This window comes from Oncorhynchus clarkii, chromosome 6 (genome assembly GCF_045791955.1).
Source record: "Oncorhynchus clarkii lewisi isolate Uvic-CL-2024 chromosome 6, UVic_Ocla_1.0, whole genome shotgun sequence".
Lineage (NCBI taxonomy): Eukaryota > Metazoa > Chordata > Actinopteri > Salmoniformes > Salmonidae > Oncorhynchus > Oncorhynchus clarkii.
Window position 1 is genome coordinate 9371010 of NC_092152.1, and position 144179 is coordinate 9515188.

At 43.7% G+C, this 144179-nt stretch overlaps 5 protein-coding genes across 7 annotated transcripts in view; 2 read left to right on the forward strand and 3 right to left on the reverse strand.

Annotated features, from left to right (window-relative positions):
* Positions 1 to 29027: 29027 nt before the first annotated feature.
* Positions 29028 to 84409, reverse strand: LOC139410591 (acetoacetyl-CoA synthetase). The gene is made up of 18 exons (XM_071155890.1): positions 83737 to 84409; positions 82434 to 82537; positions 81908 to 82028; positions 78847 to 78960; positions 68353 to 68450; positions 64968 to 65082; positions 64793 to 64874; positions 64349 to 64499; positions 59730 to 59810; positions 59047 to 59171; positions 48529 to 48593; positions 46600 to 46722; positions 32990 to 33103; positions 32485 to 32610; positions 31783 to 31852; positions 31621 to 31679; positions 30822 to 31024; positions 29028 to 30416 (listed from the first exon to the last, which is right to left on the reverse strand). Exons 1-18 carry the CDS (start codon positions 83867 to 83869, stop codon positions 30279 to 30281), a joined length of 2022 nt encoding a protein of 673 aa, XP_071011991.1. The 5' UTR covers positions 83870 to 84409; the 3' UTR covers positions 29028 to 30278.
* A 3373-nt stretch (positions 84410 to 87782) lies between these two features.
* On the reverse strand, positions 87783 to 96511 carry LOC139410592 (bri3 binding protein). Of its 2 annotated transcripts, XR_011634519.1 has the most exons (4): positions 96173 to 96495; positions 92053 to 92155; positions 89935 to 91910; positions 87784 to 89661 (listed from the first exon to the last, which is right to left on the reverse strand). XR_011634519.1 is itself a non-coding variant. In XM_071155891.1 (3 exons), exons 1-3 carry the CDS (start codon positions 96350 to 96352, stop codon positions 91489 to 91491), a joined length of 705 nt encoding a protein of 234 aa, XP_071011992.1. In that variant the 5' UTR covers positions 96353 to 96511; the 3' UTR covers positions 87783 to 91488. The 2 variants fall into 2 exon arrangements, 1 of the variants encoding a protein (XP_071011992.1); XM_071155891.1 differs by having other exon boundaries at positions 87783 to 91910; positions 96173 to 96511.
* A 7510-nt stretch (positions 96512 to 104021) lies between these two features.
* LOC139411897 (zinc finger protein 771-like) lies at positions 104022 to 105894 on the reverse strand. Its single transcript, XM_071158647.1, has 2 exons — positions 105617 to 105894; positions 104022 to 105355 (listed from the first exon to the last, which is right to left on the reverse strand). The coding sequence occupies exons 1-2, from the start codon at positions 105810 to 105812 to the stop codon at positions 104139 to 104141; spliced, it is 1413 nt and encodes a 470-aa protein (XP_071014748.1). The 5' UTR covers positions 105813 to 105894; the 3' UTR covers positions 104022 to 104138.
* A 9463-nt stretch (positions 105895 to 115357) lies between these two features.
* On the forward strand, positions 115358 to 138602 carry LOC139410593 (LIF receptor subunit alpha a). 2 transcript variants are annotated; one of them, XM_071155893.1, is made up of 18 exons: positions 115358 to 115538; positions 120556 to 120709; positions 120915 to 121051; positions 121285 to 121438; positions 123886 to 124161; positions 124340 to 124469; positions 125022 to 125152; positions 125297 to 125442; positions 126784 to 126937; positions 127538 to 127602; positions 127820 to 128042; positions 128315 to 128500; positions 128641 to 128742; positions 132096 to 132245; positions 133229 to 133366; positions 133741 to 133834; positions 134331 to 134397; positions 134525 to 138602. In XM_071155893.1, the coding sequence occupies exons 2-18, from the start codon at positions 120646 to 120648 to the stop codon at positions 135173 to 135175; spliced, it is 2868 nt and encodes a 955-aa protein (XP_071011994.1). In that variant the 5' UTR covers positions 115358 to 115538; positions 120556 to 120645; the 3' UTR covers positions 135176 to 138602. The 2 variants fall into 2 exon arrangements, with proteins under 2 accessions (XP_071011994.1, XP_071011993.1); XM_071155892.1 differs by having other exon boundaries at positions 115369 to 115538; positions 132096 to 132272; positions 134525 to 135415.
* Positions 138603 to 138943: 341 nt separating this feature from the next.
* The window catches only part of LOC139410595 (sperm flagellar 2), a 57755-nt gene continuing 52519 nt past the window's right edge, over positions 138944 to 144179 (forward strand). The window contains exons 1-5 of the mRNA XM_071155894.1: positions 138944 to 139140; positions 139721 to 139823; positions 139912 to 140164; positions 140730 to 140900; positions 143481 to 143621. Of these exons, the coding sequence (XP_071011995.1) occupies positions 139083 to 139140; positions 139721 to 139823; positions 139912 to 140164; positions 140730 to 140900; positions 143481 to 143621 (726 nt within the window). The 5' untranslated portion in view covers positions 138944 to 139082. The remainder of the gene's footprint in view (positions 139141 to 139720; positions 139824 to 139911; positions 140165 to 140729; positions 140901 to 143480; positions 143622 to 144179) is intronic.

Below are 144179 nucleotides of genomic sequence, written 5' to 3' on the forward strand. Positions count from 1 at the left end.
TATGACTGTCTCAGACCGAGTCGGACAGGCCCGTTCACAACACTGCTGATATGACTGTCTCAGACCGAGTCGGACAGGCCCGTTCACAACACTGCTGATATGACTGTCTCAGACCGAGTCGGACAGGCCCGTTCACAACACTGCTGATATGACTGTCTCAGACCGAGTGAGACAGGCCCGTTCACAACACTGTTGATATGACTGTCTCAGACCGAGTGAGACAGACCGTTCACAACACTGCTGATATGACTGTCTCAGACCGAGTGAGACCGGCCCGTTCACAACACTGCTGATATGACTGTCTCAGAACGAGTCGGACAGGCCCGTTCACAACACTGCTGATATGACTGTCTCAGACCGAGTCGGACAGGCCCGTTCACAACACTGCTGATATGACTGTCTCAGACCGAGTGAGACAGGCCCGTTCACAACACTGCTGATATGACTGTCTCAGACCGAGTCGGACAGGCCCGTTCACAACACTGCTGATATGACTGTCTCAGACCGAGTCGGACAGGCCCGTTCACAACACTGCTGATATGACTGTCTCAGACCGAGTCGGACAGGCCCGTTCACAACACTGTTGATATGACTGTCTCAGACCGAGTCGGACAGGCCCGTTCACAACACTGCTGATATGACTGTCTCAGACCGAGTCGGACAGGCCCGTTCACAACACTGCTGATATGACTGTCTCAGACCGAGTCGGACAGGCCCGTTCACAAACACTGCTGATATGACTGTCTCAGACCGAGTGAGACAGACTCGTTCACAACACTGTTGATATGACTGTCTCAGACCGAGTCGGACAGGCCCGTTCACAACACTGTTGATATGACTGTCTCAGACCGAGTCGGACAGGCCCGTTCACAACACTGTTGATATGACTGTCTCAGACCGAGTCGGACAGGCCCGTTCACAACACTGCTGATATGACTGTCTCAGACCGAGTCGCACAGGCCGTTCACAACACTGTTGATATGACTGTCTCAGACCGAGTGAGACCGGCCCGTTCACAACACTGCTGATATGACTGTCTCAGACCGAGTCGTACAGGCCCGTTCACAACACTGCTGATATGACTGTCTCAGACCGAGTGAGACAGGCCCGTTCACAACACTGCTGATATGACTGTCTCAGACCGAGTCGGACAGACTCGTTCACAACACTGTTGATATGACTGTCTCAGACCGAGTGAGACAGGCCCGTTCACAACACTGTTGATATGACTGTCTCAGACCGAGTGAGACAGGCCCGTTCACAACACTGCTGATATGACTGTCTCAGACCGAGTGAGACAGGCCCGTTCACAACACTGCTGATGAGACTAATTATTACTGTGCCTTTCCTGATAGTGACTGGATCTTACATCTGGCTACATTTCAAATTACTGATATCGTTTTCATAAAGCGTGTCAGAGTATAGAAGTGCTGGTCTAAGATCAGTTTAGCCTTTTAGATCATAATGATTAAGTTTACATGAACAGGGGGGGGGGGACCTGATCCTAGATCAGCACTGCTACTTTGAGAAGTTTGATACATTTGGCCCCTGATGCACATTGACGTGTTATTTTTTTATATGTTTTATAAAAGGCCAAGTTAGGGCATAAAGAATTCTATCTCTCAAAAGCAATTTTGTTGAAATGACGAAAGATTGGTTGGCATTGCAGTATGAACGACTGGAGTGGAAATGGTTAGATGTTCTGAACTGCAATTTCAGCACTGCATATTTCAGCAGCACGGATAGCAACCGTTCACATAGCCAATCAAAGCAGATGGGACAGTCAGGGGAGCATACTGGCTTGTAAATGTAACAGCGACTGACTCAGGTATGATGAAAACACTGGTGAAAGGTCCCCAACTGGCTCTATCTGAACTGGAGTGCATTGACAGTAAGCCAAGTGTTTTTCTTGGTATTGGATGGCCAACAAGAGGTAGATAATCATAATGGAGAGGAGAAATTATTGTGGAAATGAGCTCAAACGAGTGTTTCAGAAAATGTCCAAATGTTTAGACAGATTGCTCTGCTGTGTGCTAATTATTGGCTGAATAGATGACACTGTGTGCACAATAATGGAAAAAACAGCCGTGTTTGCACAGCTACACCCAGCTACACCCACACACACACACACACACACACACAGCTGCATAAACACAGCCACACACACACCTACATAAACACAGCCACACACACAGCTGCATAAACACAGCCACACATACATACACACACTCTCTCTCTCTCTCTCTGACACTCTTCCACCTTCTGTTTGTGAAAGGTGGGTATCAGGATGCTGGAGATACCTTGTAGTCTCCTTCAATCTGATATTCATAAGGTGGCTCATGCATATACGCACCCTCATTACCTCCTTTATGCGAGAAATAACAGCTGAAAGGTGCTTCGTGTTTGGCAAACCTACAGGGAAAATAAGTGTCACTCTCCTTTCTTAGGCTATTCTCTGAAGAGAGTCTTTGTGTGTGTGTGTGTGTGTGTGTGTGTGTGTGTGTGTGTGTGTGTGTGTGTGTGTGTGTGTGTGTGTGTGCGTGTATTAAGGAACACAACCACCTCAATTTGTCTCCCTGAAAACCTGAGAATAAAAAAAAAAATGTCTCTCCGTTCTGTCAGCTAAAGAAAATAGTTTCACTCTGTTGAGGACTTTTGGCCAAGGAAGGTTTTGACATGCATTACACACAGACTTAAACACAAAGCCCACAGACCCCAATACCCTGCTACGTGCAGATAGTGTGCATCCCCTTCCCCTCAGGAATGGTCTAGCATATAGCCAGTTATGCAGGGTTAAACCAATCTGTGGACACCAGTCAGATTTGGACAGCAATGCTAAGAAAATGACAGATTAATTCAAAATGAGAGGCAACAAGGACAAAACCCTTAATGTGGCAATGATGAAAATATCTCAAAAACCAGGAGAGGAATTACTAGAAAACAAAACCAATGAAGAAAAGAAAAGTGTTTTGCACTAAGTACACCAAGTGTTCAGAGAAAATGAAAGCAATCATGAAAAAGCACTGGTATATTCTGCAATCAGACAAAAAAAATTGCACACCTCTTCAAGGAGCCCCCACTGGTGGTCTATAAGCGTGGTCACAATATTAGAGATATTTTGGTGAGATCTGACCTGCCCCTTGAGCCCACTCAGACACTCTTGACACCCAATCCAAATCGGAACTACAAATGTGGCTAATGCACACAGTGTAATAGCACTATAAAAACATCCTTCTTCAGACACCCACATACAGGTAGATAAATCCCTGTTAGGAGTATCATCTCATGCAAGACAAAGGGAGTAATCTATCTCATCACCTGTTCATGTGGAAAAGCCTAGGTAGGACAAAACGAAAAGACAATTAAAACAACGCATAGCTGCACACCGCAGCTCAATCAGGTGTAAGAACATTGACTATCCAGTAGCAGCTCACTTTGTTGAAGCTAACCATCCCATCTCCTCCCTCATACACAGGTATTGAGCATGTTGCTCTACCAAGGAGAGGAGGAAACACTGAGATCCTGGGCATACTGGCTATCTTATTTAAAAACATTGACCCCTAGTGGTCTGAATATTGACTTTGATCTCAGGCCCTTCTTATGAACAATTATATTTTCTGTGAACAAGTCTTATAAATTAATATATTATTTCTACAGCTTATCAGTGTACACCCAATATGTTCCCCCAGTTGATGATGCTTATTATGGTTGAACCAAAAGATTACATGTAGCAAAAAATTGTAATGAAATTGGAAATATTTAAAAATACAGGTGAAATGAAATGAAAGAATAATGTTTGTTGATGTTAATGATAACAATGGCACCTTTTAAACATCGCTAATGACCAGAAACGAGAACAGAGAGAACTGCGTGTCATCGAGGCGTCAGGCATCGGCAGAACTTTTTTAGGGGTGTCGCCTCGTGTCCCGGCTAGTCAAAGAGGAGAGCTAACGAGACGCCATGCTCCAGATGTTCGGCTGACAGAGGCGGCTTGTTAGAGGAGGAGGTGGAAGAGAGGGGAAGGAAACGTGTGTTTATCAAACACACGGCGGTGCCTAGTGCCACGTGGCCACCTCACCATCTGGTCCCCCCCCCCCCCCCCACTTGAGCAGTAATTTTAAGGTGTGGGGTGCCAAGGCAAGGGGGAGGGTGAGCCAGCATTAGCCGAGCTCTGAGCCCACAGCTGCCTGCTTCTATGAGGGTGGACCAGCTCTGAGCCCACAGCTGCCTGCTTCTATGAGGGTGGACCAGCTCTGAGCCCACAGCGGCCTGCTACTATGAGGGTGGACCAGCTCTGAGCCCACAGCGGCCTGCTACTATGAGGGTGGACCAGCTCTGAGCCCACAGCTGCCTGATACTATGAGGGTGGACCAGCTCTGAGCCCACAGCTGCCTGATACTATGAGGGTGGACCAGCTCTGAGCCCACAGCGGCCTGCTACTATGAGGGTGGACCAGCTCTGAGCCCACAGCGGCCTGCTACTATGAGGGTGGACCAGCTCTGAGCCCACAGCTGCCTGCTACTATGAGGGTGGACCAGCTCTGAGCCCACAGCTACCTGTTACTATGAGGGTGGACCAGCTCTGATCCCACAGCTGCCTGTTTCTATGAGGGTGGACCAGCTCTGAGCCCACTGCTGCCTGCTACTATGAGGGTGGACAATGTCTGAGCCCACAGCTGCCTGCTACTATGAGGGTGGACCAGCTCTGAGCCCACAGCTGCCTGTTACTATGAGGGTGGACCAGCTCTGAGCCCACAGCTGCCTGTTACTATGAGGGTGGACCAGCTCTGAGCCCACAGCTGCCTGTTACTATGAGGGTGGACCAGCTCTGAGCCCACAGCTGCCTGCTACTATGAGTGTGGACCAGCTCTGAGCCCACAGCTGCCTGTTACTATGAGGGTGGACCAGCTCTGAGCCCACTGCTGCCTGCTACTATGAGGGTGGACCAGCTCTGAGCCCACAGCTGCCTGTTACTATGAGGGTGGACCAGCTCTGAGCCCACAGCTGCCTGTTACTATGAGGGTGGACCAGCTCTGAGCCCACAGCTGCCTGCTACTATGAGGGTGGACCAGCTCTGAGCCCACTGCTGCCTGTGAGTGAAAGGGTGGGGTGGGTAATGTATTGTCTGCCAAACCCACTCTCTCAGGCTGCTTGAGGTGAGCTTGACGTACTGTAGGACTGTGAACTGTTCATTGTATAAAGGCCAAGGCCCCTAAACGGCAGTGCCGATGTGTTCTAGCTTTTTGTACATATCAGAAAATAGACAGTATTGAACATGTCTGTCTCTGGGTCCTGTCTGGTTAGATACCTCCAGTGAATAACCAATAAAGATGAACATTTTAGGCAACAATACTTACAAACCATACATGGGTCTATTATGCCAGTAGTTCCCACCATCTGGGGGGGATCGACAGGGGTGGCCAACATTTTTTTTAAATTTGTAATAATTAATTAATATTTTTAGAAGAACTCAGTCCGGCGTTCAACTTACTCTTGAAATGTGTAATAGTAGAATGCACGAGGTGCAATTTCAAAATTGGTAATTGCATACATTAGAAAGTTATTTATAAAATTTCTGAAATGTTTGGGAGCCCCTGTCTTAGGTGACCGCCGAGGTTCCCGTCTTAGGTGACCGCCGAGGTTCCCGTCTTAGGTGACCGCCGAGGTTCCCGTCTTAGGTGACCGCCGAGGTTCCCGTCTTAGGTGACCGCCGAGGTTCCCGTCTTAGGTGACCGCCGAGGTTCCCGTCTTAGGTGACCGCCGAGGTTCCCGTCTTAGGTGACCGCCGAGGTCCCCGTCTTAGGTGACCGCCGAGGTCCCCGTCTTAGGTGACCGCCGAGGTTCCCGTCTTAGGTGACCGCCGAGGTCCCCGTCTTAGGTGACCGCCGAGGTCCCCGTCTTAGGTGACCGCCGAGGTCCCCGTCTTAGGTGACCACCGAGGTTCCTGTCTTAGGTGACCACCGAGGTTCTGACTACACACAAAGCAGTCACAAGTCCTTGACTGCATCCCGAATCCTTTATCCCGAATTCCTTTAGTACACTACAGTATAAATAGGGATCTAATAGGGATCTGGTCAATAGTAGTGCACTGTATAGGGAATAGCATGCCATTTGGGACACAAACCCATGTCATGGAATCATTCGTCATCATGAGCAGTAAGACTGTTTGGCAAGTGAACTTTCAAAGTCTATTGAGGAGCTCATGTTTGTGACGTGTGGGCGGCCCACGTCCACAGTAGAATGGTATTCTTGTCACAGATTGTGGCACTAATCCATCTAATAGCCATTAAACCAGCGCGTCTGTGGGACATAAACCGCCGCACAGCACCAAATGTGCCCACCACACTTGGAACGCAAGTTTAGCAGCGAACACCCAATCCCCTCCCCATTCTTATCTTTATCCAATCCCCACTTCGCCCCACCACCGCCTCCATTCTCACCACCCCTACCTACCCCCTACAGCACACTTAGGCAGGTTGTTTGTGTGCGAGTGGATAATGTGTTTATTTATTTATCTTGCATACGGTGGCTGATTCTTGGACGCGGACCAGAGATTCAACAGCTTCTCATGAATATTCAGTGCCAGTGTCAGCTTTGTTTGCGGTGATGGACACCGGATTGGAAAATCTGGGTCTACAGAGGCACCCTGAGGGGAAGCCATTTTGGACGGTTAGTCTGTGAGGCTGTTTGAAAGCACGGCGCCAGTCGAGTGCCACCAGTTGAGCCAGGTACTTTAGCCGGCTAAATCTGTCTGGAGAAAATGCCGATTTAAACGAATGGGAAGCGCTGCCGTCAGTCTCTGCTTTAAATGCGACCCGCTGACTAAAACAGCGATTAAACATGGATTACATACCAGTCCTGTTTGTACATTTCAGAGACCATGAGCACTAATAGTTGTAATTCATGACAAAGTGGTTTCTGCTAGCGTAACATCATGCGCTAATTGGATGGGTATAGATAATAAAGTCGTTTTGTAATTAGCTGATGCAACTCACAATGACTAAAGGGATTAGACAGTACTTTGGCCCAATCAGCATTTTTGACACGTTCAGAGAATATGTCCCTTTCACATGGATAGCATCCTTATCAGGCTGCGCATCATGAACATTTGGGGTAATAACTACTGTTATGCCTCGATCACACAGACTGCGTCATTGTGTTATGGAACACCAGAAGTACATTCATTTCCAAATGGAACACTGTGTTTGCCATGGTTTGCCAAGGCATTTGCAGAGGCAGCTGCAGTGCATTCTGTGTGGTGAATACACTGGATTTATCAAACATAGGCAACAAATGGAATGTGTAGACTGCTGGACAGAAATCGGTAGCTTTGTGTAATGAGGCTGTAGGTGTGATCGGGGCATTAGTATAACCGATTGGGCTGTAAGAAATGGTAGCTTTGCGTAATGAGGCTGTAGGTGTGATCGGGGTATTAGTATAACCGATTGGGCTGTAAGAAATGGTAGCTTTGCCTAATGAGGCTGTAGGTGTGATCGGGGCATTAGTATAACCGATTGGGCTGTAAGAAATGGTAGCTTTGCGTAATGAGGCTGTAGGTGTGATGGGGCATTAGTATAACCGATTGGGCTGTAAGAAATGGTAGCTTTGCGTAATGAGGCTGTAGGTGTGATCGGGGCATTAGTATAACCGATTGGGCTGTAAGAAATGGTAGCTTTGCGTAATGAGGCTGTAGGTGTGATCGGGGCATTAGTATAACCGATTGAGCTGTAAGAAATGGTAGCTTTGCGTAATGAGGCTGTAGGTGTGATCGGGGCATTAGTATAACCGATTGAGCTGTAAGAAGTGGTAGCTTTGCGTAATGAGGCTGTAGGTGTGATCGGGGCATTAGTATAACCGATTGGGCTGTAAGAAATGGTAGCTTTGCCTAATGAGGCTGTAGGTGTGATCGGGGCATTAGTATAACCGATTGGGCTGTAAGAAATGGTAGCTTTGATTAATGAGGCTGTAGGTGTGATCGGGGCATTAGTATAACCGATTGGGCTGTAAGAAATGGTAGCTTTGCGTAATGAGGCTGTAGGTGTGATCGGGGCATTAGTATAACCGATTGGGCTGTAAGAAATGTATGCAGTCAGTTTTTTGGTATTGACCATTTCCAGTTTGTTTGTGCAGCTCTGGGAGAATGAGAGCTACGAACCTTCAACAACCATCTCAACACATCCTCTTATTAATCCCGTTAGTGAGTGGAGGGAGGTAAGGAGGGAGGCTAGGCCTTGGATTCTCTTCTCTGCTGCTATTTTCAGACCAATTAAATGTTTCTTGCACGTTTTGGACGGACAGAAGGCTTTCAAAAATAATCCTGGTAGACTAGGCCTGATTGATACACCTTAGGTTGTGGCGGTGGGAACAGAAATCAGCATTAAAGGTGAGAGGAATTGTAAATATACTTATTAGTGAAGATGAGGTACTGGAATGTTCCCTGAGGTCTTTACGTCGAAAATGATCCCTGCTCCATAGTCTCCTTTATCATTTTAGATGCTGACTATCGATCTCTAGCTACCTGAGAGGTGAGGAATTCACACCCTTCCCACAGTCTTACAGATGACTCATAGGAAGTACGTTCTCATTCAAAAACATGCTAATTTAGGGGATATCGGCCTTGTGGAAAAATACGCAAAAAATGTGCATTAACAGCAACAGTAGCCAGGTAAACCCCAAAAAGCATGTATTTCTGTCCGTCTGTATCTAAATATGGTTTATGGATAAGGAAGACCAATATGGAATATTGTGATTTGGGTGAACTAGGCCTTAAAATGAGAAAAGACTCTCGCACATACCTTTTCATATTCTTTCATACGTCAGCTACTGTCCTGTGTTCTTGATTTTTGTCCCTGTCTGTTTTAGTAGCCAAATCTGCATTTATTTTTCATTTTTCCTTCAGTAAGGAATCAAGATTTAGGAGTTGGAATGTGAGGCCTCCTGGATGTCATTGCGTCTCCTGTTTCATCCTAGGCTTCTTCAGAAATCGGTGCCTCTGAAAATGCAGTCTATATTTGTTTTGTAATTCCCCATGTTAGACATCCTGAGGGAATAAAATCATTGTCAAACGGTCAGCGTATTCACTTGCAAAGAACATTTTATCATTGTAATCCAGGCAGGATTAAAGGAACGCTTGATCCACAGCAGGTTTTTGGATTTGCCCGAGAACAAAGGCCCTTTAAAACTCTGGTTTACATTGAAATCTAGGCACCAAATTTAACCCGTGTGCAATTGAGGCGGTTCCAGGCCCTTTCAGCTCTATCATCCTGTAAACTGGTACAGGGTAGGAGTGATCAGGGGACACACACACACACACACCATTTTGTTCTGTTCACAATTATGGGGAGTTTTTGTCAGTGTGGCACCATGCCCAGTTTCAAACTATAAATCTAAAAAAAAAAGTTTGGAGATTTGCGTTATAGATTTTAATAGGTTTATTTTCAAATTAAACAACACAAGCACTAAACACTTTTTGACAATAATTGTAAAATTATAATGCCATTTAAATTATATTAAATTATATTATATTATATTAGAAGCTCCGAGCTCCAACAACGCAGGTGAAAGTGAATTAAAAACAATAACTGTAATAACAAACAACATAAAATATATAGATATAATTTATATTTATTTAACACTAACAATGGTAAATGTGCGTTGGGGTGGGGGGGGCAGGGTAAATGTCCGTTGGGGTGGGGGGGCAGGGTAAATGTCCATTGAGGGGGGGGGGGGGGGGCAGGGTAAATATCCATTGGGGTGGGGGGGGGGCAGGGTAAATGTCCATTGAGGGTAAATGGGGGGTGGGGGGGCAGGGTAAATATCCATTGGGGGGGGGGGGGCAGGGTAAATATCCATTGGGGTGGGGGGGGGGCAGGGTAAATATCCATTGGGGTGGGGGGGCAGGGTAAATTTCCATTGGGGTGGGGGGGCAGGGTTAATGTCCGTTGGGGTGGGGGGGCAGGGTAAATGTCCGTTGGGGGGGCAGGGGTGGGGTGGGGGGGCAGGGTTAATGTCCGTTGGGGTGGGGGGGCAGGGTAAATGTCCGTTGGGGTGGGGGGGGGGGCAGGGTTAATGTCCGTTGGGGTGGGGGGGCCAGGGTAAATGTCCGTTGGGGTGGGGGGGGCAGGGTAAATGTCCGTTGGGGTGGGGGGGGGGCAGGGTAAATGTCCTTTGGGGTGGGGGGGCAGGGTAAATGTCCTTTGGGGTGGGGGGGGGCAGGGTTAATGTCCGTTGGGGTGGGGGGAGGCAGGGTAAATGTCCGTTGGGGTGGGGGGGCAGGGTAAATGTCCTTTGGGGTGGGGGGGGCAGGGTAAATGTCCGTTGGGGTGGGGGGGGCAGGGTAAATGTCCTTTGGGGTGGGGGGGGCAGGGTAAATGTCCTTTGGGGTGGCGGCAGGGTAAATTGGAGTGGCGGCCGGGAAGTGGCTGGGGTCCCTGATTATCTTCTTGGCCTTCTTGCAACACCTGGTGTTGTAGGTGTCCTGGGAAGCAGTCGGTGTGCACCCAATGGTGTGTTTGGCTGTCTGTACCATCCTCTGTAGCACCTTGCGGTCCTCGGTGGTGGAGTTACCGTACCAGGCGGTGATGCAACCCGACAGTGTTCCTGTAGAACACTGTGAGGGCCCTCTGGGATGGGCCATAATTTCTTCAGCATCCTGTTGAAGAGTCGCTGTCGTGCCTTTTCCACCACGTTGTCCGGGTGGTTTCTTAGGCACTTCGCGTTGCATCGTTCCTAAGAACAGCACTTAGCTGTGGTATATTGACGATATACCACACCTCCATGACCTTACTGCTTAAATAGAACACTGTGGGTTACTGCTAGGAGCCAATATAACACTGTGGGCTACTGCTAGGAGCCAATAGAACACTGTGGGCTACTGCTAGGAGCCAATAGAACACTGTGGGCTACTGCTAGGAGCCAATAGGACACTGTAGGTTACTGCTAGGAGCCAATAGAACACTGTGGGCTACTGCTAGAAGCCAATAGAACACTGGGTTACTGCTAGGAGCCAATAGGACACTGTGGGTTACTGCTAGGAGCCAATAGCACTGTGGGTTACTGCTAGGAGCCAATAGGACACTGGGTTACTGCTAGGAGCCAATAGAACGCTGTGGGTTACTGCTAGGAGCCAATAGGACACTGTGGGTTACTGCTAGGAGCCAATATATTAGGTAGATGAGAGGAGAGGGGTAACAGCCCAGGGATAGAGGGGAGGAGAGGGGTAACAGCCCAGGGATAGAGGGGAGGAGAGGGGTAACAGCCCAGGGATAGAGGGGAGGAGAGGGGTAACAGCCCAGGGATAGAGGGGAGGAGAGGGGTAACAGCCCAGGAAGAGGGGAGGAGAGGGGTAACAGCCCAGGGATAGAGGGGAGGAGAGGGGTAACAGCCCAGGGATAGAGGGGAGGAGAGGGGTAACAGCCCAGGGATAGAGGGGAGGAGAGGGGTAACAGCCCAGGGATAGATGGGAGGAGAGGGTTAACAGCCCAGGGATAGCGGGGAGGAGAGGGGTAACAGCCCAGGGATAGAGGGGAGGAGAGGGGTAACAGCCCAGGGATAGAGGGGAGGAGAGGGGTAACAGCCCAGGGATTGGGGGGAGGAGAAGGGGTAACAGCCCAGGGATAGAGGGGAGGAGAGGGATAACTCTGATCTTAGGGCTCTGTTATTGGTCAAAAGAGCAAGGCCTGGCCAGTGGCTATGTCACGAATACACTTTAATTACTGATGTGAGAGAGTGAGAGAGACTATCTTTATGTGGCTGGAGGGCAGGAGAGAGAGAGCCAGAGCAGGTACATTGAGTCAATATGAGTTATGAGAGTTATCCCTATAATCCCAGAGCCGTGACAGAGGGAGATTGTGTGTCCGCGGTCAAGGATACACTCCCGCTCCCAGTCAATACCAAGATCTGTTAATGAAGCAAAGTCCTGGGAAAATAAATCTGATGCTCAACTGCTCAGTTTGATTACACTGAAGAGTTATGAATGATCTATACTTTTACAGAGTAGAATGTTTTACCCTGGGTTTTGACACTTGTTTAGCAATGGGTATGTACTCCAAGGTGTAAAATGGATTGTGACTTACTTCCTATAAGGAGTTTCGGCCATTGATAAATGCCCTGCCTTTTACTCGGTTCGGGGCATGTTTTATCCAGGTCACAGTCACACCAGTAAGGTTCTGTTGAAGAAATGGACAGAAGAAAATACAGTATTTCCTGGTCTGCCCAGTCCTCAAAAGTAGGTATGGCAGATGGCAAATCTATTATTTTAGAGGTCCAAAGTGAATACATTTCCAAACAGTCTAACTAAGCACTGGTTCAAAAGAACCCAGGGGCCTGTGAAGCGTAGAGCGCTCCTCCATTTCGCGTTAGGCTCACACTGTTCCATTGTTCCGATTAGCGGTAGCGGTTATTCATTTAACTAGGCAAGACAGTAAAGAACAAATTCGTATTTACAATGGTGGCCTACCCCGGCCAAACCCTATCCCGGGCGACACTGGGCCAATTGTGCACCGCCCTATGGGACTCCCGATCTCAGCCGGTTGTGATCCAGCCTGGAAGCTTAATGCCATGAGGTATTGATTTGTTTGTTTGGCGATGATTAAATTGAAACATTGTTGCATTGAAATATGCAGAGCCTGGAGCCTTATCAACTCTTACTGTCCAGTCAGGCACGTGCACAGTTAGGGCTCTTCCAGTCTCCAAAAGTTCCCTTTTGGGTGGTGGTATAATTTCCCACAAAATTATTTTTGTATACGTTTTTGGTCATTGTTGTTTGGAACCCACTGCCCACGAGTCATCATGATGTCAAGTTCGCCTCCCCCTAACTCATCTGTTGGTTGCGCCTGTTGATCCGCCTTGTATGGCAGCTCACGCGGGCCTGTTTCCCCGTCTGCCCTGTACAGAGATTGCCAGCGCATGGTATCCAAACATGCATGGCTTGAGAAATGCGGTCACCGGTCGAGTGTGTGTTGCTACAGAGTTTAAATATCAACAGTACTGCCACAAGCGGCATAACATTTGTTTAACACTTGATTTAGCCTACATCATCAGCATCAATATTCGGTCTGGTTCGCTGCGAGAGAGACGGAGAGGAGTGGCAACACAGGTAATCTACACTCTTGCTAGCTCTCCGAAACCCTCCTTCCAATCCTAACCCTAAAAAAGGTGTGCAGTGATTTACCTTACCGCAAACGATGTGTGTAAATGTTTAGAGCAAGCGTCGGGACTTTTAACTAAACTCCACGTCAGAAGATACTGTCGTCAATGAGTTCTAAAGTAGTTAGCATCTATGAATGGTGTACATGCTAGATAACCACCAAATACTAAAGTATCCACACAAGCCACTAGCCAGCCAGTCATATATCATGAGTTAGAAGATTATGAATGTTATACTATGAGGTTATTATTTAATACGAGCATTAAAGATAAATCACAACCAGTTAAAGAAATGGAGCTAGCTAGCTGACTAGCAGATTTACGTCAATCATCAACATAATTGATCAGCTGATTTCCCCATGTCAATCATGTCTTAATGAGCCACTGTAACGAGCTTGCTTACAATGTGATGATGAGTGAGTGTATTGCCCAATGGGCACTGTGGTGGCTTATTTCTGCTTCACCAAATGAGGAGAGTTAAACTTCACACACCAGTCAGAGTTATACTTAAACAACATCTTTAATAATAATAAGAGCTTTGCAATAGCCTTTTGACTTTCAATGATGCGCCATTTCTAATGAACCATTGAAAGTGTCAACACAAAAGTACAGAGATATTTTATAGTCAAGATACACCCCTCTCAACCTACATGACGAACAACGGATACATAGAATGGTCACAAGGTTAAGATTTGTATGAAAGATGTCTATAAAACATAGCAGACAGTAACTGCTGTGTCAACAGTTTATTGTATAGACCAGTGTCTGGTCCTCCTACTCCAACCTGGAACCCGTCTCACACTGGTACAAAAACATTACCTCATGTTATCTGGAATGCTCTTTAGGCTTTAATACCCAAAGACATCGTAAATCTCCTCTGTCAGTGTTATCTCATAGAGGCCCATCCTCAGTAGAACACACACACAATAGTTAACAGAACACTCTATTCTGTCGAATAAAACAACCATTATAATGCAATACAAGCATTATAACAATCTTGCAATTTTCCACGACAGCACACACTGTGAAATAGAATTTGAATTGACGTCTGTGCCCAGTGGGTGGACAAATACATAGGCCTATGCAACAAAAATATATATACATTTCACTACAGAGGCATTTGGTATGTTTGGAATTTTGAGATAAAAATGTTTCCAACCACCTGCTTGAGCACCTGCCCCCTGAAAGATCTGTGCATGGCCATGCGTGTGGCATTGTTCATCGTTTTTTTGTTTGTTTGTTTGGTCACAGCCAGTACTTAATTTGTAAATCGGGAAGCGCCGGAACAAAAAGTGAGTGCTAGAGGGGTGTGGCCTGGGGAGATCTGACCTACCGGAACATATGAGAAAAAAATCCCCTTTCCAATTCGTGGTCGACCCGTCATAGACTTCCTAAAGGGCCGCCCCCAGGTGGTAAGGGTAGGTAACAATCAAATGTCAATCAAATGTATTTATAAAGCCAAAGTGCTGTACAGAAACCCACACTAAAACCCCAAACAGCAAGCAATGTGGGTGTAGAAGCACAGTGGCTAGGAAAAAACTACCTAGAAAGGCCAGAACCTAGGAAGAAACCTAGAGAGGAACCAGGCTTTGAGGGGTGTCCAGTTCTTTTCTGGCTGTGCAGGATGGGGATTATAACAGTACATGGCCAAGATGTTCAAATGTTCATAGATGACCAGCATGGTCAAGTAATAATAATCACAGTGGTTGTAGAGGGTGCAACAGGTCAGCACCTCAGAAGTAAATGTCAGCTTTTCATAGCCGATCATTCAGAGTATCTCTACCGCTCCCTCTGTCTCTAGAGAGTTGAAAACAGCAGATCTGGGACAGGTAGCACGTCTGGTGAACAGGTCAGGTGTTTCCATAGCCACAGGCAGAACAGTTGAAACTGGAGAAGCAGCATGACCAGGTGGACTGGGGACAGCAAGGAGTCATCAGGCCAGGTAGTCCTGAGGCATGGTCCTAGGACTCAGGTCCTCCGAAAGAAAGAAAGAATGAAAGAGAATTAGAGAGAGCATACTTAAATTCACACAGGACACCGGATAAGACAGGCGAAATACTCCAGATATAACAGACTGACCCTAGCCCCCCGACACATAAACTACTGCAGCATAAATACTGGAGGCTGAGACAGGAGGGGTCGGGATACACTGTGGCCCCGTCCGACGATAGGGCCAAATAGGCAGGATATAACCCCACCCACTTTGCCAAAGCACAGCCCCCACACCACTAGAGGGATATCTCCAACCACCAACTTACCATCCTGAGACAAGGCCGAGTATAGCCCTTGAAGATCTCCCTCACGGCACAACCCAAGGGGGGGCGCCAACCCGGACAGGAAGATCACGTCATTAACTCAACCCACTCAAGTGATGCACCCCTCCTAGGGACGGTATGGAAGAGCACCAGTAAGCCAGTGACTCAGCCCCTGTAATAGGGTTAGAGGCAGAGAATCCCAGTGGAGAGAGGGGAACCGGCCAGGCAGAGACAGCAAGGGTGGTTCGTTGCTCCAGTGTCTTTCCGTTCCCCTTCACACTCCTGGGCCAGACTACACTCAATCATGGGACCTACTGAAGAGATGAGTCTTCAGTAAAGACTTAAAGGTTGAGACCGAGTCTGCGTCTCTCACATGGATAGGCAGACCACTCCATAAAAATTGAGCTCTACAGGAGAAAGCCCTGCCTCCAGCTGTTTGCTTAGAAATTCTAGAGACAATAAGGAGGCCTGCGTCTTGTGACCATAGTGTACGTGTAGGTATGTACAGCAGGACCAAATCAGAGAGATAGGTAGGAGCAAGCCCATGTAATGCTTTGAAGGTTAGCAGTAAAACCTTGAAATCAGCCCTTGCCTTAACAGGAAGCCAGTGTAGGGAGGCTGTAGGGAGTTTAAAAGTAGAAAATGTGCTGCCATCCACTTCCTTGTGTCTGAAACACATGCTTCCAGGTAGGGAAATTTTGGGGCTTCACCATGTTTCATCCAAATGTACAGCTGTGTGTCGTCCGCATAGGAGTGAAAGTTAACATTATGTTTCTGAATGACATCACCAAGAGATAAAATATATAGTGAAAACAATAGTGGTCCTAAAATGGAGCCTTGAGGAACACTGAAATGTACAGTTGATTTGTCAGAGGACAAACCATCCACAGAGACAAACTGATATCTTTCCGACAGATAAGATCTAAACCAGGCCAGAACTTGTCCGTGTAGACCAATTTGGGTTTCCAATCTCTCCAAAAGAATGTGGTGATTGATGGTATCAAAAGCAGCTCTAAGGTCTAGGAGCATGAGGACAGATGCAGAGCCTCGGTCTGATGCCATTAAAAGGTAATTTACCACCTTCACAAGTGCAGTCTCAGTGCTATGATGGGGTCTAAAACCAAACTGAAGCGTTTCGTATACATTGTTTGTCTTCAGGAAGGCAGTGAGTTGCTTTTTTTTTTAATTGAGAGGAATGGTAGATTCGATATAGGCTGATAGTTTTTTATATTTTCTGGGTCAAGGTTTGGCTTTTTCAAGAGAGGTTTTATTACTGCCACTTTTAGTGAGTTTGGTACACATCCGGTGGATAGAGAGACGTTTATTATGTTCAACATAGGAGGGCCAAGCACAGGAAGCAGCTCTTTCAGTAGTTTAGTTGGAATAGGGTCCAGTATGCAGCTTGAAGGTTTAGAGGACATGATTATTTTCATCAATGTGTCAAGAGATATATTATTAAAAAACTTGAGTGTCTCCATTTATCCTAGGTCCTGGCAGAGTTGTGCAGACTCAGGAATACGCAGATTTAAAGAGGAGTCCGTAATTGCTTTCTAATGATCATGATCTTTTCCTCAAAGAAGTTCATGAATTTATCACTGCTGAAGTGAAAGCCATCCTCTCTTTGGGAATGCTGCTTTTTAGTTAGCTTTGCGACAGTATCAAAAATACATTTTGGATTGTTGTTCTTTTCAATAATTAAGTTGGACAAATAGGATGATCGAGCAGCAGTAAGGGCTCTTTAATACTGCACGGTACTGTCTTTCCAAGCTAGTCAGAAGACTTCTAGTTTGGTGTGGCGCCATTTCTGTTCCAATTTTTTGGAAACTTACTTCAGAGCTCGGGTATTTTCTATGACAAATGTTTTTTGTTTTAAGGGGAGCAACTGCATCTAGGGTATTGCGCAAGGTTAAATTGAGTTCCTCAGTTAGGTGGTTAACTGATTTTTGTACTCTGACTTCCTTGGGTAGGTGGAGGGAGTCTGGAAGGGCATCTAGGAATCTTTGGGTTGTCTGAGAATTTATAGCACGGCTTTTGATGATCCTTGGTTGGGGTCTGAGCAGATTATTTGTTGCGCTTGCAAACGTAATAAAATGGTGGTCCAATAGTCCAGGATTATGAGGAAAAACATTAAGATCCACAACATTTATTCCACGGGACAAAACTAGGTCCAGAGTATGACTGTGGCAGTGAGTAGGTCCGGAGACATGTTGGAAAAAACCTACTGAGTCGACGATGGCTCTGAAAGCCTATTGGAGTGGGTCTGTGGACTTTTCCATGTGGATATTAAAGTCACCAAAAAATGTGAATATTATCAGCCATGACTACAGGGTCCGATAGCAATTCAGGGAACTCAGTGAGGAACGCTGTATATGGCCCAGGAGGCCTGTAAACAGTAGCTATAAAAAGTGAGTAGGCTGCATAGATTTCATGACTAGAAGCTCAAAAGATGAAAACATCAGGGGTTTTTTGTAAATTGAAATTTGCTTTCGTAAATGTTAGCAACACCTCCGCCTTTGCGGGATGCGCGGGGGATATGGTCACTAGTGTAACCAGGAGGTGAGGCCTCATTTATCACAGTAATTTCTTCAGGCTTAAGCCATGTTTCAGTCAGGCCAATCACATCAAGATTATGATCAGTGATTAGTTCATTGACTGTAACTGCCTTGGAAGTGAGGGATCTAACATTAAGTAGCCCTATTCTGAGATGTGAGGTATCACGATCTCTTTCATTAATGGCAGGAATGGAGGAGGTCTTTATTTTAGTGAGATTGCTAGAGCGAACACCGTCATGTTTAGTTTTGACCAACCTAGTCGAGGCACAGACACGGTCTCAATGGGGATAGCTGAGCTGACTACACTGACTGTGCTAGTGGCAGACTCCACTAAGCTGGCAGGCTGGCTAACAGCCTGCTGCCTGGCCTGCACCATATCTCATTGTGGAGCTAGGGGAGTTAGAGACCTGTCTATGTCCGTAGATAAGATGTCACTCCTCAACAGGCCAGGCTTGGTCCTGTTTGTGGGTGAGTCCCAGAAAGAGGGCCAATTATCTACAAATAATTTTCCTCCCCCTTTTGGGAGGGGCGGAAAACAGTTTTCAACCAGCGATTGAGTTGTGAGACTCTGCTGTAGAGCTCATCACTCCCGCTAACTGGGAGGGGGCCAGAGGCAGTTACTCGATGCCGACACATCTTTCTAGCTGATTTACACGCTGAAGCTATGTTGCGCTTGGTGACCTCTGACTGTTTCATCCTAACATCGTTGGTGCCGACGTGGATAACAATATCCCTATACTCTCTACACTCGCCAGTTTTAGCTTTAACCAGCACCATCTTCAGATAAGCCTTAATGTCGGTAGCCCTGCCCCCTGGTAAACATTGATGATTCGTTTCAAGTCTAATACTGTGGGTAATGGAGTCGCCAATGACTAGGGTTTTCAATTTGTCAGAGCTAATGGTGGGAGGCTTCAGCGTCTCAGACCCCGTAACGGGAGGAGTAGAGACCAGAGAAGGCTCAGCCTCTGACCCGTTGCTTAATGGGGAGAACCGGTTGAAAGTTTCTGTCGGCTGAATGAGCGACACTGGTTGAGCATTCCTACAGCATTTCCTTCCAGAAGCCATGAGAAAATTGTCCAGCTGCGGGGACTGTGCGAGGGGATTTAAACTACTATCTGTACTTACTGGTGGCACAGACGTTGTTTCATCCTTTCCTACACTGAAATTACCCTTGCCTAACGATTGCGTCTGAAGCTGGGCTTGCAGCACAGCTATCCTCGCCGTAAGGCGATCGTTCTCCTGTATATTATGAGTACAGCGACTGCAATTAGAAGGCATCATGTTAATGTTACTACTTAGCTTCGGCTGGTGGAGGTCCTGACGAACCACTTCCAGATAAAGCGTCCGGAGTGAAAAAGTTGAATGAAAAAAGTTGAGTGAAGGAAAAACTAAAAATATAAACGGTAATTAAAAAGTAAAAACCATAAAGTTGTCAGGTAGCAAAGTAAGGTTAGCATCAAACCGCACCTCAGCACGTAAACAAGTCTACAAGTTCTGCCACGCTGATCCTAAACACGGGGGCCCCTCAGGGGTGCGTGCTTAATCCCCTCCTGTACTCCCTGTTCACCCACGACTGCGTGGCCAAGCATGACTCCAACACCATCATTACGTTTGCCGACGACACAACAGTGGTAGGCCTGATCACTGACAATGATGAGACAGCCTATAGAGAGGAGGTCAGAGACCTGGCAGTGTGGTGCCAGGACAACAACCTCTCCCTCAACGTGATCAAGACAAAGAAGATGATTGTGAACTACAGGAAAAGGAGGACCGAGCACGCCTCCATTCTCATCGACGGGGCTGCAGTGGAGCAGGTTGACAGCTTCAAGTTCCTTGGTGTCCACATCACCATCAAACTAACATGGTCCAAGCACACCAAGACAGTCGTGAAGAGGGCACGACAAAGCCTATTCCCCCTCAGGAGACCGAAAAGCATTTGGCATGGGTCCTCAGATCCTCAAAACATTCTACAGCTGCACTATCGAGAGCATCACTGCCTGGTATGGCAACTGCTCGGCCTCCGACCGCAAGGCACAACAGAGGGTAGTGCGTACGGCCCAGTACAGCCAAGCTTCCTGTTATCCAGAAACTCTACACCAGACGGTGTCAGAGGAAGGCCCTAAAAATTGCCAAAGACTCCAGCCACCCCAGTCATAGACTGTTCTCTCTACTACCGCATGGCAAGCAGTACCGGAGCACCAAGTCTAGGTCCAAGAAGCTTCTAAACAGGTTCTACCCCCAAGCCATAAGACTCCTGAACAGCTAATGAAATGGCTACCCGGACTATTTGCACCCCCTTCCCCCTCCCATTTTTATGCTGCTGCTACTCTCTGGTTATTATCCAGTCACTTTACCTCTACCTACATGTATATATTACCTCAATTACCTCGACTAACCTGTGCCCCCCCCACATTGACTCTGTACCGGTACCCCCTGTATATAGCCTCGTTACTGTTATTATATTGTTGCTCCTTAATTATTTGTTAATATTATTTTGTATTTTATTTATTTTTTTACTTCAGTTTGTTTTAGTAAATACTTTCTTAACTTATTTTTCTTGAAACTTCATTATTTCTTAAGGGCTTGTAAGTAAGCATTTCATTGTAAGGTCTACTACACCTGTTGTATTCAGCATTTCACTGTAAGGTCTACTACACCTGCTGTATTCAGCATTTCACTGTAAGGTCTACTACACCTGTTGTATTCAGCATTTCACTGTAAGGTCTACTACACCTGTTGTATTCGGTGCATGTGACAAATCAAATTTGATTTTTATTTTTTATTTTATTTAGGGACCTCTTTACTAGCTGACCACCACTACCAAGACCTGTGTCAAGATCAGTTACATACCCCACTGGCCCTCCCCATAACCTCTATGTACAAATAAGAGAGCAGGTCTGGAATCAGTGTGGCAGGATAGGATGACAACATAGAAAGATCACTAAGCTTTTGCGTGGCAACTTGATGTAATTCTGATCGCGTTTATTAGAATGTCTACAGTGCAAACAGTGAACTAATTAATACATCATACCACGAGAGGTAATGGATCTGGTTAAGTAGGTGTCCAAATCTGAGAGGATCCGGCTCAAATTAAACATTGGATAGCTAAATTAAAACATTTAACTACACTGAGCCTGATGAACTCTTTATTTTACTCTTTCAAGCAGATTCATTTACATTGTCTGACATGACCTTCTTGTCTCTTTCATTTATTTTTGCGTTTCTCCCTCCATGACCGAGTAGGGAGCAGCCAGAGAGCTGCAGCTATACTATACTATGCGTTATCTTTTTGGATTATAAATTATTTTGCTTTGTAAAACTATCATGCTCAGAATTTCTATTTTGAATAAATAATCTAAATGTATGTTTAAAAAGTTTAAGAGAATTTAAAAATGCATTCTATGCTTTGGAAATATTCATGTTTGACAGATGTTATTATGTTTTTGTATTTCTGCACCTTACGTGTGGAACAATCTCCAAAACGCTCTAAAAGTTGATGAATTGGTGCTCTTATGGCAGACAGCTGTTAAGAGAACCTTTTTTTAACTGAAGAACAATGTTTGTGTTTAGCTTTTTGTGTATAGTTGTGCATATTAGCGTGTATATTAATGTATACATTGGGATGTGTATTTTGATGTGTATAGTTGTACATATTAGCGTGTATATTAATGTATACATTGGGATGTGTATTTTGATGTGTATAGTTGTACATATTAGCGTGTATATTAATGTATACATTGGGATGTGTATTTTGATGTGTATAGTTGTACATATTAGCGTGTATATTAATGTATACATTGGGATGTGTATTTTGATGTGTATAGTTGTACATATTAGCGTGTATATTAATGTATACATTGGGATGTGTATTTTGATGTGTATAGTTGTGCTAAACAGGGCTCATGAGACCTTGGTCTCAGCTTTGACTTCCTGTCAAAAAAAAAGATAAAAATATAAAGTTGGGCTGGATTCAATCTGAAGAAGATCTGAGTTCAAATTGATTGAGCTGACATAGGCAGCATTTACCTTGAATGCAGTCTCCGCAAACATTGCCTTTAAATGAATCTATAAACGCGGATCCTCAGTCAGACTGAGACCCCAGGTCTCTCTTTTACAGGGCTGCTTTAGTCATACAGACTGAGACCCTAGGCCTCTCTTTTACAGGGCTGCTTCAGTCATATAGACTGAGACCCCAGGTCTCTCTTTTACAGGGCTGCTTTAGTCATACAGACTGAGACCCTAGGTCTCTCTTTTACAGGGCTGCTTTAGTCATACAGACTGAGACCCTAGGCCTCTCTTTTACAGGGCTGCTTCAGTCATACTAGGTCTCTCTTTTACAGGGCTGCTTTAGTCATACAGACTGAGACCCTAGGTCTCTCTTTTACAGGGCTGGTCATACAGCAGACCCTAGGTACAGGGCTGCCTCAGTCATATAGACTGAGACCCCAGGTCTCTCTTTTACAGGGCAGCAGCAGCAGACTGAGACCCTAGGCCTCTCTTTTACAGGGCAGCAGCAGTCATATAGACTGAGACCCCAGGTCTCTCTTTTACAGGGCTACAGCAGTCATACAGACTGAGACCCTAGGCCTCTCTTTTACAGGGCAGCAGCAGTCATACAGACTGAGACCCCAGGTCTCTCTTTTACAGGGCTACAGCAGTCATACAGACTGAGACCCTAGGCCTCTCTTTTACAGGGCAGCAGCAGTCATACAGACTGAGACCCCAGGTCTCTCTTTTACAGGGCAGCAGCAGTCATATAGACTGAGACCCTAGGCCTCTCTTTTACAGGGCAGCAGCAGTCATATAGACTGAGACCCCAGGTCTCTCTTTTACAGGGCTACAGCAGTCATACAGACTGAGACCCCAGGTCTCTCTTTTACAGGGCAGCAGCAGTCATACAGACTGAGACCCCAGGTCTCTCTTTTACAGGGCTACAGCAGTCATACAGACTGAGACCCTAGGCCTCTCTTTTACAGGGCAGCAGCAGTCATACAGACTGAGACCCCAGGTCTCTCTTTTACAGGGCTGCAGCAGTCTCTCAGCCATATCAAAGCCCATGTAAAAAATAATTTCTAGTTAGCTGCCTGCAAACCACTTTCAACATCTCCTTTGTGTCGTTTGTAAAGGGTACATTCACAGCTGAGATGCTCCTGCTGGCTGGCTGGGCACTAACAGTGGTCAGGCGCTGAATGTAATGGTTGGAGCCAGTGTGACACCTTTCACAGCAGCCCCAACTTGTCAATCACTCTTGGAGCTTGTCACAATGGTGTTCTTGGCTTGTCCCACGACTATGCTATTTCCCTGTAATGTCCCAGGCAGCAGTGGTTAACCTAAGAGTAGTAGATCCGCCTCCGCTACTTCTTATTCATTTAATAAGCTAAAAGGCTGACAGATGATTCGCTGGGGAGACTGTCACGGCCCTTTGTGTAATAAAACTAATGGGGTGTAAAATTGACTTTTGCTACATTTTATGTTCCATATCTAAATCAGCTGTGACCTCTCTCTCTCAACCACTTCCTGGTGCATTCACACACACTGACTGGTTTACATGCTGTTGCCTGCACCTTCCAGAGACAGGAAATTATCATTATTTTTTAAATTTAACTAGGCAAGTCAGTTAAGAACACATTCTTATTTACGATGTCGGCCTAGGAACATTGGGTTAACTGCCTCGTTCAGGGGCAGAACAACAGATTTTTACCTTGTCAGCTCGGGGATTTGATCCAAGCAACCTTTCAGTTAGTGACCTAACGCTCTAACGCTCTAACCACTAGGCTACCTGCCGCCCCGTTATACTGCATCAGTCAACAAGTGTAATGTGAAATTATGTAATAAACAGCATAAATGTTTCCATAGTATACTGAGTATTGCCATAATTTCCATTCAGAACGACACAAGCCCCTGGTGACACATTATTAATAGTATAGTGCCAATAACCATCAACATCAATCTACCTCTTCTGATCTGCATTGCTCGTTCCTGCTACAGTCTTTTCCCGCTCGATATCCATGTAAACATTATACCAGAGAGGAAGAAGACATCCATGTCAACATTATGCCAGAGAAGAAGAAGACATCCATGTCAACATTCTGCCAGAGAAGAAGAAGACATCCATGTCAACATTATACCAGAGAAGAAGAAGACATCCATGTCAACATTATACCAGAGAAGAAGAAGACATCCATGTCAACATTATACCAGAGAAGAAAAAGACATCCATGTCAACATTATACCAGAGAAGAAGAAGACATCCATGTCAACATTATACCAGAGAAGAAGAAGACATCCATGTCAACATTATACCAGAGAAGAAGAAGACATCCATGTCAACATTATACCAGAGAAGAAGAAGACATCCATGTCAACATTATACCAGAGAAGAAGAAGACATCCATGTCAACATTATACCAGAGAAGAAAAAGACATCCATGTCAACATTATACCAGAGAAGAAAAAGACATCCATGTCAACATTATACCAGAGAAGAAGACATCCATGTCAACATTATACCAGAGAAGACATCCATGTCAACATTATACCAGAGAAGAAGAAGACATCCATGTCAACATTATACCAGAGAAGAAGACATCCATGTCAACATTATACCAGAGAAGAAGAAGACATCCATGTCAACATTATACCAGAGAAGAAGAAGACATCCATGTCAACATTATACCAGAGAAGAAGACGACATCCATGTCAACATTATACCAAAGAAGAAGACATCCATGTCAACATTATACCAGAGAAGAAGACATCCATGTCAACATTATACCAGAGAAGACATCCATGTCAACATTATACCAGAGAAGACATCCATGTCAACATTATACCAGAGAAGAAGAAGACATCCATGTCAACATTATACCAGAGAAGAAGACATCCATGTCAACATTATACCAGAGAAGAAGAAGACATCCATGTCAACATTATACCAGAGAAGAAGACATCCATGTCAACATTATAGCAGAGAAGAAGAAGACATCTATGTCAACATTATACTAGAGAAGAAGAAGACATCCATGTCAACATTATACCAGAGAAGAAGAAGACATCCATGTCAACATTATACCAGAGAAGAAGACATCAATGTAAAATGAACAACTTCCCACTGTGCAGAGGCCTAGAACAGAGGTTGCATGTTAAGCACGGGCAATTTACAGAAGAGCATGCGTTTAACATTTCAATCAGATTGGGATATTGGCGAGGCGATAGGAAAGCTTGACACACCGTATCTGCCAGTGGGTGACCCACACCCGCCTCCTCTCTTTCTCAATAGGGCACCGAGCTCCAAATGGAACGTGTGTATTTGCCTGTCCTACTGCTACAAATGACAGCATTAACATGGAGAGAGCATCCCCTGATCTTTTGAAGCCGATCCTGTTCATCCTGCCTTTTTGATCACCGTGTCTGTCAGGAGTGAAAAAACACACAAGCGAGAGGGAAAGAGGGGTAGATGAATCATATTTGAGATTGCACAGACAAGATGGGTTGAGCGTCACGATTCCTTCCAATTTATTTCCGGATGTGGTTGTGCTGTCACTTGACATCGCCTTGTCGAGACTCATCCTGCACCTTTCAGTTGGAGCTCTGTGGGCGGCTATCCAACCGCAGTCTGAATCTCCTCGTTTCTCAATCTGTCGATTTAGAATTTTAAACAAATAGCGAAGATATTGGATCCCGCTGTGCACACGAAACGCCATTTCAAAAAACAACATGGATACTCATGTGAAATGTGGCTAGTAAAAAGAGTCAGAGGCTTGTAAGAATGAATAGGCCTAAACTAATAGCACAGGATAACATAATACCTTTCAATAATGTAATAACGTATTGTCTGATGTGTGTGGTGGTGTTTCAGGGGATTGGGTACTGTGACACCAAAACATTCCAGTTGTACAATGGCCAAACAAAGATGTGTTTCTGTGAGGATTTTTATTTAAAAGAAATCTCTTTCCATTGGTATTGAACACATGTGTGAATGATGGTGTGTTATCAATGCTTGTCTATACCTCCTTCAAGTAAAGTGTTACTTGGTGTTTGTTTGGTTTTAGTATCCTTGTGAGGACCAAAAGTTCTCAAAGATAGTAAAACAAAGAACATTCAAGTGGGAACATTTCACCGGTCCCCACAGAGAAAAAGGCTCTTTTAGGGTTAGAATTAAGGTTTGGGGGTTAAGGTTTAGGTGTTGGTGGAAAATAGGATCTTCAATGGGAATCAATTGTTTGGTCCCCACTAGGATAGTAAAACAAACATATGTGTGTGTGTGTGTGTAAATGTAATTGCATTTCTGTCACCCAAAATCCTCATTACAATTGAGTGGCTATGTCATAATTAGGTAAATTCTAAGACTTGCCTTGTTAAATAAAGGTTAAATAAATTAAAATAAATTATATGAAAATGAACTATTAAAATAATCAAATTCTATGGCATATACTCCTAATGTCATTATATATGAATGTGCATGATTGTGTGTGTGTGTGTGTGTGTGTGCATCTGTGTTTGTATTGTAAGTGCATGATTGTGTGTGTGTGTGTGTGTGTGTGTGTGTATCTGTGTTTGTATTGTAAGTGCATGATTGTGTGTGTGTGCATCTGTGTTTGTATTGTAAGTGCATGATTGTGTGTGTGTGTGTGTGCATCTGTGTTTGTATTGTAAGTGCATGATTGTGTGTGTGCATCTGTGTTTGTATTGTAAGTGCATGATTGTGTGTGTGTGCATCTGTGTTTGTATTATAAGTGCATGATTGTGTGTGTGTGTGTGTGCATCTGTGTTTGTATTGTAATCAAGTCTGTATGTGTAGGTTTACATTGTGTGTTTCTATGCATTGGGCCCCACTGAACACAGCCCTGGCTGCTCCTGTGGAAAACCTGGACATGTTGAGCTGGCACACGGAGTCACATGCTGCATCTACAGTCTCCCAGCAGACTGCATCTACAGTCTCCCAGCAGACTGCATCTACAGTCTCCCAGCAGACTGCATCTACAGTCTCCCAGCAGACTGCAGCAGAATCAAAGTGAACACCGCTTCATAATCAGTTAAAGATACAGAACATTTTTGCCTCAGCAAATAATGTATCGCCTCTTTAAATGTGTCCTTCCATGTCAATTCAACAAGCCAGTCCAAATGCTATTTTATTTTGTGTGTGTGTGTGTGTTCATTTACAATAGAATGGCTCTAGTATGATATCCATTGGACGGTGGAGGGATCTTGATTTGCAGCCAGGGAAATCCCTGACCTGTGGGGGGGGTTGTTGTGCATCTGGGGGTTGTATTGTTGATGGATCTTTTCATCACAAAGAATGCATCACGCGTCGCAGCAATCAATCATGGGGTTGGACACTATATATAGATCCTCTGTGTAGCCGTGGCCTTTTCCTGCGCTTCATCCCCCTCTGATATGACACTGATGAAGGACTGAAGCAGGAACAGGCTTGTGGGGTAACAGCGCTCCTCCACAGAGTCTATTGTCGTCAGTAGGTAAAGCAATGGTCACCTTTGCCTTTTGATGAATCAATTATTTTGTTTGTAAAAATAAATAAATCCTGCAAGATATTTCACCTTCTGCTATGTGGAGCCCTATAAAAAAAATGTAAAAAATAAAATAAAAAAATAAAAAAAATAAATCAGCTTTGATTCTTGGTGCTACTTCACCCTAATTCAACCTTCTAGGCCAAGGGGACCGAACCAGCATCAGTCTACAACTCAAGTGTGCTTTAAGTGGCGGCAGCGTAGCCTAGTGGTTAGAGCGGTGGACTAGTAACCGGAAGGTTGCAAGTTCAAGCCCCCGAGCTGACTAGGTACAAATCTGTCGTTCTGCCCCACTAGGTCGTCATTGAAAATAAGAATTTGTTCTTAACTGACTTGCCTAGTTAAATAAAAAGTGCCTGTTCGTTGTGGTAGTTGGTGAATATTTGCATGTCATAATTCATATCGAATGACATGAATTTCCAAAAGGAAAACGATTTTTAAAAAGGATCCCTCATTCTCACATATTGAAATACTGTGTTTCATTTGAGATACCTGAATGAATACGGTTTGTGCAGTTCTGGTGCTAAGACAATATTATTTTCCAAAACTGACAACAGTATTTGAAACAGTCATGACATTTTCTTTAAACTTCAGTTAAGAACACATTTTTATTTACAATGACTGCCTACCCCAGCCAAACCCCGGATGCTGCCGATTGTGCGCAGCCCTTATGGGACTCCCAATCAATGGCAGTTATGATACAGCCTAGATTCAAACCAGGGTGTTTGTAGTGACGCCTCTAGCAGTGCCACTTGGTAACCCATGCAACGGTGATGAAATTAAGAGTTGTTACATTTTATTTGATCACCAACAGGTGCTGTATTGAATAGAATATGCAGCTTTGTCCATTTATTGTTTACAGGGACAATGCAAAGTAGTTCACGGTACAAGAACACATTACATATCCGTATATATATCTCCATATACTGTATCACAGTCAATGACACATTCATCATACATGGACCAATATAATTGTTTATGCAAAAACACATTAAATTTAAAAAAAGGCTGTACCTTAAAATATATTAATCAAAAACAGACTAGGAGGAAATGAACGCATTCAAATAGACATGATATGTTTCTTGGAGGAAGGTACAACAGAAGTGAAACCAGATGAAAGAAGACTAAAATGGAATATTCTCAGGAATGTGAATCTGAATCTGACGGAGGGTTCCTTCCCAAATGGCACTCTAAAACTCCCGGTCAAATGTAGAGCATTATTATAGGATGGCATTTGGGACGTAGACAAAGAGAATGAATGTTTTGTGACCTAAGTGCTTAGTTGATTCCCTAAACAGAGAATAAAACCCTGTAGTAAAACCATGAAAGCTCCCCCACCCTAAACACAATTTACGAGGGTCTTAAACCCAACTCCGTCTCCGTCGAGGTCACTTTGGAACGATGTCCATGTCGATGACGTTGTCTAACTTGTGGTGAAAATACGCTGACGAGGGAAAAACGTTTGTTGACATGTGGCTTGATTGAAACATTATGTGCCAAATGTGTGGTGATTGGTTGAAACGGCTGCAGTGATGGGTCAGTTTTATAAAAAGGAAAACCGATGATTTGACTATTGTATGTAGAATTAGTGTAGTGATTGGTCAACTGACTACAGCACAACACCACCATCAATAGTGTTTGTTTAACTGAGGTGATTTCATGGCTCACCACAACAAGAGATAAGTAAAGCTGTTTGGAGACATGCAACTAAAACATACGTTTTAATCTAAACTGACGACAACTAAAAAAATAAAAAATTAAAATAAAAAAAAAATAAAAACAGATCAAGGAACATCTCAGTGCCAATGACTAGCGTTCAGTAGTGTCTAAAAATTGATTTTAGAGTTAAACAACAAAGCCTTACTCTATGGGGGGGGGGGAAACCCCAATACAGTATAATACCAGCTCAGCTGTGATCGCCGTAATAACATAAAACCAGGAAGTCTCTAGGGGGCTTGTTAATTGCCTAAAAATCTGCTGTGTATTCATCACAGCCATTTCATTGGTCATTTGGAAAAGAGCGTCTCTCTTCCACCCACTGAGGAGCTGCCATAAATACAGGTGAATAGCCAGAGTAATAATAACCAAGTCCACGCTCTTCTTTGCAACAAACTTAACGACGTTTGTGTGGGTGGGACTAGCAGGTGGGCACGACTACAATGTGTTAAGTGGGACGGGATGCTATTTATTTATTTTTTTAACTCTGTTTTGAAGATTGACTGGCTGTGTTCATTTAAAAAAAGGTAACAGTAAAGTTAAAATGTGATCAAAATTATCTTTCAACACCACTACTCCCTCATCCCTTTATAGCAATAAAGCTATAAAAACAAAAAGGCAACGTTCTTTTAAAACACCTGGGTCCCATTGGCAGGTCCATACTTACTCACCTCCTCCGTTTTATCATAATAAGTTAGGCCACGACGTTAACACCACAAGCACAACAGTGAGAAGCACATCTCCAGTCCCGTAAAAGAGGAATATCTAGAAATGTACACAAGCCAAAGCAAAGGCATTCCCTGAAAGGGCAATGGGGGATGTTAGTACGTCGCATTTTTCTGGATTCCTTTTTTATTCTTTTTTTTTGGTCAGTCCTGAACCCAGAGGGAGCCAATGGGATGGCCAGGTGAGGTCAGGAGGTCACTGAAGAGTTAGAGGTGGAAGAGAAACCAGGGCCACCATTCAATGGCCTGTACCCAATGACCCAGCTCCTCTCCTCTTCAACTGGACAAGAGTTTCTGGGGGAAACCGTCTTTTTTTTCTCTCCTCGTTTTTTGTTTTTCATGTGTACTGTAGAAGTTCTCAGAAGTTCTGGAGCTCTGGCAGGTTCTTGTAGAGGTCAAGGGAGTCCGGGTTGGAGAAGGCCCCTCGCTGGGTCACCTCCCTCCCAGCGATCACCTGCTTCACAGCCACCTCCACCTTCTTCCCACTGAGGGTGTACTGGACAGACAGAAAGCATAACACAAAGGGTCAGGGGACATATACATGTACCAAGCTTCTCTGAGTAAGAGTGCTGATCTGGCATCAGTTCCCACTTATGTCCATGTAATCTTATTCACTGTGATCTCAAAAGGTCAAACTGCTCCTAAATCATCACTCCTACTCTAAGACAGTCTGTGAATACAGCCCCAGGGATGCATAACAGCACTTACGGGCCTGTGTGTGTGTGCGTGTGTGTCTATTTGTCCTGGTACACACGTGTACAATAATGGAAATGTGTTAGCATTACTCTGCCCATCAACATTAGGGTCCTTCTTCTCTATATAAAAGCTCTCTTTGGGTGCACTCTTTGCTCAGTGTGACTACATGAACACAATGAAAATGACGACAGAAGAATGTCCTCACAGGAATGTCTCTGGTCTCCAGGAACAGCGCTGGTACGTGGCGTGCGGAGAGGGCTTTCCGGATGGCTCCGCGAATTTTGTGTACCAGCTCCGGGCCGAAGGACTGGTTGGGCGTCATCTTCAGGAACAGGATCACTCGCTCCTCACCGTCCCCATTGTACTGTGGAACGCAAAGGCTGTCGGACACTTCCTCAAAGGCCTCCACTGGAGAGAAGATGAGAACAAAAGCGTACACATTTAGAAAATATTTGACAGATTGGCTGATACTTCCGGATTAGTAGCAGACAGACACTTCCGGATTAGTAGCAGACACTTCCGGATTAGTAGCAGACACTTCCGGATTAGTAGCAGACACTTCCGGATTAGTAGCAGACACTTCCGGATTAGTAGCAGACACTTCCGGATTAGTAGCAGACACTTCCGGATTAGTAGCAGACACTTCCGGATTAGTAGCAGACACTTCCGGATTAGTAGCAGATACCGGCTGATACTTCCGGATTAGTAGCAGATACCGGCTGATACTTCAGGATTAGTAGCAGGTATCGGTATATTGGTTGCGTCCAAAATGTCAACCTATTCCCATAGGCCTCTGGTCAACAGTAGTGCACTACACAGGAAACAGGGTGCTATTTGGGATGTAGCCTAGGCCCGTTAGTATTCATAAGGACAACAAGAACAACACCAAAGAAAGAAGAGCGAGGGCTGTTACATTCCTTCATATCAATGATGACCAGCTAAATGAGACTAAACTGCTGTTACCACAAACCATTGTAGGGGGGTAAGAAAAACCCATTGCTCACCAATGTTGTAGATCTCCGAGCTCCCAAAACGCACGCCGTTGGGGTTCAAAGTTCCATCGCTGTGATCGAGACAAGAATGAGTTGAAGGTAACCAAACAAAAAACTATGGTGGCAATAGTCGCTTATTGTCTCCTGAGGTAATTAGTAAGCCCGATGACTCACCTTCTGCCAAGCATGACAACTCCTCCTGTCTTTGGGTTGATTTTACAGTAGTCCCCGTGGGCCCAAACACCTGCAGAGGAGCAGGCCTGTTAGTAAACTGAGACGGATATTGATCATGTACAGACTCCTTTAAAATGGAAATAGCCCTCAAATGGTGCTGTACATGCCATCACAGAAGCAGCCATTGCAAAGATCGAGATGTACTAGAGCGCTCATCTCCTATGGAAAGGAAAAGCTGTCTATCCATCTCTAATTTATTCATTTTTCATTTCACCTTTATTTAAACAGGTAGGTTAGTTGAGAACAAGTTCTCATTTACAACTGTGAGCTGGCCAAGATAAAGCAAAGCGACACAAACACCACCACAGAGTTACACATGGAATAAACAAACGTACAGTCAATAACACAATAGAAAAGTCTATATACAGTGTGTGCAAATGAGGTAAGATAAGGGAGGTAAGGAAATAAGCCGTAGTGGCGAAATAATTACAATTTAGCATTTAAACATGGACAGGACTGACCAGAGAAGGAGGAGAAGCTCCATCTCTAATGGACTGACCTGGGAAGGAGGAGAAGCTCCATCTCTAATGGACTGACCTGAGAAGCTCCATCTCTAATGGACTGACCTGAGAAGGAGGAGAAGCTCCATCTCTAATGGACTGACCTGAGAAGGAGGAGAAGCTCCATCTCTAATGGACTGACCTGGGAAGGAAGAGAAGTAAGCCTTGTGGTATTTGCTCCCATTCTCGTCGTTCCAGAAGTGGGTGGGCTGACAGGGGATTGGCTTCAGACACACCAGCTCTCCACTCTCCCCCCACACTGGCTTTCCTGAGGGAGGGAAACACGTGTCATCATGCACGTCCTAGAGTGTGGATACCATTTACAATGACACAAGGTGAATTACCATATAGAGCAGGGATCCCCAACTGGCGGTTTGTGCGCCAAATATGGCCCGCGGGTGATTTATTTAACCCCTCAAACAGCAGCTCCAAGTGATTCCAAAGTATTCCCATGCATAATAGAGACATATACTACAGTATGTGATCCATACAGATGAAAGTATTATGTTTTAAAATATTATATTAATTTGGGATTCTTGTGGTAATTCCTTTCCAGCCCCCCGACCATCTGCACGATGAATTGAAATGAATTGAATGAAATGAATAAATAGGCCTGTGACTGAATTTAGTTGACCAACAACACTCACCGTCACAGCTCCAGGCCTCCACAGCCATGCCCAGGTTCCGGGTCTGAATCTCTCCTCTGTACACGGGGACCGTCACGTTCTGGCCCATAAAGCAGGACACAATATCTGTTCCACCTTTACGCAAAAAAACATGCATTTTATTTATTTCACGTTGGAAGAACAACGTAGCTAAATAAGTTACGTTTTTATTTATTCCAACTTTATTTAACCAGGTAGGTTAGTTGAGAACAAGTTCTCATTTACAACTACGACCTGGCCAAGATAAAGCAAAGCAGTTCGACACATACAACACCAGAGTTACACATGGAATAAACAAACAGCCAATAAACAAACAGTCAATAATACAGTAGAAAAGTCTATATACAGTATGTGCAAATGAGGTAGGATAAGAGAGGTAAGGCAATTAATAGGCCATGGTGGCGAAGTAATTACAATTTAGCAATTAAACACTGGAATGGTGGAATGTGCAAGTAGAGATACTGGGGTGCAAAGGAGCAAGATATATAAATAAATACAGTATGGGGATGAGGCAGTTGGATGGGCTATTTACAGGTGCAGTTATCAGTGAGCTGCTCTGACAGCTGGTGCTTAAAGTTAGTGAGGGAGATAAGTATTTCCAGCTTCAGTGATTTTTGCAGTTCGTTCCAGTCATTGGCAGCAGAGAACTGGAAGGAAAGGCGGCCAAATGAGGAATTGGCTTTGGGGGTGACCAGAGAGATATACCTGCTGGAGCACGTGCTACGGGTGGGTGCTGCTATGGTGACCAGTGAGCTGAGATAAGGCGGGGCTTTACCTAGCAGAGACCTGTAGATGACCTGGAGCCAGTGGGTTTGGCGACGAATATGAAGCGAGGGCCAGCCAACGAGAGCATACAGGTCGCAGTGGTGGGTAGTATATGGGGCTTTGGCAACAAAACAGATGGCACTGTGATAGACTACATCCAATTCGCTGAGTAGAGTGTTGGAGGCTATTTTGTAAATGACGTCGCCAAAGTCGAGGATCGGTAGTATGGTCAGTTTTACAAGGGTATGTTTGGCAGCATGAGTGAAGGATGCTTTGTTGCAAAATAGGAAGCCAATTCTAGATTTAATTTTGGATTGGAGATGCTTAATGCGAGTCTGGAAGGAGAGGTTACAGTCTAACCAGACACCTAGGTATTTGTAGTTGTCCACATATTCTAAGTCAGAACCTTCCAAAGTAGTGATGCTGGACGGGCGGACAGGTGCGGGCAGCGATCGGTTGAAGAGCATGCATTTAGTTTTACTTGCAATTAAGAGCAGTTGGAGGCCACGGAAGGAGAGTTGTATGGCATTGACGCTCGTGCGGAGGTTAGTTAACAGTGTCCAAAGAAGGGCCAGAGATATACAGAATGGTGTCGTCTACTTAGGTGGATCAGAGAATCACCAGCAGCAAGAGCAACATCATTGATGTATACAGAGAAGAGAGTTGGTCCGAGAATTGAACCCTGTGGCACCCCCATAGAGACTGCCAGAGGTCCGGACAACAGGCCCTCCGATTTGACACACTGAACTCTATCAGAGAAGTAGTTGGTGAATCAGGCGAGGCAGTCATTTGAGAAACCAAGGCTGTTGAGTCTGCCGATAAGCATGTGGTGATTGACAGAGACGAAAGCCTTGGCCAGGTCGATGAATACAGCTGCACAGTATGGTCTCTTATCGATGGTGGTTATGATATCGTTTAGGACCTTGAGTGTGGCTGAGGTGCACCCATGACCAGCTCGGAAACCAGATTGCATAGCGGAGAAGGTACGGTGGGATTCGAAATGGTCGGTAATCTGTTTGTTGACTTGGCTTTCGAAGACCTTAGAAAGGCAGGGTAGGATAGATCTAGGTCTATAGCAGTTTGGGTCTAGTGTCTCCCCCTTTGAAGAGGGGGATGACCGCGGAAGCTTTCCAATATTTGGGAATGTCAGACGATATGAAAGAGGTTGAACGGGCTAGTAATAAGGGTTGCAACAATTTCGGTAGATCATTTTTAGAAAGAGAGGGTCCAGATTGTCTAGCCCGGCTGATTTTTAGGGGTCCAGATTTTGCAGCTCTTTCAGAACATCAGCTATCTGGATTTGGGTGAAGGAGAAATGGGGAGGCTTGGGCAAGTTGCTGTGGGGAGTGCAGGGCTGTTGATCGGGGTAGGGGTAGCCAGGTGGAAAGCATTGCCAGTCGTAGAAAAATGCTTATTGAAATTCTCAATTATAGTGGATTTATCGGTGGTGACAGTGTTTCCTAGCCTCAGTGCAGTGGGCAGCTGGGAGGAGGTGCTCTTATTCTCCATGGACTTTAGTGTCCCAGAACTTTAGAGTTTGTTTTACAGGATGCAAATTTTGCTTGAAAAAGCTAGCCTTAGCTTTCCTAACTGCCTGTGTATATAGGTTCCTAACTTCCCTGAAAAGGTTGCATATCACGGGGGCTATTCAATGCTAAAGCAGAACGCCCAAGGATGTTTTTGTGCTGGTCAAGGGCAATCAGGTCTGGAGTGAACCAAGGGATATATCTGTTCCTGGTTCTACATGTTTTGAATGGGGCATGCTTATTTAAGATGGTGAGGAAGGAACTATTAAAGAATAACCAGGTAACCTCTACAGGCAGAATGAGGTCAATATCCTTCCAGGAATCCCCGGCCAGATCGATTAGAAAGGCCTGCTCGCTGAAGTGTTTTAGGGAGCGCTTGACAGTGATGAGGGTTGTAGTGAACAACGTAGAGAATACGGTCATGGTTAGGTGTAGTGAATTCAGTAAGGTGATGTGCGACGGCCGTAGTATTGTAAAGTGTGATTATGGTGTGGGATAGTGTTGTGGTGCAGGCTTGTTATTCTACAGTAGTACAGTTACGCAACATGGCGCCAACATGGAGCTATTCCCACCCCCTCTATCTGTGGGTGATACCTCTCTCTATCCACCTCTTAAAATCTGCTGTTTCTGACAGATGTTCTATTCATCTCTCCTCCCACCTTTCCATTCATCCATCCATCCAGCCACCCCTCCACCTATCAGTCACTTCGTCGCATCCCCAAATTCTGCCTGGCTCTTTAGTGGAGCTTAATTGGATCCGTGGGGAAAATGCCATGCCTGCCTCTCAGTTTAGGCACACTTCAGTATCACTACAGCAGCCAGTCACAATTGTTTTGTTCTCCCCCCCCCCCCCCCACATTCCTGACATCCTTATTGGTTACCTCTTACTCTTATGAATATTCCAATTTTTGCAGAGGAAAACTTTGAACATCCTCTGGTGCTCTTTAAAGTCAGAGAGGGGTTTGTTCTGTTCCAAAAATAAACTCCCCGTTGAGGAGTGGCACCCAGCGAGCGCACATACACACACAAACTACACAGGAAACCAGGGCAGAGAAATAACAGACACCAGAAACCAGATCTGATCAGGAGAGCAGCAGCAAGAGGTGGGAGACAAAGAAGGAAGAGAACGGGATGAGACTATGAAAACAGAGAAAGAGAGAACACAAATTCAAATGTTCTATACTTAAACATCATCCTCTGCTCTGGCATCTTCCCCAATATTTGGAACCAAGGACTGATCACCCCAAGCCACAAAAATTAGAGACAAATTTGACAGTAACTACAAGTCAACAGCAACCTTGGGATAATTCTCTGCATTATCATTAAACAGCAGACTCTTACATTTCCTCAGCGAAAAACAATGTACTGAGCGAATGTCAAATTGGCTTTTTACCAAATTACCGTACGACAGACCGTGTTCACCCTGCACACCCTAATTGACAAACAAACCAAAACAAAAGGCAAAGCCTCCTCAAGCGGATAAAATTGGCAAAAGATACACACATTTCTTTCCACAGGGCTGTGGATAAGACAGGGATGCAGCCTACTAGAATCTAATGTAAAATGTCTACTGTTTGCTGATGATCTGGTGCTTCTGTCACCAACCAAGGATGGCCTACAGCAGCACCTAGATCTTCTGCACAGATTCGATCAGACCTGGGCCTTGACAGTAAATCTCAGTAAGACAAAAATAATGGCTTCAAAAAAAGGTTCAGTTGCCAGGACCCACGAATACAAATTCCATCTAGACAGCATTGCCCAAGAGCACACAAAAAAAAATGATACATACCTCGGCCTAAACATCAGCACCAAAGGTAACTTCCACAAAGCTGTGAACGATCTGAGAGACAAGGCAAGAAGGGCTGTCTATGCCATCAAAAGGAACATACAATTCAACATACCAATTAGGATCTGGCTAAAAATACTTGAATCAGATAGAGCCCATTGCCCTTTATGGTTGTGAGGTCTGGGGTCCGCTCACCAACCAAGATTTCACAAAATGGGACAAACACTAAATTGAGAGACAGCATACAGAATTCTGCAAAAAATATCCTCTGTATACAACTTAAAACACCAAATAATGCATGCAGAGCAGAAGGGCAATACCCGCTAATGGTCAAAATCCTGATTAGAGCTGTTAAATTCTACACAAACACCTAAAAGGAAACGATTCCCAAACCTTCCATAACAAATACAGTAATGAACAGAGAAACTAACCTGGAGAAGAGTCCCCCTAAGCAAGCTGGTGCTCTGTTAACAAGCCCCACAGAGCCCTAGGACACCAACACAATTAGACACAACCAAATCATGAGAAAACAAAAAGATAATTACTTGACACATTGGAAAGAATTTACAAAAAAAAAAAAGCAGAGCAAACTAGAATGCAATTTGGCACTAAACAGACAGTACAGTGGCAGAATACCTGACCACTGTGACAGACCCAAAATTAAGGAAATCTTTGACTATGTACAGACTCAGTGAGCATAGCCTTGCTATTGAGAAAGGCCGTTGTAGGCAGACCTGGCTCTCAAGAGAAGACAGGCTATGTGCACACTGTCCACATCATCTGGGGGAAACGGAGCTGCACTTCCGAACCTCATGCCTTCCTAACCAAATGTATGACCATATTAGAGACGCGTATTTCCATCAGATTACACAGTCCAACAAAGAATTCGAAAACAAATCTAATTTTGATTACCTCCCATATCTATTGGGTGAAATACCAGTGTGCCATCACAGCAGCAACATTTGTGACCTGTTGCCACAAGAAAAGGGCAACCACTGAAGAACAAACACCATTGTAAATACAACACACACACACACGTGGGGGGAGCAGTAGAGAAAAGAAGGGGCCATATGGCAGTATAGAGTTGGGAGTCTTAGCCGTGAATGTGTTAAAGTCTACAGAGATCTGGATAGCAGGGGGACAGGAGGAGCAGAAGGAAATGAACACTGCACACATATGCTAAGGCAGACCCCTGTCAGCAGCCTGTAGGGGTGGCCTCCCCGTGGTCCTGGCTGCTAAAAAGGTTGACTGAATCAGGCACTGCTGTCCTATGCACACACACATACAGTCGTGGCCAAAAGTTGAGAATGACACAAATATTTCCACAAAGCTTGCTGCTTCAGTGTCTTTAGATATTTTTTGTCAGATGTTATGGAATACTGAAGCTTTTGACAATTACATGAAGTTGATGCAGAGAGTCAATATTTGCAGTGTCGGTCCTTCCTTTTCAAGACCTCTGCAATCTGGCATGCTGTCAATGAACTTCTGGGCCACAGAAGGCAGCCCATTCTTGCATAAGCAATGCTTGGAGTATGTCAGAATTTGTTGGTTTTTGTTTGTCCACCCGCCTCTTGAGGATTGACCACAAGTTCTCAATGGGATTAAGGTCTGGGGAGTTTCCTGGCCATGGATCAATGTTTTGTTCCCCGAGCCACTTAGTTGCCTTATGGCAAGGTGCTCCATCATGCTGGAAAAGGCATTGTTCGTCACCAAACTGTTCCTGGATGGTTGGGAGAAGTTGCTCTCGGAGGATGTGTTGGTACCATTCTTTAATCATGGCTGTATTCTTATGCAAAATTGTGAGTGAGCCCAGTCCCTTGGCTGAGAAGCAACCCCACACATGAATGGTCTCAGGATGCTTTAATGCTGGAATGACACAGGACTGATGGTAGCGCTCACCTTGTCTTCTCCGGACAAGCTTTTTTCCGATGCCCCAAACCATCTGAAAATGTGGATTCAGAGAAAATTACTTTATCCCAGTCCTCAGCAGTCCAATCCCTGTACCTTTTGCAGAATATCAGTCTGTCCCTGATGTTTTTCCTGGAGAGAAGTGCTGCCCTTCTTGACACCAGGCCATCCTCCAAAAGTCTTCGCCTCACTGTGCGTGCAGATGCACTCATACCTGCCTGCTGCCATTCCTGAGCAAGCTCTGTACTGGTGTTGCCCCAATCCCGCAGTCGAATCAACTTTAGGAGACGGTCCTGCCGCTTGCTGGACTTTATTGGGTGCCCTGAAGCCTTCTTCACAACAATTGAACCACTCTCCTTGAAGTTCTTGATGATCTGATAAATGGTTGATTTAGGTGCAATCTTACTGGCAGCAATATCCTTGCCTGTGAAGCCCTTTTTGTGCAAAGCCATGACGGCACATGTTTCCTTGCAGGTAACCATGGTTGACAGAGGAAGAACAATGATTCCAAGCACCACCCTCCTTTTGAAGCTTCCAGTCTGTTATTCAAACTCAATCAGCATGACAGAGTGATCTCCAGCCTTGTCCTCGTCAACTCACACCAATGTTATCGAGAGAATCACTGACATGTCAGCTGGTCCTTTTGTGGCAGGGCTGAAATGCAGTGGAAATGTTTTCTGGGGATTCAGTTAATTTGCATTCCACAGACATGTGACTACCAGAAATTGAATAATGTGTTCCTGAACAAAGGGGTGGGGGTCAAAATCAAAAGTAAGTCCGTATCGGGTGTGGCCACCAGCTGCATTACGTACTGCAGTGCATCTCCTCCTCATGGACTGCACCAGATTTGCCAGTTCTTGCTTTGAGATGTTCTTCTACCAAGGCACCTGCAAGTTCCCGTTTCTGGGGGGAATGGCCCTAGCCCTAACCCTCCAACCCAACAGGTCCCAGAAGTGCTCAATGGGATTGAGATCCGGGCTCTTCACTGGCAATGGCAGAACACTGACATTCCTGTCTTGCAGGAAATCACACACAGAACGAGCAGTATGGCTGGTGGCATTGTCATGCTGGAGGGTAATGTCAGGATGAGCCTGCAGGGAGGGTACCACGAGGGAGGAGGATGTCTTCCCTGTAACGCACAGCATTGAGATTTCCTGCAATGACAACAGGCTCAGTCCGATGATGCTTTGACACACCGCCCCAGACCATGACGGACCCTCCACCTCAAATTGATCCCGCTCCAGAGTACAGGCTTCGGTGTAATGCTCATTCCTTTCGATGATAAACGCAAATCCAACCATCACCCCTAGTGAGACAAAACTGCGACGAGCAATTTTTGCCAGTCCTGTCTGGTCCAGCAACGGTGGGTTTGTGCCCATAGGCAACGTTGTTGCCGGTGATGTCTGGTGAGGACCTTCCCTACAACAGGCCTACAAACCATCAGTTCAGCCTCTCTTAGCCTACTGCTGACAGTCTGAGCATTGGAGGGATTGTGCGTTCCTGGTGTAACTCGGGCAGTTGTTGTTGCCATCCTGTACCTGTCCTGCAGGTGTGATGTTCGGATATAACGATCATGTGCAGGTGTTGTTTCACGTGGTCTGCCACTGCAAGGACGAACAGCTGTCGTCTCCCTGTAGCGCTGTCTTAGGCGTCTCACAGTAGAGACATTGCAATGTATTGCCCTGGCCATATCTGCAGTCCTCATGCCTCCTTGCAGCTTGCCTAAGGCACGTTCACGCAGATGAGCAGGGAACCTGGGCATCTTTCTTTTGGTGTTTTTCAGAGTCAGTAGAAAGGCCTCTTTAGTGTCCTAAGTTTTCATAACTCTCATGTGACATTAGCTGTTAGTGTCTTAACGACCGTTCCACAGGTGCATATTCATTAGTTGTTGATGGTTCAAGCATGGGAAACAGTGAATAAACCCTTTACATTGAAGATCTATTTAGATTTCTAAAAAATATTTTTGAAAGACAGTGTCCTGAAAAAGGGACGTTTACATGCGCAGACAGACCAGGGTAGGTATTTAACCAGGACTTGGGGCAAGAATCCGCTGGAAAGGTCACACACTATATAAACGCATACGTTCACATTATATAGAAGCATACGTTCACATTATATAACACACTATATACAACATACAGTGCATTCGGAAAGTATTCAGACCTCTTGATTTTTTTCTGTATTTTCTTACATGACAGCCTTATTCTACAATGGATCGAATAAATGTTTTTCCCTCATCAATCTACACACAATACCCCATTTCTGCAAATTTATTAAAAATAAAACAGAAATACCTTATTTACATAAGTATTCTGATCCTTTGCTATGAGACTTAATTTAGCTCAGGTGCACCCTGGTTTTCAAGAACCCCATGGTCACTTTGGCAGAGCACCAGAGTTCCTCTGTGGCGATGGGAGAACATTCCAGAATGACAACCATCTCTGCAGCACTCCACCAAAATCAGGCCTTTACGGTAGAGTGGCCAGACGGCACCCACTCCTTAGTAAAAGGCAGCCCGCTTGGCAGCCCGCTTGGAGTTTGCGTAAAGGCATCTCAAGGACTCTAACCATGAGAAACAAGATTCTCTGGTCTGATGAAACCAAGATTTAACTCTTCGGCCTGAATGCAAAGCGTCACGTCTGGAAGAAACCTGGCACCATCCCTAAGATGAAGCATGGTGGAGGCAGCATCATGCTGTGGGGATGTTTCTAAGCGGCAGGGACTGGGAGACTAGTCAGGATCGAGGGAAAGATGAACGGAGCAAAGTACAGAGATCCCTGATGAAAACCTGCTCCAGAGCGCTCTGGACCTCGGAAGGGGAACTTTCGCCCCAGTCTAACAGGACAATGACGCTAAGCACACAAACAAGACAACGCAGGAGTGACTTTGGAACAAGTTTCTGAATTTCCTTGAGTGGCCCAGCCAGAGCCTGGACTTGAACCTGATCGAACATCTCAATACCTGAAAATAGCTGTGCCCGCAACATTCCACATCCAACCTGACAAAGCTTGAGAGGATCTGCAGAGAAGAAATGGGAGAAACTCCCCAAATACAGGTGTGCCAAGCTTGTAGCATCATACCCAAGAAGACTCAAGGCTGTAATCGCTGCCAAAGGTGCTTCAAAGTTCTGAGTAAAGGGTCTGAATACTTAGGCAAATGTGATTACATTTTGTTATTAGCAAAAATTTCTACAATACTGTTTTTTGCTTTGTCATTAATGGAGTAGTGTGATGAGGGGAAGAAAAAAGAAAAAAAAATCAATCAATTTTAGAATAAGCATCTGGAAAAAGTCAAGGGGTCTGAATACTTTCTGAATGCATCGTACGTTCACACTGTAAAAACACACAGCGCCATGCGTTCAGTCACACACACACAAGATTCCTCAGTCTGCTTTGCTTGTGTGTGTTCCTTTCAGGCAGCAGACACTTGTGCCTGCGGCAGCTGACATTTCGATGAAAGACACATGGCGTCCACTGCCACGAAACGTCGCTCAAATCCATCTTGTAAATGTTAAGTGCCGAGTGGTGCTAAGGGTGTCAGAGACTTCTCTGAAAGCCCGTCTGTCAACCGAGCACGAAGCACTGGAGAAAGCTGAACCTTTCTCTACTGAAGAAATACTCCCACCACCACCACCATTTGTGTCCTAAATGCCACTATTACCTACATAGTGCACTACTTTTCCACCAGAACCTTATGGCCATGGTCTAAAGTAGTGCACTATGTAGGTAATAGGATGTCATTTGGGATGCAGACAGACTCCTGGAACAGTGCTCACACCCACACTCATTTACAGTAATGTCAAGGCTTAGATGATGGAAGTGTGGTAGGAAAAACTGTACACTTTAACTCACTGGTAGGGTACATGGTAGTGTGTAACATGCCGGTCGGTCTGCATCAGGACGAACGGACAGTGTGTAACAGGCCAGTCGGTCTGCATCAGGACGAACGGACAGTGTGTAACAGGCCGGTCGGTCTGCATCAGGACGAACGGACAGTGTGTAACAGGCCAGTTGGTTGTACAGATCTGCATCGGGACGAACGGACAATGTATAACAGGCCAGTCGGTCTGCATCAGGACGAACGGACAGTGTGTAACAGGCCAGTCGGTTGTACAGATCTGCATCAGGACGAACGGACAGTGTGTAACAGGCCAGTCGGTCTGCATCAGGACGAACGGACAGTGTGTAACAGGCCAGTCGGTCTGCATCAGGACGAACGGACAGTGTGTAACAGGCCAGTCGGTTGTACAGATCTGCATCGGGACGAACGGACAATGTATAACAGGCCAGTCGGTCTGCATCAGGACGAACGGACAGTGTGTAACAGGCCAGTTGGTTGTACAGATCTGCATCGGGACGAACGGACAATGTATAACAGGCCAGTCGGTCTGCATCAGGACGAACGGACAGTGTGTAACAGGCCAGTCGGTTGTACAGATCTGCATCAGGACGAACGGACAGTGTGTAACAGGCCAGTCGGTCTGCATCAGGACGAACGGACAGTGTGTAACAGGCCAGTCGGTCTGCATCAGGACGAACGGACAGTGTGTAACAGGCCAGTCGGTCTGCATCAGGACGAACGGACAGTGTGTAACAGGCCAGTCGGTCTGCATCAGGACGAACGGACAGTGTGTAACAGGCCAGTCGGTCTGCATCAGGACGAACGGACAGTGTGTAACAGGCCAGTCGGTCTGCATCAGGACGAACGGACAGTGTGTAACAGGCCGGTCGGTCTGCATCAAGACGAACGGACAGTGTGTAACAGGCCAGTCGGTCTGCATCAGGACGAACGGACAGTGTGTAACAGGCCAGTCGGTCTGCATCAGGACAAACGGACAGTGTGCAACAGGCCAGTCGGTCTGCATCAGGACAAACGGACAGTGTGTAACAGGCCAGTCGGTCTGCATCAGGACGAACGGACAGTGTGTAACAGGCCGGTCGGTCTGCATCAGGACGAACGGACAGTGTGTAACAGGCCAGTCGGTTGTACAGATCTGCATCGGGACGAACGGACAATGTATAACAGGCCAGTCGGTCTGCATCAGGACGAACGGACAGTGTGTAACAGGCCAGTCGGTTGTACAGATCTGCATCGGGACGAACGGATAATGTATAACAGGCCAGTCGGTCTGCATCAGGACGAACGGACAGTGTGTAACAGGCCAGTCGGTTGTACAGATCTGCATCAGGACGAACGGACAGTGTGTAACAGGCCAGTCGGTCTGCATCAGGACGAACGGACAGTGTGTAACAGGCCGGTCGGTCTGCATCAGGACGAACGGACAGTGTGTAACAGGCCGGTCGGTCTGCATCAGGACGAACGGACAGTGTGTAACAGGCCGGTCGGTCTGCATCAGGACGAACGGACAGTGTGTAACAGGCCAGTCGGTTGTACAGATCTGCATCGGGACGAACGGACAATGTATAACAGGCCAGTCGGTCTGCATCAGGACGAACGGACAGTGTGTAACAGGCCAGTCGGTCTGCATCAGGACGAACGGACAGTGTGTAACAGGCCAGTCGGTCTGCATCAGGACGAACGGACAGTGTGTAACAGGCCAGTCGGTCTGCATCAGGACGAACGGACAGTGTGTAACAGGCCAGTCGGTCTGCATCAGGACGAACGGACAGTGTGTAACAGGCCAGTCGGTCTGCATCAGGACGAACGAACAGTGTGTAACAGGCCAGTCGGTTGACACAGGTCTGCATCAGGACAAACGGACAGTGTGTAACAGGCCGGTCAGGCCGGTCGGTCTGCATCAGGACGAAACGGACAGTGTGTAACAGGCCAGTCGGTCTGCATCAGGACGAACGGACAGTGTGTAACAGGCCAGTCGGTCTGCATCAGGACGAACGGACAGTGTGTAACAGGCCAGTCGGTTGTACAGGTCTGCATCAGGACGAACGGACAGTGTGTAACAGGCCGGTCGGTCTGCATCAGGACGAACGGACAGTGTGTAACAGGCCGGTCGGTCTGCATCAGGACGAACGGACAGTGTGTAACAGGCCAGTCGGTCTGCATCAGGACGAACGGACAGTGTGTAACAGGCCAGTCGGTTGTACAGGTCTGCATCAGGACAAACGGACAGTGTGTAACAGGCCGGTCGGTCTGCATCAGGACGAACGGACAGTGTGTAACAGGCCGGTCGGTCTGCATCAGGACGAACGGACAGTGTGTAACAGGCCAGTCGGTCTGCATCAGGACGAACGGACAGTGTGTAACAGGCCAGTCGGTTGTACAGGTCTGCATCAGGACGAACGGACAGTGTAACAGGCCAGTCGGTTGTACAGGTCTGCATCAGGACAAACGGACAGTGTGTAACAGGCCAGTCGGTCTGCATCAGGACGAACGGACAGTGTATAACAGGCCAGTCGGTCTGCATCAGGACGAACGGACAGTGTATAACAGGCCAGTCGGTCTGCATCAGGACGAACGGACAGTGTATAACAGGCCAGTCGGTCTGCATCAGGACGAACGGACAGTGTATAACAGGCCAGTCGGTCTGCATCAGGACGAACGGACAGTGTATAACAGGCCAGTCGGTCTGCATCAGGACGAACGGACAGTGTGTAACAGGCCAGTCGGTCTGCATCAGGACGAACGGACAGTGTGTAACAGGCCAGTCGGTCTGCATCAGGACGAACGGACAGTGTGTAACAGGCCGGTCGGTCTGCATCAGGACGAACGGACAGTGTGTAACAGGCCGGTCGGTCTGCATCAGGACGAACGGACAGTGTGTAACAGGCCGGTCGGTCTGCATCAGGACGAACGGACAGTGTGTAACAGGCCAGTCGGTTGCACAGATCTGCATGGGTATAAATGCAACCGGAGTGCCAAAATGTGCCACTTGAAGACTGAAGTCTTTGGGTCCTGGCTGCGTTGAGAATAAACTTTTTCTAAGACAGAACTAATCTTGCAGGAAGTTGTTCCCACTGTCAGACGCACACGGTGGACTTGAGTGGCAGCAGCTTCAAGTGATAATGTTATTTTAGGAGTGCTGTTGAGCGGATCAGACGTGCCCAACGGCATAGCTTACTGTGTTAATTCTCCTTCCTTTGTGCCCACCGCCCCCGATGGGAAAGTGACACAGACAGCATGCATACAGGGACATCACAAGGTGTCGTTTCCTTCAGGAGTGAATGATTGAGTCGTGGACTCCACCTGACCTCAGGCATAAAAGCGGCAGGTGTGTAAGGGGGTGCAACATCCAATTAAAAAGGTGCAGTTCAAATCGGGACGAACGGACAGGCAACCAGTCGTCTGGCAGTACTGAGAATCTTCTAGATAAAAAGGCTGCATGTTCCTTTACACGGCAAACATAATGCCATTACAGTGTATTGAGTCGAGCGTACCCGCTGTGATTTGTTCAGAGCCAGTCGTCGAGTGGTAAGGATGATCTCACACACACACACACATATAATACTCCCCAACGGAGACCGGGGGTTCAAGACCCTCAATCCACCCTTCATGTCTCTCTCCTTGTCTCTCCCACTTGACTCTCTCTCCCTCCCCCTCGGTTTCGTACCGTGTCAAATGTAAAACACATGAGTGTGAGTCGTCAGATGCTTTGTGTTGTACGGTGTCATGCCATGTGGTGTGCGTCTCACCTGAGATGGAGCCCAGCAGCACGTTGTTCTTGATGCAGCGGTATACGTACTCATAGCTCTGGGGCTTCAGGGGAGAGCCCGTGGACAGGATGGTGTGCAGGGTCTGCAGCGCGTGTGTGTTAGCTGCAACGAAAGAAAGGAGAGAGACATGAGACGACAGACCAGTACTCAACAGAGGGGAGTCGAGCCTTTTAATTTCTAGGACGCTTCATGAATATAGACCCAGATCTCTCAGAGACATCTAGAACAGCATAGAACAGACTACAGCACAGAACTACAACTGCCTGGGATGAACAGGGCAAGAGGGGGACGGCATACACACAGAAGTTGGGCGATGTGCCAGTGTTCCCTGCTGGGCTGGTTGGGAGGGGTGTACCTCCCAGATCTGAGCCCACCACAGGAGTCGCCACGCCCCACCAGGCCACCAGGTGTCAGTCAAAAATGTCAACCCAGGCACAGGACCTCCGGAGGGGCCAGGAAGCATCCCCCATCCCCTAAAATATCAGCGACACACCAGGAGCATATGCCAACACACCAACTCCCCACTGAGATAGCCACTAGGCCTACACACACACACTGAATAAAGATGGGGTTGTGATTATAACAGTGGGTTGGGACTAGTGGAGCCCCTAGAGCCGACTGTAGAATACATCTCCGCTATTAAAGCTCATCTGCATGTTTAAACGAGAGAGGAGGAGAGATGGGCCTCTCCACTAATTTAGTTCATCATCATTCCTCTTCCAACACACTCACCCAGCGTCTGAAGAGCAGAGAGGAGTTTTAAATGAATGAATACTTGGGGAGGTGACAAGGAGCGCAGACCTTGCTTTTAACAAGCATCCCACTGGGCCACACTCAGGCTGAGGCCTCTAAGAGCTACAGGTAACTGTCAAAAATAATGGAAGCCTGTAAGTAAACGAGGGATAGAAAGTACAGTATATTGAAAGCAGGTGCATCCACACAGGTGTGGTTCCTAAGTTAATGAAGCAGTTAACATCCCATCATGCTTAGGGTCATGTCGAAAAATGCTGGGCAGGGGCCTCCCGGGTGGCGCAGTGGTTAAGGGCGCTGTACTGCAGCGCCAGCTGTGCCATCAGAGTCCTGGGTTCGCGCCCAGGCTCTGTCGTAACCGGCCGCGACCGGGAGGTCCGTGGGGCGACGCACAATTGGCCTAGCGTCGCCCGGGTTAGGGAGGGCTTGGTCGGTAGGGGTGTCCTTGTCTCATTGCGCACCAGCGACTCCTGTGGCGGGCTGGGCGCAGTGTACGCTAGCCAAGGTGGCCAGGTGCACGGTGTTTCCTCCGGCGCATTGGTGCGGCTGGCTTCCGGGTTGGATGTGCGCTGTGTTAAAGAAGCAGCGGCTTGGTTGGTTGTGTATCGGAGGACGCATGACTTTCAACCTTAGTCTCTCCCGAGCCCGTACGGGAGTTGTAGCGATGAGACAAGATAGTAGCTACTACAACAATTGGATACTACGAAATTGGGGAGAAAAAAGGGGTAAAATTCACACAAAAAAAAAAAAAAAAAAAAAAAAGATAAATGCTCGGCAGGCCATTATTTTGACTACCATGGCTATGCCACCATAGGATGACAATGCCTCCATCCACAGGGCACGAGTGGTCACCGAATGGTTTGATTAGCATGAAGATGATGTAAGCCATACGCCATAATTCTCAGTCTCAGATCGCAGTCCAATGTTCTGGCTTGTGGTGACCCAACGCCTTAAGACTCTTTATATGGGCATTTCCTTTATTCTGACAGTTACCTGGAGACGGTAGGTTCAGATGCGCTGCTATACAGGATGTCATTTAGCAGCAGTTTGGAACTCATGACCCTGGAGTTGTAAGCGCCGTGCCTTGAACAACGGAGTCACATAAAACCATTGCTATACGTGTCCACTAGTCTTGCGGGTCTCTGTCGGTCTACTCACCAGGCTTTAGATCTCTCTCCTCCAGAACAGCCAGCCATTTTGCCCCGGTCCCAAAAATAGTGATGCTAAAGAAGAGAAAAACAAAAACAAGGTGGGGAAAATAAGACATGGTAACAAGACAACAGATAAGACAAAGGATAAGACAAAGGAGGGCATAAGACAAAGGATAAGAGGATAATAAGAACAAAGGATAAGAGGATAATAAGAACAAAGGATAAGACAAAGGAGGGCATAAGACAAAGGATAAGAGGATAATAAGAACAAAGGATAAGACAATGGATAATAAGACAAAGGAGGGCATAAGACAAAGGATAAGAGGATAATAAGAACAAAGGATAAGACAATGGATAATAAGACAAAGGAGGGCATAAGACAAAGGATAAGAGGATAATAAGAACAAAGGATAAGACAAAGGAGGGCATAAGACAAAGGATAAAAAGAACAAAGGATAAGACAAAGGCTAAGACACTCAAAATCAAATCAAATCCATTGGTCACACACACGTGTTAGACAGATGTTATTGGTCACATACACGTGGTTAGTAGATGTTATTGGTCACATACACGTGGTTAGTAGATGTTATTGGTCACATACACGTGGTTAGTAGATGTTATTGGTCACATACACGTGGTTAGTAGATGTTATTGGTCACATACACGTGGTTAGTAGATGTTATTGGTCACATACACGTGGTTAACAGATGTTATTGGTCACATACACGTGGTTAACAGATGTTATTGTGGGTGTAGCGAAATGCTTATGCTTCTAGCACCGACAGTGCAGTAATATCTAACAAGTAACATCTAACAGTTTCGTAACATACTTCGATTTACATCTATGTTGTGTGTAAGGAATGGATTAAGAATATATACATACATTGGACTAAGAGTGGCATAGTATAGAATACACTATATACACATAAGATGGGTGATGCAATATTTACACACAATTAAAGAGAGACTAAGATACCATAGAATAGTATAGAGTTCAGTTTATACATATGAGATGAGTCATGCAAGATACGGAGACATTATTAAAGTGGCTAGTGATCCATTTCTAAGTGGCCAGTGATTCCTAATCTATGTCTATAGGCAAGCCGCCTCTGATGTGCTAGTGTTGGCTGTTTAACAGTCTGATGGCCTTGAGATTGAAGCTGTTTTTCAGTCTATTGGTCCCATCTTTGATGCATGCACCTGTACTGATCTCAGCTTCTGGATGATAGCAGGGTGAACAGGCAGTGCCTCCAGTGGTTAATGTCCTTGATGATCTTTTTGGCCTATCTATGGCATTGAGTGCTATAGGTGTCCAGGAGGGTGGGAAGTTCTCCCCCAGACCGCACCACCCTCTGGAGAGCTTTGCGGTTGTGGGCGGTGCAGTTGCTGTACCAGGCGGTGATACAGCCTGACAGATGCTCTCAATTGTACATCTGTAAAAGTTTGTGAGAGTTTTAGGTGCCAAGCCAAATTTCTTCAGCCTCCTGTTGCGCTGTTTAGCCTTCTTCACCACACTCTGTGTGGGTGGAACATTTCAGTTTGTCAGTGATGTGTACGCTGAGGAACTTGAAGCTTTCCACCTTCTCCACTGCGTTCCCATCAATGTGGATGTGGGGGTGCTCCCTCTGCGGTTTCCTGAAGTCCACGAGCATCTCCTTTGTTTTGTTGACGTTGAGTGAGAGGTTATTTTCCTGGCACCATACTCCCAGAGCCCTCACCTCCTCCCTGTAGGCCGTCTCGTCATTGTTGGTAATCAAGCCTACCACTGTTGTGTCGTCTGAAAATGTGATGTTTGAGTTAGAGGCGTACACAGCCACGCAGTCATGGGTGATAAGGGAGTACAGGAGGGGGCACCCTTATGGGGCCCCAGTGTTCAGGATCAGCGAAGAGGTGTTCTTTCCTACCTTCACCACCCTGTCAGGAAGTCCAGGAACCAGTTGCACAAGGCAGGGTTCAGACCCAGGGCCTCGAGCTTGATGAGCTTGGAGGGTACTATGGTGTTGAATGCTGAGCTGTAGTCAATGAACAGCATTCTTACATAGGTATGTCCAGATGGGACAGAGCAGACAGTATATACAGAAATACAGTTTCTATTGTGACAGTGGAGACACAAAATAATATAAAAATGGTCCTTGTTCTGTTCAGGTGGACCACATAACGACCCGCAGCAATAAGCAGACATTGATTGGTGACCGTGATTGTCCTGTCTTAATGGAGATCTATAACCCGTAAATGGAAGCCCCTAACCAAGGCTGTGAGGGTCACACGATGGGGGGGGCTCAGATGGAGCCTGTTCATGACAAAGCAATATCGTAGTACGGATGAGGTGATGAGGTCCCACCCCTGTCCTGTTGCCCCGCCCCGCCCACCACAGCCCCGCCCACCACAGCCCCGATAAAATAAATGAGCAGCTGAGTTGTCCCCCAAATGGCACCCTATTCCCTATATAGTGCACTGCTTTAGACCAGGGTCCATAGGGATGCATGCATTGAAAAGGTTGAATGGCCTTAAGACAAGCTCGTTACTCATTTCAACCCACACATCTTCAAAATCAGAACTGTGCTTTAAAAAAGGCCCAGTGCAGTGAAAAACGTGATTTTCCTGTGTTTTACATATATTTATACTTCCACAATATGGAGGTTGAAACAATACTGCGAAAATTATGAAAATACCCCTTTAGTGTAAGAGCTGTTTGAAAAACACCACCTGAATTGTCAGCCTGTTTTTGGTGGGATAGTTTTGGCCTTCCATGGTGACATAACCAGACAGTAAATGAGTCAGTAGACCAATAAGGAGTTCCAAACCTTTTGGTCAATAACAGCACCATTTCAGTTCCCTCCCCTCTCAGACCACTCCCAGACAGTCCTAGCTAAATTGATGCTTGAGAAATTACTCTTTGCTGAGAAGTTGTTCCTTTTTGACCATTTTAATTAAAAACAAATCACTATGAATGCCAGTCTCTCTTGGTTAAGTGGAGAGTGACTGCATCACTTCTTTTTATAAGAAACATTGTGTTGCAAATCCGAAATAGTTTGCATAGTCAACTTACACACAGCACTGATAATATATACACACATACGTCCCACCAGACATGCCACCAGCGGTCTTTTCACAGTCCCCAAATCCAGAACAAATTCAAGAAAGCGTACAGTATTATATAGAGCCATTATTGCATGGAACTCCATTCCATCTCATATTGCTCAAGTGAACAGCAAACCTGGTTTAAAAAGACAGACAAAGCAACACCTCACCACAACGTCTCTCCCCTATTTGACCTAGATAGTTTGTATTGATATGTAGGCTGTGTTTTTGTCACTTTCCAAAATGTACGTAGTTCTGTCCTTGAGCTGTTGTCTATTAATGTTCTGTATTATGGTTCATGTTCTGTGTTCTGTGTTCTGTGTGGACCCCAGGAAGAGTAGCTGCTGCTTTTGCAACAGCTAATGGGAATCCTTAATGAAATACCAAATACAGTAAGGTACTTAAAATCGTTACCAAGAAATTATTTGATATTGAGATAAAAATGGCTCCATTGGACCTTTAATGCTTTTCCTACAATGTCTCATGTGACTGTTCATTTGGATCATCAGTCCAGCCAGTCTCTGAGCAGCTAACCGATCGCTGCAGCTGTACATAGTCCATCAGTAAATAGCCCACCCAATTTTACCTACCTCATTAGACCAGCCAGTCTCTGAGCAGCTAACCGATCGCTGCAGCTGTACATAGTCCATCAGAAAATAGCCCACCCAATTTTACCTACCTCATTAGACCAGCCAGTCTCACACATTGAGGGGCCAGAAATGATTGACACTTTTGATAAAGAGCAAAAACGTATGTGTAAAATACTGAGCTATATTGTATGAAAAAAAGCTTTGGAGATTATTTTAACTTGTACTAATATAATTGTTCAATGTTTTTGGTTTAACAAGTAATTGTTTCTTTTCAACAAAAAAATATTTAAAAAAAGAAATGAATAAAAGGTTGGGGTAAACATTTGACATCCGTTTTCAATTCCTCTCCTTGCGAGGATAATGGCACAGCCTTTTTCTATAATGTGTTATTAGTTGGAAAACATTGTGAAGAATCTTAGACCGTTCCTCCATACAGACAGGATTGGGGAGTAACTGACTATGTATGTGACCCCTGACCCCTCCTGTCTCAGCCTCCAGTATTTATGCTGCAGTAGTTTATGTGTCGGGGGGCTAGGGTCAGTTTGTTATATCTGGAGTATTTCTCCTGTCCTATTCGGTGTCCTGTGTGAATTTAAGCGTGCTCTCTCTAATTCTCTCTTTCTCTCTCTCGGAGGACCTGAGCCCTAGGACCATGCCTCAGGACTACCTGACATGATGACTCCTTGCGGTCCCCAGTCCACCTGGCCGTGCTGCTGCTCCAGTTTCAACTGTTCTGCCTTATTATTATTCAACCATGCTGGTCATTGATGAACATTGAGCATCTTGGCCATGTTCTGTTATAATCTCCACCCGGCACAGCCAGAAGAGGACTGGCCACCCCACATAGCCTGGTTCCTCTCTAGGTTTCTTCCTAGGTTTTGGCCTTTCTAGGGAGTTTTTCCAAGCCACTGTGCTTCTACACCTGCATTGCTTGCTGCTTGGAGTTTTAGGCTGGGTTTCGGTACAGCACTGAGATATCAGCTGATGTACAAAGGGCTATATAAATACATTTGATTTGATTTATATAATCTGATCAAAAAAACTAACTGTAATCAGTTACAATACCAGCAAAAATATTGTAATCAGATTAATCTAGTTTTCCAAAAATATCTGCCCCTATTTTGGTAAAAAGCTGAGGAATGGGGCTGGAGAAAATGTAACCACTCAAATTCATAGACAGAGCTATGGATGCAAGGACTGATCATCCATGATATCAACAGTATAGGTACCCCTTGACTTATTCCACAATTTTATTATGTTACAGTCTGAATTCAAAATGGATGAAACAGATTTTTTTCCCCCCTCAACCATCTACCATCCACATAATGACAAAGTGAAAATATGGTACAAAACAAAAACAAGTCAAGTCACGTGTTCAGCAGGTGTGTAGCAATGTGTTTCTAGCTCCGACAGTGCAGTAATATCGAACAGTTCCAACAACATATACGTAAGGAATGGATGAACAAATATATGTCAGAGTGGACCTCAGAGCTGGGGTAGTTATTATTAAAAAGAAATGTTAAAATCACTATTATGTGAATTGTTAAGAAAATGTTTACTGAACTTATTTAGGCTTGCCATAACAAAAGGGGTTGAATACTTAAACAAGACATTTCAGCTTTTCATTTTTTATTAAATTTGTAAAAAATAATAATAATAATCTAGAAACATAATTCCACTGACATTATGAGGTATTGTGTGGAAACCAGTGAGAAAACAAAAATCTCAAATTTAATTTACTTTAAATCAGGCAGGAACAAAAATGTGGCAAAAGTCAAGGGCTCTGAATATAGTAATATTAGCTAAAAGCAGCCATACATTATCCAACATTTGGATATTTTATGGGCAGAAGAAGGTAGTTCATTTTTTTTTAATGGCAGAATAATGATATAAAGCCAGCTGTGTTTGGGCCTGACCTTTCACCTGTAACCTTTAGATGGCGCTGTTCGCTTCACTAAACACCCAGCTGTACACATCAATAATAATATTTAAAATTTGTAGAGTGCATGTCGCACACTCACTGCACATCAATGCCCCTGGGAGAGCTATGAGCCATGATGTTTCAACAGCAAACCATCATTAGAACAAACTATATTGAGCCCTTAATATTGGCCAAATAGTTGCCTTAAGCAATAAGACTCAATGGATTTTTATATTGTGTGTATTTAAATGTCATTACTAGCTTACACTTGTTTTAAGACCATGCACTGTATATGCCAACAATACACCCGTCACCTCATTAGGACATGATACGATTGTTCCTCCTTTAAAAGTTGAGGCGTAAGCTTGAACGGTGCCACAGAATTCTATGGCACGTTATTTACGGTGTGAACCACCGGCACCATTAATGCTAGTGAGTGCTAGTTTGACCACCAGAGGTCATCTTTGAAAAGCATTTGGTAGCCTTCAATAATGGCTGTACTTGGGATTGCGAGCACGCGGGAGACCAGGGTTCAATTTCCCAATTGGGGAGGGGGACTTGACTGGTTGTGTGTGTCTCTGTGTGTGATATATATAGTATTTAGTATTATGTTTAATTCATTAGATTAATATTATGGTGTTTATTTTCCATGGAATAGAAAAGAGCCTCTGGGTTTCTGTTAGGATGGAACGGAAAAGATGGCACTGTACAACGTGAAGGTCGGGAGGACAGTACTGGTCTATTTAGCTAAAGAATCCAGTGTCCTGCGGGAGACCGGGGTTCAATTCCCCGACAGGGAGGAAGTCTGCCCTTGTAAATAAGAATTTGTTCTTAACCGACTTGCCTAGTTAAATAAATCATATTGCTTCTGACTTCAATATGCTCTTTAATTAAATAAGACCTACACCACATTACTTAACACTAGAGAGACTCGTGTCACCTACGTTAGGCCTACAGTATATTGAAAAATATGACGTGACTCTCCGCCAATAATTACATAGAGGATATTTCTGTAATTCAGTGATATTTATTCCCATAGTAATTCATTATGGATCCATAACTAAACAAACATTTGCATTTTGAAAGACTATTTTTAATCATTATTTTATTAAAGCATAAAGATGCCATTATTAGTTATATTGTTTTAGTTTGAATGTGCAGACAGGCACTGAGAACAGAGGTAACGTTTCCTTAGTCAGCTCCATTATTAATGCAATGCCCCTTAGTGTTGCTATTGTGGCGGGGTGGGGGTCCTTCCCCATGGGCTAGGTACGTCTTCTGTGCGCGGCTCTGAGGCCCATCCCGTGCCCTCGTGCCTTGAACCTTGAGCACTTTCAGTGGATACAGCTGGAGAACTGCAAGGCAATCCCCATTGTGCGCCACTCGGGAGCCATGACCAATATGACCAATACAGATTGTCCTGCTAATAACAGATCTGTGAGAATATCCAACGGGCTTCTATATAATTCTAAATTAATAATAAAATCGGTTTGTTTAAAACATATATTTTTGGAGATGATTTGGCTTTCAACTAACATACGAGTGAGAAAAAGGCCATTTTTGAACATGGGGTGAGACATTGTTACTAATTTGTAAATAAAGCCCGTTTGTTATTTAGATTAATTTATTTCTGTTTTTAGAGGGAGAGAAACCAAAAATCGACAGTCTCATGGGTCTCCCGGTCAAGGCCAGCACGGTGTTGAACCAGCATCTGTAGCAAGACACTGTTATGCAGTGTCTAAGACCGTTGGGCCACTCAGGCACTGTTCAACATGACTGATCGGGAGTGGGCTGCAGTAAAACCAAAATAATCCTAACAAAATTAAAGAATAAAAACCTTAGTGTAACAGTTTCAGTAAGTAATACTGAAGTCGTGCACAATTATCAGTTTCTATTTAGGTGTATGTCGCCCATTCATTGTCAGACACAATAGGACCCAAAATCATAAATCAGTGATCTAACTCCCCCTTGTGGTGGTCTGGAGCAAAGAAGTGGTGACGCAGGGTACCGTACTAAACCACAAATTACCTCCAAGTCCCGCTGCGTAAGCTCTCAACTTTTAAAAGAGGGAACCACTGTATGCAGCAGACTAACTGGGCGTATGGCATTCACTCCACTGCAAAACTAGGGCCTAGTCTGGTATCGCATTTTATTTTATTACAGCGCTGCACGGGTTTCCATAAGATTACAGAAACAGTCATTCCAACGGCGCCTGGTATTGTAGACCAACAAGGCCTCTGTGTAGGTCGGTATGTGCGCTCCACGCGGGCACTGTCCAGTGTTGAATAAGACACCAGGCTAATTTTGCCCGGGAAATCCATCTGACTGAGAAACAAAGGGACTCTGCTGAAGAGGAACAACTCTCTCCTTTGTCCTCGACTACACGCACCCGCCCTTCTGTTCCTCTTCTCATTCAGGTAGAATACAAGAGGAAGACAATCGCATGTATCGACCCTGTTTTACCATCTACTTCCACCATTCAATGGGAGAGATATTAAAAAAAGGGGATTGTTTTTAGAGTGGGCTGCCTGAATGAGTGCTTCATTGGGATCTTTTGCACAGCTGAACAGTCTGTCCATGTTTCTTCCATGGGAAATCAATGATCAGCCATTTATGTAGCGTGAGCTCCTCCTAGAGGTCTCCTCCTGCTCTCTCAATTCCTCAGACAAGCACCATGTATCAGAGAACCCATTGACAACCTTCAGACAATCCCCAAACAACCTTCTACCAGCAGGTCACAAAGCGGGATGGGGAGGACAGGGAGTTACAGAGCGAGAGAGCTAACATTTGGGATTCGACTCGAGATCAACTTTGCTCGTGAAGGTAACTCGACGATAAGGTTAGTAGAATGTTAGTCAAAAAAATATGACGTGATTATCTGCAAGGAAAACGTGGCTCTCACATGCCAGCCACCAATACAGATTGTTGGTAGAGGACCTAATTGCTGCTGGTCTTGTCATGCAAGAGCGTTGGGCCAGTAACCGAAAGGTTGCTAGATCGAATCCCCGAGCTGACAAGTTAAAAATCTGTCCTTCTGCCCCTGAACAAGGCAGTTACCCCACTGTTCCCCTGAACAAGGCAGTTACCCCACTGTTCCCCTGAACAAGGCAGTTACCCCACTGTTCCCCTGAACAAGGCAGTTACCCCACTGTTCCCCTGAACAAGGCAGTTACCCCACTGTTCCCCTGAACAAGGCAGTTACCCCACTGTTCCCCTGAACAAGGCAGTTACCCCACTGTTCCTATGCCGTTGTAAATAAGAATGTGTTCTTAACCGACTTGCCTAGTTAATTTTTTTAACCATTTGCTCCCTTGAAAAATAGACATTGGTCTCAATGAGTCACCCTGCCTAAATAAAAAAAGGTTATTTTTTCATTTTTGTTGTTGCTGCTGCTTTCCAGCATTTCAAGATAGTGTTCAACACTCAGACGACCACAATGTCTGAGATACCTCTTTGGACAACCATAATCAGGAAAACATAACACTCATGAGGAATATAGATGGATGCAGACGAGAAAGAACAGAGGAAGGTGGGATGAAGAGCAGCCAAAATGTCTGGATTATCCCCCAGAGTCTAGTGGTCCCTCGCTAAAGAGGTCTGGATTAACCCCCAGAGTCTAGTGGTCCCTCACTAAAGAAGTCTGGATTAACCCCCAGAGTCTAGTGGTCCCTCACTAAAGATACAGCAGACTAGGGGCTCATTTGATATGTATAATAATGATGTATAAACTATGAGTGTGAGCATGTTTCATACAGGCTGCATGTACATCAAATGGGTTGGTGTGCGGGTGGGTCAAATGGGTTGGTAGGCCTGAACGTCCTGTAGTACGCCAGTGGCTGCTACAACTAGATATTTTTATAACAGTTTTCTTTTTTGATTTCCCCCCTTTGAGGGGGAACAGTGGTGGGAACACAATGAGAAAACAAGGGACCGCTTCATCCCAGCCAAGACACAGGATTAGGTGTGTACACACACACACACACACACACACACACACACACACGTGTGTTCTGAGGGGAGTCTCAACAGGCGACTACTATTACATATACCTAGACGAGGAATGATTCCCAAGGATGAATCGATAAAACCCAAAATAATCTTGCCTGCAGCCTAGTGGAATCCAAGTTGTTTTCATCCCACTCTCAACATCGTTTAAATAAATGTCACCCACCACACCTCCCATTTGGTTTACAGGCTTGTCAGTCTCCACGGTAACTGCCAGCTAACAGCCCACCTTCCCTCTTCGCTCCAGGGTGAAGTTTGCCCTAGATTGCAGAGCATGGTCAGTTGAATCATTTCCCTACTAATGGTTAAAGTTAGGATTGGGGAAGGGGAAGCTCAACCTAGAGGGCAGTGGTGCAGACACTCTGGGGACCAGAGTGGACTGCTACATGCAGTAAGATAGTGCTTACCAACGTCCCCCCCGAGCCATTCCTCCTATGGGTCTTTTCAGCACGACCACAGCCAATTTATCTAATCAACTAAATCATGAAATCAGGTGAGCTTGTGGCAGAATAGAACTAACAGAACAAATATTTGTACATCATTTAAATCTTGTGGAATGTCGGGCAGGCCCTGAGGACTGGGTTGGGAAACACTGGTCTAGGTAATGCCATCCTTAAAACTGTCATCCTTCCTCCCCCAATATCAGAACAGCTACTGGATTTGGTTCGGGGGGGGGGGGGGGGGGGGGGGGGAAGTGTTGAGATGTTTGACATAATGCGAATGGCAAGGCCCTGCTATGTGGATTTTTCATCGTCTCTGCCCTATGGGCCAGATGAACCCGTTCCATAATGTTATAGATGCCACAAATGCCAGGTGCAGACCTCCCCGTGGAAAAAAAAAACAGCACATCAGAAGAATTGTTCGCTCGTATCCCCCATTTTCCCAACAGACGTATTTAGTTAGGGAAGTTGGTAAAGATTAGACTCACCCCAATTGGTCCACAAGGTCCCAGAGGACGTTGGGTGTGGGCATGAGAGGTGAGCCGTCGTACAGAACCACAGAGGCCCCTATAGCCAGTGACGTCACCAGCCAGTTCCACATCATCCAGCCCGTCTGATGGAAACAAGAGGGGAAGGGACCGTCAAGAAAAACCCAGGCTTCCCACCCTCATAGGCCCATGGTAGGAATGCAAAGAGAGCATATTTGTGTGTGTGTGTGTGTGTGTGACGTACGTGATTGCGTCTGTTCTGTAAAAATGTTTTGCTACCCTTCTATGTGTAAGGAATGAATTCCACTGTGATTTCTCTGGTACCTCGGTCAGTACGTGGCTGTCAATTACATTGCGGTGAGGTTGCACTTTTCATCAGTCTTGACCTTTCCCCAAAGGTTTTCAACCACTTGACGAATAGGATTCTAACTTTAGCATCCTGTGTGTTTGTGGTCTTTGAAGAAATAAAAAACACTTAAAAAAAAAAAAAAAAAAAAAACCTGTCTGATTGGTTAGTTACTTGTCAACCTGTATTCGGACTGGCAAAACAGGTTGCGAATACTTCTTTTTTTTTGGGGGGGGGGGGGGGGGGGTTGTCATTGGGACGTTTTGTGTTGACGACTTTGTCAACTTGTGGTTTTAGCGACGACAGGAAGACGTTTTGATCTGACAAGATGACTGACCGTGGTGTAGTAGATGACGACGTCACTGCTGGTCACGTTGCCATGGAGAACGTGCTCTTTTAGGTGCTGGATAAGCGTCCCCTACGGGGGAGGAGAGAGAGAGTTAACATGACGAGCGATAGATACAGATATATTCCCCCCCCCCCTTCTGGTTATCTTGACCTCTGGCTCCCTCAAGTCATTTGTTTGTCTTAGTTATTTTAATCAAACAGTGAGGTCCTGATTGCTCTGGAGCAGCTTTTCATCAAGGATCTCTGTACTTTGCTTCGTTCATCTTACCCTCGATCCTGACTAGTCACCCAGTCCCTTCCGCAGAAAAACTTCCCCACAGCATGATGCTTCACTGTAGGATTGTGCCGAGGCACATCCCTGTCTCGGAGCTCTACGGACAATTCCTTTGACCTTTGTGCCTTTCCAAATCATGTCCAATCAATTCAATTTAACACAGGTGGATTGAAATCAAGCTAAATAAACATCTGAAGTTCTGATCAATGTAAACAGGATGAAACTGAGCTCTAATTTCAAATTTTCAAAGCAAAGGGTCAGAATAGTTAAGTCAAACATTTCTAAAAACCTGTTTTCGCTTTGTCATTATGGGATATTGGATGTATATTGATGAGGACTTCTATATTGATGAGGAAAATCTATATATTTTGGAATAAGGCTGTAACGTAACAAAATGTGAAAAAAGGGGTCTGAAATGTTTAGGAATGCACTGTCTGGAAAAATACACATTTGAAAATTGTACTTTCAACCAATCAATTGGTCAGACGACTGTCGGTTGATTAATATATAGATTTTTAAAGTTATGGACAGCCCTGAGCTAAATAACAAACTAAAGAAGCTTGCCAGCTACCTAACCCTGTTTCCCCAAGCTAACGTTATAAGCAGCTGGCTAGCTTCATCTGACTAGTGTGGCTTGACCGGAACAGATCCGTCCATCATCAGCCAAATACGCACACAATTTTAGATGATGACACCTACAGTTGAAGTTGGAAGTTTACATACACTTAGATTGGAGTCATTAAAACTAGTTTTTCAACCACTCCACAAATTTCTTGTTAACAAACTATAGTTTTGGCAAGTCGGTTAGGACATCTACTTTGTGCATGACACGAGTCATTTTTCCAACAATTGTTTACAGACAGATTATTACACTTATAATTCACTGTATCACAATTCCAGTGGGTCAGAAGTTTACATACAATAAGTTGACTGTGCCTTTAAACAGCTTGGAAATGTCCAGAAAATTACATAATTGCTTTAGAAGCTTCTGATAGGCTAACTGACATAATTTGAGTCAATTGGAGGTGTACCTGTGGATGTATTTCAAGGCCTACCTTCCAACTGAGTGCCTCTTTGCTTGACATCATGGGAAAATCAAAAGAAAATTAGCCAAGACCACATAATTTTTTTTGTAGACCTCCACAAGTCTGGTTCATCCTTGGGAGCAATTTCTAAACGCCTGAAGGTACAACATTCATCTGTACAAACAATAGTACGCAAGTATAAACACCATGGGACCACGCAGCTGTCATACCGCTCAGGAAGGAGACACGTTGTCTCCTGGAGATGAACGTACTTTGGTGCGAAAAGTGCAAATCAATCCCAGAATAATAGCAAAGGACCTTGAGAAGATGCTGGAGGAAACAGGTACAAAAGTATCTATATCCAGAGTAAAACGAGTCCTATTTCAACATAGCCTGAAAGGCCGCTCAGTAAGGAAGAAACCACTGCTCCAAAACTGCCATAACAAAGCCAGACTACATTTTGCAACTGCACATGGGGACAAAGATTGTACTTTTTGGGGAATTGTTCTCTGGTTTGATAAAACAAAAAAAGAACTGTCTGGCCATAACGACCATCATTATGTTTGGAGGAAAAGGGGGGGGAGGCTTGCAAGCCGAACACCACCATCCCAACTGTTGAGTCTTTGGCTATGCCGGATTAAGTGATATGACATGCTATTCTATAAAATCCTTTCTCCGTAATTCATATTACCCGATTGAGCTAATCATGTAAATTTAATTAACTAGAGTCGGGGCACCCCGAAATAATATTTATAGAGCTGTTATCTTCCGAATAAACTCTTAAAGACCTAGTAATATTTTACATCAATAGCAGTCGATATTAATCGTCATCTTAATTCAGTCTCAACTAAGAATTTACAACTTTCAGATATCTGCACGAACCCTGGCTAACAAGTTGAATCAGCAATACAAAATTGGGTTTAATTATTTATTTGCTAAATACCTAACACACTTACAAATAATTAATCATAACTTGATTACAAATTACGTCATAAAGGAAAACGTCCCTAGCGGGCGGAACAGATATGACAGCCTGTTACAAAAAACAAAAAGGGCTGGGTTTGAGTGAAAGAGCGGGAAGACTGAGTAACAAAGGAAGAAGCTGTGCTATCGTAAATACAGTATCTTATGCATTCTAAATTTCCGCCCATTTGGAAAAGGGAAATGCAATAAATATTTACTCTGAGCTGCGCTTCAGTAGGTTGGTGGTAGATGGAAGGCCGTGTTGCCAAACCGAGTACTTTGTCCTTTGAAGAAAGTCTCTGGTGGTCACTTGGATACGTTGTAGTAACGTTGTTGTGTGATAGATGGGACACTCTTGTCTGTTCCTTCCTAACCCTCATTTGCAGCTGCTGTTGCTAACTCAACGGCTGGGAGGTATCACTTCTGTAGTGAATAAGAGTTCAAAGTTCATACCATTCGCAACCAAATCTCACGCTGATGTTGGCTTCGTTCTGTAGTTATCATCTGAACCATTCTGACATTGGACAGTCATCCTCTGAGGTTTATTGTCGTCAAGGCTTTATATAGGAAGGGAGAGGAGGGCGTGTTTGAAAAGTTTTATAACCCATGCACTAACCCCTGGTCCAGTAGGAGTGCTGATCTAGAATGTGGTGTCTTGTCCATATAATTTGGTTCATTATGATCTAAAAGGCTAAACTGACCCTCCAGTAGATCAGCCCTCTACAGGCCCTGGACTGAGAGGCACCTCTCTCTGAACTGACCCTACAGTAGATCAGCTCTCTACAGGCCCTGGACTGAGAGGCACCTCTCTCTGAACTGACCCTACAGTAGATCAGCTCTCTACAGGCCCTGGACTGAGAGGCACCTCTCTCCAAAGTCGCTAGTTCACTTTTCTACTACATAAAACGTACCACGTGCGTCCAACCAAGATTGCCTGAGAGTGTCTCGACATGTTGATTTTCCTTTCCTGAACATTCCAATATATTTTGACAAACACGTCAAAGTCTTTCCTTAAAACAAAGAGATCGTTGGCATCGTTTAAACAGCATTTAGTCAAATTATGGAAATTTAGATTTAAAGATTTTTTTTTTTTTTCAGTGTGTGTAGCCTAAATGTCCCAGTCTGGAAAAATAGGCTAGCTAATAATTTGTCAGTACAGCCCTCAACGTTCCTACATTGTCCTTATGCTAGCCTGAGGAAGAACAAAATAAAGAAAAAAGTTGACATCCCTGACACAACGGGACCCCTCTGTCTCTAATCTAAGTGTGCATTGGCAGAAGGACTTTTGGCGTTTAAGTGACTGTGTGAGTGCCAGGGCCGTTGGAGCCGGAGGGGGGGGGGTAAGTAATTACGAGATGAGGAGAGAGGGATGAGAAGTGTATGCGGAGAGCGTGCTCCGATGCCTGATTTGTGAGAGAGATGCCATGCCTCTTCTCTTGTTTCCATAGCGGGCGATGTTTGAGTTTGACAGCATTCCTAACAAAGCCTAACAAGGTGCCTCTAGTGCCAGTTTAATTGCCTGTGCTGGCGGGCACCACCAGAGTCGAATGCCGCATAACTATCTAATTATCCGGAGAAGGGGTGGAGAGGAGGGAAAGAGAGCGAGAGAGAACGAAGAGGAAAGGAAAGAGGACGCAGAGGGAGGGAGACCGAGAGAAGCTAAAAGTGGTGTAGAAACCCTCAAACACACGGATGTCTGAACTAACCAGTGAACTTAGTGGGGGGGGGGGGTAGGAAATGTCAATTGTTTCCCCCCTTGAAGGCTAAATGATTGTGAATTAGACATACAGTACACTCCAGTGTTTTTAAACAGCTCGCCATAACTAAAAACCATCATCCACATTCATCTGCTCCAGCCTTATTTCATCCATTTTAAAATGGTGTTGTCTACAGTTTATTTCCCTGTGTACAGAACTGATCCCTAATAAACATAGATCACACTTATGCTCAGATTAATACACCTCTATAAAAACAGGCCTTTATGTGACAAACAGACCGAAAAAAAATGGGAAAAGTTTGTCTGATGGACAGTTGCTGCCATCTGGTGGAAGAAACCAGGGCAGTGTTGTAGCCTATATGGAATTTGTAGCAAGGATGTTGTTTGAATGTTGTTTTAATTTAGAAATAATAACTTTTAAAAAGTCACACGGTGATGCACCCAACAATGCAGGATAGTTGCTTTGGTTTGGCATTTCTGCTGGAATGTTATTTATTTTCGGAATCCTACTTTGTGTTCCAATGTCTGTTGGAGTTCAGTGTGATGTGGGTGACAGAACTGTGTACAGATGAGGTCTGACCCAGCAGCCATATGCGTGCGTGGGTATCAGAGAGACAGCTGTATCTTACCCCTGCCGAGTGCACCATACACTTGGGGGATCCGGTGGTCCCAGAGGAGTACATGATAAACAGGGGGTGAGAGAAGGGCAGCTGCTCAAACTCCAGCTGAGGGGCCTGGTCCCCCTCCTTCCCTGTGGCCAAAAAGTCATCCAGATACACACTGGGAGGGAGGGAAAGAGGGAAAAATAAGAGATGTAGACATGGTAAGAGTAAAAAACAGGAAGAGGTTAAAAAGAGACAACTCAGATAAATGTTTAGCCCAAGTGGGAGAGACTGCAAGAGTATTAGTTATATTGAAGAAAATTAACAGACCACAAACACTTCACATTAGGTAAACGAGGGTAAACGAGAAAACACAGAAGGTACGTCCCAAACGGCACCTTATGTCCTATATTAGAGCACTACGTTTGACCAGCTCCCATAAAAGGGTCAACCTGACTCAGAAATACACACCTATTAGGGATCCTGGAAAGATCAGTGTCTTGTTTGCTTCGTACGTAGGGAATGACAACCACCTTCTGGAGATCGGGCAGTCCTATGAACAGACCGTGGTAGTGACATTATACACCCCAATACTAACCACACACACACACACACAAAAGGACCCAGAAACAAGGCATTGCGCTACCTTTGGCCACACTGTGTAGTTTCTCCATGTGGTCGTGCTGTTTGCCGTTGTACACCACCGCTGCAACTGAGAAGATGAGTTTTGGCTGGATCTGAGAGAACCTGTCCAACACACCCTGGGAGAGAGCGAGAGCGAGAGAAAGCACAGATACAATGGATACATTTTTTGGGAAAAACTATTCATGCAGTTAAACGTGAAATGAAAAAAGAACCCCAGAGGATGACATTGATTACACTGGTTTCTAATGTGGACTTTACAGTCACACTGAGTTTAATGTGGTCCTCGGTATTGACATTACAGTCACACAGTTTAATGTGGTCCTCAGTATGGACATTACAGTCACACTGAGTTTCTAATGTGCATGGAGCATACACACAGTACCAACTGGGCCGTAGCTACATATGAGGAAATAAGTCTGCTTTTTGACAGTTAGAATAGTAGAATACACAAGGTGCATCAGCATTATCCCACTTGTTATCTGTCACTCAAAGAAAAGTCACCCCAATTAGACCATGTTAGTAAAAAAATAAATATATATATATATTTTTTAATGTAGATTGGTCAATTAGTCTAGCCAGCTATCATGGAAAAATTCAAAACCAGGCACGGGGTGCCCCCTGACCTCCAGGGTGCCCCCTGACCTCCAGGGTGCCCCCTGACCTCCAGGGTGCCCCCTGACCTCCAGGGTGCCCCCTGACCTCCAGGGTGCCCCCACAGATTTTGTTAGTCACTCTCACTCAGCTTATGACATGTTAATTAATATATTATCTACGGCAAAATGTGCAGAAATATTAGCTGTAGAAATAGAAAAAAAAGAGTTCTGTAATGAAAATGCTTTAAAAAAATAAAAATAAAAAAACTCTGCAAACAGATCTCTGTGAACTTATTCAATTATAGTTTTTAATCCTGGTGCGGAGTTAATGGGTAGCGGCTAATCGTATAGCTAATTTTTATTTTACCTTTATTTAACTAGGCAAGTCAGTTAAGAACAAATTCTTATTTACAATGACGGCCTAGGAACAGTGGGTTAACTGCCTGTTCAGGGGCAGAACGACAGATTTGTACCATGTCAGCTCGGGGATTTGAACTTGCTTTCGGTTACTAGTCCAACACTAACCACTAGGCTACCGTGCCGCCCTAATAGGCTATGTGTTTGTAGATGGCCTGAGGTGAACGAAGCTACAGCAACCAATGTGATAATGACTGGGGTCATTTCTACTGTTCTCCACAAAGCATTAAGAGTTGTTAAATTATATATACATTTTTTTTAAGTAAACTAGCTTAAACTATTTTGAAATAAGATTTAAAAATGTTCCTCAGAGAAGGCCAACTAGACATTCTCTGCTCCTGTGTGGGATATTTTTCTCCCTGTTTGCAAACTAGTAATTTCTTATTGATATTATCAACAAGTGCTCTTCCTTGTTCACCTGGAAATTCCTATTCCACACAGTCAGCTAGGGAACTGTGATCCAAGTCATCCAAAACGGCAGTGAAAAACTACAAATAGACTCTCTTTAGTATTACATACAAGCCATATCTAACGTGCATTTTGACGATGCTGATGTGCTACACTGCTTGGTGTAGAAATACTCTTTTCGCCACAAGGGGGCAGTAAAATATCATACAGAGACAGTCCCAAAAGTACTGTATATCCAACTAGGGGCCATAACAGAGCTAACTAACAAACAGAGCCCCCCCAGGAGCCATTAGCAAGACGAACAAAGTACTATTCCTAAATTAGAGGAAACCCTCACCTGCCCATTAACCATGACTGCTGACCTAGACCCTCTTACACCCCCTCCCTCACTTCCCCGTGGTCAAAAGTGGTGGACTGGATGGGGGAATCGGGCGCCGTGGTGGACTGGATGGGGGAATAGGGCGCCGTGGTGGACTGGATGGGGGAATAGGGCGCCGTGGTGGACTGGATGGGGGAATAGGGCGCCGTGGTGGACTGGATGGGGGAATAGGGCGCCGTGGTGGACTGGATGGGGGAATAGGGCGCCGTGGTGGACTGGATGGGGGAATAGGGCGCCGTGGTGGACTGGATGGGGGAATAGGGCGCCGTGGTGGACTGGATGGGGGAATAGGGCGCCGTGGTGGACTGGACGGGGGAATAGGGCGCCGTGGTGGACTGGACGGGGGAATAGGGCGCCGTGGTGGACTGGACGGGGGAATAGGGCGCCGTGGTGGACTGGACGGGGGAATAGGGCGCCGTGGTGGACTGGATGGGGGAATAGGGCGCCGTGGTGGACTGGATGGGGGAATAGGGCGCCGTGGTGGACTGGATGGGGGAATAGGGCGCCGTGGTGGACTGGACGGGGGAATAGGGCGCCGTGGACTGGACGGGGGAATAGGGCGCCGTGGTGGACTACACGGGGAATAGGGCGCCGTGGTGGACTACACGGGGAATAGGGCGCCGTGGACTGGACGGGGAATAGGGCGCCGTGGTGGACTACATGGGGAATAGGGCGCCGTGGTGGACTACATGGGGAATAGGGCGCCGTGGTGGACTGGATGGGGGAATAGGGCGCCGTGGTGGACTGGATGGGGGAATAGGGCGCCGTGGTGGACTGGATGGGGGAATAGGGCGCCGTGGTGGACTGGATGGGGGAATAGGGCGCCGTGGTGGACTGGATGGGGGAATAGGGCGCCGTGGTGGACTGGATGGGGGAATAGGGCGCCGTGGTGGACTGGATGGGGGAATAGGGCGCCGTGGTGGACTGGATGGGGGAATAGGGCGCCGTGGACTGGACGGGGAATAGGGCGCCGTGGTGGACTACACGGGGAATAGGGCGCCGTGGTGGACTACACGGGGAATAGGGCGCCGTGGACTGGACGGGGAATAGGGCGCCGTGGTGGACTACATGGGGAATAGGGCGCCGTGGTGGACTACATGGGGAATAGGGCGCCGTGGTGGACTACATGGGGAATAGGGCGCCGTGGTGGACTACATGGGGAATAGGGCGCCGTGGTGGACTACATGGGGAATAGGGCGCCGTGGTGGACTGGATGGGGGAATAGGGCGCCGTGGTGGACTGGATGGGGGAATAGGGCGCCGTGGTGGACTGGATGGGGGAATAGGGCGCCGTGGTGGACTGGATGGGGGAATAGGGCGCCGTGGTGGACTGGATGGGGGAATAGGGCGCCGTGGTGGACTGGATGGGGGAATAGGGCGCCGTGGTGGACTGGATGGGGGAATAGGGCGCCGTGGTGGACTGGATGGGGGAATAGGGCGCCGTGGTGGACTGGATGGGGGAATAGGGCGCCGTGGTGGACTGGATGGGGGAATAGGGCGCCGTGGTGGACTGGATGGGGGAATAGGGCGCCGTGGTGGACTGGATGGGGGATAGGGTGTCATATAAGATGCAGTCGAGGTCATCCTTACGTTGACTCCAAAGTCCACAGATGTGGACGACCAGATGGCCCCGATGCTGGCCGCAGCCAACATGGCCTCCACCGCATGGATCCCATTGGGTAGATAGCCTGAGAGAGAGGGGAGAAAGAAAGGAGAGAGGAAAAATAGATGGTTTATTGTGGAGGGCATTCAAATGTTACGATAACTCGTGAATCCTTTCGCCGTCAGGAACGCCATCTCCCTTGTTACTTGTGACTCACCAGGACACAAATCTAATTTCATAGGGTGGAGAGAAACCAGCAGATTATGGAACTGGATAAAGGACAGGTCGTGGAACAGAGAGCGGGATAAAGGACAGGTCGTGGAACAGAGAGCGGGCTAAAGGACAGGTCGTGGTACAGAGAGCGGGATAAAGGACAGGTCGTGGTACAGAGAGCGGGATAAAGGACAGGTCGTGGAACAGAGAGCGGGATAAAGGACAGGTCGTGGAACAGAGAGCGGGATAAAGGACAGGTCGTGGAACAGAGAGCGGGATAAAGGACAGGTCGTGGAACAGAGAGCGGGATAAAGGACAGGTCGTGGAACAGAGAGCGGGATAAAGGACAGGTCGTGGAACAGAGAGCGGGCTAAAGGACAGGTCGTGGTACAGAGAGCGGGATAAAGGACAGGTCGTGGAACAGAGAGCGGGATAAAGGACAAGTCGTGGTACAGAGAGCGGGATAAAGGACAAGTCGTGGTACAGAGAGCGGGATAAAGGACAGGTCGTGGAACAGAGAGCGGGATAAAGGACAAGTCGTGGTACAGAGAGCGGGATAAAGGACAAGTCGTGGTACAGAGAGCGGGATAAAGGACAAGTCGTGGTACAGAGAGCGGGATAAAGGACAGGTCGTGGAACAGAGAGCGGGATAAAGGACAGGTCGTGGAACAGAGAGCGGGATAAAGGACAGGTCGTGGTACAGAGAGCGGGATAAAGGACAGGTCGTGGTACAGAGAGCGGGATAAAGGACAGGTCGTGGAACAGAGAGCGGGATAAAGGACAGGTCGTGGAACAGAGAGCGGGATAAAGGACAGGTCGTGGAACAGAGAGCGGGATAAAGGACAGGTCGTGGAACAGAGAGCGGGATAAAGGACAGGTCGTGGAACAGAGAGCGGGATAAAGGACAGGTCGTGGAACAGAGAGCGGGATAAAGGACAGGTCGTGGAACAGAGAGCGGGATAAAGGACAGGTCGTGGAACAGAGAGCGGGATAAAGGACAGGTCGTGGAACAGAGAGCGGGATAAAGGACAGGTCGTGGAACAGAGCAGGATAAAGGACAGGTCGTGGAACAGAGAGCGGGATAAAGGACAAGTCGTGGTACAGAGAGCGGGATAAAGGACAGGTCGTGGAACAGAGAGCGGGATAAAGGACAGGTCGTGGAACAGAGAGCGGGATAAAGGACAGGTCGTGGAACAGAGAGCGGGATAAAGGACAGGTCGTGGTACAGAGAGCAGGATAAAGGACAGGTCGTGGAACAGAGAGCGGGATAAAGGACAGGTCGTGGAACAGAGAGCGGGATAAAGGACAGGTCGTGGAACAGAGAGCGGGATAAAGGACAGGTCGTGGAACAGAGAGCGGGATAAAGGACAGGTCGTGGAACAGAGAGCGGGATAAAGGACAGGTCGTGGAACAGAGAGCAGGATAAAGGACAGGTCGTGGTACAGAGAGCAGGATAAAGGACAGGTCGTGGAACAGAGAGCGGGATAAAGGACAGGTCGTGGAACAGAGAGCGGGATAAAGGACAGGTCGTGGAACAGAGAGCGGGATAAAGGACAGGTCGTGGAACAGAGAGCAGGATAAAGGACAGGTCGTGGAACAGAGAGCAGGATAAAGGACAGGTCGTGGAACAGAGAGCAGGATAAAGGACAGGTCGTGGAACAGAGAGCAGGATAAAGGACAGGTCGTGGAACAGAGAGCGGGATAAAGGACAGGTCGTGGAACAGAGAGCGGGATAAAGGACAGGTCGTGGAACAGAGAGCGGGATAAAGGACAGGTCGTGGAACAGAGAGCAGGATAATAAAGTGTATAACACTGTGGGGCGTTCATTCTAGGAACAGGTAGTCATCCCCGAAAGAATCCAATAAGTGTGAAAATCAGAGAGCTAGGGTGCATCCTAAATGGCACCCCTTTCCCCTATATAGTGCACTACTTTAGACCCCTTTCCCCTATATAGTGCACTACTTTAGACCCCTTTCCCCTATATAGTGCACTACTTTTGACCAGAGCTCTATAAGGGATAGGGTGCCATTTGGGGCGCAAGCCCTTGAGTCCTACACGGCTCCAGCAGCTTGAGTGCTGCCTCAGGTCAGGGGTCAGGTATCAGCAGTGATATGTACGCTGCCTAAAGAAGGTGTCCACATACATAGGTTCAGTTTGCTCCTAGCAGAACTGGGCTAGGTGAAGTGCAAGTCCGTGTCTCTCATACTCCCTAAAACACCTCCACTTGAAAAACAAGAAAAAAAAAAATGCAATATTACTCATTTGTCCCTCGTGAGACACCGTATCAACAGCGTACCCACTAACACTTCTTCAAAAGTCAAAATCAAGCTAAGATAAATCAAGAAATCTGTCCTAAACATACATTTTTGCAGAGACAAACACTTGATTGAAGATTCCCTACAGTCGACCAATCACTGACAAAGGGGCGTCGACGGGCCTTCCGAGTGGCGCAGCGGTCTAAGGCAGCGCATCGCTGTGCAAGAGGCGTCACTACAGACCCGGCCGGGATATCCTTGTTCCATCGCGCTCTAGCGACTCCTGTGGCGGGCCGGGCGCATGCAAGCAAACTTCGGTTGCCAGCTGGATGGTTCCTCCGACACATTGGTGCAGCGAGCAGTGTGTCAAGAAACAGTCGTGTTTGAGGACACATGGCTCTCGACTTTCGCCTCTCCCGTGTCCGTACGGATTTGCAGCAATGGGACAAGACTTACTACCAATTGAATATCACGAAATTGGGGAGAAAAAGGTGTCAAATGTACAAGTACGTTCGGCTACCGAACGTCAGCTCGCCTCCGGAAAAAATGTGCTCAAACAGCCCCACAAAACACCCCTGCCAAACACCAAAACAAACCTAAAATAAAATGTTGTCTGGGAAGCATACGCTAACTTTTAGGTGAACAGCAGCCGGTTTTGGTGGCAAAACAAGTATGCCAGCAATGTCAAGCATCGGCCTGCAACCATAACCCTGTCACAAATCACACTTTCGCTGGCTATTGTGTGTTCTGCACTTGTCTGTTTTTTATTACTAGGACTGATTTAGCTGATAGCTGCTTTATTGAAAAACAAATGGACTTCCATGAACTGTGCCGTGTAGTTTTACCTAGCTCCTTACAATAAGAGTGTCTGATAAATCAGGTAACCGGTATGAGCGCGTGTGTGTGTGTGCGTCTCAGGTAGGTTAATCCAGGTAGGTAGGTCAGTGTGGCAAACGGGCTGACCTGATATCCCGGTGATCAGGTAATCCCCTAACTGGTTTAGAGGCACACAGAGGGGGTAGGGAGAAAGGACACGATCCAAGCTTTAAAAAAATAAAAAAATAAAAAAGTAGAAGCCTTCATGACTGTCTGTAGAGTTGTGACACACACACACCTTGCACTTACTCGGTGGAAACCTTCAACAGCAAGAGCCACATCTATAGGCTGTCAGACTCTCGCAATCCTGTTCCTGGGACGCCAAGAACTCATTGTTGTTTTGGTCCTCGTACGAACACATTAATCAACTCATCACCAACCCTTTGATTATTTGAAATCAGGTGTGAAAAAAAAGAAAACTGTGCACCCCTTTGGGTCCCCAGGACCAGGACCCACTGGGCCAATTAATGTAGCCTACAACACTGGACAGTCCCCAGGACCCACTGGGTCAATTAATGTAGCCTACAACACTGGACAGTCCCCAGGACCCACTGGGTCAATTAATGTAGCCTACAACACTGGACAGTCCCCAGGACCCACTGGGTCAATTAATGTAGCCTACAACACTGGACAGTCCCCAGGACCCACTGGGTCAATTAATGTAGCCTACAACACTGGACAGTCCCCAGGACCCACTGGGTCAATTAATGTAGCCTACAACACTGGACAGTCCCCAGGACCCACTGGGTCAATTAATGTAGCCTACAACACTGGACAGTCCCCAGGACCCACTGGGTCAATTAATGTAGCCTACAACACTGGACAGTCCCCAGGACCCACTGGGTCAATTAATGTAGCCTACAACACTGGACAGTCCCCAGGACCCACTGGGTCAATTAATGTAGCCTACAACACTGGACAGTCCCCAGGACCCACTGGGTCAATTAATGTAGCCTACAACACTGGACAGTCCACCGGACCCACTGGGTCAATTAATGTAGCCTACAACACTGGACTCCATTAAGACTAGCTGCCGCCACTGGCAATGGCTTATGGTGATCCTAAAAAAAATTAAGAAACACAACATGTAACCTACAACACAATTATATTGTGTAACTTACTTCCTCCATCCACAAACTTGATGGAACTAGTGTGGTAGAGAGAAACTGACTATGATAAAGTAGTGAGTGTACAACCATGTTAATGAGCCCCGGGTAATAAGGAAGTGCTAAGAGGATACAGTATCAGTCTGAGCAATGAGGAAGGCCCGGGAGATAGTGAAGAGGAGATTGGTTGGTCTTCAACAGAAAAGCATGTTGAAGGTATTGCTTGGTTGGGGCATTGATCAGACGGTTTAGATATAGGCCTGGTCAAAGTATTAGTGTCTAACTCAAAAAAAATAAAAAAATAAAAAATAAATAAATATCCCTTTTTCAGGACCCTCTTTCAAAGATAACTTGTAAAAATGCAAATAACTTCAAATTCACAGATCTTCATTGTAAAAGGGTTTAAACACCGTTTCCCATGCTTGTTCAATGAACCATCAACAACTAATGAATATGCACCTGTGGAACGGTCGTTAAGACACTAACAGCTAATGTCACATGAGAGTTATGAAAACTTAGGACACTAAAGAGGCCTTACTACTGACTCTGAAAACACCAAAAGAAAGATGCCCAGGGTCCCTGCTCATCTGCGTGAACATGCCTTAAGCATGCTGCAAGGAGGCATGAGGACTGCAGATATGGCCAGGGCAATAAATTGCCATGTCTGTACTGTGAGAAGCCCAAGACAGCGCTACAGGGAGACAGGAAATACAGCTGATCGTCCTCGCAGTGGCAGACCACATGTAACAACACCTGCACAGGATTGGTACATCTGAACACCACACCTGCGGAATAGGTACAGGATGGCAACAACTCCCCGAGTTACACCAGGAACGCACAATCCCTCCATGAGTGCTCAGACTGTCCGCAATAGGCTGGACTGAGGGCTTGTAGGCCTGTTGTAAGGCAGACATCACCGGCAACAACGTCGCCTATGGGCACAAACCCACCATTGCTGGACCAGACAGGACTGGCAAAAAGTGCTCTTCACTGACGAGTCACGGTTTTGTCTCACCAGGGGTGATGGTTGGATTTGCGTTAATCGTCAAAGGAATGAGCGTTACACTGAGGCCTGTACTCTGGAGCGGGATCAATTCGGAGGTGGAGGGTCCGTCATGACCTGTGTGTTGCAGCATCAGACTGAGCTTGTTGTCATTGCAGGCAATCTCAACACTGTGCGTTACAGAGAAGACATCCTCCTCCCTCATGTGGTACCCTTCCTGCAGGCTCATCCTGACATGACAATGCCACAAGCCATACTGCTCGTTCTGTGCGTGATTTCCTGCAAGACCGTAATGTCAGTGTTTTGCCTTGGCCAGCGAAGAACCCGGATCTCAATCCCATTGAGCACGCTTGGGACCTGTAGGATCGGAGGGTGAGGGCTAGGGCCATTCCCCCAAGAAATGTCCAGGAAATTGCAGGTGCATTGGTGGAAGTGTGGAGTAACATCTCACAGCAAGAACTGGCAAATATGGTACAGTCAATGAGGAGGAGATACACTGCAGTACAGCCACACAAGATACTGACTGTTACTTTTGATTTTGACCCCCCCCCCCCCCCCCCCCCCCCTCTTTGTTCAGGGACACATTATTCAATTTGTTAGTCATATGTCTGTGGAACTTGTTGAGTTTATGTCTCAGTTGTTGAATCTTATGTTCATACAAATATTTACACATGCTAAGTTTGCTGAAAATAAACGCAGTTGACAGTGAGAGGACTTCTTTTTTTGCTGATTTTACATGTTTTCCAAAAGCTTCTGAGAGAAACACATTTAACTGGAACTTACTGAGCATCAAATGAATTGATCTGCAGTTTACATGTGATATTAATAGACGGACATAGGTCAAGCACACCACAGAACTAGAATGACATTTCTATGTAATACACAAACACAAGGTTAAATGAAGGAGAGAACAGTGAGAACCAGCAGTAAGCAGCTGAAGGGTTCATTTCTAGAAGGATAGATGGAGGTGTGTTTTGACTGCAGCCATAAATCTTGACTGGTTTCATCTGCTGAGTGGTTATATTTCTCTCTCCCCCCACACTGAAAAGGAAGTCCACACTTTATCAAACAGAGTGGGACAAGGACACGTAGCGCACACACACACCTAGCAATACAGCACAAACACACCCACAGATACACCTAGTATTACAGCACACACACACACACAGATACCTCATATTACAGCACACACAGAGATACACCTAGTATTACAGAACACACACGCACACCTCGTATTACAGAACACACACCACCAATTATGGTTTACCGTACACTGCAGATACAGTACACCTACAGGTTGAGTAATGTTATGATATTCTGCTTCAGCCATCTTTAGGACCGGACAACACAGAACAGCAGGGAGAGTCCATCTCGAAAAATAATAATACAAATCACAGTCGTTGGTCTTTTTCTGTGATTCAAAAGGTTTGTTCAGCTCTCCTACTGAAACTAGCAGGCTAGCCCATGTCGGTCATCTTGCCTTGTTACGTGGCATAGGGTGAAAACTGCCCCTACACTGATCTTGGGTTAGTTTTGTATTTCCTCCCCCAACTAAAATGGTTAAAGTCAGAATTGACGGAGGGGAAGCTGATCCTAGATCTGTACCTAAGGGAAACTTCAGAGCTTGTTACATAATGGATCGACAGCATAATGGGAGCTTAGCTTCTTCCACATCTACTTTTTAAGTTTACTGGGCTAGTTTGTTTATTTATTTACAAATAAGGTACCGTGGAAACCTTAATAGTCCACCGTACTTAGCTACATCTCATTTCCATCTGCAGCAGTCCCTTTGTGGAGCATATCACACACACACTGCTGATGGGAGGACGGCTCATTATAATGGAACTGAGTGAATGGAATCGTAACAAACACATGGAAACCATGTGTTCGATGATAATGTGTTTGATACCTTCCCAACATTCCACTCCAGCCATTACCACAACCCATACTCCCCAATTAAAAAGGTGCCACCAACCTCCTGTGACACACACACACGTAGTATGACAATAACATGACTCACGGAGTAGAGGTGGGGTGAAGAGGACAGAGTCAGGGAGGAGAGGACGTGGTCATTACACAGTCCCACTGAGCTCACCTTAAATGGACCCTCACATTTTTTATTTTATTTCAACTTTATTTAACCAGGTAGGCTAGTTGAGAACACCTTTATTTAACCAGGTAGGCTAGTTGAGAACACCTTTATTTAACCAGGTAGGCTAGTTGAGAATACCTTTATTTAACCAGGTAGGCTAGTTGAGAACACCTTTATTTAACCAGGTAGGCTAGTTGAGAACACCTTTATTTAACCAGGTAGGCTAGTTGAGAACACCTTTATTTAACCAGGTAGGCTAGTTGAGAACACCTTTATTTAACCAGGTAGGCTAGTTGAGAACACCTTTATTTAACCAGGTAGGCTAGTTGAGAACAAGTTCTCATTTACAACTGTGACCTGGCCAAGATAAAGCATAGCAGTGTAAACAGACAACACAGAGTTAAAGAAGCAGAGACTAGAGTCATTTAGCTAATGGATCCCATGGCTTTGTGGTGCCAGGGCATGTAGCCTATAGCGTTGCTTCAGTTAATAGATAAACGTTTATTGGTAGGTCTATTTGGTTGTCATTTTCAACAACAAAAATATAAATCCCAGAACAGCAAGAACAGCAAAGGACCTTGTAAAGATGCTGGAGTAAACAGGTACAAAAGTATCTATATCCACAGTAAAACGAGTCCTATATCAACATAAACTGAAAGGCCGCTCAGCAAAGAAGAAGCCACTGCTCCAAAACCGCCATAAAAAAAAAAAGCCAGACTACAGTTTGCAACTGCACATGGGAACAAAGATCGTACTTTTTGGAGAAATGTCCTCTGGCCTGATGAAACAAAAATATAACTGTTTGGCCATAATGACCATCGTTATGTTTGGAGGAAAAGGGGAGGCTTGCAAGCCGAAGAACACCATCCCAACCGTGAAGCACAGGGGTGGCAGCATCATGTTGTGGGGTTGCTTTGCTGCAGGAGGGACTGGTGCACTTCACAAAATAGATGGCATCATGAGGGAGGAAATTTATGTGGATATATTGAAGAAACATCTCAAGACATCAGTCAGGAAGTAAAGCTTGGTCGCAAATGGGTCTTCCAAATAGACAATGACCCCAAGCATACTTCCAAAGTTGTGGCAAAATGGCTTAAGGACAACATAGTCAAGGTATTGGAGTGGCCATCACAAAGCCCTGACCTCAATCCCATAGAAAATTTGTGGGCAGACCTGAAAAAGTGTGTGCGAGCAAGAAAGCCTACAAACCAGACTCAGTTACACCAGCTCTGTCAGGAGGAATGGGCCAAAATTCACCCAACTTATTGTGGGAAGCTTGTGGAAGGCTACCCGAAACAGTCGACCCAAGTACTAATGCTACCAAATACTAATTGCAAGTACGTAAACTTCTGACCCACTGGGAATGTGATGAAAGAAATAAAAGCTGAAATAAATCATTCTCTCTACTATTATTCTGACATTTCACATTCTTAAAATAAAGTGGTGATCCTAACTTTTACTAGGATTAAATGTCAGGAACTGTGAAAAACAGATTTTAAATGTATTTGACTAAGGCGTAAACTTCCAACTTCAACTGTATATATAATAAACTGTCCTTTGATCAGTCACATTCCTGAAGCCCCCCCCAAAAAAATAAACCCTTAGTTTTCTGGTACATATGGAAATTAAAAAAAGGTTGAGGCCCCCCCTCAAGCTGCCACGCCAGGACACTGGGTTTGAGTCCCATACCAAAACATATTGCTGCCGTGCCAGGACACTGGGTTTGAGTCCCATACCAAAACATATATTGCTGCCACGCCAGGACACTGGGTTTGAGTCCCATACCAAAACATATTGCTGCCACGCCAGGACACTGGGTTTGAGTCCCATACCAAAACATATTGCTGCCACGCCAGGACACTGGGTTTGAGTCCCATACCAAAACATATTGCTGCCACGCCAGGACACTGGGTTTGAGTCCCATACCAAAACATATTGCTGCCACGCCAGGACGCTGGGTTTGAGTCCCATACCAAAACATATTGCTGCCACGCAAGGACACTGGGTTTGAGTCCCATACCAAAACATATTGCTGCCGCGCCAGGACACTGGGTTTGAGTCCCATACCAAAACATATTGCTGCCACACCAGGACACTGGGTTTGAGTCCCATACCAAAACATATTGCTGCCACGCAAGGACACTGGGTTTGAGTCCCATACCAAAACATATTGCTGCCACGCCAGGACACTGGGTTTGAGTCCCATACCAAAACATATTGCTGCCACACCAGGACACTGGGTTTGAGTCCCATACCAAAACATATTGCTGCCACACCAGGACACTGGGTTTGAGTACCATACCAAAACATATTGCTGCCGCGCCAGGACACTGGGTTTGAGTCCCATACCAAAACATATTGCTTTGGATCAAATCAAAGTAAACCAGCTCTTCAAGTAGGACTAGTCGGGTGAAACATGTTAGACTGCCTGCGTTATATTACAGCGTTCTACTGTGGTGGGGAGTAAGGATGGATGAATAGGGCCATTTAGAATTTGCTTCAGTTACCCCATGCCAACAAAGGCCTCTATATAGACAGAGACCAGCGGGGGGGGTAAAATCTGCACCAATCACAGGTCAGGATGAAGCAGGCTGGGGTGTTCCTTGCCCAATTGCAGAAGAGAAGGTCTGACAAGCTCCGTGCAGGGGGCCCAGAGTGAGGGAGAAGGGGTGATGATCGAAGGACTCTACAGAGGTGGGAGATTATGGTAGGACTCTCCCTATGGACCCTGGTCGGTCAAAAGCAGTGCACTCGGTGTAGGGAGTAGGGTTCCATTACAGATGCAGAGCCTAGTGCTTGATGAAAAGTCAGGGGGTGATTTGTGGTGTGGTGTGCATGTTTCTAGCTGGACTGTCACACTGTCGTCAGACAGAGAGCCTCTCCTCTTGACCTTTGTGAGTGTAGGGGTTTGGTGGTGATGCTACATGGTGACTCACCTACGACTCTGTCGCCAGTCCCGACACCCATCTTCCTCATGGCGGCGGCGAACAGCGCCACATCGCGCCTCAGCTCCCCGAAAGTCACCTTGGTGATCTCGTCATTTTCCTCGGCTTAGAGAGAGACAGAGAGAGACCGTGAGAGAAAATGAGAGGTAGACAGAAACTAAAGCCCTATTCGCACTGGATTAGATTTACTGGTGGAGACAATTACATAACCTAGGTGCATGACCACAAATCAGCACATCCGTAAGTTAAATCCCGTCCGAATCGACTAATTCCAAGCTCCTCTGATAATATTAGTCCCGTGCGAATCGACATCCATGTGTTTTGAGAGAAATGTTTGACAGGTGTTTATCGCAGTTTCAGCAAGAAAAAATAATAACTTGATTTGATAAATGGAGCTTACAAACAAAGTGCAGTGACACCAGAGACTCCGGGTTCGAGCCCAGGCTCTGTCGCAGTAACACCAGAGACTCCGGGTTTGAGCCCAGGCTCTGTCGCAGTAACACCAGAGACTCCGGGTTCGAGCCCAGGCTCTGTCGCAGTGACACCAGAGACTCCGGGTTCGAGCCCAGGCTCTGTCGCAGTAACACCAGAGACTCCGGGTTTGAGCCCAGGCTCTGTCGCAGTAACACCAGAGACTCCGGGTTTGAGCCCAGGCTCTGTCGCAGTAACACCAGAGACTCCGGGTTCGCGCCCAGGCTCTGTCGCAGTAACACCAGAGACTCCGGGTTTGAGCCCAGGCTCTGTCGCAGTAACACCAGAGACTCTGGGTTTGAGCCCAGGCTCTGTCGCAGTAACACCAGAGACTCTGGGTTTGAGCCCAGGCTCTGTCGCAGTAACACCAGAGACTCTGGGTTCGAGCCCAGGCTCTGTCGCAGTAACACCAGAGACTCTGGGTTCGAGCCCAGGCTCTGTCGCAGTAACACCAGAGACTCTGGGTTCGAGCCCAGGCTCTGTCGCAGTGACACCAGAGACTCTGGGTTTGAGCCCAGGCTCTGTCGCAGTGACACCAGAGACTCTGGGTTCGAGCCCAGGCTCTGTCGCAGTGACACCAGAGACTCTGGGTTCGAGCCCAGGCTCTGTCGCAGTGACACCAGAGACTCTGGGTTCGAGCCCAGGCTCTGTCGTAACTGGGAGGTCCATGGGGCGACGCACAATCGGCCTAGCGTCGTCCAGGTTAGGGAGGGTTTGGCCGGTAGGGATATCCTTGTCGTCTCATCGTGCACTAGCGACTCCTGTGGCGGGCCGGGCACAGTGCACGCTGACCAGGTCGCTAGGTGCACGGTGTTTCCTCCGACACATTGGTGCGGCTGGCTTCCGGGTTGGACACGCGCTGTGTTAAGAAGCAGTGCGGCTTGGTTGGGTCGTGTTTCGGAGGACGCATGGCTTTCGACCTTTGTCTCTCCCGAGCCCGTAGGGAAGTTGTAGGGACGAGACAAGACAGTAACTACTAACAATTGGATACCACGAAATTGGGGAGAAAAAAGGGGGTAAATAAATATAACAAAGTGCTGCGTATAGCCAATATATGAAGAGCGTTTCAGTGAATGCTTGTGCTTATAGGTTGTGCGCCAATGAATTGAACATCGCCAAATGAGTCCGTATAAAAACCATTGCGCCTTTTTAACACAACCCTTGTTGTTAATACATCGCAAAGCAGCTAAACTACATCTGCAGGCATGGGGCCATTTAGGAAGTGTTGTACTGCAGAGCACTGAACTATCCTAATGATTACACTTCCTCAATACAGATATTGTGGTAACACTATACCGAGGATGCTTTGGTATGGTTCTAGAAAGTTATCAGCGTTGCCCGTTAATCACCTAGACATGTTGAAATATCTTCATGTATAGATTAAATCCAGGCTTCAGTCATAATTGTCAATTTAATGAAAAAATAAATTAATTAATGTGAATTACAGTGGGTCAGTGTGGTAATAACACAAATCCAGGCCGAATCGTCCTCTGGAATAATGGACATTCTGGGGTAATAAATACATAACCAACGTTCTCTTGTAATACTAGTCCCGTGCTTTACCAGACCAAATTACAGAGAAAAGGGCTATAGTTAGTGTATGCAAAGCTATCCAAGTAATAACAGATACAGGAATAACAGATACAGGAATGATACAGACCTGCTCTGACCTACAGGGCCGATACAGGGACCTGCTCTGACCTACAGGGCCGATACAGGGACCTGCTCTGACCTACAGGGCCGATACAGGAACCTGCTCTGACCTACAGGGCCGATACAGGAACGATACAGGAACCTGCTCTGACCTACAGGGCCGATACAGGCACGATACAGGAACCTGCTCTGACCTACAGGGCCGATACAGGAACGATACAGGAACCTGCTCTGACCTACAGGGCCGATACAGGACACATTAAGCAGTAGTGCACTGCCACCTGAGTAATAGCGCTCCTCTCCTAATTAACTTACAGGAGGTGGGCGGGCGGTGGGTGGGGTGGAGACCGCATCAAATGATAACAAGAGGATACCCATCAGGATATTAAAAACCCAAGGAGCGAGCAGGAGCCGGAAAACCCTGTGGCTCCTAATCAAATCACACTGCCCTGCATACCGTATGGACCCGTCGTCGGCCAAAAACATGTTGAATTAGGAGAGCTTATTGGGGGAAATAAAACAGCTGAATTCCAGGTACTATTTTGGACGGGGTTGTCAAGGTGACCTTTGGAATAATCTTCTCAGTGCTTCAGTAATGATCTATATGTGTAAGATATGCCATTTAGCAGACATTTTTATCCAAAGAAATGTACAGTCTGCGTGGCCCCAGCAGGAATTAAGCTAGAATTATAATGGCCATTAGAATATCATTGTGACCCTTTATTTCATAGTTGACACACTAGCTATAAATATATATTTTTTAAGCACAATAATTATAGTATAAAAACATGTCTGGAAGCACAGGGTGCTGGTGCTGATTTAGGACATTTACTCAACTGCAGATGAATGGGATCTTGGAAACTGACCAATAAAAATGGAGAAAAAAAAAAGCCTAATAAATTGACTGATTTGCCTCAGCCGTACTTACTAGCAGCATAGAGGGCCACCTTGTCCTGGTCTTTGTGCTTTAGCAGGTTCTCAGCATAGTTCATGCGGCTTCCTTTGAACCACTCTGGGACGTCCGATATCCTCTTGGAGATATCCACCACCTGAGGAAGAGGGGAGGGGAAATGGCTAATGTTCTACATGATTCAAACCTGGGGTAAGGGAATAACGACTACAACGTAATACTGCTCTGCTCTAAGCACAAGGGTAACGATAAGTAACTGACTGAATAGAAATCGATTGGACCCCTCAAAGAACTTTATAAACTCTCCCTAATCATAATGACACAAATTGTGAGAGATCACATTGTAGAAGGTGTTACTGCACTAGATGGATGAAAAAGCACAATAAAAAAGGCAATGTCTCTGTCCCAAACAGCTGTCAGAGCCCTATGGACCATGGTCAAAAGAAGTGCACTACTATAGAGATTAGGGTGGCATTTAGGATGCACCCATCCACTTATTCAGTGTTATGTACATAAGAGAGCAGGAAACAGTGGGTAGACACACCTCCTCATACATCCTGGAGCTTACTACCCCACAGAAACGCCACACCTCAGCCCAGAACTCAGGGTAGCTCTCCACAGACCACTGGTACAGGTCATTGTAGTTGGCTGCAAGGGGGAATGACATCAGAGAGATCAATCATGAGGTTTGTCCTCCAGCTGCTACACATTTTAGACAAAAATAACCACAGGAACGTACCGTTTACCCTATTTTGTATATGGTTTGGTTTTGCACCTAGGCAAAGTTAGTTTTGTATTTGGATGTTCAGTTCCCTCGTCAATAGCTATTGAACCAATCAAGCAAAACAACATTTTTACAGATTTAAATCTTCTGAAAAATATAAGTCACAATAAAAAAAAAGGTGTTGATTGTTCGCCATCCTCCCCTGATTCAGAATATACCATTGTCATGGCATGCTTGGTTCAATAACTATAGAGAACCACAGTATGTTTCATAATACCCATAAAACCTAGCGGTCATACAAGGAAATGGTTCAAATCGATTTTCCACCATTCAATTTTCCCCATAGGGGATTTTAAAAACACTTAAAATAAGGTATGTGTTTTGTGTAGGCTTACCCTGGCGTGATTTTTTGATAACTGTAAATCTCTCTAGGACAAGGTGACATCAATATATTCACCACACCCCCGCAAAATGAAATGTTAGCCACATTAGCAGTTTATCATAAAGAACTACAAATGCCATGCTTTGGAAGAGTGCCGAATCGAGCCGAATGTAAGAATTTTTGGATTAACTAATGTTAGTCATTAATACATTGTCTTTTTTTTTTTAAATGGACAATTCTGAAAGCGGTCTTGTGCAAGTTTTAAATTGACACAATACCTGTTAGCAAAGGTGTCGGCTAAAGATAGCTTGCAGGGATTTGTTGTTTTGTATGCCGTCTACTTTGACGCTAATTAGCATTTTCGAATCTGAGAGTGAATACAGCTGAGCAGGATATATTGATAAGTCAACTTGTCCGAGAGACATTTACATGGTTATCAAAACAACACGCCACGGTAAACCTACACGAAACAGTGTTTCTAAAAATTCCCTATTGGAAAAAAATGTATGGTGGAAAAACGATTGGAAATTATGACAGCTCCATCGTGGGGCAACTACAGTACTTAGGCTAGCATATAGCAATATTATAAAATATGCACACAGCTACATTTGCTAATGATGCAGTGTGTTGATTCTCCCTAGCAAAATGAATCGATTGGTACCGAATGTATAACGTTAAATTAGAGGTGACTAGCATGACTGTCCCCCGTCTGAAAAGCTGCTCCCTCGCCGGGTCACTCACCTAGATTAAGCCCAAAGTCTCTGTTCACCTGTGTCCTGAATCTGTCCATCTGTGTGTTCTTCTTTGAGTCTGGGTACCATAATACCTTCGACTCCATTATCTTCTCGCTCATACGTTCGGTGTCTTTTGACATTGTTGTTGCCGCCTCCGTTAAAAAATGAGTCTGTCGTCCTTTATAGCAAGCTAGCTACTGTAGCTAAAACAGGCAGCACACTTCCAAGAATGAGTATGAGACAGAAGGCCAGATTGGACTGTCATTCCATGCGGACAAGCTGCAAGGATAAAGCCAGTAAAGATCCCTCCCACCGTGAGGTGACGCGGCTGTCACAATAACACAAAGTATCCTTCCGCTTAAAGACGCAATCTATTTCTTCCATAATAAATCAATTTAGTGTTAAACCAGTGTGATATCTAACCAATATCCTCGAATTGTGCATTATTATTACATACAAACTGTAAAAAATACGAGTAAATTGCATTACAAAAGTACTTTCCCTCAATCACTGGTGGCAAGGGACGGTGTACCTGTCGTTTCTCATCAGAATTATTGACCTACTGTTCCAAAGGGATTTTAATGGCAGGCTGTTTTTTGAGAGAGCAAAATGCATGCGTGGCATGTGCACTGAGGCCTCTGCCAATAGGTTTGGACCTTTTTGGCACAGATGGTATTGTGCGGACCCCTGACCATCGGGTTTGGTTCAAGTCCTGTTTAAACTGTCCCACCTCAGCCTAATTTCTTTCACAAAAACATGCACTTGGGGCATAAACAGGTGTTGTGCATTGTTATGAATATTTTTTGGGTACATTTATTTTTAAATACAAACAAGCACACTTTTCTATAAAATCATGACAATACGCTGTTAACTTTGTAGAATGGTTGCAATTGCATAATATGTTCAAGGTACAAAATATGTTTGATCAAAATACATGTAAAAGACTGTGATCTTTGGGGGTCAGAACGTTCAAGCGGAATAATATCACGCGGGGGCACGCCACCAGTTTGTCTGCAACCTGATTGGTCGAATAAAAACTGGCTCCACATCAGCCGAGACACGTCGTATGCAAAAGAGTGGGTCGACCGTGTTGACTGGCGGCACTGATGTCCAATGAAATATACAATCTTGATCAGTGACAGCTCTCGAATGAGGGGATTCACCAATAAAACTCTCAGAACTAGAGAGCGTTTTAGAGGTGTTCCCAATCAAATTGCTATATGGTCATGCCCCTCCTCAGTCACTTTCACTGTCCAGAACCGTGAAAGAGAAGATAAGTTGTTTATTTTCAGAAAATAAACTCTATCAAATGCTTACATTCAATAAATAATTTCACTGTTTTTCTTGATACTCTCAGACTGCTACAGCATGAGGTAGACAAATATGCTTTGTTGTTTCACAGTGAAAGAGGAAATAGTTTTGAAAAGCAAAGAGTTTTGAAACACCTAGATAATTATTTCTTAAAACAGCAGTCCAGCTTACCAACAAAAAAAAAGAGCTGAGTGGATGGATTTTCATTACTCTTGAATGCCAAATCAAAGTCTGATTATGGATCGGAGCGATGATGCAAGTGAAAAGAGAGCAAGAACTTGTGTTGTGAAAGATCAATGAGATCAGTGTAGATCAGTGTGTCTAACGCAACATGCCATATTATAGCTCTGGTCCAGGTCATGGTGTGATTACGAGTGGAGGAAAACGCACTACGCCCTGGACTTAGAACTGAGACCTGTGTAGCTAGTTGATGGACCAGCAACATAAAGCCCAGTGCAGGTCAGATAACATCCATTGCCACCTTCTACCCAAGTAAGAAAAACTGTGAAATAGTTCAAACTTTTGTTTATATCAGACTGTGAAACCCACAATAAAAGATCCCAGCACCTTGTACAGTAGATGCTGTACTCGTGCCCCGTTCATCGACTACAGTAAAAGTGGCACTGAACACTGTCAACTTTTTATTTAGCACATATCTCATGTTCTTGATTGTTAATATTAGCATACAGTGTTTGATACTATTCCATTTTTAACAGTGAGTGAGTGAACTAGTTAATACACATGAAAAGTGTTATCTCATCACCAGCTTCCTCTAACAGGATGTGTAGAGATCACTCATTTGTTACAGTTAAAGACACAATGCTTAATTTGTTTTCCAGTTGTACAGCAACCCCACCACTTGGTTTGATACAAAGCTTAGGGGAATTCCCGCCAAATTGACAGAATTATGAACACAAGGACTGACAGTCCAGGACTTCAATCAACATGACAGTTCTAAACCACTTGTCCAACTCATTCCACGGAGGGCCGAGTGTCTGTGGGTTTTCACACTCTTCCCTTGTACTAGATTGATGAATAAAGGGCACTAATTAGTAAGGAACTCCTCTTACCTGGTTGTCTAGGTCCTAATTGAAAGAAAACCCGCAGAATCCCTGTTCGAAACATACAATACATTGAACCTATAAATGACTTGTTTTTAAAGGCATTTGCTTGCTTCTGACACTTGAGACCGTTGTAAAGCTCATTGGGAATTTATAAATTCTATTCTTCAGCAATGGGTATAGGTTATGAATTGAAATGACCATTCAAGAGCACTATATATTGCAGATTGCACCTTTTAAGAGAGCAATTCATAAATTGGTATGTTTTTGACTTACTAATACTCGTGTTGGTGAGGCCAGAAAAATGAAAGCCCACTGTCCATCTGTTTGCATGACCATTAGTGTATGGAAGCATTCCTTGGATATGAGAAATCCTAAATAATAGTGCAAATGAAGCAAGAATGCACAACTCAGCCAAATGAAAGAATAGACCTTGATTCACCGATGAGTAAGTAAGTCAAGCCTAATTAGCCTATAGATTTGAATAAATAGGTTGAGGGCATCAATGCCATCTGTACCAACACATGCTTATTATACACTGAGTAGACAAAACATTAGGAACACCTGTTCTTTCCATGACATAGACTGACTGACTTTCCATGACATAGACTGACTGACTTTCCATGACATAGACTGACCAGGTGAATCCAGGTGAAAGCTATGATCCCTTATTGATGTCACTTGTTAAATCCACTTCAATCAATGTAAATGAAGGGGAAGAGACAGGGTTATGAAGGATTGTTAAGCCTTGAGACATGTATTGTGTATGTGTGCCATTCAGAGAGTGAATAGGCAAGACAACATATTTAAGTGCCTTTGAATTGGGTATGGTAGTAGGTGCCAGGCGCACCGTTTTGAGTGTGTCAAGAACTGCAACACTGCTGTGTTTTTCCCGTGTGTATCAAGAATGGTCCACCACCCAAAGGGGCGGCAGGGTAGCCTAGTGGTTAGAGTGTTGTACTAGTAACTGAAAGGTTGCAAGTTCAAATCCCCAAGCTGACAAGGTACAAATCTGTCGTTCTGCACCTGAACAGGCAGTTAACCCACTGTTCCTAGGCCGTCATTGAAAATAAGAATTTGTTTTTAACTGACTTGCCTGGTTAAATAAAAGTTTTTAAAAAAAGGACATCCAGCCAACTTGACACAACTGCGGGAAGCATTGGAGTACACTCAGCCTATGCAGTGAGAAGACAAACAAGCTGGCTTGCAGTGCAGCAATTGGGAAAGATCTTTGTACATGGGAAGATGTGAAAGACTTGTTCCACCTGCCAAAAAATGCCAGGTTTGGTGGGACTGGCTGAAATATGAACGAAGGGAGAGCCAAAGTAAAACATTGGAAAAGGCTCCTGTAACAGTGGCCTAAGGTCATTGTCAAGGCCACAATTGCCGGGAGTGAGTGAGTGTACTCCTGTGTCCACATCACAATTACATCACTTGAAAGATAGCCACTGCCAATTTTGAGCAATGATGTGATGTGCAAGATGTCTCTTTACTTTTTATGTCTGTACTTTACAATCAGCTACACTTGTGTGGAAACCAAACTCTTCTAGTTATTCAGCATTCATTACGCAAAAAAATGAAAGAGAGTGAAGAGAACATGAACTTAGTGGTCACGTCACTCAAATTATATATTGAATTGCCTATGTTTTTGACTTTTGCAAAGCAAAACAGTCAAGCCTTAATGTGGTGATAAAGTTGATTTATTCAAATCTTGGGACCTCAATTTCACTTTAAAATGACTCCTCTCGAAGACTAATTTCCACAACACTTTTCAATACATGACACGGTTCAACAGCAGGCAGTAGGGTAGAAGAACATCCCCACAAAGGAAAACAGAGGTAGAAAAACAAGATATGAACACATAAGGAAATGCTAAAGAACTACAGGGAAATATACTCAAGTTTCACAAGACTAAGTGCTTCAAACAGAAAGACGAAGAACGTTCATTTTGGCACAGCACATGTGGGGACTACATAGACAGAAAAGAACGGATGTTCAGTTGGAATGAATATGGGTCTTATTGACCCTTATAGTTATTACTCTACTCAGTGAGAGATTTAAAGTTCATCAAGTCGAGACATTCTGCTGCCATTTTACTGTGTCAACATCATCAAGGTGATGGATAGTAAAGATCTGACAGAGACAGACAGAGAGAGAGAGACAGAGAGAGAGACAGAGAGCAAAAGAGAGAGACAGAGAGCGAAAGAGAGAGAGACAGACAGAGACGAGAGAGACAGAGACAGAGAGAGAGAGACAGAGAGAGAGAGACAGAGAGAGAGAGACAGAGAGAATGTATAACGAGTTGGGACCTCATACACCATCATTCAATATTGGGCCTAGTCCTTTCTCAAAACTGAAATAAAGATCAAATGCTGAGAATTCTATTATTGAGGATCTGTATGACAACTCAGCAGCCTACTACATCTTACAGTTGTCGTAAATACTTAAGTCTACCCTCTGCTGTGATGAACCTATGGATGACAGCATGATATGTGTTGGCTGGAAAATACATGGTTGGCTCTACAGCACATGAATCAGTACAAAATGATCCAAGATGACCTATTTTACAAATCAATAAACATTTAATACTCATTCAATTCTTAAATATTTCCAACGCTTACAATGTTAAAATACTGACTTAACATATACAACATTGTAACATTTTGCTATAGAATAGCACATTACATCATTACATTACAAATGAAAATACAGTACATAATCAAAACTACATTTGTGTAGACAAGTTCACTTCTGGAGGGGTGGGGCTGGAGAGATGGTATGGTAGCCAATGATAACATTTGAACTGGCACCAACTAAACCAAACCACTTACTGAACACCCGCCCAACAAAATGGACTTCTATGGGACTGTATATTTATTCTAATGAAAACACATTCAAAATGTAGCACAAAAGTAGATTAGAGTTAAATGATCAAATTTCCTTTTTAGGAAATTACACACTATGGCCCTATAAAAACGTACACTTTGCGATGTACAATTATGCAACGCAGGAATGACCAAAAAGTGCATCCAAATTCACAACAAATACAGATATAGTCTAGGCATGCATAATGTGCCATCCACTGAAACAGGGAGGACTTGTCACACGGCAAATAGAATTATGTTTTTATGGGAACTACTAATACGCTTCCATTATAACTATACTTTATTGTGGTATTTCTACCATTAACACCCTTATCTCAATGTGGATGATGAGCCCGAGTATAAAGGTAGACCTTCCATCCTTCTGCAGATGGCTGGCCACGATTCAAACACGGCTGTGCAACAAAATCAGTGTCACTGTAACATAGTAGGCCTTTACACTCGCACCTATAAAACGGGTTGAAAATGACAGATTTGGGCACTGATAAACGCCTAAATTGGAACGCAGTGACTGTACAGTAACATGCTATAAATGACATCATAGCTCAGTGACTGTACAGTAACATACTATAAATGACATCATAGCTCAGTTGCTGTACAGTAACATGCTATAAATGACATCATAGCTCAGTGTCTGTACAGTAACATGCTATAAATGACATCATAGCTCAGTGACTGCTATAAATGTCATCATAGCTCAGTTGCTGTACAGTAACGTGCTATAGATGACATCATAGCTCAGTGTCTATATAGTAACATGCTATAAATGACATCATAGCTTAGTGACTGTAGAGTAACATGTTATAAATGACATCATAGCTCAGTTGCTGTACAGTAACATGCTATAGATGACATCATAGCTCAGTGTCTGTACAGTAACATGCTATAAATGACATCATAGCTCAGTTGCTGTACAGTAACATGCTACAGATGACATCATAGATCAGGGACTACAGTAACATGCTATAAATGACATCATAGCTCAGTGTCTATACAGTAACATGCTATAAATGACATCATAGCTTAGTGACTGTAGAGTAACATGTTATAAATGACATCATAGCTCAGTGACTATAGAGTAACATGCTATAAATTACATCATAGCTCAGGCTCTGCACTTCACAGCTCTGTATGGGTTTTGACTGACAGATGTTCTGAACTTGTGCACCTCAAGCGACAAGAAGTGGTCACCATCCCTCCCACTAATTTGGCAACGTCTGCTTTTTCTGTTGTCTGAGGGAAATGCTGTAAATGAAGAGGACTCTATGTATTTTCAAAGATGAGACATTGAGGATCAGAATAAATACCACGGATGTGATACAAGCCAAACACCTGTGAGTCCAAATGTGTACTTCACATTTCCATATCATTAAACTAATATATACAGTGTCACCGTTTATGATCACTTTGTTTGATGTATAGTTACAAGATGACATGGCGTCATACCCTGGGTTGTTTTGAACAAAATGAGCCTGTTTGTCTATTGTGAAGAAAAAATATCGCTGAAGAACACACACCTGAATACACTCATGACTCTTTTCTATGTGCACCAAAAATATGATCTGTTTCCCTGGTCAAAAGACCTATTAGTGAGAGGATTTTTTTTATTTTTTATCCAGGAATATTCTCATCATGTTACTGAATGTATCCAGAGTATTTTCAGATTTCGTTATTAACAAATGGGGTGAAAAGTACAGTCAATGTAAAATGCACATAAAATCAACAGTGTAATGTTTGGATTCATTCTTGTGAACTATTGTGTCCTCAACTTGTCTTAATCATGTTCCCCTAATCTCCAAACTGTTCCCTTTCAATTGCTACCAATTTAGCCCTATCCATACAGGCCAATTCCCATGAGTGTAAAGGGTTAAGTTGATATTGATGTGGGGTATATTCACATAATTGTTCTTGATATTCTTTTTTAAAAATTTCTCCCTGAGATTTTCGTGCCTGCCCAGGTTTCGCCAGTCTTAACTTTTTTTCCAGTGCTTTTCCAATGATTCACATGCATGAAACGCACACGCTTGCACACACACACAGTATGTCCATTATATAGAAAGAGAGGTCCTGAAATACGCCAGGAATGACCTACTGCTACAATGGAATGGTGACATTATTTTTGACTATACATCTCAGTGTCAGGACGGAAAAAATGCAATAAGTAAAACTGCCATTGGTCAACTAACTACTGAGCTAACTGGGATGAAATACTTACAGTTGTGTCTGGTCCCGCTATGACACCATCACATACCCAAAAACAAAACATCCATCCCATTTTTTCATTGAACACAATTTCCAAAAAGAGCAACCATCAGCAGTTGTTAAACAATATAACAAAATATCAACAAGTCAGGATAAAAATACAAATAAAATAACACTAAAAAACAAGCTCTTTCTCATAACAGAAAGCCTCGATCTGCTTAGATTTTCCTGCCCTTATACACCCAAACCTCCAGCCACCCTATGGATACAGCCGTTGTCAGCAGTGGGTGTGGTGGGTCAGCTCTACTTCTCCCCGGCGCGCTCCAGGCTGTCGATGACCCTGCTCAGCCGGATGTTGAGCAAGCGGATCTGGGTGTCCAGGTGATTGATCTTCTCCTCCAGAGAGGCAGTACCCCCACCTCTACGCCAGTACGCCCCCACAGGCCCCATCATGAAGTACACAGCCATTACGAAGCAGAGAGGGAGCACAGCACGCTCGGGGTCCCCCTCAAACTTCTGCAAGATATACAGGCAAGAGAGGGCAAAGAGTGTAACTCGGGCCAGCCAGAAGAAGCGGCCAAATACGATGTGCAGCAGGTAGAAGAATCCCCCCAGAAACAGGGAGAGGAACCAGTAAGCCACCAACACAGCAGCCACTAGGAGCAGGGCACGAGCCGGGGAGTTTGTCAAAGACGTTGGGCTGAAGTAGTGGCTCAGGTTGGAGGCTGGGGAGAGAGGAAAGAATGAGCGACAGTACATGGACAACAGAGAACAATAGACAAACTTCCCAGGCACAGTCATAATTTACAACATATCACAGACATGTCCCGACGTCGAAACATACCCACTAAATAAAAATCCACTTACCATCAATGCCCATCACATCCAACAGATCTGTCCACATCTTCCAAATAGTGTCCAGGAAAGAGTCGACGCCATGGACAAAGCGTTCCGTCGTCTTGGAGAAGAACTGTAAACAAAGAGGTGACATTTTGGGGAAATCCATTTGACTTCAATCACTTCTTGGCAGCAGCCCTTTTGATTTGAACGCAACCTTCCATATGTATTTGCCCGTTGTAAAATGTACTTTTTGGAACTGGATGCCAACACTCTGAAGAGGTGCTTAAAGTCGACCCATTTTGCATACCCCACCATAACATGAGACATCCATGGAAAACATAAATGGTTGAGATTTATAATCATTTGAAAGTTTAAAAACAGGGTTGTCAAAAAAAATATTATTTCTGGATAATTTTATAGATTTTCTTTTGACCTTTTACCTTTAGCAAGTTGTAGTTTAGGCCCTATTTTATATCATTTAAGGTCTCTGTGTTGCGCCCCATCGTTTGAGACACAACATTCTCTTGAACACAGGGTGGGTGTGACACGTGGTCCTCTGTAGCTCAGTTGGTAGAGCATGGCGCTTGTAATGTCAGGGTAGTGGGTTCGATTCCTGGGACCATCCATATGTAAAATGTACGCGCGCGTGACAGTAAGTCGTTTTGGATATTATGTTTTTGCAGATAAATGTACTAAAATAAGGACTAGAGTTTGACCGATTATGATTTTTCAACGCCGATACCGATACAGATTATTAGAGGACCAAAAAAAAAACGATAGCGATTAAGCGGCCGATTTTCTGTGTTTATTTATTTGTAATAATGGCAATTACAACAATACTGAATGAACGCTTATTTTAACTTAATATAATACATCAATAAAATCAATTTAGCCTCAAATAAATAATGAAACATGTTCAATTTGGTTTAAATAATGAAAAAACCCAGTGTTGGAGAAGAAAGTAAAAGTGCAATATGTGCCATGTAAGAAAGCTAACGTTTCAGTTCCTTGCTCAGAACATGAGAACATATGAAAGCTGGTGGTTCCTTTTAACATGAGTCTTCAATATTCCCACGTAAGAAGTTTTAGGTTGTAGTTATTATAGGAATTATAGGACTATATCTCTCTATACCATTTGTATTTCATTTACCTTTGACTATTGGATGTCCTTATAGGTACTATAGTATTGCCAGCCTAATCTTGGGAGTTGATAGGCTTGAAGTCATAAACAACACTGTGCTTCAAGCATTGCGAAGAGCTGCTGGCAAACGCAGGAAAGTACTGTTTGAATGAATGCTTACGAGCCTGCTGCTGCCTACCACCGCTCAGTCAGACTGCTCGATCAAATCCTAGACTTAATTATAATATAATAAACACACAGAAATACGAGCCTTAGGTCATTAATATGGTCAAATCCTGAAACGATCATTTCGAAAACAAAATGTTTATTCTTTCAGTGAAATAAGTAAAACCGTTCTGTATTTTATCGAACGGGTGGCATCCATACGTCTAAATATTGCTGTTACATTGCACAACCATCAATGTTATGTCATAATTATGTAAAATTCTGGCAAATTAAATACGGTCTTTGTTAGGAAGAAATGGTCTTCATACAGTTTGCAACGAGCCAGCGGCCCAAACTGCTGCATATACCCTGATTCTGCTTGCTCAGAACGCAAGAGAAGTGACACAATTTCCCTAGTTAATATTGCCTGCTAATATTAATTTATTTTAACTAAATATGCAGGTTTAAAAATGTATACTTGTGTATTGATTTTAAGAAAGGCATTGATGTTTATGGTTAGGTGCATTGGTGCAACGACAGTGCTTTTTTCACGAATGCACTTGTTAAATCATCACCCGTTTGGCGAAGTAAGATGTGATTCGATGATGAATTAGCAGGCACCACATTGATTATTTGCAACGCAGGACAAGCTAGTTAAACTAGTAATATCATCAACCATGTGTAGTTAACTAGTGATTATGTTCAGATTGATTGTTTTTTATAAGGTAAGTTTAATGCTAGCTAGCAACTTACCTCACCTCCTTGCTGCGCTCGCATAACAGGTGGTCAGGCTGCCACGCAGTCTCCTCATGGAGTGCAATGTAATCGGCGTCCAAAATTGCTGATTATTATGAAAACTTGGAAATCGGCCCTAATCAAATCGGCCATGCCGATTATTCGGGAGACCTCTAATCAAGATGCTTGTTAGTGTCGTGGCAATTAAACAAAAATAATTTTACTTCTTTAGGCTGTTTCATTCTGTTTTCATCTAGATTCAATTGTATTTATTTCCAAGATATAGCACACATTATTTTGCATACAGCAGGTTTATAAAAGGACCAAAGAGTTTGTTTTGTGGTTTCATTTTATCCATGGGGGGAAAAAAAAAATAGTGATACTGATATCTTCACAGCCCGAACTAAAATGAAAATATAAATTCAAAATGTAAACTTTGAAATGATACCACAAAGATAGTTGGTGCGCACATCAGAGAACGTTGACCTGAATGGGCATATCTGTTTTAAATTATACAGTCAAATCCATTGAAATAGAGATGACCGAAAAGACATGGACAGTTACGTTGACATTCGACGATGGGTGGACCGGCATTCATCTTTGTGGTAGTAATTACAAGTTCAAATGTATGTTCAATTTAAAATGGTGTACCAGTTAAACTGCAGTGGTCTAAAGGGATAGGTCCATTCTATGAATTCTATGTCTATGATTGAAATGAAACCCACCCTGTATTTAAGAGCATGTTGTGTCTCAACTGATTGTGGGTGCGATAGATAGATAGATAGATAGAATTCATAGAATGGACCTATCCCTTCTATGTCTATGATTGAAATGAAACCCACCCTGTATTCAAGAGCATGTTGTGTCTCAACTGATTGTGGGTGCGATAGATAGATAGATAGATAGAATTCATAGAATGGACCTATCCCTTCTATGTCTATGATTGAAATGAAACCCACCCTGTATTCAAGAGCATGTTGTGTCTCAACCAATGATGTATATAAACACTGAATTGCTGATGCTATGTATTGGCCAATGAGAGGCTTTCAAGCCACCAGTTGGCACTCCCCAATGAATTCTACAGTATTTCAATTAAATGTTTCAATAATAAAATTATATGTATTAAATAGTTTTTTTTGGTGGAGTAAACATTACTAATCTCAATATATATATACTTTAAGGAAATTGTTAACAAAAATGTTATTTTTTTATGTCTAGCTAACAATGTAATTTTAAAGTATATATTAAGGTGTCTGTAATAGAATACATGAGGCAAAAACGAATGCAGACATAAATAAATGCATTTCTATAGATTCCAAAATAAAATTATAACAGCGGGGGAGTATCAACTGGCTTCAACACAGCGCCCCCCATCAGTCAACTAGTGTGTGTGTGATATATAGATATAAAATGTGACGTCCACCACCGGTATTCAATGGAGAGGGAGACGCTATGCTAGCCTCATGTCTCGAATTTCAACAGGGACAACTCAAATAGGCTTTAATTTTTTTTTTAAAGATGCGATTCCAAGAGAACACTGAAATGTTGCCACGGCAGATGAGAGGCCGAAACCGAGACACAGCGTTGGGTCAGTAACCGAAAGGTTGTTGGATCGAATCCCCGAGCTTACAAGGTAAAAATCTGTCGTTCTGCGCCTGAGCAAGGAAGTGAACCCACGTTTCCCGATCACGTGGATATCGATTAAGGCAGCTCCCCTCACCGCTCCGATTCAGAGGGGTTGGGTTAAATGCGGAAGATGCATTCAGTTGTACAACGGACTAGGTATTCCCCATTCCTCTCTGAGGCTAGGTCAGGTGCATGAAGTCTGTGTCTGGTCAGGATTTAAAGCGTTAGTTTCTTCTACCTATAAATAGTCATGAAAATGTGTCGTGCCACATAAAAATGAGATCTCTAAATATATTACTTATTGGCTTGTCCATCTTATCTTGCTAGCTAGACTATTTTCAAAATGGCAACCATTTATGCATTTAATGTCTAGGCGCCCTTGGTTAGCAAGCTCTCTACCTGCCCGTTAGCTACTACCACCATTTCTTTGGACACCTCTTGTCATATAACATTAGCTTAAATTGGACGGAACACTTGGTTTGCTGATCAATCATTACTAACCTTGTAAAGACCTCTGATGTTGTCCTCTCCAAAAATATTGCTTAACATTTGGTAGAATCCGTTAGCCGCCCTTCTGAAACTATTCTGGTTGGTGGAATCTTTCCGGCTTCTGGCCGTCTCTGCACAAAGCAAAGACGCGAAGAGCAGCAACAGAATGAGGTGCGGTTTCATTCCCTTCATATTTCAGACGTCCAATACTACTCCAGTCGTGAATTGTATTAAATTGGGTCCGTTTAAATACAGATTAACTATTAGCTGCCAGTAAGGACACCTCCGTAGCGGAGTGATGACGGTGATCCCGGAAGAAACACCGTTATGAAGTCAGCAAGAATAATGCCGCATTCACGTGCTAGTCGCAAATAGAAAACTCGGAAATGTCCGACTTGCTGATTTGAACGCAGCACGTGTATAACTACAACCAGTTAGCAAGTCTGACATTTCCAAGTTAAGTAGTTCCGACTAGTACATGAACGCGGCATAGTTAAACCCCTGCCGGGTCACTAAATTAATACCGGTAATTAAGGCGCAAATGATGGAAAATATTCACAATGGCTTTACAAGTGGGATGCACAGTTGAGCGCTACATCTCGAGGGGTTCGTGCTGATTGTACGGAGATTGTGACAGCCAGTAAAATCGCGTCCCTTGAGAGGGTAAGAACAGGATGTTTGTCAGGAGAAGTTCAGTATTATCATAATAAGGAGACGTATACTTGTAATATGGAGGAAGAATTGGGAGGGGGGGGGGCAGTTTTGAATGTATGTACTGTACAAGTGTACAAGTGTACTGTACAAGTGTACTGTACAAGTGTACAAGTGTACTGTACAGTTGAAGTCGGAAGTTTACATACACGTAGATTGGAGTCATTAAAACTCGTTTTTCAACCACTCCACAAATTTCTTGTTAACAAACTATAGTTTTCGCAAGTTGGTTAGGACATCTACTTTGTGCATGACACAAGTCATTTTTCCAACAATTGTAAACAGACAGATTATTTCACTTATAATTCACTGTATCACAATTCGTGTTCCAAATGGACAATGACCCCATGCATACTTCCAAAGTTATGGCAAAATGGCTTAAGGACAACAAAGTCAAGTTATTGGAGTGGCCATCAATACCTGACCTCAATCCCATAGAAAATTTGTGGGCAGAACAAAAAAGTGTGTGGAGCAAGGAGGCTTACAAACCTGACTCAGTTATACCAGCTCTGTAAGGAGGAATGGGCCAAAATTAACCCAACTTATTGTGGGAAGCTTATGGAAGGCTACCTGAAAACCCAAGTTTGACCCAAGTTAAACAATTTAAAGGCAATGCTACTAAATACTAATTGAGTGTATGTAAACTTCTGACCCACTGGGAATGTGATGAAAGAAATAAAAGCTGAAATAAATAATTCTCTCTACTATTATTCTGACATTTCACATTCTTAAAATAAATTGGTGATCCCAACTGACCTAAGACAGGGAATCTTTACTAGGATTATATGTCAGGAATTGTGGAAAAACTGAGTTTAAATGTATTTGGCTAAGGTGTATGTAAACTTCTGACTTAAACTGTATATATATATATATTCTTATTTTAGGGGGGGGGGGGGGGGGTTGCCTGTTTAGCATGTTATTTTGGCATTAATATGTGTCACATCAGCAAGCAAACAACATACTATATATATATATATATATCATTGAGTTAATAAAGCTGCATATAAAAACATGGTAACTTTTCTGTTTTCTTGAGTAAGGCAGCTCCAAAATGAAGGTGTTTCAGCCTCGCTCAGCTTTCTGTGGTGGTGGAGCAAGCCAGCAGAAAATATGGAGCGATGGAGTGGCTCAGTGTTCTGTCAATCATGGGGACACTACGTCACTGCCAAGTCTAATGGTAGAGCTATTACAATTCTAGCCCGTTGGGTGCTGCTGTAGAGTTACATTAGAAGTGCCCATCCAAGAAGGCTCAAGGTCATTGGCCACAGATAAAAGGATGTCAAATCACATTATATGTACAGTAGCTTTGATTGGACTGATCATGTCAACATCATACTTTCAAAATCTTAGCTAGCAGTCATGAATCAAGTGGACAATCTACTGGCAAATTATTTTTAATCCTTGTCATATGAAGAGAAATAATAAAGATAAATTATAGAGAAACGTATTAGTGGTCATCGGCCATTGGACAAACATTACACAACAAGTTGGAAATCGCTAATTCAACAATGAGTGGTTTGGAAGGAATCAGTGACTGCAAGCATTGCAAAGCAATCACTAGCCTATTATTCAGTGGAGTGCCTGTGTGGTCCCATATCTGGGATTAAGGAGCTCTTTTCCAAGTTTAAAATTATAAAAATTCAACATTTGAAGCATGATTTGTGCCGCGCTCAATACAACTTAATTCGGAACTGCGAAAACTTGACATAAGTTCAAGAGAACAGGGAAGTCTGGAATAAACGAGCTCCGACTTGGAAAAGACGTTTTGAACGGTCATCCAACTCGGAATTGTAAATCCGGCCTCTTTCTAGAGCTACGACCTGAAAAGCAATGATGTCATCACGATTCAACCTTTTTCTCAGAGTTCCCAGTTGTTTTGAAAACACCTTAAATCCAGAGAATGCCAGACTTTGGTGACAAAATTTGCCCACAAAGAACTGCCTCGCCACCTTCCTGTTCAAGTGAGCACAGCACCACAACATGACATCAAAAATGTATTGTATGCTGCTGCACAAATTATATAATTTGCCAGGGAGATATTTATACTGTAGCTAAGAAAGTAATACTATAGGGTTGTGTAGTAAGCTGTTAGTAGCCCGTATGCCTCACCCTAATAATTTGGTATATTTACCCTTCTCAATTTCACCTGCTGTTCTGACTTGGTACACTATAGCCTGTTTTAGAGAAATGTTATCATCGAATATTGTAAGAGCTTTCATTGTCTGCTTATATGCCCCCTTTATTTGTCCTACTGTTCTGACTTGTTGTACAGGGTTAGAACACTGTAAGAACGACCCATGTTTCCGAATTCTGTCGATGTACATTTCAAAAGTGCTAAACAAATAGCTATGTTGACGTCCGTCCTAGCTCGCTCATTCATTTCTTAATCGAAATGACGCTTATCCGCTTGTCGTCCCCTTATGCCATAGTTTATACAGCTCAATTGTTATTAGAAACCACGTTATTATTTTTTTAAAGGCAAAATGAGGTAAATGAGGCTTAATGAACTGTTTCGCTGCCAGACAAGGCTCCGCGGATAGCCAGGTGTAGCAGTGGTAAGATGTTGGGACTCTGCTGTTGGGACAGCTTTATGTAGGCCCTAACAGTTTGTGGGCACAGTTTGGCACCGTTATAGTGCAATTAATGTATTGTTTAGTGTTGTGTTGTGTAGTGGCTTTGCTGGCATGCATCCCACTTTTCTTTTGCACCACCAAGATTTACATGCTAAATTCACCACTGGTGCTGTGGAATCGGAATGGAACCAGAAGTGGTCTTTGTTTTTTTGCTGGTCTGAAGGAGCAGATACTCCGTGTTAAACGAATTGGGGCAAGAGATGTGAATTGTTTTGCTCGCAAGGCAATTTAGTTGGCATTTCCATATGTCCCCATTACCAGTAAAACATAATCAAAACCTCTTTCTTTCACTTACTTACTGTGCTGTTTCATTGTTCATTTGTTCAGTCTCAACCAGGATTTAATCATACATGTCAAGCAGTGAAGTTTCAGCTCTATCTGTTCGTGGCCTCTCTTCCTCTGTGCTTCACTGTCACTGTGTCCATTTCCATCTTGTCCAGCTGTGTCTAACATTTCACGTAAACCCTGTTTCTTGACTGCATCGAAGTAGCGGTCCTTGTACCTAGCATCGAGCATGGTGGCGACACAGTAAAGAGGCTCAGAGAGAATGCCACCGAATCGTTTGTTCACAGCCTCAATTACTTTTGCAAGTTTTAACCCCATGGTCTGTGTATCACGTCTGGGTATCACGTCTGCTGCAGACACAGTTGATGAGCTTATTTCTCCAGTCAGTTGTTTGAATGGAGCTAGTTGTGTGTTCATCTTTCCAAGTTTCAAACATCTTCTCAAATGCCATTGAAATAGCAGCAGTGGTATGAGAACCAGCACATTCTTGAGCATGCAATACGGCTTTCCTCAGTACGAGATCCTCGTCAACCCACTGTGCTGTCAGACTCAGCATGGTCATGGGGCTGACATCGCTGGTCCACATGTCAGTCGTGTCGCTAATAGCAGTGACGCCCATAGCAAGTAGCTCAAATACTGTGTAACTCCGGTAGGGCAACATCTGAAAAATAGCGCCTACTTGGCATTGTGTGCCAGGGCTCGAGGTGCTCGACCAGTCGGCGAAAGCCAACATCATCCACGACAGAGAATGGTTGATTGTCAAGGGCAATGAATTCCATTATCTTGGCATTAATGGATTTCACCTTTTGAGTTGTCTCGCTGAAATGTTCTTACTCTTTCAAATGACTGCTGGACTTGAACTTGTTTATTTGGAAGTGTGCGCTTAGTATTTTTCTGCTTTTGTTCTGTGTAGCGCTGTATTTTCTGTGGCGTCATGACGTCATCTACCTACGTTATATAGGTATGCACGTCATCTACCTACATTATATAGGTATGCACGTCATCTCCCTACATTATATAGGTATGCACGTCATCTCCCTACATTATATAGGTATGCACGTCATCTACCTACATTATATAGGTATGTACATCATCTACCTACGTTATATATGCACGTCAGCTTTGACATCAGTTTTGCACATCGGTGTTAAACTAGACATCGGGTCGATTCCGATAGCGGCATTTTTTAGCTAATATCGGTCGATTCTGATATGCTCACTGATATATCGTGCATCCACAGTTGTTACAGGTGTCAAGCTTATGGGCATGTGGCAGCAGTGTGTAGTAGGGAGGTTCCTAGGTGTGAGAAGTGTGCAGAAGGGTATGAGACAAAGGAATGTGTAGCACTGGTGAAAGTAGTGATATGTGTTAATTGTAGGGGTGCTCATGGGGCTGGGGATCAGAAATGACCTGTGCAAAAAAGAGGCAGGTTGAGGTTTCCAGGGTTAGAGTAGAGCAGAAGTTGTCATATGCTGAGGCAGTGAAGAAAGTAGAGGAAGATGGGTCAAGGGGGAGGGATCCTGAGAGGAGTGGTGTGAGTAATAGATCTGTACCAGTACAGAGGTATAAACCAACAATATGTTTCAGTAAGATTGGATTTTTAGCACTTGGTTATCAACTGTACATCCCTTTTACCCACGAGATTCTTTAAAATAAAAAAGCTGTGCAATATTCAGCATGTTTATGAATATACACTACCGTTCAAAAGTTTGGGGTCACTTAGAAATGTCATTGTTTTTGAAAGAAAAGCTTTTTTTTCCCATTAAAATAACAAATTGATCAGAAATACAGTGTAGACATTGTTAATGTTGTAAAGGCCTATTGTAGCTGGAAACGACTGATTTTTAATGGAATATCTACATAGGCTTACAGAGGCCCATTATCAGCAACCATCACACCTGTGTTCCAATGGCACATTATGTTAGCTAATCCAAGTTTATCATTTTAAAAGGCTAATTGATCATTGGAAAACCCTTTTGCAATTATGTTAGCACAGCTGAAAAAACTGTTGTATTGGTTAAAGAAGCAATAAAACTGGCCTTCTTTAGACTAGTTGAGTATCTGGAGCATCAGCATTTAATGGTTCCATTATAGGCTCAAAATGGCCAGAAACAAATACCTTTCTTCTGAAACACGTCAGTCTATTCTTGTTCTGAGAAATGAAGGCTATTCCATGTGAGAAATTGCCAAGAAACTGAAGATCTTGTACAACGCTGTGTACTACTACCTTCACAGAACAGCACAAACTGCCTCTAACCAGAATAGAAAGAGGAGTGGGAGGCCCCGGTGCACAACTGAGAAAGAGGACAAGTACATTAGAATCTAGTTTGATAAACAGACGCCTCAGAAGTCCTCAACTGGCAGCTTCATTAAATTGTACCCGCAAAACACCAGTCTCAACGTCAACATTGAAGAGGCGACTCCGGGATGCTGGACTTCTAGGCAGAGTTACAAAGAAAAAAAGCCATATCTCTGACTGGCCAATAAAATTAAAAGATTAAGATGGGCAAAAGAACGCAGACACTGAACAGAGGAAGATTGGAAAAAAGTGTTATGGACAGACAAATCTAAGTTTGAGGTTTTCGGATCACAAAGAAGAACATTCCTGAGACGCAGAAAAAATGAAAAGATGCTGGAGGAGTGCTTGATGCCAACTGTCAAACATGGTGGAGGCAATGTGATGGTCTGGGGGTGCTTTGGTGGTGGTAAAGTGGGAGATTTGTGCAGGGTAAAAGGGATCTTCACTCCATTTTGCAACGCCATACCCTGTGGATGGCGCTTAATTGGAGCCTACAACAGGACAATGACCCAAAGCACAGCTCCAAACTAGGCAATAACTATTTAAGGAAGACGCAGTCAACTGGTATTCTATCTATAGTGGAGTGGCCAGCACAGTCACCGGATCTCAACCCTATTCAGCTGTTGTGGGAGCAGCTTGACCGTATGGTACGTAAGAAGTGCCCATCAAGCCAATTCAAATTGTGGGAGGTGCTTCAGGAAGCATGGGGTGAAATCTCTTCAGATTACCTCAAAAAATTGACAACTAGAATGCCAAAGGTCTGCAAGGCTATAATTGCCCCCACCAATTGTTTTTCCAACAAAAATGGGGATAGGGAAATGTAACCCTCTTACATTCATAGACAGCACTCTATATACAAAGACTGACAGTCATAACATCCACATGATATTAACATTTTGAAGATATTGGTTGTTTACATTCTTGTCGTTAGTAAACAACAGTTTCAGTTGTGCATTACAAAGTTACATATGTCAGAAAGGAATAGGGTAGGCTGTATTAATTCAAATGACCATTGAACAGATTCCAAGATTGCAGGCTGTTCTTTTAACCAAGAGCAGTGACCTACCTGATGGGTATGTCCTCTTGATAGTTGTCTCTTCGATCTTCGAACAAACCCATTTTACACAAAAGGCATTGTTACGCGTTCTCAGACATTAACATTAGCAGACGGTCTTCTCCAGAGTGACTTACAGTTAGTGCATTCGACTTAAAGCTCAAGTCCTTAGTTGATACATCCATTTTTGGATTTAGAAATTATTTAGAAATACCCATTGATTCTTGAAGAATATAAAACTTTAAATGCGTCATTATAAGGCTCCCGAGTGGTGCAGCGGTCTAAGGCACTGCATCTCAGTACGAGAGGCGTCAGTACAGACCCTGGTTTGATCCCGGGCCTGTATCACAACCGGATGTGATCGGGAGTCCCATAGGGTGGGGCACAATTGGCCCAGCGTCGTCCGGGTTAATAGAGGGTTTGGCCGTCATTGTAAAATACATTTTTTTCTTAACTGACTTGCATAGTTAAAAAAAGGTTAAATAAAAAAAATAGCTTAGTTCAACTGTCATACCACTTCAGAACCCAAAATATAAGCTTGTTTTACTCCAATGTTTGTAAACAACTGAAATATGAACACTGCATAGACTCAAAACATGGTTAAAACTTGCATCCATAACTCAGTCTATGAATCTGACTGGTTACATTTCTCCAGGCCCTTCCCTCAGTTGTTTACTAAAAACAGTGGTAGGGTGACGCTTTGTTAATGTTTCAACTGCTGATTATAGCTTTAAGACAGCTCAGTGAGACAACCACATATCAGTCTTAGTAAGTACATTTTACCTCAAAGTAGTCAGCAAGGTCAGTGCTAGAAACGACAAGTGCAAATGCTTGTTTGTTATTGATTTTATTTTTTGGGGGGGCGTGGCTGTGGGATTTAATCAAGACATCTAGTGAAGTAGGTTTTCAGTCATTTTCATTTGGGGGAAGCTTGTTCCACCATTTGGGTGCCAGGGAAGAGAAGAGCTTTGACTGGTATGAGCGAGAGCCAGCCCCTCATAGGGATGGGGGGGCCACATAGGGATGGGGGGGCCAAGAGACCAGAGGTGGCAGAATGGAATGCTCGGATTGGGGTGTAGGGTTTGAGCATAGCCTGAAGGTAGGGAGGGGCAGTTCCCCTTGTTGCTCTGTAGGCAAGCACCAGGGTATTGAAGAGGATGTATGCTTCGACTGGGAACCAGGGGAGAGTGCGTTATTGTTAATATTCCTTCTGTGAGTTTGTAGATGTCTTTTCAGACTTGATGCTAATTTCAAGTGAGTTCCACACATATGACACTGAACCCCCTCCCCTGTGTGGGTCCTCATATGCACTGTCAGGTTTCCCTTCAGACCGAAGCATCTGCCACATTTGTTGCAGCGATGTGGTTTCTCCTCTGTGTGAGTCATCATATGCTTTGTCAGGGTTCCCTTCTCCACGAAGCATCTGCCACATTCTTTGCACCGAAATGGTTTCTCCCCGGTGTGAGTTCTCGTGTGCTTTATCAAGTCTGACTCACGGTAGAAGGCTTTGTCACATTCTTTGCACGGATGCGATTTCTCCCCAGTGTGAATTCGCCGATGCAGTTTCAGACTTGCTTTTGTCGTCACACATTTTCCACAAAAATCACATTTAAAAACTAGCCCTTTATGAGTATCCGTGTGATTTTTCAGGCTTTTCTTGTGAAAAAAACGCTTGCCACATTCGGTGCAGCCATGTTGTCTCTCCTCCATGTGAATCTTCATGTGCCTCCTCAGGGAGCAGTTCATGGCAAAACAGTGTCCACATGCGTCACACATGTATGGTCTGTCTTTACTGTGCCGGCTTTGCCGATGCCTTTTCAGACTACGCTCATTCGCCAAGCATTTCCCGCACACATCACATATCAGATCAGGCAACTCACTGGTTTCTTTTCTTGGCCGTCCTCTTCTTCGCTTTGATTTAAGAGGCTTTAACCCTGACAGTGATATTCTCTTCTCCACTCCATCCATTTTTCCTTTATGACTTCCACTGTTGTCACTGTCTGCATTTACTTCAGAGGGGGGCTCATAATCACTGGTTGATTCGGACTCACCGTAGCTCTCTCCGTCAGATTCTGTTTGGTTCTCTTCAGTTATGATGTTGAAAGAGTCCCATATAGACTCTTCTGCATCAGACTCCACTGGACCCAGACCAGGGGTCCATTCCTGCTGCTCTGGGTTAATCTCCTCTTCAGTGAGACTGAACTGCTGGAGGACTGGAGGGAATGAGAAAGGATGACATTTGATTAAACCGTAAACACTGAAAAGAGACAAGAAATAGGTCTAGTGACTTCCACTAAAAATAGGGACAGTTACTTCAATTCCTGCTTTACTTCCGGTATCCAGTACCACAGTTTTGCAAATGCTTCAAAATATCATGAAATTCATGAATAACGCGGTCATATATGATATACATCTAAAATGTAAATGACGACAATTAGGCTACAATGCATAATGAATGACAAAAAGACACAAACCTGCTAATCTATGCAACTTTATCTCTGGTTTAAAAACCAAATCCAGCACTTTTCGTAGACGTGCATTCGCCCGTTTCAAACGGAAGATTTCTTCTAGGTACTCTGTCATCGTTTTTTGGACTGCCACTGATATCTCCAAAGGAACTGAAGTTAATTTTTCTTTGAGAATCACATTAAGCAGCTGTAGTTTAGACATTTTGAGGGTGAAATGGATTGAAGGTGGAAGAAGTTATAAATACTGGCGATACCGTTGTGAAGACTGATGAATCCAGACTGGATCAGCGTCTCGTCAGTAACACTTAAAAAGTACTTCCGGGTAACGGAATTTCGAATAGTAGAGAAGTATCAGTAACCTGTATTTATTCATGATATGAACAATAATTGTCTAAACATTAAAGGAAAAATACACTCATTCCTACACTTTACAGTGTTACATAACACTATGTGAGAACAATATTTTTGTGAACAAATGTTTTATTTTGTCGTTATAATAAGGTTGGTAGCAACATGAGAAAATCGTTGCTGAAATATGTTGCAGCTGAATTCGACAACAAAACCCAGAATGTAATGTTCTCTCTATGGGCTGGTTGGCTAGCTTTTTAGGAATCTACAATCTCATCACGTTCAACTTGCAGGTCGATGTGGCGCAAAGAGTGGAGTCTGACCTTCGCGACGGCACTATGCAATGCACAAATATATGTGTTAGACCCTCTGTTAAGTTACACATTTCTAGAGGTAGGAATATCGCAAAAAAATATGACCAATGTCTCATTCGAGAGAAGACAACCTCCCGCTTTATGACATCGACCAGTATTGAAATCTGACATGTTTGACGTTTTCGCGATCTAAAGGTCGTATTCATATTCATGTCCAGTGTACTGAAGACATGACTCTGTCGTTGTGCTGTAGATTTTGTGGATTTTGTCTCTTGTATAATAAATTATATAGATCGGTTTATAATGGATTAAGCGTACCCTTTCTTTAACTAATTTGTTAGTTAAATTCCAACTCCCTCAAATTTGTGCCAACAGGGCAGTGGCGACCAATCAGAGCAGTGCCCCACCTTTCTAGCTAGCTATAAAAAACAAAAACATGCCTATTTTGCATTTTGGCATTAATACATATCAGTTTGTAAAAAATATATATACAACAATTTAGTTAATAAAGCAGCATACAAACTAAGATCTCTTTTTTGCTTTCTTGAGTAAGGCAGCTCCAAAATGCAGATGTTTCAGCCTAGCTCAGTGCTTTCTGTGGTGGTGGGGCAGCCAGTGGCAATACGGAGTGTTTGGGTTGGTAATGTTCTCTAGTAGGTTGGGGACACTACGTCATCACCAAATCTAAGGGTAGAGCTTGAAAATCAAATCAAATTGTATTAGTCACATACACATGGTTAGCAGATGTTAATTACGAGTGTGCTTCTGTGCTTCTAGTTCCAACAGTGCAGTAATATCTAACAAGTAATCTAACAATTCCTCAACAACTACCTAATACACACAAATCTAAAGCGGTGAATGAGAATATGTACATATATGTATATGGATGAGCGATCGCCGAGCGGCGTAGACAAGGTGCAGTAGATGGTATAAAATACGGTATATACATATGATATGAGTAATGTAAGATATGTAAACATTTAAGTGGAATTATTGGAAGCGTTGTTTAAAGTGACTAGTGATCCATTTATTAAAGTGTCCAGTGATTGGGTCTCAATGTAGGCAGCAGCCTCTCTGGGCAGTCTGATGGCCTTGAGATGGAAACTGTTTTTCAATCTCTCGGTCTCAGCTTTGATGCACCTGCACTGACCTCGCCTTCTGGATGATAGCGCTGTGAAAAGGCAGTGGCTCGGGTGGTTGTCCTTGATGATCTTTTTGGCCTCCCTGTGACATCAAGTTCTGTAGGTGTCATGGAGGGCAGGTAGTTTGCCCCAGGTGATGTGTTGTGCAGACCGCACCACCCTCTGGAGAGCCTTGCGGTTGAAGGTGGTGCAGTTTCCGTACTAGGCGGTGATACAGCCCGACAGGTTGAGGGCGGTGCAGTTGCCGTACCAAATAAAACGTATCGGTGCTCATCGGCCATTAGACATAAACATGACATAAGTTGGAAATCGGGAAATTCAACAATGAGTGGTTTGGAAGGAATTGGTGTTCAGTGGAGTGGGTGTTTGGTCCCAAGTCTGGGTTTAAGAGTCTTTTCCAAGCTTAAAATAATAAACATTCAACATTGGCTATGGTGTCAATCCAGCACGACTTCTGCCGCGTTCAAAACAACTGGAAACTCAGAACTTAGGAAATCTGATTTCAGTGAGTTCAAGACAACTGAAGAAAATACATTTTGAACGGTCATCCAACTCGGAATTGCAAGTCGGGAACTCGGGCCTCTTTCTAGAGCTCTGACCTGAAGATTACTGACATCATCACGATTCTACCTTTTTTTTCTGGGTTCCCAGTTGTCTTGAAGCATCATTAATCCAGAGAATGCCAGACTTTGATGACAAAGTTTGATGACAAAATTGAATCAAGAAGGACCACCACGCCACCTTCTTGTTCAAGTGATCATAGCACAACAAGGTGAGTCCAAAAATGTATTGTATGCTGCTTCATGAATGATGTAATATGGGAGATATTTATACTATAGCTAAGAAAGTAATACTACGTGTTTTGTTGTGCAGTAAGCTGTACGTAGCTCACGTGCCTCATCATAATAGTTTGGTCCTGTTTCCCCTCCTAATTTTGCCTACAGTTCTGGCTTGGTGGTGCACATGTAGCCTTTAGCCTGTTTTAGAGAAATGTAACAATTGAATATTGTAAGAGCTTTCATTGTCTGCTTAAATGCCCCCTTTATTTATCCTACGGTTCTGACTTGGTGTACAGGGAGAATACTGTAAGAATGTTGAACTTGGATTCATTGAACTTGGCCTGAATGCCAAGCGTCACGTCTGGAGGAAACCAGTCACCGCTCATCGCCTGGCCAATACCATCTCTACGGTGAAGCATGGTGGTGGCAGCATCATGCTGTGAGGATGTTTTTCAGCGGCAGGGACTGGGGGACTAGTCAGGATCGAGGGAAAGAAAAACGTAGAAAAGTACAGAGATCATTGATGAAAACCTGCTCCAGAGCACTCAGAACCTCAGATTGGGGCAAAGGTTTACCTTCCAACAGGACAATAACCCTAAGCGCACAGTCAAGACAAAGTAGGAGTGGCTTCAGGACAAGTCTCTGAAGGTCCTTGAGTGGCCCAGCCAAAGGCCGGACTTGAACCTGATCAAACATCTCTGGAAAGACCTGAAAATAGCTGTGCAGCCACGCCCCCCTTCCAAACTGATAGAGCTTGAGAGGATCTGCAGAGAAGAATGGGAGAAACTCCCCAGATACAGGTGTGCCAAGCTTGTAGCATCATACCCAAGAAGACTCAAGGTTGTAATCGCTGCTAAAGGTGCTTCAACAAAGTACATGGAAACATGGAAAACGTGAAGGGGTGTGAATACTTTCCGAATACACTGTATTTCATAGCATAAGCCTAATAGTACTGTAGAGCTCTTTTAACTTAATAACAGTCTCCAGTATCAACATTTCCAAGCAAACAAAAACAGGGAGAAGGGAGAATCTGTAGACATGCTGAGATAAAAGAACATACTCTTTGCCAGAATTCAGCCAGCCTTCACAAGAGCATAACATACTGTAAGCAATATGTCCCCTTTTGTGTTTTACACCTCCAGCAGCAGAATGACATGATATTCAGTTTAACTGGCATATAGTACATTCTATGGGTGGTCTTAAACTGCAGTAATTTATGTGTGAGATTATATGAACATGACTGGACATTCTAACATATCTGTATCCATTCTTCATCATCTCCCAGGTCTTCTTCAGATATTGGTTTGGTACAGTTTGGAAATCAACTTTGGAGGTTTGTCAGACTGCCTTAAAATAGTTGCAAATGTTGGTGCGCTAGCTAGATAGCTAACTTAAGCCAACTTTTGGCTAGCTCTTGCTAATGGTACAGTGGTACATCATCAAATGTACTTCTGTTGAAATGGGACAAAACAAAGGCTACAAAACATTTTCATATACACAACATCTGTTTGATACTACTAAATCAAATCAAATGTATTTCTATAGCCCTTCGTACATCAGCTGATATCTCAAAGTGCTGTACAGAAACCCAGCCTAACACCCCAAACAGTAAGCAATGCAGGTGTTGAAGCACTACCTGACAGATGGCTAGCTAGAGCTGAACTGGGTATGGTAAGTAATTCACTTCAGTTGAGAGGGAATGAAACATTAACTAACGTAACATGTCAGTTTCCCTCTGGTGTCTAAAATATTTAAAATCAAGATTTTGTGAAATGAACATTTTTAGTTGCATGTATTGGAAAATACCTGCATTGGTTTGTCAAAAATAGCTTTTTAATTCTGTCATGAAAATGAATGTATTTCCTATTAACAAGTAATTTACAGTTTCTATGCCTTTAGTTTTCCATGTGGGACAATTTATTGGTGCATTCTGAAAAGCTATCCAATGATTGTTCCACAGGGTTGTGTATTAGGGAGTGATATGGGTTCTTGTAGAATCCGTTTCATTTTATTCCATATTGTTATAGTGTTCTTAACTATGTTCTTAGCTTTATCCTTTCAAATAAACATGTGAAAATATTTTTTGGGGTGAGCATGTACATCTTCAATAATTACCCATTGTTCCTCTTTAGTGCATTAAACAATATGTCTCAAGTAAAAGCCTTGGGTGGCGAGTCGATACAATACCAAGTCTGGGAGGCTATTAGGCTTTCCTTTTTATTCTATGAATTCTATGTGCCCATATAAAGTCTGTTATGGCCCAGAACGTCGTTGGTGGGGTAATTGGTATTATCAATGTGTATTTATCACCATGTAAGTTACAATTCAACATTGGAAAATGTCCTTCTTGATCTGTGAGCTGCGATATTAAGGGAAACGTGTATTCTTATTCGTCAGGACACCTACACCTCTGCTGTTACTGTAGGTGGCAGCATAGACCTCAGCAACCCAGCTCCTCTTTAAATATTCAATTTCTCCTTTTTTGAAATGTCATTTTTTTTGCAGGAAAGCCACATCTGCTGATAATCTCTTGAAGTGTTCAAGAAACTTGTGCTCTTTCTTCTTCTTCTTCTTTTTTCCCCCATCATGGAGCCCGTGCACATTCCATGGAAGGAGTTGGATTTTGTTGCTCTTTACTTGTATAGAATCGAAGTGAACCTCATCTGTTTTGTCAATCATTGAAGAGCCAGATAAAACATTTCAGCAGACATGTCACATGAGGACGGTGAACATTCCATGGAATGGGAGAATCATAGTATGAATACATCATTATAAAACATTACCTATATAGAGCGTGTGAGCAAGCCAATATGTAATTCACAGGCCTACAGTGTATTGCATTGCAGTGTACCCCCACATATTGACCCCGCATATTGACCCCACATATTGACCCCGCATTCTTAACTCTATTTATTGAACTGCATTGTTGGTTAATTGCTTGTAAGTAAGCATTTCACGGTAAGGTCTACACCTATTGTATTCGGCGCATGTGACAAATACAATTTGATTAGATATATAGATTCTACAGACCCTACTGAGTAATTCTAACCCCACTGTTACATCGGCACATAGAATATATGTTTTTCTCTATAAACCAATATGACATTTTATAGGCCTACAATACAGTGGTGTTCCATTGGGACCAATGGAATGGGTGGAGTAGAAAGGGTTGCTGGGTATTTAGACCACAGTTCCCCATGATATAACACCATATATAGATTCTAGTGCTAGATCAATAGGGTCTGTAGAATATTATGTTCTTTACATTCATTTACTTAAGCTCCAACCATTTCTCAATGTGCTCTACCGTATGTTCATATGGGATACAGTATGCCTACAATTCATTCATGGAATATATGCTGTCACTGCAGCTTCAGAATGGGTGGAAGATGAATTGTCAATTTCATTGTTGTTGTGATATCACAACAGGTAGTTTTATCTTTTTGTAAACATTACAAGCTCATTGTGAAGATGAAATACACGTTGCTTTAAATGTTATACTCTATCCATGATTTGGAAGTCAGAGGTGCTCCTGAGTAGAATGTATCAGATCTCCTAAGCCTGTGTTAACCTCAGACCTTATTTTCGGCGTTTATCCCCAAAACCCTTTTCGTTCCCCATGAATTTTTCACATAGGAATGGCAGAACGAACCAGAGGTAACTCATTTCCAGGTTTTAGGTCTACAAACTGGCAAGCTCTATTCTTGCTAGGTCTTGCTTATTCTTGCTGGCATAATGGAGGTCAGATTGGCACTATCGCTGCAATGCCATCAAAATAATTAGGGACTTCGAGTCACAGATTTTTGGAATCCTTCAGAATAAGAGTCCTGTCCCATGTTAGTTTTGTGTACCTGGGTCTATGATCTAGATCAGGGGGTATTTAACTCTTACCCTACGAGGTCCGGAGCATGCTGATTTTCTGTTCTAACCGGTAATTTATTGCACTCACCTGGTGTCCCAGGTCTAAATTAGAGGGGAACAATGAAAAAATGCAGTGGAACTGTCTTCGAGATCCAGAGTTGAGTTTGAGGGACCTAAATATTTGTTCAAAACTGGATACTGTGGACTCTAATGACTAGACTGAACCTTGGATTTATAGACCCACAATCAATATATTTTCCTGCAGTGCAATATTTGTACCACATTTATATTTGTATTTATTTATTAGAGATCCCCATTAGCTGCTGCCAAGACAACAGGGAAAATCATAGTTGGCTCACAGAACGGTATAAATTATAGAATACATTGTAAGCTTTTTTGTTTAATGTAAAATAGCATTGTATCTGGTAAATTAAAATGTTAGGGTTGGTAACAGGCTGGTTGGTCGGCTATTTGAGCCAGTAAAGGGGGCTTTACTATTCTTTGGTAGCGGAATGACTTTTGCTTCCCTCCAGGCCTGGGGCCACACACTTTCTAGTAGGCTTAATTTGAAAATATGGCAAATAGGAGTGTCAATATCATCCGATATTATCCTCAGTAACTTTCCATCCAAGTTGTCAGACCCCGGTGGCTTGTCATTGTTGATATACAACAATACTTTTTTCACCTCTTCCATACTCACTTTACAGAATTCAAAATTACAATGCTTGTCTTTCATAATTTGGTCAGATTTACTTGGATGTGTAGTGTCAGCATTATTTGCTGGCATGTCATGCCTAAATTTGCTAATCTTGCCAATAAAAAAATAATTAAAGTAGTTGGCAATATCAGTCGGTTTTGTGATGAATGAGCCATCTGATTCAATGAAAGATGGAGCCGAGTTTGCCTTTTTTCACAATTTAATTTAAGGCGCTCCAAAGCTTTTTACTATCATTCTTTATGTTATTTATCTTTGTTTCATAGTGTACTGTAGTTTCTTCTTCATTTTATTCAGTTTAGTCACATGATTTCTCAACTGACTTGCCTAGTTTAAATTAAGGTAAAAAAAAAAAAATTGTTGTTATTAAATGTAAAAAAAATTTAGCTTATCAAGCTAGGTAAAATCTTATTGGTTGAAGAATTGTTCCGCCCAAAAATAACATTTAACTGGGCAAGTCAGTTAAGAACTAATTCTTATTTACCATGATGGCCAACCCTGGCCAAACCCAGATGACGCCAATTGTGCTCCGCCCTATGCACTCCCGATCACGACTGGATGTGATGCAGTCTGGATTTGAACCAAGGGCTGCAGTGATGCCTCTTGCACTGAGATGCAGTGCCTTAGACCACTGCATCACTCGGGAGCCAAACAAATGAAAAAAAGTTGTATTTCCGACATCACAACAAGGAAATAGAAAGCTCTGACAAGCAAGTGAAGCGTTTAGTTTGTGTACACGGGAAGCGTAATTCGGATATGTTGCCCAATTATAGTCAAAAGACCAATCAGTAGCAAACAAACAGAATTGTGCGGCGTTCAAATGCTAGTCGGAACTATGAAACTCTGACATTTCGACTTGCTATCTCGTTTTATAAAGATGATCCCGAGTTTACCACTTGGAAAGTATCAGAATCAACCAATATGAAGCTCTAAGCAGAGAATGTATGTTAATTTTTACTCGGAGGTTCCGAGTTTCCTATAGCAAGTAAACATGGCATTGGACTGCCTGTGTAAACGAAGCGGAAGGTCTGAAGAATGCAAAAAATAACTTGCACTTTATTCATTTAACGAAAATGATCTCTGTAATTTGGTCTGATAAAGCAGTGAAAACCCTATTCGCGCGGGACTAGTATTACAAGAGAACGTTGGTTATGTAATTATTACCATAGAATTCCCATTATTCCAGTCGGCGATTATATATATATATATTTTTTTTAACTGCCTCCTGCAATAAGTCTTTTTTTTTTAAATGGACAGTTATGACTGAAGCCTGGACGTATTTTTTTTTAAATCAAGGCGTGAAGATATTTCAACATGTCTACGTGATAACAGGAAACACTGATAACTCCAGTTTGGCTCCCAAGTTCCTAAACCATACCGAAGCATCCTCTGTATAGTGTCGCCATAATATCTGGATTGAGGAAGTGTAATTATAATCATTAGGATAGTTTCGCGATCCGCAGTAGAAGACGCCCTAAATGGCCCCAACTTGCAGATGTGAGCTAAAAAGCGCACTTGCACTTGAGATGCATTTTTAGGCTATGAATGAGAAAGTGCACTTGTCATTTCCAAACGTTTAGCTCAGTTGTAATACTGATTTGCGATGTATTAACAGCAAGGTTGCATTACATAGGCGCAATGTTTTTACAACTGACGCATTTGGCGATGTCCAATTCATTGGCACACCTATAAACAAAAGCATTCACTGAAAGTTGATACATAGGCTTCTCATATATTGGCTATGCGCAGCACTTCGTTTTAAGCATCAAATGATCGAATCAGTTACTGTTTTCTTGCTGAAACCGCGAGAAACACTTGAGAGAAATGTAAAGCTCAGACATTTCTCTCAAAACACATGGATGTCGATTTGCACGGGACTAGTATTATCAGAGGACCTCGGTGGAGTTAGTCAATAAACTGTTGTTATTTCCGGGTGCAATCATATCTCTCCTGCTATGTAAAAAATGACCGATATTAGAGATAAGGACGACATTATTACAGATGTGATTTGTGCTCGTGCACATAATTACATAACCAATATCCCCCAGTAATAACCAATCCCGTGCGACTCGTGCTCTCCTTGACCTGCATGGCACAGCAGGGGTTCTTGAGAGGGAGCTGTGTTTCTTTATACACTACATTACATAAAGCTATCTGAATTCTTTCAAACATATAAACGTATATGTGTACTTCTTTGCAAATATATTTATTGGCCACTGTGAAATACTACGGCAAAGGAAAATGATCTAACGTCAGCAAAGTGGATGGTCAATAAAATTATTCAATATAGGCGAGACCGGAAATGCTCTCCAGTTGTCGCCAATTTGACGTTTTCAGGCCCAGTTCCATTTCAGTCTCTAGCCTCTTATTCTTCAATCCCTTTGATGCACTGGACTTGAAAGCTCTTAATATATCAAATTAGTTCGATGGCCAATCAAGATAATGTATGTATCCATCACCATATTGATCTTACCTTTCAAATAACCTCAGATTTGCAAACCAGCTAAGGAACAAACGAGTAGGGAAGGGAGGCTCGTCACCGAAATGGAATCGGACGTGTATCGTACGCCTTTTCCAGGAAATCCTACATTCTGGAATTCTGAATTCTCTGTACTCACGGAGAAGCTTGACAAGACCGCTAGCTTGTTGAAACTCACATTTCAACTCTCTCTTTACATTTGTTTTTATATCTAATATCGTTGATCATTAAAAAGGTTAATTGTTATATTTAAAAAAACGATCTACTACGTGATCCCAGGTCGGTGTAAGGTAATGTCGGATATTTATTTTTTATTATTATTGGGTTGACGCGCTCTCCATAACACGAAACAACATCATGTCTGCGTGTAACGGAGTTAGCTAGAAAGCTAAATATAGCTTGCTGGCAAGTAGCCTAGTAGAATTGAGTTAAACTATAAACTAGTTAGCTAACGTTATAGTGAGGTTGTTATTATTATGGTGTTGGTCTAGATACATTTTGTACAGAATCATTGGTGTGTAGGTAGCATCAAGGCCTAACGTTAGCTACTGATCTAAAATCAGCCAAATTATAAACCGTTAACGTTAGCTTAAGTAAAGGCCATGGCATGTTTTGAAATACAATGTGTTATTATAATCATAACTAACCTTACTGGCTATCATGAGTTTGCTAACCATTTACTTATATTAATTTATGGTTAGCTATTTGAATATGAACATAGCTAACGTTAGTTTAGTAAAACAGGTATCAAAAACAGATTTAGCTAATTTTAATAGGCAGGTAACGTTAGATGGCTAGGTAGCCCCCCCCCCCCCCCCCCCCCCACACACACACACACACTACAATTGCATTAATATCCTTAATACCTCATATTCAACCATTATTTACATTTTTTAAATCTCCAGAATTTACATTTATTTTAACTAAACTAAATAACTAAATACAATGTTAACAGTTCCCACTGGTGTTTAGGATTGCTAAATGGAATGGCCCGTTACTACCTCTCTACATGAACACATGCTAGCTACCTCAACGTGTGTTGATTTACAATAGGTATTTATCACTGAATAGTGTCAACTAACAAGCTAGTGCATGTAGGCTAGATGAAAATGCTATTAAGTGGATCTAGAACGGGAGGAACGGATCACTTTACTTGTATCTTGTTCAATGGTCAATTTTAGCACTGTTTTCAAGATGGAGTACTTTCAGTACAGAGTTTAAACTGTGATCATTAGGCTTTCGTCTAGTATCCCAGCGCTAACTCAACATGACTTAAAATGCATAAAAAGGATGCGGTGTGAATTGTTCGACTTGTGTATTTAAAAATGCAATGACCATGTTATTTTTTCTCACTCGGCTGATTATTTACACAAGTGGAAGAATAGTTCCGTGTTCAAGTGAGGTGCTGCTGCAAGCTTTTGAAGTTATACCCCTTTTAATTTAGGATACATGCTAGCCTTATTATTCTGTCTGATAGTGAGTTGTATTTTCCCCAGAAAGAGAACAGGAAGGAAGGAAGGAAACAAATTAGTTGGTCATGTTCCTAAGACTGCCAAGGACTTGATCTGCTCCTTCCATTAAAACAGAAGCATACTGTTTCACATCCTTGGTTCCACAGAAATGCATTACGGATCATGGTTCTTATCGAAAGCAATCAGTTGTGGGATGCAGGCTGTTGTGGTGTTTGTGGTCTCTAGGCATTTGATGCTGTAAGAGGAGTAGACATAGCAGCCAATATTGGTTCCTCTACTCTGCATTTGTACTTCCTTCTCCTTATGGGACTTTGTGCTTGTGTGTTTTATCACTTCGGTCTTCAGCATGTCATTTTCCACAGAATTCTGAGGTTATTTGGATGTGAAGGGTCACTTTATTGTACACCTGTAGACTAGAGAGACCTTGTTCATTTCTGGGGATGTGTGGACCAAACCATGTAATGCATGTTTTTTTTATATTTTACCTTTATTTAACTATGCAAGTCATTTAAGAACAGATTCTTATTGTCAATGCCCTGCCTTGTTCAGGGGCATAACAACAGATTTTGACCTTGTCAGCTCGGGGATTTGAATTTGCAACCTTTTGGTTACTAGTGCAATGCTCTAACCACTAGGCTACCTGCTGCCCCAGGTCTTTTTCATTGTTCAGAAGGGAGATCTGCTTTAGGGCTGGGCTCTATTTAACCTCACCTGTACAGTCTTATATTTTCTAATAATAGCAAACCCAGTTAACTGCCTACAATGTTCTTTTAATGGGTTTAGAAGAGATGGATACTCCTTTAAGTTACGGTTGTGTTATCATTGTAATGCAGGATGATAGGCCTGCTCAAGCTTGTCCCAGGGAACTGGACCAACTGGAGTGGAGTCATGACAACATCACAACACAATGTTGATTTAACCCCAAATCTCTGTCTCGAGCACATAGATGCGTCGTACCTAAGGGCATTTTATAGCCCGCTCCCAGAACTGTTTCTGCTATCATGTCAACTCCTTGTATGTTTGGTATGACAGTGAATTGACATGATAGGACCAACAGATCTGGGACCAGGATACAGTTAACAGCTGTCGGATCTTAATTTGAGCCAGTTTGCTACAGCATGAAAATATTCCTAGATCAACAGAAAATGTGATTAATGGCCTTTTTTTTTTTTTTGGAGGGGTTGATACATTTGTTTTATTTATTTGGGGTCATTCCACCTCAAAAAGTACAAGAACGATGATTCTGACACCCACCATCTGATTGTTCTGAAATTGTTTCCCTTCTTAGAAACAGATAAGATTTAGCATTCCTGCAGCATTATTTGTGGATTCATATAATATTGAATAAAAAAAGTGGAGCCTCCCGGGTGGCGCAGTGGTCTAAGGCACTGCATTGCATCGCTGTGCCACCAGAGACTCGGGGTTCGAGCCCAGGCTCTATCGCAGCCGGCCGCGACCGCAAGGCCCATGGGGTGCCACTGTCGTCCGGGTTAGGGAGGGCCTTGCAGGGATATCCTTGTCTCATTGTGCACTAGCAACTCATGTGGCAACTCATGTGGCCGGCTGTGCGCAGTGCACGCTGTTTCCTCCGACACATTGGCTTTCGGGTTGGATGCGCGCTGTTAAGAAGCAGTGCGGCTTGGTTGGGTTGTGTTTTGGAGGACGCATGGTTCGCCTCTCCCGAGTCCGTACGTGAGTTGCAGCGATAAGACCGTAACAACCATGAATTTGGGGTAAAAATAAATAAAGTACAGATTTGGACCAAACCTTTTTATAACAACGAGTGAGGAATCCAAAAAACTGGTAAAAAAGCCACCCACGCACACAGCACACCAATTAGTCATTGAAACTGTTGGGTTTACAAGGCTTTCAGAAGGTATTCACACCCCTTTACTTCTTCCACATTTTGTTGTGTTACACCCTGAATTGAATATGTATTAAATTGACCTGGCCTAAACAAAATACCCCATAATATGGAATTATGTTTTTAGAAATCTCTACAAATTCATTAAAAACGAAAGGCGAAAGTCAAACGAAAGTCAATAAGTATTCATCCCTTTGTTACGACAAATCTAAATAAGTTCAGGAGTAAAAATGTGTTTAACAAGTCACATAATAAGTTGCATGGACTCTCTGTGTCAAATAATAGTCTTTAACATTCTGTTTTTGAATGACTACCTCATCTCAGTACCCCACACATACATACATACAGATAATTGTAAGGCCCCTCAGTCGAGCAATGAATTTCAAACACAGATTCAACCATAAAGATCAGGGAAGGGCACCTATTGGTAGATGGGTATATATATTTTTATAAAGCAGACATTGGTTATTCCTTTGAGCATGGTGAAGTTATTAATTACACTTTGGCTGGTGTATCAATACACCCAGTCACTACAAAGATACAGGCGTCCTTCCAAACTCCGTTGCCGGAGAGGGAAGAAACAGCTCAGGGATTTCACCATGAGGTGAATGGTGACTTTAAAACAGTTTAATGGCTGTGATAGGAGAACTGAGGATGGATCAACAACATTGTAGTTACTCCACAATACTAACCTAATTGAGAGTGAAAAGAAGGAAACCTGTATAGAATAAAAAATATCCCAAAACATGCATCCTGTTTGCAAGGTTTTTTTCTGTTTATTTAGAACCGAACAATAGTATGAAGAAACAATACTACATGTCAGACATAGAGACCTGATACTAATTACTCATTGGCTTTTGACCATTTCTTTGTTTTCCCCATGTCTTACTCATTGTAAGAAAAAATCTTAGCCCAAATCAGATATTAGGTACTCTATCTATTGAATATTATATGAATTCTATAAATTAAAAGGGCCAATTTGGGTGCCATCAATTAACACAATTGATTGCTTTCTCAGAGATTCAAAGATTTGAATGCTAATCTTTTCTGTGTCTAACTACAGAAACGATTTCAGAACAATATGAGATTGCTGATGTGACATGGAACAATCCTTAGGGCAAATCAAGTCTTGACATTTTAAAGTTGTTTTAAACCTCGAATACACTACAAGTTTGCATTTCTTGTTGTGTAGGAACATTCTCAGCAACACAAGTCTGATCATGTTAAGATCCCGCATATGTACCACTGCAGTAAACACATCTGGCTATGTTCATGTGTAATGGAATAATGAAGAATCTGATCTTGATAGGCCTATCACTGTCTACTAAAAGCTCACTTAAACGTATTCACATGCATGTATTTACAGTCTGACGTTTCTCAAAACAAATCTAGCAATTTAATGACATTTTAAGCAGAAGCAAGTCAAGTCATCCAAAATATTGTTCACACCTCTTTACCTCTTCCACATTTTGTTAGGTTAATCATAACAAGCTTGTATCTTGTTAATTATTAGGCTATAGTAAGATCTTACGAGTTCCCTCTGCTCTCTTTGTAAAGGGATGTGTACTAAGGCATTGTGCCAGAGCTAGGCTACTGCATGCAAATCTACTGTAGGGGAAATGGGAACAATTTGTCCGTGACATTTTTTTTTACTAGTGCAGCTGCTAGTTGTATATTTATGCTGGTCACAGCATTTTTTTTATAGACTTTAAAGAAAACATTACATTCTCTTGTACGTAATAGTCTAGTATTTGTTGCTACTTTTTCTCGAAAATTGAAGTGGCTCTGCTGAATTCAATTCAGAACAACCACGCCGACTTGTACCACGTCATTACAGGGTGTCTGTAACTGGCATTGTAATTTTGGGGTCTCAGGTAAATCACATGATAAATTACGTGATGCAGAGACTAAGGCTCTTTTTATTCATATTTTAATTTTATTCTAATATTATCTTATTGTGTGTGTCGACAGGGAAGTGCTGTTGTCTCCCGTTGCCATGTCTCAACTGCTGTTGCAGTAAACCACAGACTGCATCACCTGGAAGGATCTAACTTAACCACCATGCCAAGTCTGTTCTTCTGCATTCTGCTTCTGGGCCTGAGGGTCACAGAGAGCCAGGCCAGTGGTAAGTCTATCCAGTGAGATGGAATTAGTGTTTATAACATATTATATAAGCCTTCTAATAAGACTTTAGAAAGGTTACATGCACATAACAAGTCATAAAGCGCCATAACATTTTATTATCAGATCATATTGATGCTCAGGACTTGATAGAGTCACTAACTGAAGCGTTCTGTATTTGGGTTTTCAAACTGTCGATGGGTCTGCAGGACTCGCACCACCACAGCAAGTGAGGCTGGATGCAGACAAGGAAACACAAACGCTATCGGTCACATGGGAGGACGGCCACGCCTCTACCTTTGACGTGGAGATTCTACGCACTGAACTCATGGAGATGGTGCTGAATGTGAGTGAAGTATTATGTTTGATCAAGACTGTGTTTTAATTTTTAAAAGCATATTGTAACAGATCCTTACTCTTTCTTAGCGTCGGTAGACTACATGTTCACTTGTAGTGTCTTGCTCTTCAGTCGTTGTCTCTTGACTGGAGCACGTGCTTTTGTCATGGGTGTGATCTGAACCCTGGTCTCACGCTCAGGAAAGCCAACGTCTTAACAATTCAACTTATTTGTTTTGGTAGGAAACAGTGGGTGTAACAGAAGACCAGAGCACAGGGAAGCACCAATGGAACTGGACCTCTCCAGTACCCCTGGAGTGTACCTCTCTGTCGGTCAAAGTACGCTCCAGAGACGGCCAAGATGTCAGCGAATGGAGTTCTCAACAGATACTTCCAGGTTGGTCTCTCTCTGCACACGGGGGGGGGGGGGGGGGGGGGGCTTGAACAACTCCCTATATGTTGTTCTTCCTAGAGGAGGGTAAGATTCACACAATCAGACGGGAATGAGCACATATCTGGAATCCTCCAACCAGAATTTCTGGAAAACCTGGGGATTTTTGGGGAAAGCTCCTGGAATTTTGCACAAAACAGGAATATCACATTTTCACCAATAGCATTATGTACTCGGGAAAACAATAGGTGTGGTGAGCTGTACATGTCCTTTTTATGGACAGAATTGTTTTGATGCCTTTTTAGATGCCAGTAATGTCTGGTGGTTTCGGAGGATTTGATGACGATGTGAGTGGATGGGTGTGGTATGGTGTCGTGGTTGTTGCAGACCTACTCAAACTAATTGCCCCTCTGGAATAAATAAAGTGTTTTTACAGTGGGGCAGGCCTCTGCTGCCATAATCAGGGTTTCTTCTGCATAGAAAAGTATTGGGCGGGTCGCCTAAGTGTTTTTTTGTGGCCGCATATTTCCAAACATTTTTTTTTTTTAAACATTCAGTGTAAACTTAGAGTAATAATACTGTGTGTGTGTGTATATGTGTGTGTATATGTAACCGATGTGAAATGGCTAGCTAGTTAGCGAGGGTTCACGCTAATAGCGTTTCAATCGGTGACGTCACTCGCTCTGAGACCTTGAAGTAGTTGTCCCCCTTGCTCTGCAAGGGCCGCGGCTTTTGTGGTGCGATGGGTAACGATTCTTCGTGGGTGTCAGTTGTTGATGTGTGCAGAGGGTCCCCGGTTCGAGCCCAGGTCGGGGCGAGGAGAGGGGCGGAAGCTATACTGTTACATATGTGTATATATTTATATGTATGTGTGTGTACAGTTGAAGTCAGAAGTTTAGAATTATTTTATTTCAGCTTTTATTTCTTTCATTACATTCCCAGTGGGTCAGAAGTTTACATACATTCAATTAGTATTTGGTAGCATTGCCTTGAAATTGTTTAACTTGGGTCAAACATTTAAGGTAGCCTTCCACAAGCTTCCCACAATAAGTTGGGTGAATTTTGGCCCAGCTGGTGTAACTGAGTTGGGTTTGTAGGCCTCCTTGCTCGCACAGTTCTTCCCACAAATTGTCTATGGGATTGAGGTCAGTGCTTTCTGATGGCCACTCTAATACCTTAACTTTGTTGTCCTTAAGCCATTTTGCCACAACTTTGGAAGTATGCTTGGGGTCATTGTCCATTTGGAAGACCCATTTGTGATCAAGCTTTAACTTGTCTTGAGATGTTGCTTCAATATATCCACATAATTTTCCTCCCTCATGTTTCCATCTATTTTGTGAAGTGCACCAGTCCCTCCTGCAGCAAAGCACCCCCACAACATACTGCTGCCACCCCCGTGCTTCACAGTTGGGATAGTGTTCTTTGGCTTTTCCTTCAAACATAACGATGGTCATTATGGCCAAACAGTTCTACTTTGTTTCATCAGACCAGAGGACATTTCTCCAAAAAGTACGATCTTTGTCCCCATGTGCATTTGCAAACCGTAGTCTGGCCTTTTGTATGGCAGTTTTGGAGCAGTGGCTTCTTCCTTGCTGAGCGGCCTTTCAGGTTATGTCGATATAGGACTCGTTTTACTGCGGATATAGATACTTTTGTACCTGTTTCCTCCAGCATCTTCACAACGTCCTTTGCTGCTGTTCTTGGATTGATTTGCACTTTTCACACCAAAGTACGTTCATCTCTAGGAGACAGAACGCGTCTCCTTGCTGAGCGGTATGATGGCTGTGTGGTCCCATGGTGTTTATACTGATGAACGTGGTACCTTCAGGCGTTTGGAAATTGCTCCCAAGGATGAACCAGACTTGTGGAGGTCTACAAATTTTGGGGCTGATTTCTTTTGATGTCAAGCAAAGAGGCACTGAGTTTGAAGGTAGACCTTGAAATACATCCACAGGTAAACCTCTAAATGACTCGAATGATGTCAATTGGCCTATCAGAAGCTTCTAAAGCCATGATGTCATTTTCTGGAATTTTCCAAGCTCTTTAAAGGCACATTCAACTTAGTGTATGTAAACTTCTGACCCACTGGAATTGTGATACAGTGAATTATAAATTAAATAATCTGTCTGTAAACAATTGTTGGAAAATGACTTGTCATGCACCAAGTAGATGTCCTAACCGACTTGCCAAAACTAGTTTGTTCGTTTTCTTGACTCCAACCTAAGTATATATATATATATATATAACTGTGTGTGTGTGTGTGTGTGTGTATAAAAGATAAAAGCTCGACAGGCAGGAGTATTTTATTGATTTTGTTATGTTCAAGTCATGTATTGCAGGAAATGTGCATTAAAACAGCTAAATAAGAGGGCCTCTTCAATGTTCAGTCAGCGACCGTACCATTGGTGATGTCCACCATTCCATTTTGACCTCCATTTTGTTTCTTCTCCCAGGGTTGGATCTCCCGGACAACACAGACTCACAAATGTACCCAGAGGGGAAAACGGTTCCCGTGGGCAGCAACATGACGTTCTGCTGCATCGTGGAAGAAGGTCAACAGTTTGGAAGCCTGTGGTACAAAGACACACTCGTGAAAGAGAACATGCTGAGTAGGCGGACCTACGCTACCACGATGACCAATCAGGGCCCGTCCAACCCCTCCGGGACCAATGTGGTCTGCAGCAACGAGAAGAAAATGATTATCGCCGGCGCTGTTGTCTTTGTGGGGTGTAAGTCCACTTTGTAGTGTTGCTTCTACTCTCTCATACTGTCGTGTTCAATGTAGAATTGTGAATCAATCGCGGCTGATTTGCATTGTATGTCTTATCTATTGTATGTGAATGCCTATTGGCTAAATATGTTGAGATTTTCCTTGACCATATCTCCCCCCCCCCCCACCATCTCTAGACCCCCCTCTGCCCAGTGACTTGGTGTGTGAAACCCATGACCTGATCTCTGTGGACTGTCAGTGGTCAAAGGGCCGAGATACCTACCTGTTTGGAATGACCCGTCAGACGTACTACACCCTGAATGGAAGGTACAGTCTTACAAACATTCACCTTTCATCCTCTGTTTCCCTGAAGGTGCAATATGCAGAAATCACTCTGCCATTTCCTGGTTGCTAAAATTTGAATAATTCGCCTAATTTCAGTTTATGTGAGAAAATAAGTACTCGGGAGTGTAGAGAATCATTGTACCATCAAAACCGCTGTGAAATATATTTTCAAAAACCAAAATATTTTATTTTCAGCTGTTTGAAACTGGTGTACAAAACTGAAAGTAAAAGATGCAAAAATGAAACTTAAGCATGGGAAGCAGAGAAATAGTGCACATAGATCTACCACTTCTTAGACTTGTTTCCAATGTGAATGACAAATCTATAACTCACATTTCTATGTGAATTTGGTTGGATCGCCCAAACAAGTTACATATTGCAGCTTTAGATATGTCTGTGTTGCAAATGGCCTCTAGTCAAAAGTAGTGCACTGTATAGGAAATAGGATGTCATTCAGGACCCGTCCCTATTGCATAACATAAGCTTCCAATAATGTCTACTTTCATCACTTTTCATTGCCATTGCAATGTTCAGGAACTGCCCCAAAGCCAGGAACAGCAACATGCGTTGTGGTTTGGAGCAGTGGGATGGGAACTGGACCCTAGTCGCACGCAACCTGCTGGGCGAGTTCAGGCTTACAGACGCAGCCGAGCTGGGTCACAGAGGTCAGTGCTGCTGTTCGATACAGTCTCATTATTACTAAATATGATTCATATTAGATGACTGTATGTAAACCTCAATACAACAAGTCCACAGCATCAGCAGAGCGAGGTCTTTACACACTCTTTTGAATGTAATGTTGTTGCCAGTCCGCCCAGTGGCCCCTGTGAATTTGACCACCCCAGAGGTCTATAGCTGGAATGCCAGTGTGGGTTGGCTGTGGAAGGATAAGGGTTTCGAGAGGCTGTCCCTTATCTGCCAGGTGCAACGGACCAGCCACTTGAACAGCAGCACGGTGAGTGGACTTCAAGGGGATTATTTATCCAATATACATGTTTGGGTTACATTAAAAGGACAAGTTTGTTTGTTTGTTTATTTTTCTGCGATTTCACTTGGTTTTGAGAAACTTAACCTACCAGCTAAGTGAGATCGTAAAACAGGTGTCTGTCTGGGCACGTTTATAACATGCCATTTATATCAAATGGAGATTTGATTGAAAAAAAAACAAACGGGTCCTTTTAATCTTACCTTGAGTTGTCTCTTTAAGCCAGTAGTAACAGCATCCACAATAATATGTTGTTTACCTTAGCTACAGCCAGTAGTAACAGCATCCACAATAATATGTTGTTTACCTTTGCTACAGGCAGTAAGTAGTAACAGCATCCACAATAATATGTTGTTTACCTTTTGCTACAGGCAGTAGTGACAGCATCCACAATAATATGTTGTTTACCTTTTGCTACAGCCAGTAGTAACAGCATCCACAATAATATGTTGTTTACCTTAGCTACAGCCAGTAGTAACAGCATCCACAATAATGTTGTTTACCTTTTGCTACAGGCAGTAGTAACAGCATCCACAATAATATGTTGTTTACCTTTTGCTACAGCCAGTAGTAACAGCATCCACAATAATATGTTGTTTACCTTTTGCTACAGGCAGTAGTAACAGCATCCACAATAATATGTTGTTTACCTTTTGCTACAGCCAGTAGTAACAGCATCCACAATAATATGTTGTTTACCTTTTGCTACAGCCAGTAGTAACAGCATCCACAATAATATGTTGTTTACCTTTTGCTACAGGCAGTAGTAACAGCATCCACAATAATATGTTGTTTACCTTAGCTACAGGCAGTAGTAACAGCATCCACAATAATATGTTGTTTACCTTTTGCTACAGCCAGTAGTAACAGCATCCACAATAATATGTTGTTTACCTTTTGCTACAGGCAGTAGTAACAGCATCCACAATAATATGTTGTTTACCTTTTGCTACAGGCAGTAGCTAGCATGATTTAGCATCATCCTCTAAAATGGATGTAATCCAATATCCCTGATGTTACCAAACGTTGTCACAAATGTGTGTGATACATTTTTTGGAATGTTATTTAAATTATAAGAGAGTACAGAGAGTAAGGAAGTAAAGAGTTTGACATTTAAGGGGGAGATTGGAACATCTCAAAATATTCGACCACTACCACCTTTATTCAATTCTATTTCAACGAGGCAGTAACCATGAAAACATGTAGGAAAGGATCATGTGACTAGGTGTATGACATCGAAATAATTTATTGTATGCTTATGGCTTTGTGTTGTTTAAAAACATTTTTTTTACATTTTTTTTACGAATCTAGCAAACCTACACTGGTTACGGACTGAACACAGTGGTACTGAAGGACCTGCAGCCCGATGAAAAGTACAGCGTTAAGGTTCGCTGTGGATCCCAGAAGAACTTCTGGAAATGGGGAGAGTGGAGTCTGCCGCTGAGTTTCCAAACCAAAATGGACCGTAAGCACACACCCCTGTCATTGGAGATATTTTTGTGAACAGTATTTTATTTGAAATATAAATATTGTGGTATTGAGATGAAATGCTATTCAGAGGTATACACCGACAGAGATTATATGTAAATCATACAAAACATCTAAAAGAAATGCGAAAACAATCACAGTAACATTTAACTCTGAAATGAGACTTGACATTCCATTGACCTTTGACCTAGTCATGACTCATTGATATGTTTGGTTACATGGCGTTGCTGTTTCCACACATACTGCTTTCATTAGACAATGAGGAAAACACTGAAATACAGAACTAAACACTTTTTAAAAGATGGAATTCCGCAGTGGGGGAAACGGCGCCACTAGCGGCTCCACTACCGTTGTTATTGTTTTTGTTTTGTTGAGGTAGCAGCGCTGGGGAGCATGGTGCATCATGGTAAAACACGTTGCAGTACATATGCTGCTGTTCTGTCACGCGTGTCAGTGGGGGAAACAGTGTTCATTGTTTGCAGTGACATCTTTGTTGTAATGTCACCAACGGCCGTGGCAGTTTCACCATTTAAGGATTCCCAGCTTTTAAGCTCTGTTTTTTTTCCTCCTGTGCCAGGCCCTGTTGCTCCTGACATATGGCTGTGGATGGACAGCGACAACCTAGGCCGTGTTTTGTGGAAAGTGAGTACTACCTAGCTGCTTATCATAATATTCTGGGTGTCTGTGTGTGTGTGAGTGGTCATGTGAGAAAGTAGCTACAATACTAGTCCTGGATTTAAAAGCACTTTCAATAGAAATACTCCACTAAGCATATTTTTTTGTCTAGCACGAGCCTTCATCTGTGTCTGCAAAACTGTTCCTAAATGTACTCCTCACCGGCTATCCATTTCTCCTCAAGCCTCTAACAAAGAGCGAGAGCCATGGCCAGATCAGCGGTTATGAGGTGATCCTGTGGAGCCCCGAGGAGAACAGCCAACAGACTCTCACCCTTCCCCAGAGTGTGTATAGTCTCCCCATCAACGTGACTGACCTCGGGAGTAAAGTCACGGTCACTGTCACCGCTCGGAATCCTGCAGGAGTCTCCCTCCCAGCGAACGTTGTCATCCCAAGATACTTGCCAGGTAAGAATGGGGGAAAACGGGTCGTCATCCCCAGACACTTACCCGGTAAGAATGGAGGGAAAAGGGGGGCCGAATTCAGCGTCTCAGAATAGGACTCCGGATCTACAATCAGTTTGGCTTTTGAAATCATCAACGATAGGGCACTCCTGCTCTGAGCCGATTTATGAATACTTGCCTTTGCACTCTCTCCTTTACACATGTAACTTTAAAAGTGATGCATGTTGGGATAACTAGGTCTTTTGGAATGAGACTGAACTCCGACTATCTTTTAGACGCAGAGGACACCGCCATCTCCAAGGTCGCGTTCAATGGCAGTGGGTTTCCCCTGTCCTGGGTGGCCCATGCTAATGCTAGCTGTGGCTACGTGGTGGACTGGTACAACACTAGCTGCACACAGGACTGCAATGTGGAGTGGACCAGGGTGGCAGCGGACAACACCAACACCATGGTTCAATCCGGTGAGTCTGGGAAGATAACGTTTTTTTTTTTCAAGTTTACATAATTTGATTTAGTGTGTGTGACTGGCCCGTCTGCATTTGCCAGAAAGCCAGTCTATCACAGAGTGTGTCTCAATAAATGTTTTTTTTCTCCTTCGCAGGGAACTTTTTTGCAGGAGTGAGATACACGTTTTCTTTGTATGCCTGTTCATCGGAGTCCACGGTGTTGCTAGAGAGGTGGCATGGGTACATGCAGGAACTGGGTAGGTTGGCTGGCAATTGAATGACTGTAATTGAATGACTGTAATTGAATGACTGCAATTGAGCATATTGTAGTTGTCTTTTCTGGGATATTTTACTCAAAAAAAAACACATTTGAGTATTTTGTTCGTTATTACACTACGCTTGTCTTAAATTATATATTAAATTGCTTAGATCATAGGAATCACTGTGCTGCCATATTTATATACCTATCCAAGGCCTTAGATACTGTTGGCCATCCCCTACTCATTCAAAGGTTGTCTGAAATGGGCCTCGACCAGTCGTCTTGCAAGTGGTTTGGGAACTATCTATCAGACAGGAGACCATGTGTTGGTGTCAAGTTACCTCGATATTACTAAAGGTGTCCCGCATGGATCGATTTTGGGACCTGATCTCTTTACTATTTATATAAATAATATTGGACCTATTTGCAAACACCTGTACCATTCCTCAGTATGCAGATGACACTTATGTACTCTATTGTCCCTACGGCTGACTAGGCTATGTTGGAGCTGCACTCAGATTTTGTCCCCTGTTGATTTAAAATTGTTACCTAATGCGGGAAAAAACGAAATGTTATGTTTTCTCGTAGCAATATTTTAGATGGCTTACACATTTATGCATTGGATGGTTCTTTCATCGAGCATGTTCCAGCCTATAAATATTTGGGCTTTTGGAATGACAATAATTTGACGTTTTAAAAAAACATACGGATGAGCTAGTTAAGAAGCTGAGATTTAAAGTGGACTTCTTTTTATAGAAATAGATCGTGCCTCTCCCTAAACAGCAGGAAGCAGATTGTACAGTCAACTTTCCTGACAGTTCTTGACTATATGGTGACACTATTTACTGGAATGCAGAAGCCACTACTCTTAAACCTCTGGATGCCATCTACCATAGTGCCCTCCGCTTTATCACAGTTTTAATGTGTCAGTGCTTCCTGTATCAAAAGATTGACTGGTCGTCATTAATGTCCGTAGAGCATTCCATTACTCCATTTTTGTTTATAAAGCTCTACTACTAGAAGTTTCCAACCTACCTCACTTCACTGTTAAAATATAAAAACATGATATTTATTATTATTATGATTATTTTTTACCTTTATTTAACTAGGAAAGTCAGTTAAGAACAAATTCTTATTTTCAATGACGGCCTGTTCAGGGGCAGAACGACAGATTTGTACCTGGTCAGCTTGGGGGTTTGAGCTTGCAACCTTCCGGTTACTAGTCCACCGCTCTAACCACTAGGCTACCCTGCAGCCCCAATATACCAAACACGTTCACAGGGATGGTTAACTCAAGGTTCAACTAGTAAGTATCGATCTACAGTGGCAAGAAAAAGTATGTGAACCTTTTGAAATGACCTGGATTTCTGCATAAATTTGACCTGATCTTCATCTAAGTCACAACAATAGACAGACACAGTGTGCTTAAACTAATAAATTATTGTATTTTTCTATATTGAATACATCATTTAAACATTCATTCAGTGTAGGTTGGAAAATTATGTGAACCCCAGGGCTAATGACTTCTCCAAAATCTAATTGGAGTCAGGTGTCAACTAACCTGGAGTCTAATCAATAAGATGAGATTGGAGATGTTGGTTAGGAGCTGCCTTCCCCATAAACACTCACAAAATTAGAGTTTGATATTCATGAGAAGCATTGCCTGAAGTGAACCATGCCTCAAACAAAAGAGATCTCAGAAGACCTAAGATTAAGAATTGTTAACTCTAAAAGTCAGTCCACGGTATGACAAATTGTCTATAAATGGAGAAATTTCAGCCCTGTTGCTACTCTCCCTAGGAGTGGCCATCCTGCAAAGATTACTGCAAGAGCACAGCGCAGAATGTTCAATCAGGTTAAGAAGAATCCTAGAGTGTCAGCTAAAGATTTACAAAAATCTCTGGAACATGCTAACATCTCTGTTGACGAGTTTACGATATTTTAAAACACTAAACAAGAATGGTGTTCATGGGAGGACACTACGGAAGAAGCCACTGCTGTCCAAAAATAACAGTTTGCAAAAGAGCACCTGGATGTTCCACAGCTCTACTGGCAAAATATTCTGCGGACAGATGAAACTAATGTGGAGTTGTTTGGAAGGAACACACAACACTATGTGTGGAGAGAAAAAATGTACATGAAAACCTCATCCCAACTGTAACGTATGGTGGAGGGAGCATCATGGTTGGGACTGCCTTAGGGCCTGGACAGCATGCAAAGTTTATCAAGACGTTTTGCAGGAGAATGTAAGGCTCTGTCCGCCAATTGAAGCTTTGAATTTAACAGAAGTTGGGTGATGAAATAGGATAATGACCCAAAACACAGAAGTAAATCAACAACAGAATGGCTTGAACAGAAGAAAATACGCCTTCTGGAGTGGCCCAGTCAGTCCTGACCTCAACCCCATTGAGATGCTGTGGTATGACCTCAAGAGAGCAGTTCACACCAGACATTCCAAGAATATTGTGGCACTGAAACAGTTTTGTAAAGAGGAACGGTCCAAAATTCCTCCTGACCGTTGTGCAGGTCTGATCCGCAACTACAGAAAACATTTGGTTGAAGTTATTGCTGCCAAAGGAGGGTCAACCTGTTATTAAATCCAAGGGTTCACATACTTTTCCCACCCTGCAGTGTGAATGTTGACACGGTGTGTTCAATAAAGACAATGAACAATTATATTTGTTATTAGTTTAAGCAGACTGTTTGTCTATTGTTGTGACTTAGATTAAGATCCTAAAATGTTATGATCAATTTATGCAGAAATCCAGGTAATTATAAAGGGTTCATATACTTTTTCTTCCCACTGTTGGTAAATCCTCCTTCAGTTTTAGTGCCCCTCATATTTGGAAAACTGGTCTCTCTGGGGGCAGTTTAGGACTTCAATGTTGAGTGGATTTAAAGAGAATTGCAACTGTTTGTATTGAATATAATGAATTGTATTTGTGGTGTTTTGAAGTTGTAGTATTGATTCTGTATGTCATTTTTATGGATCATTTAGAATTGGTTGTATTGTTGTCCTCAGGGTAGCATTGTAAATGACTCCCTGGTCTCCAATGGGTTCCCCTGAATAAATAAAAACAACATATGGTCTCAACAGTTGAAGATAAATCAAAAAGTATGCTGATGAAGCGTTTTGCGTCATATGATGCATTTTCTATTACCACACTTTTCCTTCTGTGTACTTAAAGTGCTCTATCTACAGTAGCAAACATGACAGCTGACATATACACTTTTATGGGACAGTATCAACAGTGGACTAATGAACAAAATACAAAAATGTGTTTTTAGTGCACTATCCCTTTTTAAATATCTCCTTGTCACATCTGACCCTCCCTCTCCCCTCCTTTGCAGTCCCGTCTCGGACCGTCCCCAGGCTGTCACCCAACCAGGAGGGCGCTGACGTCCAGCTGACCTGGGATCAGATTCCACTGGAGCATCAGAGAGGCTTCATCCTGGGATATACCGTCTACCTGACCAACGCATCCCACCTCACACTACTGGGTAACCCTTCACCCCTAACCCTACTGGGTAATTCTTCAGACTTTACCCTACTGGGTAACCCTTCAGACTTTATCCTACTGGGTAACCCTTCAGACTTTACCCTACTGGGTAATTCTTCAGACTTTACCCTACTGGTTAATTCTTCGAAATAGCCCCTGGGCCTGGATTTATAAACGTCTTAGAGTAGGAGTGCTGATCTAGGATCAGACCCCGTCCCCGTCTGTTATTCATTACTATGTAAATCAAATAAATATAAAAGGCTAAACTGATCTTAGATCAGCTCTCCTACTGTAGGACACTTTAGGAAGTTTTGTCATTCAGTTAATCATTGACGGGACACTGGTCTGAGCTAGCTAGGTCCCAAGGCTGCAATCAGAGAAACTCTGCCTCACACTGTGTATTATAGAGCTGGGCCATATGGACAAAAATCGATATCGCGATAAATTGACACATTGTGTGTGTGGGGGGGGGGGGGGGCGCATATCTATTTTGCTCGATAACAACAAAACAATAAAAGGTTTTAATGGAGTTAGGCCTACTTTACATTAGCATCAGGGCTCTCAACAAAAAAAATTCAGTGCCAAGTAAGACAACTGAGATGGTAGCCTATGATGATAAATTAAAAAGCTATTTCATCTAACATATGCAGGAAATGCATGCATACACACATAATCTATGCATACAGATACTGTACATACATCAGTGGAGGCTGTTGAGGGGAGGACGGCTAATAATGGCTAGAATGGCGCAAATGGAATGGCATCAAACCTTGTGTTTGATTTATTTGATACTATTCCGCTCTAGTCATTAACACGAGCCAATCCCCCCCAATTAAGGTGCCACCAACCTCCTGTGACATACATACATCCATCCATCCATCAACAAGGACATATCAGTTGGCTGTGTTTAAGCCTTTCAACCTGAGGAACTCACCAGTGGTAACCATGGACAACATCTATGTTTCCTCTCTCTCTGATTGACAGCCAACATCACAGATCCACAGCTCACCAACCACACAGTCAGGAACCTGGTCCTAGGTTCCTACAAGTTCACTGTCAAGGCCTACACCGCAGCAGGGGAGGACGGAGGCGCCACAGTGTCCATCTCACTGGAGCCCTACAGTATGTTCTGTCAACATTCTCTCACAGTTCTCACAGCTGTTTTTAGGCCTCACAGTTTAACAGTATGTTCTGTCAATGTTCTCACAGCTGTTTTTAGGCCTCACAGTTTAACAGTATGTTCTGTCAATGTTCTCACAGCTGTTTCTATGTCTCACTGTTCTACAGTATGTTCTCTCACATTTGTTTGTTGTACTCTTGGATTCAAATTGATCAGTGCTGTAAGTAATGTGTTAGTATGTGACTGCTAGTATGTGTAGCTGTCATTGAGTGAGTTTCATGACAGTGGTTTTAGTCTGCTCCGATTGAACCAGGATGCAAAGATATCGCCAGCACAGCACCATGGCATCTCTAATATTTCCCTTTCTTTCCTGTAGCCTATTGGCTGATCATGGAGATCCTGGTTGCTCTGGGCACCATGACCTGTCTCCTCATCGTCATCACCATCGCTTGCTACAGGAAGAGGAAATGGTAGGCTCGTGTTTCTCACTGCTTTGGCAGAGTCAAAATGAATGAGTTGAAGTTGCCCATAGAGACACTGATTTTGGGTCACTTTTGCATTTGTTGGCCATTAATGGTTATAAAGCCATCGGATTGGGGGAGGGGAAGCTGATCCCATATCTGAACCTAGAGGAAACTTCACCCCGGAGCCAGTAAACTAAATCACCAACACCAGATTGTCTGTTATAATTAAGCAATAAGGCCCGAGGAGGTGTGGTATATTGTCAATATACCACGGCTAAGGGCTGTTCTTATGCACGGCGCAAAGCAGAGTGCCTGGATACCTCACTTAGCTGTGGTATATTGGCCATATCACAAACCCCCGAGCAGTAAAAATAAATGTTTTGTCATACCCATGGTATACGGTCTGATATACCGCGGCTTTCAGCCAAATCAGCATTCAGGGCTCGATCCACCCAGTTTATAAACAGAGTATAATGTTCTGTTTTTTGTTTTTCTTGAAAAGGGTGAAGAAGGCCTTCTACCCTGAGATTCCAGAACCCAAGCTACCAGGAGATTGGGGGATAACACAGGTAAGCTCTCTGTTCTTATCCTATCAGTGTGGCCTAATCCCTTCTAGTCACTGGGTTCTCTTTCTCAATCTTCACCATCTTGTGGAAAACGATGCCAGGCACAGGACTAATATGTGTTTGTTTCCAGGGGACGTTGGACGTGAAGCCCTCTCCCCACAGCATGGTGCACATCGTGGAGGACTCTGTGTGGGACTCCAGCAAGGAGGCTCTAGTGACCGTTCCCGAGGAGGACGAGGAGGGTACCGGCGACGAGGCGGCCGACACCGACGAGCCCGCCTCGCTTCGCTACTACAACCAGGTGGTGGAGGAAGGCTCCTCCTCCCAGCGTCGTCCTCATGCTTCCGACTCCTCAGCCTCCTCCACCGGCTCCATGGACTCAGGACACACCGACGTTACCTACACCGGCATCCAGACCTCGGCCTGCTCCCTGGCCCCCATGGCCCACTTCCAGCCTCAGCCTGATGCATCCCAATGCGTTGGCGGTGGAGGTTACCGGCCCCAAATGCAGTCTGCATCATGCCCCGAGGAGCCCCAAACTGGCCCTGAGGAGCACCTTCAGCCCCCTGTGGGTTCTTTTGGAGGGTACCAGCCCCAGTGCTCCTGGAAACAGGACTCTCCCGAGGCTGATGGCGACGGCTTGGACCAAACCTGTCTGGGCAGCCCTACCTCGGTCACCTCCTCCCAGTTCCTGCTCCCTTATGACACCTCAGAGGAGGGCAAGGAGCACCCGTCATCAGCAAGCACCTGGTTCCATAATCTCCTGACAGGCAAACCCTGAGGCAGCCCAATGTCATGACAACGAGTCATGAGCTTCACGTCCAATTCGCCACTGCCTCTTCTCTCACCTTCCCAATCGGCATTTGTTGATGTTACAATACACATTTCAATGTTATGTTTCTAAGCCCATGTAGGTGTGAATTTACAAATGGACACTCTTAAGAGAACACTAATTACACTAATCCTAGTTTTGCTGGACTGCATTTGTGGAGATTGAGCAGTTTGTGCTACTGAAAGAGTTGAAGGCATTCTAGTTCAAAGAAAGTTGACAGCATTTTCTTAAACATATGAAAATCACCATGACGTCTGCTACACACACTAGCAGTTAGATTCTAACATTATTAATGAAAACGTCTGAATTACTTATTGTTGTCCTCTGGAACTTTCTGGAAATATCAAATATTCACTGAAATAAGCTAGTAGTATATGGAAAAATGTACTATCATGTTATATTTTGTTGTGTATTTTTGTGTTTTCGTTCCAAGCCAGGGGCATCAGAAGGTGTCCTTGCTAAATGTGGAAGATAAGTTAGTCGCCATTGTTTTAAGTATGCATTTGAAAAACACCACTTTTCACTTGCACATTCTAAGATATAACACAATTTTTTTCTGTGTTTTGCATGGTTGTATTGTTAGATATATTCCAGATCTGTTGGGCCTCCGCTATTGAACTGTTGATTGTTCTACTACAGCCCTTTACCAAATCACGTCTTGACAGTTTAAACAAACATAAGTGTTGCCTTGAAAATGCTGTGCTTCCAATCATTTTGGCCTGTTTCGAACAAACCTTTTTTGCCTTGTAGATGGATAATGGGGTATCAAAACAACTGAACACATTATGCAGATTTGCATCATGGGATCTGGAGTTTACCCTCCAATGCAGTGGGATATTGATATAGAGGTAATCCTCCATAATAGTGCAACGCCAGCTTGTGGTCAATTTCAATGTAGTCAATTCAGGAAGTACACTCAAATTGAAATTAAACACATTTCCTCAATGCTTTTCAACAAAAAGGAATTGGACTTTTCTGTTTACTTCCAGAATTGAAGCGGAATTGACCCCAAGCCTAGCGCAGTTTAAAAATAGATTATTGGCCAACGGTTTTACTTTGAAATAGTAATTAACACTATTTTTGGCATTATTCAGACATACTACATACATATGCCTATGGAATTGTTACTGTGAAGTGAAGACACATGCACTACGTAAATACAGGCTTGGGAGTTATTGTTGGTGTTTGAGAACAGCTGTTCTAAGTTAGCCTGGATCGCTAGTTGAAGTGGTTGCAGTGGATTTGCTGTGAGTGCCTGTTGATGTGTTTCAGGGAGATCCAGATGAACGTGTGTGTATAGTGTATTATAAACTGGGTGGTTCGAGCACTGAATGCTGATTGGCTGAAAGCCGTGGCATATCAGGTTATGACAAAATATGACTTTTCACTGCTCTAATTACGTTGGTAACCAGTTTATAATAGCAATAAGGCAGTTCGGAGGTTTGTGGTATATGGCCAATATGCCACGGCTAAGGGCTGTGTCCAGGCACTCCCGCATTGCGTTGTGCAAGAACAGCCCTTAGCCGGGGTACATGAGCTATATAATACACCCCCTGGGGCCTTATTGCTTATAGCATAGTATTTCTTGGGTTGTTGTCAGAGAATACAGGACAATCTGGGAGCTGGTGTCAAACTTTACAGCGAACATTGATATCTTGTCATAGCCTGGTCCCAGATCTGTTTATGCACTTGCCAGCTCCATTGACAAGGAGCTTGGCATGATGTCACTCTTCCATTTTCTGAGCACCTCCAGCAACAAAGCTTTGAGTACTACTGTGACATAGGTAGAAGGTTAATAGATTAACCATAATAAATGGTTTTAATAGACACGCTCCTCTGAAGTTGTCTTCGGAGTATTAGAGACTATCCTAATGCTATGCGTTAACATTTTTGTTGATTTTTGTTTAACTCTGCACTTTTCCTCTTGCTCGGAAGTTAGTTATTTTTTTTTTATATATCGTTAATTGTGTATTTCCTATCTTCTGTCTCACCACAACTCTGTTCTGGAGTTCTAGAAGTCTACGTTGTTTTGTTTGGGGGGGGGGGGTCAACAGACAATGTATCCATCTTGTTAAGTCTGTTACGTTACAAGCCATATCACTCACTCTGATGCAAGATATGTATTTGTCCAAACAGTCCTTGTAATGGCATTACTGACAGCTTCAGCTTGCTTGGGTTGTGTTGTAGGGATTTATAGTGATAGGAATCGTGCTGTCTGCTAATGGCTCATGGCTTCTTGTTTTGCCTGTAAGTTTCTGCATGTTGTATAAGCTATTAACCATTTTAGAGTGGAATTTTCTTCAACATCAAAATAATGAAGATATATATATATACTATATACTACTTAATATGTAAACACTAATAATGGCATTGTGCTTGACTCATGTCTTTCAGAAAATGATGCAGCTCTTATTCTTAACACTGAAAATGCTTGGTTTGGTTATGCCCCAAATGGTACCCAAATCACTATATAGTGCACTGCTCTACATAGGGAATAGAGCCACACAGTGGAGGTTTCATAATACCTATAAAACCTAGCGGTCAAACAGGGAAAGGGTTCCAATCGTTTTTCCACCATTTTTCCCTTAGTGGATTTTTTAGAAACAATTAAAACAAGGGCTGTGTTTAATATAGGCTTACCATGGTGTGACGTTTTAATAACCCTGCAAATCTCTGTCGGACAAGGTGACCGACCCATCAATATATTCGGCACTATTTACTCTCAGGTTTCGAAAATACTAATTAGCATCAAAGTAGACATCATACAAAACTACAAATCCCTGCAAGCTCCTGCATGTCATCTCGATATAAAACTTGCACAAGGCAGTTCACAGAATTTACCATTTAAAGAAATGTATCCCATTTATTCATTACTACATTTAGCTAACATTAGATTAATCCAGAGATTCTAACCTTTGCCTCGATTCGGCAGTCCCGTCCAGATCATCATGGCATTTGTAGTTAGCCACATTAGCATCTAATTAGCATTTCATTTTGGGTGGGTGAATATATTGATAAAAGTCACCTTGTCCTAAAGAGATTTACACAGTTACCAAAACGTCACACAAGGCTAAGCCTACACGAAACACAGCCCTTATTTTAAGTGTTTCTAAAAATCTACCATGGGAAAAAAATGAATGGTGTAAAAATGTTTGGAACCATTTCCCTGTTTTTTGACGGCCAGGTATGATGACTCAATGTGGTACTCTATAGGGTCCCATTTTGGGAAGCAGCCTTGGTTTATTGGAGAGAAACACTGAACATTTCTTCAGGAAGATTATCAACTGAACAAAATTAGAACACTACTTGTAAACACTGCTAAGTGCTAACACTGCAATGTAACCTGTTTTTAAGGCAATAAAGAATTTAAAACCTCTCTTACTGTCAACTATTTTACAACAAGAAACTCAGACATATATATTGTATTTCATAAAGGTACAATTGGGTGAAATACTGAGGTATGTATCAAAAGTCACCGTTTCTACCTGTGAATTTATCCATTTTATTGGCTTCCTTTTGCAAATGTTTGCCTGTATGTTACATGCATGACCACATATTGCTATTAGTGCAATCAATCACTACAGGGCAGCTTTAAACAGGCTACAAAAAAATTGTGAACAAAACAATGATTACTCAAGGAGCTGCTGATTTCAGTGCCAAGCACAACCCACCAGAGAGGCAGGCCCTGCTTGCTTTCCCCAAACCACACTTTTAGTTGGTATATATCACTAAGGCAACGGCACACCTTGTGGTTGTTGTCAATTTCCCCCCCTTAGCTAGCCAGAACAAGTTAAGAGCTATCATGTAGTTTCATGCTTATAATATTTAGCTTTACAACAATAACGAAAAGGTCAAAATGTCGGATATATTATGCAGGTGGCTTAACGTAGAGCTCCGGCTATCAAAAACTGTTGGTAAGTGTGAACAGCTAACGTTAGCTACTGTAGCTAGGTTATGTATTAACTGTAAACTAACAATTTATCTAGCCAGCCTGTAGACAATTATATTTTGATGCGATGAGTCCAACTTGTGGTTTCCATTGTGCGTATTGTGTTGTGTAGTATTTATAGTTAGCAAAAAAAATTAGAAAAAACAGAATTAAAGCCATAACGTTAGCCTGCAATATTTCCTGCTGTTCAATAGTGATAAATTAAAAGGGCAATCTGGGATAAACGTACTTTTAAATGAATTATATATATATATATAGTCATTGATTCTTGAAGAATATAACGTTAAGAAATGCATCGTGAGCATAATTCAAAAGTCTTACCCCATCAAAAGCACAAATATAAGCTTATTTTACTCTTTTGTTTGTAAACAATGTAATACTTAACGCAGGGTATTGGCATTGCAATATGTGACTTTAATAAGCTAGTTTGTTTGTTAGCTTTTTTTCCTTCTCATCTCAAAATCAAGTGTAGCTATAGGAGTTCCAGTTGTTGGTAGCCTATTGCCTAGGGTGGCCCTAAATGTTACACTCTTGTCTTTTTGCAGACCCCAGGTCCATCTCTAAGGATTTTGCAAATGGCTATCTTATTGGAGAGGTACTGCATAAATATCAACTGCAAGGGGATTTTGACCTGTTCTTAAAGAGCAAGTAAGTTAATCAGTTGATATTTCTTTAATCAACAATGTTCCAATATCTTATTATTTTGCCTAGGTTACAAAACAATTGTCTCTCCTAGCACTGCAAACTCAAAGCTGAATAACTTCACACTCATGGAACCCACATTGCAACTGCTCGGAGTTTCCTTGGACCTGAGCATGGCCCAAGCAGTGATGCGGGAGCAGCACGGTGCTGCCACACGGCTGCTTTATCAGCTCTTCATACTGCTGCAGAAGAAGAGGAAAGCCGGCCTGACAGGCACAGCTATGGAGGCTATGCAGCCGGCTGCCACAGCTTTCCTCCACCGTGTTGAGAATGACATCTACTCTGAGGTAAGTGGAATAAGGCTCCCTCAACCCCTCACGTCTGCTTCATTCGTTTGTTGTCGCCTGGGTGGTCTAGCGTTGTAAGTTTTTTTTTAATTAAACCTTTATTTTGACAGGTTTATATGGAGTTATACTGAGACTAGGGTCTCTTTTTCAGATTAGTCCTGCATCAATACATGAAACATATATACAAAATTGCCAAACATTAAGAAAAACAGACACATTTATCAACATAGAGGTCTCTAATTATTTTTCTGAACTGTCCAAGGATGACCAGAACATCTAATTTCAGAGATCTCTGTGAGTTGTTCCACATAAAGGGTGCAAAAAAATGTGATTTGATATGAAAACTAAGAGCAGCTTTACCCAACTCTGTGGAGACCAAATGGGCCTCCAGCGTTATCCAAGCCTGTGACCAGGTTTGCCTACAGTACACGCTTGCCAGTGTCGACGTGGCTTTGAATCTGACCCGCTGCCTTTGTGACAGATACTGTCTATATTTTCCACAATCTCTCCTTTGACCAATAAGAACACGTTTTTATTTTTTTTGTATCTGTCTTTATTATCCCAGCGCCTGAGGACAGTCGTCAAGAGAGAGGCTGATCTGAAACTCCAAAAAATCGCTCTGAAGTACGAAATCAAAGGTCGAGAGATATATGACAAGTCTGTCATGGCCCACTTTGTGGAGGAGCAGAGACGGCAGAAAGTGCAGGAAGAGATGAGACTCCAGGACATTGAAAAGGTATCAGAAAGAATCCATGTTCACACTACATTTAGCCCTGGGCTACCAGCCTCCTAATCCTAACAGCCTCCTAACCCTGGGCTAACAGCCTCCTAATCCTGGGCTAACAGCCTCCTAACCCTGGGCTAACAGCCTCCTATTCCTAATCCTAACAGCCTCCTAACCTTAATCCTAACAGCCTCCTAACCTTAATCCTAACAGCCTCCTAACCCTAATCCGAACAGCCTCCTAACCAGTGATGTGTATAAACCCAGGATGATGGGGCGCTGTATTATAGCGCAGCCATCTTGGTACTCCTCCGTTTTTAAAAAAGATTTGGGAATCTATAGAAATGCATTTATTAATGTTTACATTTGTTTTTGACACTTGTATTATATTACAGACACCTTAATGCATACTTTTACATTATATTATGTGAGCTAAACATAAAAATGAAAATATATATATTTTTTTTAAATCCTTAAAGTATTTTTTTTTTTAGAGCCTGCTAATGTTACTACCACCCTAACAACAAAATACTCAAATATAACACATACAGTGCCTTGCAAAAGTATTCACCCCCCTTGGCATTTTTCCTATTTTGTTGCATTACAACCTGTAATTTAAATAGATTTTTATTTGTATTTCATGTAATGGACACAAAATAGTCCAAATTAGTGAAGTGAAATGAAAAAAATTACTTAAAGTAACTTTAAAAAAAAATTGTAATTAAATAAGATCTGGTGCAAACCAATAACCTTCATAAGTTACATAATTAGTTAAATAAAGTTCACCTGTGTTCAATCTAAGTGTCACATGACCTGTCACATGATCTCAGTAAATATACACCTGTTCTGAAAGGCCCCAGAGTCTGCAACACCACTAAGCAAGGGGCACTACGAAGACTAAGGAGCTCTCCAAACAGGTCAGGGACAAAGTTGTGGAGAAGTACAGATCAGGGTTGGGTTATAAAAAAATAACCAAAACTTTGAACATCCCACGGAGCACCATTAAATCCATTATTAAAAAATAGAAAGAATATGGCACCACAACAAACCTGCCAAGAGATGGCCGCCCACCAAAACTCACGGCCAGGCAAGGAGGGAGTTAATCTGAGAGGCAACAAAGAGACCAAAGAAGGAGCTGCAAATCTCCACAGCGGAGATTGGATTATCTGTCCATAGGACCATTTTAATCCGAACACTCCACAGAGCTGGGCTTTACAAAAGAGTGTCCAGAAAAAAGCCATTGCTTAAAGAAAAAAATAAGCAAACACTTTTGGTGTTTGCCAAAAGGCATGTGGGAGACTCCCCAAACATATGGAAGAAGGTAATCTGGTCAGATGAGACTAAAATTGAGCTTTTTGCCCATCAAGGAAAACACTATGTCTGGCGCAAACCCAACACCTCTCATCAACCCGAGAACACCATCCCCACAGTGAAGCATGGTGGTGGCAGCATCATGCTGTGGGGATGTTTCACATCGGCAGGGTAACTGGGAAACTGGTCAGAACTGGAGGCATGATGGCGCTAAATACAGGGAAATTCTTGAGGGGAAACCTGCCTCAGTCTGCCAGAGATTTAAGGCTGGGATGGAGGTTCACCTTCCAGCAGGACAATGACCCTAAGCATACTGCTAAAGCAACACTTGAATGGTTTAAGGGGAAACATTTAAATATATTGGAATGGCCTAGTCAAAGCCCAGACCTCAATCCAATTGAGAATCTGTGGTATGACTTAAAGATTGCTGTACACCAGCGGAACCCATCCAACTTGAAGGAGCTGGAGCAGTTTAGCCTTGAAAAATAGGCAAAAATCCCAATGGCTAGATGTGCCAAACTCATAGAGACAAACCCCAAGAGACTTGCAGCTGTAATTGCTGCAACAGGTGGCTCTACAAAGTATTGACTTTGGAGGGGTGAATAGTTATGCACGCTCAAGTTCTTTTTTTGTGTGTCTTATTTCTTGTTTGTTTCACAATAAAAAATATTTTGCATCTTCAAAGTGGTAGGCATGTTGTGTAAATCAAATGATTACAACAAACCCCCCCAAAAAATCTATTTTAATTCCAGGTTGTAAGGCGTTCGCAAGCCACTGTATAATAATACATATAATAATACTGAAACACTGTAGAATTACATTAATTTCTATGGAGGACTGCTCCTACTGGGGAGTGCCAATATGGCCGACCGATGGCTTCAAAGCCTCTCAATGGCCAATACATAGCATAAGCAATCCAGGGTTTATATACATTATTGCTCCTAACCCTAACAGCCTCCTTAGCCCTGGACTAAGAGAGATTGTAGCCCAGAGCTAAGCTAATGTTCACATTTGCACAGTGGGACAGGATAAAACTTAGGCCAACCTTTTTGGGCTAGCCAATCAGACTTTCATTGTTGCATTGCGGGGTTGTTGTGGACAATGAAAAGACTGAAGGAAAAGCTGCTCCTGTCCAATGTCAAACAGTGCTTACTGCATACTGAACTGCTCTGGTCACATACATATAGTGAAGGGAATGAATTATGTGAGACGTTTAGCTACTCAATGTGGAGGCCTAGCTAGTATGCATATGAACTACACTGACATAATATTGTCGTTGCAGCACCGACACGCACGCAGAAAGCAGCATGAGATGATGACTCGAATTCAGACCGCCGTCATCCAAATTCCCAAACCCCCGCCCAACCGGACATTGAAGGCCCTGGAAAAACAACAACAGAACCGGAAGAAGCAGGAGGCTCAGGTGAAAGAAGAATGTCTATATTGTAAAGTGTCAGGCTATGTAAAAAGGGGTTGGAGTGTAAGGCAATGAGAGGATACACGACAGTAGATGGGACAGATAATATAACGTATTATACACTCCAGGGTGAGGTTTCCCCTAGCTACAGATCTCGGATCAGCTTCCCCTCCCCAAACCATTAGTGGGGAAAATGCTAAACTGACCCAAGATTAGCGGCTAGGTGTAACTTCCCCCTACCTCCACTATGTTTGGGCTTCAGTGGGGCAGCTTCAGCCCGTTCAGTAGACTGCACTAGGGCCAGATCTGCGGAGCCGCGGGAACCCCATGTAATACTCTCCAAAGCGTTGTTGTTTCTGTCATTGTTTTAAGCAACAGTTGAGCTAGCTATCAAGAGACAACGGCCAATAGAGAAAGTCGAGAATAAAAAAATCCCCAAAAGAGGAAGGCCAAAAATGAGAAAGCAAAGGAGGTATCAACATTTGTTAACTTAGATTCCTTTTTCAATGCAGTTCAAGTGCAGCCATTGCTAGCACAAGCAATGTAGCGGGACCAGAAGAGGAT

Excerpts from the sequence above, each read along its gene's own strand:
- LOC139410591 (XM_071155890.1), bottom strand. The coding sequence starts at position 83,869 with ATGTCAAAAGACACCGAACGTATGAGCGAGAAGATAATGGAGTCGAAG. Across the intron at positions 78,961-81,907 it reads GGTGGCCCTCTATGCTGCTA|CCGAGGAAAATGACGAGATC; the intron begins GTAAGTACGGCT and ends TCTCTCTCTAAG. Across the intron at positions 68,451-78,846 it reads GACTGGCGACAGAGTCGTAG|GCTATCTACCCAATGGGATC; the intron begins GTGAGTCACCAT and ends CCTCTCTCTCAG.
- LOC139410593 (XM_071155892.1), top strand. The coding sequence starts at position 120,646 with ATGCCAAGTCTGTTCTTCTGCATTCTGCTTCTGGGCCTGAGGGTCACA. Across the intron at positions 120,710-120,914 it reads CACAGAGAGCCAGGCCAGTG|GACTCGCACCACCACAGCAA; the intron begins GTAAGTCTATCC and ends ATGGGTCTGCAG. Across the intron at positions 121,439-123,885 it reads TTCTCAACAGATACTTCCAG|GGTTGGATCTCCCGGACAAC; the intron begins GTTGGTCTCTCT and ends TTCTTCTCCCAG.
- LOC139411897 (XM_071158647.1), bottom strand. The coding sequence starts at position 105,812 with ATGTCTAAACTACAGCTGCTTAATGTGATTCTCAAAGAAAAATTAACT. Across the intron at positions 105,356-105,616 it reads AAAGTTGCATAGATTAGCAG|TCCTCCAGCAGTTCAGTCTC; the intron begins GTTTGTGTCTTT and ends CATTCCCTCCAG.
- LOC139410592 (XM_071155891.1), bottom strand. The coding sequence starts at position 96,352 with ATGAAGGGAATGAAACCGCACCTCATTCTGTTGCTGCTCTTCGCGTCT. Across the intron at positions 92,156-96,172 it reads ACATCAGAGGTCTTTACAAG|TTCTTCTCCAAGACGACGGA; the intron begins GTTAGTAATGAT and ends CTTTGTTTACAG. Across the intron at positions 91,911-92,052 it reads GGATGTGATGGGCATTGATG|CCTCCAACCTGAGCCACTAC; the intron begins GTAAGTGGATTT and ends CTCTCTCCCCAG.